Source organism: Gracilinanus agilis, chromosome 4, assembly GCF_016433145.1.
Source record: "Gracilinanus agilis isolate LMUSP501 chromosome 4, AgileGrace, whole genome shotgun sequence".
NCBI lineage: Eukaryota > Metazoa > Chordata > Mammalia > Didelphimorphia > Didelphidae > Gracilinanus > Gracilinanus agilis.
The window spans coordinates 471,492,073-471,636,251 of NC_058133.1; the positions used below are offsets into that span (position 1 = coordinate 471,492,073).

General features: G+C 37.6%; 1 protein-coding gene across 1 annotated transcript; it reads right to left on the minus strand.

Annotated features, from left to right (window-relative positions):
• Positions 1-34,562: 34,562 nt before the first annotated feature.
• WARS2 (tryptophanyl tRNA synthetase 2, mitochondrial) lies at positions 34,563-113,429 on the minus strand. Its single transcript, XM_044672511.1, has 6 exons — positions 113,340-113,429; positions 73,469-73,726; positions 61,170-61,250; positions 59,501-59,586; positions 39,839-39,957; positions 34,563-36,458 (listed from the first exon to the last, which is right to left on the minus strand). Exons 1-6 carry the CDS (start codon positions 113,427-113,429, stop codon positions 36,013-36,015), a joined length of 1,080 nt encoding a protein of 359 aa, XP_044528446.1. The 3' UTR covers positions 34,563-36,012.
• Between the last annotated feature and the right edge of the window lie 30,750 nt (positions 113,430-144,179).

Below are 144,179 nucleotides of genomic sequence, written 5' to 3' on the forward strand. Positions count from 1 at the left end.
TGACTAATCCCCAACCTTCTTATACCAGACAAGAAATGAGAATAACAGAGACTGCCTCAAAATATTATTTCTCTGTGAAATTCAGAAGAAAGGCCCATGGAGATGGAGGGGGGCAAAAAACGGGACCAGAGAGTTTTGGCTTAGTGTGAAAAGATGAGTCTTTGACTTGCCAGGGAAGATAGGAAGATCGGTCCTGGTTGGGTAAGGAGTGGAGGCAGAATACTCAAACTTCAATGCAAGATTCCTCATCTCTGTTGTGGAATCCCACTCAGAATAACAGAATTATCATCTTCAGCTGGGGAGGCTGTCATCCCCTTGAATATAATGACTCCATCATTTGGGGCTGATTTTGGAGGCAGGTAGATCTTAAACATGGGTGAAGTAGGTTACTGCTTATTTGGTGGGTTTTAAAGGAAAACAAGATCTCTTGATTTTCTCTTTTTTTCTCTAGCTAAGGCAGGAAACTCTGCTGATAGAGCTTTATTTAGAATAGGCTTTCTTCTGTGCCTTTATCTTCACCTCTGTCTGTTACTATTTGGACATCTATCATTTCATCCTTCTAGACCTTTCAGATAAAAGTAACTTGGCACTATAAAAAGACACTGACTGTAGAGTAAGAAGACCTGTTTTCAAACCACTACTATTCCTTTGCCATCTAGCATCTAACGTCTCTTCCATTACATGTTATTTGTCTTCAGCTTTGGGATCTGCTCTCTTAAAAACAAATGACAATTGGGAAGGACCTTCCTTTGAATCTCACATCTTATAATAAATCTCATTTCTTTAGTTGGTGAAGAATCTTCACAACAACTTTTAGAAATAGATTGTGCAATATTATCGGAATGATCCTGGCTCTTACACTGTGTAAACATAGGCAAGTATCTTTTAATCTTAGTTTCTTCCTCTATAAAATTAGGATAACAATATATGTACAAAATAATGATATTTGTACAACGTAATGATATCTGTACAACTTCCCTCACAAAATAAACTAATGCATGTAAAGTGCTTTATAAAAATTTAAATATTAAACAAGCTTCAGCTAATAGTGCTGTTGTCGATACCCTTTCAAGTGATCTTCCGGTGTCTCCAATTTATTTCACTTTCAAACCTCGAGAAACTCCCAGAGCTATAGTTTCTGTTCTCTTTCTGCACTCATTTCCTTGGTGAATTCACCTGTTCTCGTGGTTTCAACTTTTACCTCCAGGTGGAAGATAATCGAATCTGTTTCTCCAACCCTAATGTTTTTCATCTTCACTCTAGCCCCACATTTAAACCTGCCCACAAGACAATTTTATTCTGATGTCTTTAAAAGTCAAAACCTTTTTCCGTACTCCTCAATAACCACCCCTTACCGATTAATTTATTTCTGTCAGTGGTACCACTATTCCTTTTGCCTACCAGACTGCATTTCTTGGACTCTCTCTCTCTCTTTCATATGTTATATTAAATTTGTTACTAAGCCTGTGATTTCTTCTTTCAAAATGTTTCCAGGATTCACATTTTTATTTCAATTCTCCCACCACTACTCTAGTACAGAATCCCATCATCTACTACCTAGATTACTACAAGAGCGGGATAGGGAGGCGGTGAGTAGATAAATGATAGGGCCCAGAATCTGAAAGATCTGAGTTCAAATGTGACTTCAGACATTTATTAGTTCTGTGTGACCCTGGGCAAGTCAGTTAAACTCTGCTTGCCTTAGTTTCCTCATCTGTAAAATGAGCTAGAAAAGGAAATGGCAAACTACTCCAGTATCTTTGCTAAGAAAACCCCAAATGGGGTTAAAAACTCAGACACAAATTAAAAGCCTGAATAACTACAGCAGTACTGTATTTGAGTTGGTCTCCATCTGCAATGTAAATGCAATCTTCTTCAACAATTTATCTGTAATGCAAATTATATTCTTACTCCACTACTCAATAATCATTTGATTACCATGTGGATTTCAACCTGAGGTTTGGAAAAACTGAGTTACTTGCCTCTGCTCAGACTAGAAGTAAATAATAGAGGTAAACCAGAGGCAGGATTTAAATGAAAGTCTCCCTATTGGAAAGTCTAATATCACTGTGCCATGAGCCTTCTGTAGCAGATAATCAGTTCCACTTCAATTTACTCTTCTTTTATCATAGTTTCATATATGTTTGTTCTGTCTGTCCAATTCAACTGTAAGGTCCTCAAGAAAAGGAACCATATAAAGATGATTCAAACAATCATGAGGTCAGCACTTCATTTTCTCCAGGAGTCCAGTACACTTGAAAAATCATTACTACCTCTAAGATAATGGAAAAATAATTTAACTTTTTTAGGCTTCAGTTCTTCATCTATACAATTTAGAGGATGAACTAAATGTTCTCTAAGGTCACATCTAGCTCTATCTTGGTCTAGGAGCCCACAATCAAGATGTAGTGGAAAGAGAGCTGAACTAGGGAGTCTGCAAAGCCTGGATACAAATTTTGTTCCTTCTGACAATAGCTGTGTAAGTAAAGGTAAGTCAAGCCTCAGTCTCTTTATCTGTAAAATGGAAAAATAATGGATACATACATATTTCAATAGGGTTTGCAGAACACTTTCCAAAATATTCTCACATGAGCTTCACAGCAACTCTGACCAACGGCATTATTATCTGAATTTTACAGATGAAGAAATTAAGATTCAGAATGTGAAGTAATTTGTCCATAGTCACTGCACTAACAAATATTTGAGGAGAAATTTGAACTCCAGTCTTCCGCATTAGTCTTGTACCTACTAAGCCATACACCTTTTCAAAAATAGTATAGGAAGGGAGCAGGGGTGTATAGAGAACTAAACCTGGAGAAGTGAGGTTCTGGGTTAAATGTGACCTCAGCACTTCCTAGTTGTAGATCCCTGAGCAAATCATTTAACAATTGCCTCTAGTTTATTGTTCTTCTGCCTTAGAACTGATATTTAGCATTGATTCTAAGATGGAAGGTAAGGGTTTAATATATATGTGTGTATATATATATATTTAATAGAGATCTGTTTCTTAGAGATGTTATTAGGCTTCAACAAGATAATGCACATAATGTATTTTGTAAAAGTTAAAATGACATTATCCTTAGCTATTATTATTTCCATGTACATTTATTATCTAAAAATCTTAAGGTCAAAAGTGGCTAGATTAACCCATCTTCAATCTTTCCCTTCCCAAACTGACTCTGGCTTCTGATTTTCCTCTTTTAGTCAATAAGGCTGGAAATGTCAAAATTATCTTTGACTTTTTGTTCAGATATGGTTTGGACTAGATCACCTTCCAATTCTGACATTTTGAGGTTCTGTATGAGCTGCTCTCTTTCTTAATCTCCATCTCAAAAGTCCAAACCAATTTTCCTCCAAAGGATCTTGCATCTATCCTTTCCCCATTCCTATTGTCATCAACCTAAGTTTAGACCTCATTAAGTTTTTTTGCCTGGGCTTTTTTAAAAAAGCTTCTTACATTATATCTTTCCCTCCCATTCCTTCTCTGATCCTTTGGAGAAAGATTGATTTGCCTTAATACACAGTTCTGAACAAGTCAATTTCTGCTCAGAAATCTTCAATGGCTCTCTATTGCCTAGAAAATCAAGTTCAAAATCTGATCTTGGTACTCAGTGCCCTCTGTAACCTGAGACTAGTCAAGCTTTCCATACTGGTATCTTACCTCTTTATCTCCTTAGACCATAACTAATTGCAGCTTTCAAATGTCCTGCTTTTTATCCTTGTTATGCATTTGTTAATACCAGTCCCTCATGTTAAAATGACAGTTCCAGCTCTATCTCTATGCATCTTTTAAGGTCTACTTCAAATACAGACTCTTCATGAAGCTTTATCTGATTACTCCTATAGAAAATAATCTCTCAGAGCAGCTAGGTAGCTCAGTGGATTGAGAACCAGGTCTGGAAATGGGAGGCCCTAGGTTCAAATCTGGCCTCAGATACATCCTAGCTATGTGATCCTAGGCAAGTCACAATCCCAATTGCCTAGCCTTTACATTACTTTTGCCTTGGAACCAATATCTAGTATTAATTTTACAATGGAAGGTAAGGATTTAAAAGGGGGGGGGGTTCTCTCACTGTTGAATTCCTGTAGCATTTTGTTCACATCCTGTCTTTTATTATAGCTATAGTTTATTATAGTTATTAGTGTGCTTGCCTCTACAATAGTGGAAATTTTTTCTGGCCTGCATAAAAAAATATTATTGTCTGTATCTTCTTTAGCTCTTAGTATAGTGCCTTGTACATAGTAAGAACTATAATTATATATAATTAATAGAATTAATTAATAAACATTTATTTTGTTTCCCTTACAACTCACTTGTAGAATATTGTATTATCTCTTTAGTTCAGAGCTCTGATCTATCTAAAAATTAAAACTTCCTTGGAAGAAGTAATCATATAAATCATACATTATCAACCACTTATACCTTTGAATGAATAAAGGATCCCAAGAAAATGTTTATGGGGAGGAAATGGAAGTGAGAAGCATATCATGTTATTAGCTACCGATAAGCTTTATATTCTTCAAAATTTTGCCAAGACTAGAGAAATAATTTTGTCTGCTTTAGCTGCTTCAATTTACAGATAAGGAAACTCAGAAGGGACAAGTGATTCCCTAACATTGAATAATGAGTTGATGTCAAAGCCAAAGCTAGAACCCAGATATGTTTCACTTTTAGTCTGGTGCCCAGGCAGAGAAAAAGGGATAGAAAATTTTAGAAACAAATTGAGAAAGAAAATCAAGATCTACCCCTCACTTTTCCCCCCCTTCTTTTCCTGACTGGGTTTCACAGTGGAATGTTGGCACAGTTTGCTTTTCTGCTATTTTTTTTTCTTTTGCTCTGATGGCAAATCCAGCATTACTTGCAGGCTTACTCAGTGCAAACATTAAAATGATTTTCAAGACATTTTCTTGCTGTGCAGAATTTCTTTTCTCTTTTCTATATTTTGAGGAGATTTATAAGTCTCCTCAAAGACCTTTTGGTATTAAGTTCTAGCTACTTTTCTATCTTCAGTGGATTTCAACTACCTTCTTCCTTAGTCAGAGCCTCTCAATGCCACAGCTTCCTCTTACAATCAGCCTTCCTTTTCCATCTTTCTTGCCAGTGTGTGCTTTTTTGTTGTATTTTTTTAATCCCACTTCCCCTGAAATTGAATACTGTGAATGGAAAGAGAGAGAGAGAGAGAGAGTGTGTGTGTGTGTGTGTGTGTATGTGTGTGTGTGTGTGTGTGTGTGTGTGTGTGTGTGTGTGTGTGTGTGTGTGGTATATGTGGTCAAGCAGGAAAGGGAGATAAAGGAGGTTGTAAGTATACCTGACTATTATGGATACAAATTGAGCTCTGGAAAACATGTTTTCAGATTATTCCACAAGTAAAGGGCTTCTTGGTTTGGGGCCCTCTTTGGTTTTTACTTTGGTAGATGAAATCTTCCCCTGGTCTCACAATGGCCAAAGCTGTCTCTGTCAATTCTGCACAAAAGTGCAGATTCTCTGCTTAATCTAGTTTTTTGGAAACTGAAAATCCTTGTTTGGACTCTCTGGGCTCCTTAGGGGCTGAAAGGATTTGCTGCTCTTGGGGACCACATTATTCAGAAGGAACATACATGAAAGAGTCATTGGAAAGGAAGAGGGGAAAAGGAAAGCAAGAATCAGAAAAAAGGAGAGATAGAGATATAGTATATAAGAAGTCATTACCTTTCTATCCTTTCCAAGAGGCAGCAAATGACTTTCACCCCAGTTCTACCCCACCAGTCCTCTTTGACCAGTTCCAATAGGTCAGTGTAAAGAATTGGGGAGTCCTTCTGACAAAGGGTTTTTAGAGTAAAAAGTCAAAGTCCTAGAAATGGTGAGCATACCATGGAAAATAGAATCCTCAAGAGAAATATTTGGTATCAATAATAATAACCTGACATAAGACCCAGAATGTCACCTTAATGGCAAATAATTTTAAAATACTCAATAATTGGTCTTCCTGTATATGTTAAAACCAGAATGCTCTGACAAGTTTAATAAAGTAACCATAGTATGAAGATATAATCATGATGTTACTTTGAAAAACAACAACATATTAATATAGAGCCTTAAGATTTCAATAAGATTTTTTCCTGAGCTTTACCTAGGATGATGTTCACTGTATTGATGCTTGTAATATAATTACTTTTAACACCCACCAAGATTTATTGAGATCTTCTACTTCCATGCTGATATGTGTAATAGAGAAAGGTGGGTCCATTAATGTCTTTTCTTCTCCCTCCTCTCCCCTACTACTACCCAGTCAGCCTCGGTTTACTCTACAAAGCAAAAGGCAAAAACTACGTGGGCTGGATGTTTTATAAAGGGTAAGAGAACAGGTAAGGGGCATTTCTAAGCAGAATAGAGCACCTAGAGGATTTGACCGATGTCTATAAAGGCAGAGGTAAAAAGTTAAGTCTCTTGAAGGAGACTCGGAGAAAGGCTCCAGGGGTGGGAGTGGTTGGCGGTGGGAAGCGAGGGGTATATGTGTCGCTTTCTATGTGGTTTTAATATTCTCCCTAATCCCAATCCAATTTGGGGTTATTAGACTGATCCCAAAAGCGCCGGGCAAGGTTGCACATCTGTCTTATTTCAGTAACTCCCTGAGCTCCAGACAGAGCGAGAGATCCAGGAAAGGAGGAAACGTGCTGACATCGCTCCTTGGTTGAAGTATACAGCTCAGTTCCCTCTGCCTAAGAGGGAGAGAGAAAAAGACCACATTTACTGAAGTAGAGAGAAGTGGGGAGAGGTGGGTTGATGGGGTCTCTCTCCTTCTGGTCCTCTTTCTAAAACTCTCTTTTCAGAGCCCAGGCATAGGGCGGAGGAGGGTGGGGAGAGGCAGAGAGGGGAGAAATTTTGTATTAAATGCCAAGCATCGAAGAGCTTTCTCACCTGGCACTTCATCCCCCATACCTACCCACACCTCTCCTCTTGTCTCGAAATCACACACACACACACACACACACACACACACACACACACACAACTTCCTTGTTTGAATCAGACTTATTGTGCCCTGTCAAGGGGACGAAAAGGAAAGAGGAAAAGAATCTTTACGAACAAGAATTTATGTAAAACGAGACCCCGAGCAGATGTTCCTATCCAGCCTCGAAACATTTCTTTGGGGCGGAAAACACTCGCCTCGGGTCTCTCAATTAAACTGGAGAGAAAGCTCCTAACTGGCTCCACCTCCTGCTCAGGAGAACCGATTCCCCGGAGTGCCCCGGCCTGCATGGTTACTATTATTTCCTCTCTGTCCAATCATTTTTTTTTTTTTTACCAAAAAAAAAAAATTAAAAAATATCAATTGCTGCTTTGCAAGATCAAAGTAAGGATTTCTGGTGCATCTGGAGGACCCAGGGGAGGGGGGAAGAGAAAGAAGGAAAGGAGGGGGGGAAAATTGGAGCAGCCACAGTTGCCCAACTTCAAAGTGTTTTTTAACAATGAATTTTTGTCCTGTATATTTTAACTTCCCCTCCTCTCAATCTTTCCCATCAGCATCTGAGAGGAAGACAATAGGCCTGTGGGTTTTCCTTCAGGAAAGAAATTTTTCATAAACTTGCACCAGCCTCCCTTCCACAGACAGTCATAAGAGGACAGGTGACTTCTGTTCCTCTAGAAAGAGTGAACTGTGGGAAGAGGTGAAGTGAGCGAAGAAGTGGGCATCTAGGGGAGAGGGAAAGAGACAGACTCGTAGGAGATGAAGACTATTTCTTTTTTTTTTTCCCTCTCTTCCTTCTCACCCCCAATCTGTATTAATAGAGGTAAAAGCCTAAGTAGTTCCTCCTTGCATCCTCAAAATTCACCTTTATCACGGACTTTTTCCAGACCCCCATTGCTCACCAAATATGGTCAGGTCTGCTCAAGTGAAAGTAAAATTAAGGAAATCACAAGAATCCGGATAATTCGGAAGCCCCAGTATTCAGATTTCTTTGGAGGGAGGAGGAATGGAAAAGGTGAGTGTTCGTGTGTAAGGTGGAGTTAATCCTATATAAATGAGTAGTCTTGACGGAATCTGGCCTAGACTCGAATTTCTTAAATTGTCTTAATTACCCAAATTATTACTGGAGCGGGGATAATAGAGCTTGGGGATGGCCTTAGAAACCATCTAGTCCAGCCGCCTTCTTTGTATAGTTGAATGATTTGCTCCGGGCCACATAAGGAGGAAAGAGGAGAGATGGGATTTGAACCCGAGTCCTCTGAGTCGGGAATCCAACCTATCTTCACAGTATTGTGCCTATATATCCGCTTAAAGTCCCAATGAAGGCCGAGGGAAAGAAATTACTGCTGTGGGAAAGGAGCCTTGCAAAAGGCTACGGAGGGGGCAGCTGGGTAGCTCAGTGGATTGAGAGTCAGGCCTAGAGACGGGAGGTCCTAGATTCAAATCCGGCCTCAGACACTTCCCAGCTGTGTGACCCTGGGCAAGTCACTTGACCCCCATTGCCTACCCTTACCACTCTTCCACCTATAAGTCAATACACAGAAGTTAAGGGTTTAAAATAAAAAAATAAAAATAAAAATAAAAATAAAAGGCTACGGAATCTTCATCCGGAAGAGCTACGATAGGCGATGAGGTAAGGTTTGACTGGTTTTAGAACCAGTCCGCATCCCCGGAAGAAGCTTAATCTATAAGGATTATTATTTAAGCGGTTTATGTGTCGGCCCTTTGCTGTCTCATCCCGGCTGGGAAGAACAGAGAGATGGCATGAAAGAGGAGATGCTTAGATGAACAACAGATGTATAGAAAAGGGCACTCTTTTCTTTGGTTTCTCAGAAAGCCTGTCTCCAAAGCTGTAAGTAACCGTCTAAACCCACACAAGCACATTCTATACTGAAGCACTGAGTGCCCGCCCCTGAGTGCTAAACCCTACAAAGCGAAGGAGGGGCTCCACTTAAATGACAAGTATAACCATTGCCTTCCTGGTGGTTAGGAGTGAAGATCTAGGGTCGGAAATTACTTTAGAGGTCATATAATCCAATCCCTTCATTTTACAGATAAAGAAACTGAGGTTCAAAGCCTCGAAAAGGTCTACTCAAGGTCACACGCAGATAGCAAAGCCAATAAATATCTGAACCCAGGTCCTCGGATACTCAGTCCAGAGTCGTTTCCACTACGTCGTTGATCTGAATTTGTCCCTGATGATTCTGTAATTTCATGAACTATTGTTGGAATAGGAAACAATAGAACAGGACAGATCTACCCAGCTCCTTCCAGCTGTGTCTGAGCTGGGAATAAGATCCTATTGACTGGCCCCTCTCCTCTTTCCTTCCCTTCTCTCTCCCCCTCCGCATCATCACCATCCTCATCAATCATATTTATCCTTGCCACATTTCTGTGGGCCATCGCTATCCAAGAGCGACGTTAGCGATCGGTCCCCAGCATTATACCAGGAATGTCTCACCTCACCCAGGCAGCAGGAGAGGTGTCAGGAGAAGTTTCCGTGTTCTCTGGCTAAAATGGAAAATGCAGTTTAGTCGCTCCCCTTCCCTCTCCACCGCTGAGAGGGCAGCTCGAGGGGGAAACCGATTGGGTGAACCAGTTGTGTGCTTCGCCCAGCTTCAGCTCCTGTCGAGAATGTCCAGGAAAAGTCGGAACTTTCCATTGTTTGAAAAACCTCTAAACAAATGTTTCCCCCAAACAGTTCCTGGGGCTGACTGAAATCACCAGGAGTTGGGGTGTGGTTCTGTCTTTCCCTCTCTGATCTACGCCTCCTTGGGCCTAATGCCTCCAGCCTGGCAGCCAGAGGCAGGGCCCGGAGGACAGGACTGGGCAGGGCAAAGCGGGGTAGGGGGAGGTGTACTCTCAAGCCGTCGGGGTCAGTTATTGCTTTGTCAATGGCGGGAAGAGAGCGGAGCTCTCGGTGACACTGAAAACTACACCCAATTCAGGCAAGAATTCGAGTCCAGGAGACCGAGGCCCGGAACTGAGCCCAGCAAGCCAAGTCTATTCAACTCTTCCTATAGGGAATTCGGCACGAATTAAAGAGCTGGGGGGCGGTGGGTGTGCCGAGGGATATTTAGAGAGAGCGATCCTGCTTTCCATTAAGAGAAACACTTGTCCCTAATAAAAACTCGAGTTCTCCTCGATGCGTTGACTGTGTTTTCGCCATGCCTGTTGAGCTACCGTCCCTGTGGCTATGATTGAGCTAACCTCCCTCACCCCCACCCCTTACCCGTGCCACAGAACACTAATGGAGTCGTTCTGGGCTGCTCCATCAGTCTCATCTGCTCCGCGTGCACATCTGCCTTCGAATCTCCCTACCTAAGATTCAGGAGGGCTCTAAGTCTCTGCTTGGCTTCTGATGTCCCCTCCCCCTCTCCTGTGCCCAGGAAAAAAAAGGTTCCAACTCAATAACGGGGCCCAAGTGCTAGTTCCCCTTCCCCAATCCCTTCCAGCTTTGGGAACGTATTCCTCGGAAGAGATTCAGGTCAAGGAACAGACCAAGTAACCCAACAGCCCATTCCAACCACCGCACACTTCCACACACAGTACACAGTGCACACAGTCCAGGTTCACACCTGCACGTGCACGTGCACATTCTTCCTGTCCTTCCCCTCCCCACCTCCCGGCCCCCACCTCCTTCTCCTTCTTCCGAAGGCCAGGCCTGGCCTATTTCTCCAAGGTGATTAACGATCCCACTTATTCCACGGATTTCAGGGTCTCCTGCTCAGCATTTTCGGTTTCTGGGCTGTATATCACCCTGTGGGGAAGGGACAGGCGAGGGGGAGAAGCTGAGTAAATACCACAGCGCTGTTCAGAGCTCTCTTACCGTTTTGTTTTGTTAAGGCCGGCTGGTAAATCTTTCCCCAGAGAACCTCAGGGAGGTAGCAAGGAGGGGCCGGGGAGGGGGGGGAGGGGGAGAGACCTGGCAGGTTGCTCTCGGGGTTTTGTTTCTCCTGTATCCTCTCATCCCCTAGTAGGAGAGAGGACAGTTAAGCCTGAAAGCAGGCTCCGATACAAAGTCAAGATTTTCCATAATTTCTGCTAGACAAAGAAGACTTCCGAAGTAAAAGTCTTTCATAAAAGTAGCTCTCATGCCAAGACTCTGATTACTCACGTCTACGTGACACTACCATCTTCCAAGGGCATCTTTCCCAACAGCCCTGTTGCATAAGTAGAGTAAATACTAGCATCTTTAAATTTACAGCTGCGGAAAGATACTAAACCTTAGGAAGGTTGCTCACGGTGGTGTGGAACTAATCGTGGTCTGCGAGCAGGTCTGCTGACTCCAAGGCTGGCCTCCTTTTCACAAGCTCCAGGCTGCTTCTACTAATAGGCCATCAGAATTAGGTAAAGTGCGGGGTCATGACTCCCCATTCGCTGCAGGGGGCCCTTGGCCTCTGGCGCTGGGGCTGCTCTTTCTACAGTTGCAGGCTCATTAGCAGAAGAGATGTGGTTACCTGCAGGGAGCCTGAGAGGGGGAAAGAGAAAGGAAAGGAAAAGGGAGAGAAGTGAAAGCAGTCCTTACGACTACCTTTAACACCAGGGTTTATTTTTTATTTAGCCCGACGGGATCCATTTCTGCGACACCTTCAAAACTCTCTTCCTCTCTCCGACCCGGCTAATTCCCAGCTTGATTTTTGCCCCTTCGGTTTTTCTCTACAGCGGTCTGGGTGACCAATCCCTTTAGATTTGCTGGAAACAAACATCTGTCCCTGCCCTTTGCCCAGCCGGTTGACTCCAGGTCCAGAATGAGGAAGAGGAGAGATCCGTGGAAGGAGGTTCCTGGGCTCCTATGTAGTACCAAAGTTGAAGATCCTTCAGGTCATTCCAATAAAGCCCTTGCAATTAGTTAGAAAATTCCTAGTCAGGCAGAGGGAAGAAAGGCAGAAAAGGACAGCGAGTTGAGGAGTCGGGACTAGCAGCTAGACCTTTTGTGCAGAATGTGATACACCGCCCCAGTGGAAAGACTTTGGAGGTAGCCGAGGTGATGTGTGCACAGGCGGAAGGATGTCCTTCAGCACTGTGAAAGGACCCCAGAGGGCAGAGAAGTGGTGGCAGGACTGGTCTGCAGGTAGAACAGGACAGAGGCTAGTAGGGAATTAGCCTTGCTAGCTGAGGATATCAGAACCCATTACTTGAGCAACTACCCCATCCTCATCTTTCAGAGGTGGCTCCTGCCCTGCTAGTAATATTACATATGCACACATATATTCTTCACTCACAATATTTATAATGAAATATAAATGAAATGACGACTTGCATCTGGTAAAGCCCCAGTAGGGGCTAGGGTTAGTCAAAAGGAACTAGCTCAGCAAATAGAGATCTTAGAGCTAACTGGACTTTAGAAATTATCTAGTCCAGCCCTATAGTTTTACAGATGAGGCAGATATGGTCAATGTGGCCTAAGCAGGGGAAAGGACTTGCCTAAGGTCATTCTTACTAAGTAAGTGGCTGTTAGCAGCCTGTAGAGATTTGAGATTTGAGAGGATTGTCAGTTTGTAATTCACTACGAAGTCCAAAGAGGTGTGAGACTCTGTAGTTGACAAACACTTGGGAAAATCCTATACGGTTTATATCACCTCTTTTTTGCCCGTAGGCAAGCAAAGAGATTGAAGATTAAATGCACAGATGTTTTTCGTTTATACCAGAAGTGTAAACATGATCCTAATTCATGACTTTACTATTGGCTGTCCACAATGGACTGACTTTAGTGCCAGGTCCATCTTTGGTTCTAACCCAGTAGACTCAAACCTGCCTTTCGAAATTCACCTCCTAAATAAGACACGTGCTGAGTGTTGTCACAGCCCCTAGAATCATTCCAAAGAAAGGGGACAAAGGCAAAAAAGAACTTGGAAAGGGACTGTTCAAGTTTCAAAATATTATTTTCTCTACCCTGTAAAACTCCTTAGGCAAACTTGAATCCGATTGGGAGTATAGAGAAAAGCCCCGAACAGACAATGGTCTCAGGCAGTTCTATCCCTCGCAGGGCTCAAACTAACACAGGGATAAAACCCGGAAAAACAAACCGATAGAACCAGCAGGAGAGACAGGTTCAGCCCATGGCTATCTGTGAGAATTTGTTTTTCTTTTCTTTCTGATAATTCAATTCTCTCTTCTCTTGGAATAATTCAGTACAGTTGAGTTTAATCTCAATGAATTCTAGCCAACTAACATTTCTAAAAAGGTTTCTGTGTCGATTTGCAGGTTGTATCCAGTCCTCGAAGTGAGAATCCTGTACCAAACAGCCAGTTGGGTCTGATTCCCTTTTTCAGGTTTGCTGGAAGAACTCAGAGATAGCAGCCCAATACCCTCTTGGCATTAAGGCATTTTCCTTCCCCAGTGCAAGTTCACTTATCCAGAGACCGTGGAGTAGGGACAAAACCAAACACTGCTCTCCAGTTTCTGCTTTTCATTCTTGTTGCAGAGGCTTTCTAGAAAGAGTGGAGGAAAGGAACAGAGACACAAACACTCATGAGAGCTCCCCTCATGCTAAATGAAAGCACCACCATGCTCCCCAAGGGATAACTGAACCCTAAGAAAGCTCCCCTTTAGATTTTGAATAGGAACTTAATATTGAACAGTTAGAAAAAAAATCAAGATAGACTGTAAACTCTCAAGATAAATAGACTGTAAACAAGATAGGTATACTGTAAAGGAAGAGACCTAAGAGATCGCCTAGCCTTCATTTTACAGAGGTTGAAATTGAGACCCAGAGAGAAAATGAGATTTGGGAAGAAGGGGGTCAATAGACTAAGAATCTCAGTAGATGATGATACACCTTAAACATTCATTCCAGGAGACACACATTAAGGCTATGAATGAAGCCAAATCATTTCTTCGTTCCATACTTAAGTATATTTTGCATAGCACCTGGATGAGCATTTCAGTGTTCAGTGTAGGAGAGTTTTAAGTCTTCTTACAAGACTTCCTCAGTTTCTCTTTCCTCATCTGAAAAATGAAGGGTGTGAACTGGAAGGTTTTTAAATTTCATTTTGACTCTAGTGTTCTGCCTTAATCTAACTTTGGTGTGTGGAGCTTGGGACATGGATGGGGCAGGGTGGGTTGCGTGTTTCTAGGTCTGGGAGTTTGGGCCAGATGTGCCAGTTCTCACCCAAGGCCTAGGGTATTATTACCCACAGGAAACATTACCGAAGGCTTCCTAACGCCTCCCCCACCCCTCCCCCAATCGAATCGCCAAACTGTCGATTTTGGATCTGAAAGTCGATCTCCTCATCCTAATCCAATAGAAGGGAAGGAGGAAGAAAAATCAACTGAAATAAAAGCTCAGCCAAAGGGACTCACCCCTTACTGGCCACAAATTGCTATGGGAGTTTTAAGGCCCCCGAAAGGAACATTCGTTCGGCTAACTTGGAGGAGGAAGAGGAAGGGGTGGCTGGATTGGAAGAGGAAAAGGGGGGGGTCCTCATTTCTGTTTTGGGCATTCCAGATTTCACTATGCAGACATCCAGTCTAGGCAGCGAAGACGCTGATGAGGCTCTTCGGGCTCTCTGGATGTGAAAACACAACCGAAGGAAGAGAATGCTAAAAGCAAGGAGCCTAACCTCGCCAAAGTTCAGAGAGAGCTTTTCAAATTACGCGGAAGTTTCCTCTGGGGCACTAGATACCTAAAGCATAGTGGAGACGCCTATCCAAGTCATTCAAGACCAAAACCAAACAAAAACTCACCGACCCCTCAGTATCACCTTACGAACTCCAGGAATGTAGAGGGAAAAGGTTTTCTAACCTTTGTCTCACTTCTCCCCTTAACTTTTTTTTTTTTTAAACCCTTACCTTCCCCGTCTTGGAGTTAATATTGTTTATTGGTTCCAAGGTAGAAGAGTGTAAGGGCTAGGCAATAGGGATTAAGTGACCTGTCCAGGGTCACATAGCTGGGAAGTGTCTGAGGCCAGATTTGAAACTATGACCTCCCGCCTCTAGGCCTGGCTCTCAATCCACTGAGCTACCCAGCTGCCTCCTCTCCCTTAACTTTTGGCTGAGCTACTTTGGTACGCCTACAACCCTAGGGAGAGGAGACGTCAGTCCACCTCCGCACTTTCCAGATAATGAATCGCTCAAGAGATTCAGGTGACTGGGAAAGAGCTTGACAGCTGACTTTAGTTGACTGTGCTGGACCTAGGACCGCCAAGGCCCTGAGGACTGGTGGTCAGGAAGAATGGATTCAGGACTCCCTGCCTGGGCACGCAGTATTCTCTAGCTCCAGAGTTCCGGCTCAGATGCTTAACCACTTGGTAGCCTGGTCCCCTTGACTGAGGTCCAGTCTAATTCTCTAGTTTAGCACCCCGAGTTTCATTGATTCTACTGCCTCCCTAAATTGCCGGCTACCCCCCCCCCCATTAGAGAAATAAATAAATAGAATAACAGTCAGCAAAGTGATAAGGTCTTGAAAATGGATTTGGATAATTGGCCTTCAGTCCAAGTCTCCGCCCTCAGACTCTACCCCCCCCCCCCAACACCTACAAATATCGTAGTTTCATTCGATTCAATATACACTTATTAAACTCTTGTTACGTTCAGGCAGCGTTTTGTGGATATAGAATTTGGGGTCAAGACCACTTTCTGACTCTTATTACTTGTAAGAGCGTGGATGAATTTCTTAACCTCTACCTGATATCTTTCTAAGGCGGAGTTACAAATGAGTGATCTACCTACATCCAAGGACTGAGTTTCCGTATTGCGAGCTCCCTGCGCTCGTGAAATCCATGTCCAGCCGGAACAAAGGGAAAAAAAAAAAAAAAGAAAGAAAATAAAAAAAGGGGGGGCAATGCAGATCATTGGGTGCTCGGTTTTAGAGAAATGGTTTTAAACAATAACAAAAGGAGATGAATTACAGCTGGTGTAGTGAATCAGCACTGAAATGTCAGGCGTCCTGCGCTGGGCTAGCATCCTGGCTTCCACACAGTTCTCGGAGCCTGTTTACTCGTCTGTAAAATCGACTTAGTAACACTTGCACGATCTACTTTACAGTGCCTCAGTGTGGACACCGCTTTGTTAACTTTAAAGCGTATTATGCGGGTCTCGTTCAGGTGACTCTTAGGTGGCTTTTAAATTAAAGAACTGATTTCCATCTGCTCCCTGCAGAAGTCAGACTTCTAAGTTTAGAATGACACCCTTGATTGCATCCTAAAGGGAACCTGGACCCAGGTAGCCTGGCACATTAAACTACAGCCGCTAAGGGAAGTACTCGAGTTGCTTCTTTGGGAACAGATTTCTGGGCGCTCGCTTGTCAGTTTCGTAGAATGCACCCTAGTTTAGAAGCCTCGGTGAGCCTTTCTCGCTTTTTCCGTTTTTCCTTCCAAACCTGCAGCGCCCATAGGCCAGTCTCCTCTAGTCAGGGCCTGGAGCTGCGGGTGACTCGGGAAGCTGATAAGTTTCTTCCGATAAGAACGCGGGAAGGACGATTTTCAGAGACCTAGAAGCTGCGGGGCCAAGGCTTTGACTGGACGTTCTTGTCTCACCGCCTGCCTGCTGGAGATGCCAACAGAGTTAGAGACCGAGACATGGCCCTGCATTCATTCACCAGGGCTGGGCTCTCGCCACTTGCACGATGTAAAGGTCTCTGGCTCAATAGGCATCTTTCCAGAGGAAATAGTCCTTTTAAAATGGTGTAGAGCTTATGAAGTCTTTGTATTCTCTTTTAAGTGACCTTATATCTTCTCCCTTCCTATGGACACCAGAGCCTTTGTGTATGTCTGGGGCGGCTGAGTGGGGATTCCGAGTCTGAGGAAGACTTTGGAATAACAAAAGATTTTTTTTAAATGCACAAAAAATTCTCTTTGCTGACAGTTCTAACTTGACCTTCCTATCCACTCTTCTCCCTTCCCCCTCGCCAAAATCTTAGGAAAGTTTTTTGTGGGGTGGGGGTCCATTGCGTCTCATTGCTTTCAACGAAATGCTTGGAAGATTTCGGGGAGTAGAGGAAGATAAGCAGAAGGTGAATCCGACCCGCCAGGCCCCTTCTGGGAGTCCGAGTCAAATGGATCACATGTCCCACTGTATCCACTCCCTGGGCACCTAAAAGGGGAGGAGTGCGCCTTGACCTTGGGTAGAGAAGATATTTTGGTTTCGGGCCGGAGCCAGAGACTCTGTAGCGGCTGTTTGCTCTTGAACCTGATCTCGAGGCTCATCTTTACGTCCTCCTCTGGACACTTTTTGTCCTCTCACTGATTTGTTAAAGGTAGTCTGCGTTTGTTAATGATGAGCTGGGGATGGAGAGGGGAGAGAGAAGATAGGAATATTGAACCAAATCTCTTCCAGCTTTCTCCTTCCACCCAACTCCTCACTCCCCCACTCTTTCTGAACAAAGACACGGCAACAACACAACAACCCTGAGGAGAAGCTCGGAGAGTACCCCGCTCCCTCTCTTGTGTGGACCTTAGCATTTTTTCAGTTTTGTTTTAGACCCTTACAACCTCCATATTAACGGGCTCCAGGACAGAGACTTCTGATGCTGATCAGACTCACACACACACACACACACACACACACACACACACACACACACACACACACCCTGAAACAAAGACATAAACCCAGAGCCTCTCCCCTCTCATTTTCCCCTCCCCTCACGCCACCACCATCTCCCACTCCCAGGGTCTAGGGCTTGTCATTTTTCGTCCCATGGATTTTATCCTTTGGCATATTAAGGTCTTACGGGTTCTTAAATGCTAAGACATTAAACCCTCCGCAATAGGGAACAGCACGAATGCTTCAGCCTGGGTGATTCGGGCCCTGCCTTGGAGCAATGGGAGGATAGGGAGGTTTCTGGCCCAGGAAGCTTGATCTACAACTCCTTTCTGCCACTTGAACGTGACTCCCCTCGCAGTTGCCCGGACCTCCCAGTCCGCAGGCTGAGCAATAGAAGAGAGGGGCGTTGGGAATGTCTCCCCGCGGGCTCCAAGGTGATCATCTAATCATTCCTGACAAATTCAGTAAAGGCGTTTTGTAAATCTGAAAACGCCTTATGAACTTGAGCTATTACGGGAATTAATAATGAAGGCCGAGTGGGCGAAATAGTCCTCTTCTGCCCAGATTCGAGTCCGGGAGACTTTCCCTCAATAAAATGCAAAATGACTCCTTGGGTTTCTTTATGCTTGCGCTGGCCTAGAGCCTGTTCTACCGGGGACCCAGAGGCTTAGGCCCTAGAAATGTCTACGGGAGATCCGCTACAAAGCTCTTGGTTTTTGAATCGATTCGTGCTTTCGGAACAAAATAAACTAAAAAGTCCAACCGGGGCAAACAGGACAGACTCAGACCCAAGAAACTTTAAATAGCTTTGTTTAAGCGGAAGGCTTGGGGGAGCTCGTTTTTTGCATGACCCCCTGAGTGGTTTTCACGGTGACCTTGCCCTCCACATTCCCACAGTCACTGCTGGCCTGGGCAGGGTCCGTGTCTTTCAGTATCCACTGGAGGCTTCTGGAAGCTCTGGGATGGATGCAACCCTCATTTGTGGTCATTACCTCTCCAGGGCGTATATAAATCTTCCTTTATTTCCTTTTCCTAACTTCCACCCTTGGGTCGCCCACTTTGACTTTCCCGTTATGAATCCCCAGACCGCTCGGTGAATTTCCGTGACTCAACCGCATCCTCCATCCTTATCATTTTAGACAAGAACCTTTTTTTGATCCCAAAGAAGATGCCGGAATTTCTGCCGTCCTTTTCTTCCCCTTCAAGCCCCATTCCTCCAAGGAAGAAGGTGGATTCAGCAAGTTTCTTTTTCAAAACATCATCTCTACATTAGGACTGGAATGGGGCATAGCAAGTTAACAGACACAAGACTGCCCCCCCGTGACGATTCCCTGAAACAGCATTGCCTTCTGCATAACTTCTGGGCCCGTTGATCTCTTTTGAACTTATGTCATCTATGGTCGAAAAGTTATTGAATCCAAACAGTTATTTTAATCCACAAGAAATGGGCGGGGGAGAAGAAAATATGCTCTCGGTGCAACACCCTCCTGCTCAGAGACTCTGGAGAAAGTGTGTCCTTCTGGTCCCTTCTATTTACATTTGTTGTAGCCATGCTTTGTAAATTCCTCATCTTCTCCCCTATGCCATCCTCCCCCCACTCACCCCTCTTCACTTTTTCGGTTCTGCAACAATAGCTCTGGCTGCCGGAGCTTGCCTGATGATATAATCCAAAAGGCATTCACCAGCAGACCAAGGGCCAAGTTATCAAAGAGTTCAACTCTCTCTCTCTCTTTTTTTAAAAAGCTGTTTACTATTCAGGAAATTTGGTAATTATTTTTTTTTCTCTCCACGTAGTGGTATTACCCTCTCTTTTGATATTAGATCCTCTATGGCCCCTAGCTAGCTTCGTGCTGTAGGGGGAGGAGAAAGATGAAGGGGTTGGAGTAAAGCATCAGAATGTCATATCCTTCATGTTATCAGAGTAGCTTTTCAAACCAGCTGAGGGCTTCCCACAAAGCAGGAACCACAGAGCAAGCCCACATTCTCCATTCATGGTTCTGAGACATTGAAAGAAAGTTCCAGTTCTATTATTCTATCTTCTACATGGCTCTCTTTAGCATTTTATACCACTTGTATTTTTCCCTTTCTTTCTTGGCATCCCTCTCCCCAAAACTTCTATTTGGGGAAATGAAAAGATGTATGGGAAAAGGTAAGTGTGCATCTGTGTGTGCCCCCAAAATGCTTTTGTAGGCTGATCACAATGCAGTGCTTATATGCACTGAAATGATTTTATATTCTTGACCTGCTTCAGTCACCTTGCTCATCTAATGGTTTCATGTATGCAAATCTTCTTTTCCCAACTAAACAAGTAAGGACAGGCAATATGTCACTTAATTTTTATTGCACTCATAGGGTCTTGGGGGTGCATTTTTTCCCTTCTTAGAATCCCTAAACTTCTTTCAAAACTCAGCTCCAATGCCTTCCCCTATATCAAATCTCTCCTTAGGCATCTCAAGTGACCCCCCCCTTCCAATGACCTTGTATCTATTGTGTATCTACATAAATGTGTGTATATATATATATACATATATATATATATATATATTATTTCTATGAATAAAAACCAAAGTTCCTTGTCTCTTTTTTGTTGTCTTTGTATCCTCAGCAACTAACATAGTGCCTGGAACATTAAACTAAGTAATTAATAGGTTCTGTTAATTGATTGGTAGGGTAGAAGGCTCTCAGAAAAGTACTTGATTAATCTCCTTTTGGGGCCTCAGTTCTCTCATCTGTAAAATGAAGTAAATTGGATTAGATGATCTCAATATTGTTTTAAATTCTAGACTTCATGATTTCCTTTTATTAACTGATTATCCTTGGGTGTGAATTGGAGCTCTCATCTAGTCTTCATTCTGATAATGAGTTCTAGCTCTTTATACTATAACTGTTAGTTGATGATCCCTTGAGACAGACTTACCACATACTCAAAAAATTGTATCCCTAGAAAGTATGACCCAAAGAATTAGAAGAATTTTTATGTTATGGATCCATTCAAAAAACTGTACTCCATCTCCCTGATTTTGATCCTGTCCAACATACTCTTTGTCTACTCTTTCCAAATTATTTCAATTAAACAAAACTTCTAACTGAAAAACTCTCTCCTTCTTCCACCTACCCTCCTCTTTTGGCTATCATGGCACTTGGTTCTCCTTCTACCAAATTGACTCCTCGGTCTTTATTACTAGATCATTATCTCCTGTCCATTAAATAAAGGTGCCTTCTCTTCTCTTTTCTCTTCTTACTCCATAATTTTATCACCTGCCATGGGCTCAGTTATTACCTCTATGCAGATAATTTCCACAGTTTATATATTACATAGTTCTATATCCAGTTATATTCTCTTGAGAGAATTCCAGTGCTACATTGCCAACTACTTGCTAAACATATATGACCCACAGATTTTCCAAATTCATCATTTCCAAAATGGAACTTATTTTTCCACCCTAGGACCATTCCTCTTCAGGACTTCCTTATTTCTTTTTTAAGTATTTCCCCAAGATTACAAGTTGGCACAATTTTCAGTAATCATTTTCTGACACTTTGTGATCCATATTCTCCCCCTCCCTCCCACCCTTCCCCAAGAGAGCAAATAAGAGGTTGTACATGTGTTATTATACAGTACATCTTTCCATGTTCATCATGTGAAAGAAGACACATATCACTTACACTAGAGAAAAATTCATGGAGAAAATGAAGTGAAGAATAGTATGCTTCACTCTGTATCCAGTCATTTCCTTCTGTAGCAGTGAATAGCCTTTTTCATCATGAGTCCTTTAGAGTTGTATTGGATGCTGGCATTGTTGATAACACTCAAATCTTTCACATTTGACCATTGTACATTATTGCTGTTATTGTATACAATATTCTCCTGGTTCTCACTTCACTTTTCATCACTTCATATAATTCTTTCCAGGATTTTTGTGATTATCTTGTTTGTCATTCCTTATGGCACAATAATATTCCATTATAATCAAATACTACAGCTTGTCCCACCATTACCTAATTGATGGACCCTTCTTCAATTTCCAGTTCTCTGTTACCATAAAAAAGAACTGCTATAAATATTTTTATATAAATAATTCTTTTCCCCATATTTGATCTCTTTGGGCTATAGAACTAATATTGGTATTGCTGGGTAAAAGGGTATGCAGTTTTATGGCCTAAACTTCCTTTATTTCTTTTGAGAATCATCATTTTTATAATCTTCTAGGTTCATAATCTTAAGAGTCAGCCTTGATTTTTCCTTTTTTCCTCATCACTATCTAATTAGTTACTGAGTCTAATTGATGCTATTTCTACAACATCTTTCACATTGTAACCATAATGAGAGCCAGAAACCAATGTTATTCTCTCTGGTCTGAATCGTCACCAACTGTCACAAACTGTCAGCTACTCCTTCTCTGGCTCCTTTTGTCCCACACCCCTTGCACAAATCCCATCCTTACAACATTCATCCTCTTCTTTCCACCTATATAATCACTACTCTGGTACAAGCTCTGAATCATTTCTCCATTGTATTAGTGCAATGTATTTCTAATTGCCTTTCTGCTTCCAGTCTCTCCCTTCTACAGTTCACCTGAAAGGATAACCAAATTAACATTCCAAAGAATTCCAATAATCCAATTCTGATCCTGTCATTCCCTTACTTACTGGTTCCAGTGACTTCCTATTGCTTCAAGAATAAAATGAAGTCATCCCCAGTCTGGATTTTACTTTCCTTTCAAGACATTTCATATTCCTTTCTTTCACACAAACTGGTCTATTATTTATTACTCAAACTTAATGTCATCTCCTGTTTTGATTCCTTTATACAGGTAGTCCCCCTTGCTTGGAATTCCCTTTCCTCATACCGATTCCTGTTTCTGTCAAGGCTCATTTCAGATGCTGCACTCTATTTAAGTAAACCATTTGTAAAATTCCTCAGGGTGTTAGTGCTCTCTTCTTCCCAAACACTTTGCATTGACTTTTCTCTACATACCTTGCATTCTCCTTTGAGGACTTACTGTTTTGTCTCCAGGTTACACTCCCTCCTTCCCTTGTTCCTTTCCTTTCCTTTCCTTTCCTTTCCTTTCCTTTCCTTTCCTTTCCTTTCCTTTCCTTTCCTTTCCTTTCCTTTCCTTTCCTGATTATCTCTGATGGATGGTTTTTTTTTGGGGGGGGTCATCAGAAATGTTTTATTTTTTCCCCATTTAATGTAAAAACAATTTTTAGTATTCATTTCTTTAAAAATTTGAGTTCCAAATTCTCTCCCTCCCTGCCTTTCCTCCCTGAGAGAGTAAGCAAATTGATACATTGTACATGTGCTGTCATGCATAATCTATTTCCATATTTGTCATGTTTTAGAAGAAGGCACATCTCAAAAATAAGAAAGAAAAGACTAGAAAAAGGAAAAGAAAAACCCCATGAAGAAAGAAAAATGGCTACTTTTTGCATTGACTCCACTAGTTCTTTCTCTTGAGATGGATAACATTTTCCATCATGAGTTCTTTGGAGTTGTCTTGGATGATTGTGTTTGCTGATAAGAGCTAAATCACTCACAGTTGACCATGGTACAATATTGCTGTAACTGTGTACATTCTTCTTGTTCTGCTCACTTCACTTTGTATCAGTTCATGGAAGTCCTTCTAAGTTTTTCTAAAATAATTCTGCTTTTCATTTCTTATAGCACAATGTATTCTATTACAATCACATGCCACAACTTGTCTAGCTATTTCCTAGTTGATAGGCATCCCTTCAGTTTCCAATTCTTTGCCACCACAAAAAGAACTGCTATAAATATTTGTATAAATAAGTCTTTTTCATTTTTTTTTAAAAAAAATCTCTTTAGGATACAGACCTAGTAGTGGTATTTCTGGTTCAAATTGCTCTCCAGAATGGTTGGATCAATTTACAACTCCAACAGTGCATTAATGTCCCAGTTCTCCCACATGCCCTCCAACATTTTTCATTTCTTTTCTATCACATTAGCCAATCTGATAGGTGCGTGGTAGTACTTCAGAGTTATTTTAATTTGCATCTCTCAAATTAATAGTGATTTTGGAGCATTTTTATATGACTATAGATAGTTTTGATTTCTTCATCTGAAAACTGCTTGTTCAGATCCTTTGACCATTTGTCAAATGGGGAATGACTTGTGTTCTTATAAACTTGACTCAGCCCTGTGTATATTTGAGAAAAGAGGCCTTTTTCAGAGATATTTGATATAAAAATTTCCCCTCAGTTTTCTATTTTCTATCATTGGTTGCATTGGTTGTTTGTGCAAAACTCTTTTAATTTAATGTCTTCAAAATCACTTATTTTACATCTTGAAAATGCTCTTTAACTATTATTTCATCATAAATTATTTCTTTATCCAAACATCTGACAAGCAAACGATTCCATGCTCCCCTAATTTGCTTAAAGGTATCACTTTTTATCTCTAAATCATGTACCCATTTTGACCTTATCTTGGCATAAAAAGTGAGATGTTGGTCTATACCTAGTTTATGCCATTCTGTTTTCCAGTTTTAAAATGAGTTTTTGTCAAATAGTGGGTTCTTGTCCCAAAAACTTGGATTATTGTTCTTATCAAATACTAGATTACTATGGTCATTTTCTACTATATATTGTTCACCTAATCTATTCCATTGATTCACCACTCCATTTCTTAGCCAGTACCAGATTGTTTTAATGATTATTTCTTCATAATACATTTTGAGATCTGGTATGTGCAGGCCATCTTTCTTCACATTTTTTCCTTCATTAATTTCTTTGGGATTCTTGACCTTTTGTTCTTCCAGATGAATTTAGGTATCTTACTCCTTCAGAGCAGATTGTCTTTGAGAATATAGTCTGAAGAGATTGTATTCTGGAGATAGTCTTACAGTCTTTGAGGGAGCTTCGCTGGAGACTACAGCTTGGATTGTGGGCTTGTTGCTCGGCTTCTATTTGGACTCTGACTCTTGGATTACTTCGTTGGGTGAGTAAAAGGCTGATCCCTTTCCTAGGTTTCGGAGAGACTAGCTTCCATCTTGGAGGAGGCTGTGTGATTACTCACTACCAGCCTTCCTGGTTGAGAGCTAATTAATCTCTGCCTGAATTAAGCAGACCCAGAGTAAAACATTTAGGTTGATAGGATAGATAACCTCTCTAACCTCCCTCACATTTCTCTTGTTTATTGTTTCCTCTCTATTTGTAAATATTTATAAATACATTTCTGACTCAAGATATAATAAATACTGGAGACCACGTAATTTCATATAATCATAGTCCAACCATTAATTTAAAACTTTACAGGGCTACCTCAAATTTTTATTTCATGCGATGGTCCTGGGCTCCAGGTAGGTACCTCCTTGTCTAGACAAAGGAATATTGCACCTTCATATCCAAAGATGCTTGTCTGGACCAATGAGGGCCTAGGAGAAAAGTGCTGGATCTGATCCAGTTGAGAGGGGATGCTTTTACTTGGGTGAATCCCAGAAGCCCTGAGGTACTTTTAGGAAGAGAGAGACTTGTCAGAGAGGCAGACCTACATTTAGAAAATTCAAAGTCATTTGGGAAGTTTTCATTGGTTCATTCATTCATCAACTATTTATTAAGTACTATGTCATGATCTAGGGGGGATAGAAGATAAATAGGGTTGAGTCCCTACTCCAAGAACCTTGAAATATAGAAGGGAAGAAAAGGCATGTAGACAAATACCTGTGATTCAAAGGAGACTATGGCAAATATATTAAAATAGTACAAAGAAAGTGTTATGTGAGTATCCAGAGAAAAGAGGGATCGGGAATCAACCTTGGAAGTGACTCAAAGGCTAATTAGGATTTCATAAGAAAGATTGGAGTGGGAGACATTGTAGATTTAGAGGCAATCATGTACAAAGGCCTAGAGGCAGAAAACCATATAAGGCACAGTCAAGTGTGCCTAGGTTGCTTGATGTTCCCTAAAACCATGAAGCAAAACAGTATGAAATTATCCTTAAAAGGTAAGCTGGGGCAAGTTTTTTCTTAATTTATTTTTATTTTTTAATTTTTTAGACTATTTTTTCATGGTTATATGGTTACATGATTCATGTTCTCATGTTCTTTCCCTCCCTCTCCTCCAACCCTCCTCACCCCTGTAGCCAATGCACAGTTCCACCGGGTTTTACTGTAACATTGATCAAGACCTAATTCCATATTATTGATAGTTGCACTAGGGTGATCATTTAGAGCCTACATCCTCAATCATATCCCCATAAACCCATGTGTTCAAGCAATTGTTTTTCTTCTGTGTTTCTACTCCCACAGTTCTTCCTCTGAATGTGGGCAGCATTCTTTCCCATAAGTCCCTCAGAATTGTTCTGGTTCATTGCATTGTTGCTAGTAGAGAAGTTCATTACATTTGAGTGTGCCACAGTGTATCAGCCTCTGTGTATAATGTTCTCCTGGATCTGCTCCTTTCACTCTGCATCAATTCCTGGATGTTCTTCCAGTTCACATGGAATTCCTCCAGTTCATTATTCTTTTGAGCACAATAGTATTCCATCACCAGCATATACCACAATTTGTTCAGCCATTCCCCAATTGAAGGGCATCCCTTCATTTTCCAACTTTTTGCCACCACAAAGAGCACAGCTATAAATATTTTTGTACAAGTCTTTTTTCCTTATGATCTCTTTGGAGATCCAGCAATGGTATGGCTGGATCGAAGGGCAGGCAATCTTTTAGCACTCTTTAGCACTCTTTAGCGCAATTTGGGCAATCCACATTAACATCCAGAATGGTTGGATCAATTCACAACTCCACCAGCAATGCATTAATGTCCCAATTTTGCCACAATCCCTCCAACATTTATTACTTTCCATTGCTGTCATATTAACTAATCTGCTAGGCGTGAGGTGGTACCTCAGAGTTGTTTTGATCTGCATTTTTCTAATTAAAGTGGGCTAAGTTTTTAGAGGATATTAAAGGCCAAGTTAATGTTTGGACTTTATTCATTGGTCAATAGGGAGCCACTAAATTGGAGTGACATGATAAATGTAGGGAAATCATTATGGCAGTGGTGCATCAGATGGGTCAGAACTGCTAATGCAGCTCTGAACCTTTTCTATTCATTTATATGTATTGTGGAAGTTCCTTGAAGCTCCTAGCATTTATGTAGTGTTTGAAGGTTTGAGAAATACTTTATTTAATGTTAACTCACTTGATCTTTTCAACAAATCTGGGAGTTGGCTGAAGGCAGGGACTGTTTCAGTCTTTATATATGGTGCCTGGCATGTAAGATTGGAGAAAAACTATAGATGAAATAAGACAGGCAAAATGCAACAAGAGCCTGAATTATGGTGGTGGCAATGGAAACAGAATGAAAAATATGGAGACATAAATCATCTAACTTAGTATTTTTCTTTATCTCATGGCTCTAATCAAGTCACATATTTAAGTGATAGAGAAAAAAGAACAAGAAACCTTTCTTGACTTTCCTTAATGGAAACGTCCTCTCTGACCTCCAATTTGTTCTGCATGAATCTCCTATGTATGTGGTTGCTTACATTTTGCCTCCTCCATTAGAATGGATGTTCTGAGGGTAGAACTATCTTTGCTTTTCTTTGTATTTCCAATGTTTGGCACAAGGCAGAGTACCTGGTAAGTACTTAATAAATATTTGTTGATGACTCAAAACTAGTCCTAATACTCTTGTACCATCATCAGAATAAATGAACATGTGCAAGGGCATGGTGATATCATGCATCATGGAAGTTCAAGAATTCCCTGTTTGGGTCTGTGTTGTAAAGAGGATACCTCTGCTCTGGGAAAGGCTGCCAATGTGGTGAATGAAAGATGAAATGACTGAGGAAGCAAAAGTTTGAGCTTATGAGCATGTTGATTTATTAAGCAATGCATGCCAATTGCATAACAAATTGGGACCAATAAGCTCCCTCAGCTTTGGCACTGGACCCCAAATACAGAGGGAGACAGAATTTTATGCATTAAAAACAAATGAAGGCCAAATTAATTAGAATATGACAATCAGGATTAGGCAATCTGATTTCTAATTAGAGGGAAAATTAGGGACTTTCTAAGTTGTGAAGGAAGAGCAAACAGATGCAATTCCCTGAAATCAGAAAAAGAGGTACATCACTCCATGCAATGGTCTGTAAACAATTAAAGGAACATGGAAACAATAAGTGATTGATCAGTATGGGGTTAGTTTTCAGATAAGATATATGGGTTGCTTGAGATGTGTAATTATGAGAGAAGTACTTGCATCAATCTGGATCTGACTCGGTTTCTGGTCAGCATAACATGGGCCTTTGGTGAAGGGCACATAAGCAACAGGTGGAGGTGGTCCAGCTCCCCAGCCATGCAGGGATAGGTTCAATGCAACAAAGTCCTCTCACAATCTCCACAACTGAGTAACATTTTTTCACAAGTCAGAAATTGGACCAGACCCATAATTGAATAGAAAGGAAACTGAGCTTCTCTAGAATAAGTCACAAGATGGAGTCAGTGTGGTTTATTCGATTCCCACTACCACTTGCTGTTCTAATTCCCTCAGTTCCTTCACCAAAACCACAACTTACATTTTCTCTAGTTAAGTTGTGTTTATTTAGGATTCAGACACAGTTCTTTCTAAATCATTCCCTCTTCTTTAGGGAAAGTTTATACAAAGACATCCAGTGGTACACTTGGCAAGTAGGGAAAGCATCTTAAAAATTACAGGATGAGAATGTATCAAGATGGAAGACTGGAAATGGTTCATGAATTTAAAATACTGGAAGAGTTGAGAAGGATAGGACTTGGATTTCATGATTCAGTCATTGGTAACTTTTGATGAACTATTTTTAGTAGAGTTTTAGGGAGACAAACCAACTGGTAAGGAGTTGAAAAATGGATAGATATTGAAGAAGTAGAGAGAGGAAGTGTAGGCTACTCTTCTTGAAAGTCTGGATTGCAGGATAAAATGAGAACACTTTTTTGTAGGATATAGATCAAAGATCTAGATGTAGAAGAAACAGGAGAGGTCAAGGAGTCCAATTCCATCATCTTACAGATGGGGAAACTGAGGCTTGGGTAGCTTAAATTATTTGCCTATGGTGACAAAATAGTAAAGCATCAGAGGTGGGATCTGAACAAGTCTTTTTCTCCAGAAACATGGCTCTTGCTACTGTAGCATTATGGGATAAAAGAAAGGAGCAACTAGGAAAGGAGAGACGAAGGAATGACTCATGGTATGATTTCCTAGACAAAGCATGAGATAATGGAATTGGGAGTATAGGTACAAGGTTTAGCTTTGATGTGAAAAAAGAATCACCTCTGAGGTGAGAAAGGAACATGGTCTAGGTAAAGACTGAAGTTTTGAGGTATGAAGGCCATTAAGGGAGATAGCATCAGGCTTTTCTTAGTAAAGCATATGGCAAGGTTATCTTCTGAAAGAGAGAAGTAACCATAGAGTTTGTGGGACTTGAGGTGAAGGGGAAAAAATTGGAATTCTCACTATCTATAGTGTGACACAGAATTAGTTTATAAGAATGTAAAAAGGAAAAGCAATTGATTGAATTTAAGTAGCATGGGCTTATAGAGGATTAATCTAGCATGATTTCATGATTTCTTCAACAACATTTGGCAGCCTGGAGTAGGAACTAAAAAAACAGATGGGGTGGGTTACTCAAGGCTAAGGCAAAGGACTATGGAAGACTAAACAAGCAAAGGATTTTAAAGTGTTAAAGGATTATTAAAATGACTGACCATGGAGTATTGGGTACAACAGGAAGCAAGTGACACCTGAATGAGGATGATGGGCTATAAGAAGAGAAGAGGGATTAAGAAAATAGAGGCTGTGATAAGGGTAAACTAGTTTCACAAGAGTGAAGGAAGGATAGGTGGAGGAAGATTGAGGTTAAAAAGATTTCCAAATGCAAAATCTTGGCAGTGGAGTCATTTTCAATAAAGGGAAAGCTTTAAAAGAATTACTCAGGGCAGCTGGGTAGCTCAGTGGAGTGAAAGTCAGGCCTAGAGACAGGAGGTCCTAGGTTCAAACCCGGCCTCAGCCACTTCCCAGCTGTGTGACCTGGGCAAGTCACTTGACCCCCATTGCCCACCCTTACCAATCTTCCACCTATGAGACAATACACTGAAGTACAAGGGTTAAAAAAAAAAGAATTATTCAATTTTAAAAGAATATTTAAAATAATTTGAAGGACTGTTATATGTAAAGGAAATAAGGATTTGTTCTAGCAAATGTGCTAAAAGGAGAACTATATTATTTCACACTAAGAAGAAAAGTAGTGGGATTGGGTCACATGGAGGATGGGAAAAAAGCTTGAGTGTCTGTCAGCAACACACAACTATTGATTTAATTGAAGCCATAACTAGGGCAAGGTGACCAAGGCTTTGCCTAAGGCGCTGAATTTAGAGAGTACTGCAGGACTTCTTTCAGTAGTATAGAAACAGTAAAGATGAATACTTAGCAAAAATAATTAAAATTGTACAAGTAGGTCCTTTCCCCTTTTTTATGATCTCTTTGGGATACAGAACCAATAGTGGTATAATACTCTTTGGCCATGGTTCCAAATTGCCCTCCAGAATGGAGGTTGAATCATTTCACAATTCCACCAACAATGCATTAGTCCAAATTTTGCCACATCCCCTCCAACATTTACCATTTTCCTTTACTGCTGTATTGACCAACCCGATAGGTGTCAGGTAGTACCTCAGTGTTCTTTTAATTTGTATTTTTTATACCAAGAGTGATTTAGAGAATTTTTTCATGATTATTGATGGCTTTGATTTCTTTACCTGAAAATTGCTTGTTCATAACTTTTGACTATTTGTCAATTGAGGAATGGCTTGTATTCTTATACATTTGATTGAGTTCTTTATAATTTTGAGAAATTAGACCCTTATCAGAAACATTTGAGACTATATTTCTTAAGTGAATGAAAAGTCTTATATAGATTTAGGAGGTTTGTGAGGAAAAAAATGGCATTTCTGAAAGCAGCCCCAATCCCCTTGTCAGGTAACCGGCACTCAGCAAGGAGTTAACTTGTAAGGCAGTGTCACAGATCCTGGTCAGGCAACACAAGTGAACATAATGATGTAATTCTTGTAATACAACCCCTTCCTAGAGAGCTATGCCTCCTTTGTAAACTCAGAGATGTGTCCTTTTTACAGCGTTTCCCACATAATTAATTTTCAATAAAAAGCTCAATAAAAAGTTTCCCTGGATTTAAAAATATTAAACACTTATGAAATACAGGGCTAGGTGCTGATATAGTTTGGTACAGTGGAAAGAGCCCTAGACCTGAAGTCGGTAAATCTTTGTGACCTTGAACAAGTCACTCTTCTTGGACCTCAGTTTCCTCATCTGTGAAACAAGGGGTTTGAACTGGATAGCCTTGTAGGTCCCTTCACTTCTCTATGATTTTATTATACAAAGAAAGACTTAGACCTAGCTTTTAAGTGCCAAAGTCATTATTTCATATGAATTGCAAATACTTTTAACTTCAAATAGTATCATTTGGCATAGACTTCAGACTGCTGATGCTTTAAGAAATCAGATGGTTGATACTCTTAAAGGGAAAAAGAGTGGTGAGGGGATAAGAACTGGGTGTAGGAATAGGGAAAGGAGAAGGAAAGAAAATGACTTTCCCCCTCCCCTAAGTGATGTGAAGGTAGTCTGAGGAAACTATAGAATTTTAGCGTATTTATGACATGGCTAACATGATTTCTTTGGGTAAAGAATAGTCATAAAGAATGAAAATTGGATTCCCAACAGTGATGAAACCCAAGCAGATTATTCTAATAATTCTCATAACTCTGGGAAAATCTGGATATTAGATATTAAGAATGCCCTCTTTGAAATGGTCAGATATCAGTTTGTCTCAAGTTAGAAGGGGAGTTAGAGAGTTTGTTTTTTTAAACAAGTGTTTGTCCAAATGACAGCAATCCAGAGCTTTGGTTTTAAGTCAAAAGTATGACAATATCAACAAAGAAAATGCAGTATAGAAAAGTTATTTATTTAGAGAAGAAGTACCATCAATATGGAGACCAAATTAAATTCTAAAACATTTTCCACTGTCTATTCTTATTCATTATAATGCTTTTTAGTTTTCAGGAAATGTTCATATCCATTAGATCTTTTACCATTACAACAACCTTTGAAGCTGATATCATCATCCTTGCTTATAAATAAAACGAGGTTCACTGTACTTAAATGATTTGTCCAAGGTCCCAAAGCCCCAGGGCACCTAGGTGGCATAGTGGCTAGATGACTAGATGGCTAGCTCTGGAATCAGGAGGATCTGAGTTCAAATTCGGCTTCAGACATTAGCTATGTGACTCTGGGCAAGTCATTTGATACTGTTTGCCTCAGGTTCTTAATCTATAAAATGAGCTAAAGAAGAAAATGGCAAACCTCAAATGGGGCCACAAAGAGTCAGGTACAAACCCATCAAGAAACAGCCTGAGGTCACACAACCTTGTGTACGAGTAAAAACCAAAACAAAATTAAAAACAAACAAACCATATATTCTGATTCTAGGCAACAGCCTTTCTGCCACACCATGGCTACTTCTTCCATCAAATACCCATAGCATCCCAAGTGTTATACCAAAACATGGAAAATCAGTCATTTCAGTAATTAAATCAGCAAAAAAGTCATCAGTAATATTCATTAAGCGTCTATTATTTGGTAGGAGCAGTGCTAGGCTCTGGGGAATAATTCTGTCCCTCAGGGAGTCATAGTTTATCAAGGTGATCGACATTTACCTGTATAAAAATAGAAAATCTGTACAGTATAAACACAAGTTTTGAGAGAGGGTTGGGAACTAGAAACTAGAGGGTTATTCACATAAGAGAGGGCACATGAGCTGAGCTTTGGAGGAAATTAGGGATTTGAAAAGGCAGAAGTGCAGAAAATGCATTTTCAACATGGGGAACAGCCTGTGCAAAGGCAAGCAAATGGCAAGAAAATAGGAGATAGACTGTTTTGTAAGAAGAATGATAAGGAGTTCAATTTGGCCTTTTTGGCACAGAGTGCACAAGTAGAGTAATGTACTAGGTGGCATAGTGCAGAAAATGCCATTCCTGAAGAAGAAAAAACTTCTCTTCCTGAGTTCAAATCCGGCCTCAAACACTTATTAGCTGTGTGACCCTGGGCAAGTCACTTATCCCTGTTTGCCTCAGTTTCCTCATTTGTCAAATGAGCTGGAGAAGAAAATGGCTAAACCAGTCTAATATATCTCTGCCAAGAAAACTTCAAATAGCGTCACAGAGTTAAGATACAACAGAAAAAAATGTCTGAAGGCAAAACTGAAAAAAAATGACTCAACAACAGGGTGACGATAGCTAGGAAGGCACTCCTAGGAAGAGTGTAAAGAGAGAGGAGATAAGTGGAGTTTTTATAGTAACTTCTGGAGGCGAAGGAACACACACCACAGATAGTGGAAGTAGCAGCAGCAGCGGGATTTGGTATCAACACGGATCTGAAGAGTACAGAGTGTGGTTTCTAGGATGCTCTTGGCATTAAACACATGGTGGTTGTGGAATTATCAAAGTGCTATGGTCAGCAGGAAGCTGTCTCGTGCCTCCTCTGTACTGAGCATGTGGGAGCCTTAAGGATTTCATGAATAAAAAAAGGGCAAGTATTAAATAGGCATTGGAAAAAAGGCAAGCAGTAAAAATCAATGGAAAAAATAAGATCATCCACTGGGGAACCATCAACTTCAAAAATTCCACTGTTGGCTTTTTTTCTATCATGAGCTTAGGAGAGGAAAGGTTTGTTCCCTCACAGCTCCCATAAAACCTGCCTGTGGTCTTGTATCCTTGTGAGTACTTGCTTTCAGTTCAGGTGTAAGAGTTCTCTTCTGGTACGCCCCTCTCTCTCTATAGCAGAAGAGATCTCCTGCCCACCCATGTCGTCCTCTGGTTTTCAATCCATGCGTTCCTTTTTTCTAGCGTCCATTTTTCACAGTTACAACTGGGTTAGTCAAATGTCAATTGGTCATTAGCCAAGTCACCCTTTCCTGAGAAAGCTCTCAATTTTGGGGTCTCTTTAGGGAGTCCCTTTTCTACTACCTTTGGTTGTTCTTAGTCGAGTCCCTAACAGGATATGGTAATGGGTTAACTTAGTGGTAGGTAGTAAAGATGGTCACTTGTTGATTAATCCCCTTCGTTTCAAAATCTGAAATGAGAATCTCAATTTTATGTCATGAATAGAGGCAGTAAATTTATAAAATCATCGCTGCCAATTCTGAATATGCTTGGATGAAAGGCATAAATAGAGTATGTTTTGTCTCTCTGCTCTGTTCGAAAGAGCAAATATCCAAAAGAGAATAACTATGGACTTGGTTCAAGGTCAGGGGAATGCAAGCAAGATATTAACTTACATTTGCTAAAATCAACATTTTGAAAAAACCAATATCCAAATACTCCGTTCATCTGAATTCTGGGATTAAAGTCGAAGCCAAATGTTTGCTAATGAGGTAAATAAGAAAGCAGATCCAGGAGATGTGATCATAAACTATAACTCTTCAGACTAACAATGAGTTTGAGAAAGAGAGGGAGGGTGGCACTACCTACTTCCCAGGAAATCATTCCAAAAAGCTGCTAAGACGGAGCAGTAGATGTTTGTCCTTCAGCATCTTTGATGAAGCCCCAAGAGCTGAAGAAAAAAGGAAATTTCTGTTTCTTATGCTGCCTTTTTTTATGGATGGAGTTAAGAGTATTGGAAGAAACTGCCAAATAAAAAAAATCAGTTTGCTTTGTAATGCATCTCTGGATTATTTTCCATCATTCATTAAATATTTCTTGAAAGCCTACTATGTGTTCTGAGTTGAGGCTGAGGTAGACTTGACACATGGAAATCTGAACTGCCATGAGGGACCAATAGAACACAGATGGCTGGAGGGGTTCATTGGTTTGGGTTGCCCAAAACATACATTAAAAGTATAAAACCAACACTTTCTCCCTTTATGGAGTAACTATCACATAGGTTTTGTTTTGTTTTGTTTTTGATTCAGCTTCTTGGTTAAAACTCTTGGTAAAAGTTGGTTGTAATATTCTTGAAGAACATACTAGTTGATCTCCAGAGTCTTACTTTCAATGCTTAACTGTGTGTCCTTGAGGGAAAAAGTGTTACAGAAGTCTTAATAAGTGAGTGAATGAATAATGCATTTATTAAGTTCTTACTTCATGCAAAGCATTGTACTAACAAAGAGTCAAATAAACAGAAGACTGGCGCTTTTAATTATTTTCAATAAACTCCATAAGACTGGAGGTGAAGTTCTTGAAGAAATACAGAGTTTCAAGACTACAGAAACCTTTCTCAACAGAACCTTTGGGGCACAGATCTATTACCATTTCCCTTCTGTATTCTGTGCATGGAATGAGAGGAAGGTTAAGGGCTTGTTCCAGGTATTATGAGGATAAAATGACATCACATAAATGCAAGACATTACTTATAAGAGTATATTCTGACAGCCTGGGCTCTTCTGTAACTCACAATTAAGTCTGAAGTGACTTCTTCAGCAGATTAAATGGTGTAGTTCTCTGAAAGTTCCAGGGTGGGAGATCAGAAATAAGCTAAACAACTTACAGTTTGAAATCATCCCTCTTTAAGCACCTGCCTCACAGGGTGATGAGAAGGATAGTGTGTTTACTAAAAAAAAAATTAGGGAACATATTGGCATAGGGTTTTTTTTGTTAGGGGTAGGGATGAGGTAAGGAAAATCCACACCCTTGATTATTTTAGGATTATAGATAGAGCTGGAAGAAACATTAGTGGTCATCTCTCCCAAACCCTTCATTTTTATTGATGAAGAAATCGAGAGAACTTAAGTAACACCCCCAAAAGTCACCCTTTATGATACTATGTGGAATGGCAGGATCTGAACTCAGGTCCTCTGACACCAGATGTAGCATTCTTTCCAGGACACCATGGTGCCCCAAGATAGGCAGGGAGGAAGGTGGTGTAGTGGACAGAGCTTTGTAGCTAGACTTAGGATGACCTGAGCTCAAATCCAGTCTGAGACACTTACTAGCTGAGTGACCCTGGGTAGGACACTTGGGCTCTGTTTGCCTCAATTTCTTCAACTATAAAATGAGGCTAATAATGATGCCTACATGAGATAATACTTACAGAGTTCTTAGCCCAGTGCCTGGCACATAGTAGATGCTATAGAAATGCTTATTCCCCCAACCTTCTCTGGGCCCCACCTATTCAAGTGATTCTTCTACCTTCCAAATCTTTGCTCTCTACTCTCACAGAACAGGCCAGGATAAGAATATATTCTGATAAATTCAAAATTGCTTTTGTAAAATGAACCAGAAGGAAGTTGACAGGTGAAAAAGCCTCCATACCTATAGGATTATTTGATTCTGAAAAAAAAAAGCATGGAATTTTCCAGTATTTAACCATGCTTGTTGCTTTTCTTTCTTTCTGTTGGAAAAATTTTGTGAGATTTGGAAAAATGCTAATTATTTCAAGGCACAAAATCTTGCTTCCTCTTCTGAAGTCAGCAGGTATGGTCCAAGGAAAAGGTAACAGATAATCCAGTCTTCTGGGTATGAGGTCAGCTGCCTTGCTTGGAGATATTCATGATTATTTGATCATGGTCCTTTCAAAAACCCACCAATTTCTTGACTTCTTGGCATACAGGCTTTGCTAGTTCTTTGGCTTTTTCTGCCCCAACCTGTAAAACCTTTCTCAAGTGGCCTTCGTCCATCTTTAGTCTCTCAATTTCATTCTTAATTGGCGCAAATTTCTGAATCACAGCCTCGGCCACCATGACTTTGTAGCGAGCCGTGTCGAGGCCGGCACTCTGCCGGACAACCTCTTCTATGGTGAGACCCGTCACGGCGGCATGAATGTCAACCATGTTGGAGACCCCGAGCCGGGTGGATGGATCGTAGGTCACCTCCGAGGTGAAGTCTGTGACGGCTTTGCGGAATTTCATCACGATCTCTTCCGGGCTGTCTGTCACCCTGACTGTGGCTAGCTTGTCAGGGTCCGATTTGGACATCTTGGCCGAAGGGTCGCGAAGGGACTTTACCTTCTTCACAGACGCTAAGAACAAAAATAAGAAAGGTTAGTGCTTAGTTCTCTAAGTAAGTCGTGGAGATTGGTCCAGCGGCCTTGGTTCTTCTCCAGGAAGGAGGCATCAGGTAGAAAGTGGGGAGAAAATCCCAAAATGGAGACGTCCAGCATCTAGCACACTGGACATCCTGAATGGATGTCAATGAAATGGGACAGAATCTTGTGTACCTTGTCCATCCCCCTGGTGGCCGTGGAAGTTTTGGACCAGGACCAGGAAGCAGTTTTAGAGGAGGAGGATGGCTATGGAAATGGTCCTGGATTTGGAGATGGTTACAATGGATATGGAGGAGGACCAGGAGAGGGTAATTCTGTAGGGAGTCCTGGTCATGGAGGAGGAAGAGGAGGATAGGGTGGCAGAGGACCTGGCTGCGGCTACCAGGATGGGGCTATGGAGATGGTTATGACAACTATGGAGGAGGCAATTATGGAAGTAGGAATGACAATGATTTAGGAAACTATGATCAACAACCTTCAAACTATGGGCCAAAGAAGAGTGGAAATTTCAGGGAGAGCAGGAACATGGGGGAACCATATAATGGAGGAAACTTTGGAAATGGAGGTTATGCAGGGAGGAGCCTGCCTGTGAGCCATGGGTTTAGCTGTATAAATAGAAGAGGAGGAGAGTCCAGAGATAACAGAACAGCTTCAGTTATATAAAAATGTTAAGGAAACTCTTATCTCAGTCATGCATAAATATGCAGCAAAGCTGGTATTTTGAAAAAAAAAAGACAAAATAGACAAAGTACTGGTAAATCTAATTAAAAAAAAGGAAAGAAGAAAACTAAATTAACAGTATCAAAGATGAATTTTGTGAATGGATTGGATTATTTAATAACAATAGCTTGTTGTGGAGGAAAGATTGCAAAAAACACAAAAAAACACAAAAAATGCCTTTGAGACAGTTTCTTAGTTTTTTCATTGTTGTTTCTTTCTAGTAGTCTTTGTAAGAGTGAGAAGCATTCCTTCTTTGATAATGTTAAAATAGCAAGTTTCAAGTGATGTGTGAAACTTTCTTTTTTAAGATTTTTTTCAAAGTTTTGATAAGCTATTAGCCAGGATCATGGCATAAATAAGGCATAATGTTTTCCTTTAAAAAATTTAAGTACATGTGAAGAGTTAAGAAGCTGTTGTACATTTATGATATAATTAAATAATTTTAACGGGGGGGGGCATCTTTGGAGGATTAATGATAACCATAAGAGTGAAAACTAAAGGAGTTTATGAGGGATCTTAATTTAGCTTCTCTGGATGTTCTAAACCTTACATGCTTTATGAATTTCCTTTTCCCCACATACTAGTGTGCTACTGAATTATTTGGATTGCTATTTAATATGTTAACGAGTAGAAAAGCCTAAAAATAAAAATGGGTTTTTCATTTCAGTGGGTTCTTCCTCCTCTAGTTGATAATGTATGGATACGTATGTGTGTATGTATGTATGTATGCATACACTCAAGCAATTAAAAAAAAATTCATAAATGACTTATTTGTACAAAAATATAATATTTAACTAAAGTGGTATTTCCTATGTAGTATGCTTTAAAGGAGTTCATTACTGTCTGGATAATATTTATAAATTCTATAATGGCTCACAAATATTAGCTAGTAGAAAAATTATAATGTAAAGCATAATTATTCGAGGAAGACTCAAATATGAGATAAACTTCCCAACAATGAGAGGATTACAGGATTTTTGATTTGGAAGAATTTTTTACTTGTTTTTCTTTCTTACATATTTGGTCTAACCCTATAATTTTACTAATGGGGAAAGAGACCTGGAGAAATTAAATGATTTGTCCAAGTTGATCCAGCTAATTAGTAGTAGCAAAAATTAGTAAAAAAAAATTTTTTTAATTAGTAAAAAAAATGAGTAGTGAAAAATATAAGTAATTTGGCAGCTAGGTGATACAGTGAATAGAGTGCCAGATCTGGAGCCAGAAGTAAGTCACTTAACTATCCCTCAGTGTCCTCATCTGTAAAATGAGCTGAAGAAAAAAAAGGCAAACCACTCCACTATCTTTGCCAAGAAAACCCCAAATGGGTCATGAAAAGTCAGCCATGATTGAGAACAACTGAACAACAAAAACAACAAAATTTTATTCCTAATATAGTAGTTTTTTCATCATGGTGCTCCATTTACTTTGTTCTGTCCAAAAGGAGGATGGGCTGCTTTGAGAGCAAACTTACTAAAAGTCTTCAAATGGAGGCAGGTTAATCGCCATCCAGGGAGGTCACAGAGGGACTTCATACTCTGGGGAAGGACTAGATTAGACAATCTCTGAATTTTCTGTTGGTTATTCAAAGCCCTTCATAACCCGACCTCCTCCTACTTTCCTGCTTTATACCTTATTCCATTCCATGTATTCGGAAGTCCCGTGACACCAATGCTCTTCCTTGCACAAGATAATCTATCTCATAATCCTGTGCGTTTTCTGTGGCTGTCCCTCATGCCTGGGATTCTGTCCTCCTCATTCCTACCTCCTGGCTTCCTTCAAGTCCCATCTAAAATGATGACTTCTACAAAAGGCCTTTCCTAACTCCCTGAATGCTAGTGTCTCTCTTCTGTTCATTATTTCCACTTTATCCTATATAGAGCTGGTTTATACATGGTTTATACATGGTTGCTGGAATGGTGTCACCTTTATTAGACTGTGAGTTCCCTGTAAGTAGGGACTATCAAAGGATCTTTCCTTGTATCTTCAGGGCTTAGCACAATGCCTAGTATACAGCAGGTTCTTAAATAACAAATCTTTACTTTTTGCTTTTGTATTAATTCTAAGACAGAAGGACAAGGGCTAGGCAAATGGGGTAAATGACTTTTCCAGTGTCACTCAGCTAGGAAGTGCCTGAGGCCAGGTTTGAACCCAAATCCTCTGGTCTCCCGGCCTGATGCATTATCCACTGTGCCACACAGCTATCCCCACAGCAGGCTTTTAATAAATACTTATTGACTCACTGACTGACTGACTGAGATATCCCTTACCCAGATAGTCTGAGTAACTGAAAAAGCAATAATAGTCCTTGGGAATAGATAATGTAATCTCCCTCTTAATGGCAGGGAGACAAGGAGACTTCAAGGACAGATGGTATGTTGTCTGTTCAACTCAGTCTCTCCTTCCTTCCTCCCTCCCTCCTTCCCTCTCTACCCCCCTTCCTTCCTTCCTTCCTTCCTTGTTTTTTCTTTATTTCTCTTTCTTTCTTCCTTGACATTTGACTCAAGCATACTAAATTGAGATGGTCACACAGATCTTTACTTTCGTGGTAGTCCCCAAATTTAAACAACATGACTGCAAATATATATTGACATCTTCAAAATCAATCACAACCTAAAAATCACAGATGTACTACTCACTCAAAAGGGATATGGGCACTGGAAAGAACTCTCCATACTTCTTATTAAAACGTTGTGCTAGATCTCGGGCCAGTTCCATATGTGTGACTTGATCTTCCCCAACAGGGACGTGTGTGGACCTATTAATAAATGACAAATAGAAATTTTCAAGGAAGCTTTTTGGTCATGCTGAAATGCTACCCAGACTGCTTTTTCTTTTCCTACACCCAGTATTAGGATTCCACAAATGTTCTTCAAAAACAGAGGCAGAGAGAAGACTCAACTCTAGTTCTGCATATTACATAGATAACAAGAAGATTGCTATCCAGTCTAGTATGGTTTTTTTGTTTGTTTGTTTGTTTTTTGCCTACATCAGTGATAGCCTGTTCCTGGGGAGAAGAAAGGTACTTGAAATAGCCTATATTCTATACTAAGTTGGCATAGTTGTATTTTAAATCCCTATTTCCCCAAGCCTTATCATACCCATTCTGAATATCTGAGTCTCTGACTTAATTTTTGCCTCTAAATCTTCACACAATTTTGAAGGGCTCAAAGAAAATTAGAAACCACTAGTTCTTGGAGGATGACTATATAGAAAGAAGCTTTCAGAATGGCTAACTAGGGTTACTTTAAAGATGGCTAAAGCTTCTTCTGCCAGGTTGCTCCTCATTTTCTTGGTACATTGCCCACTGGTTAGAGGTATCAGATAACATGAGTCTATTTGGATATATTTCCTTATGCATGTTACTAAAGAAGAGAAGGTGGTAAGTTTAACTTCCAGGTAGAAGATAAAGATCAGCTTGTAGTCTACAGAGATAATCTGAGACTGCATACCCAACTTTGGCTAGACATTTCACCAACTGATGCCATAACTCAAATGGACTGTCCAATGGGTCAGTATAATTTGCCACAACTCAAAGGATGTACATTAGAGCTAATGTCTGTACCAAAATGATTTCAATATCACATTTTTTCAAAACATGAGAGGAACAAAGGATGGATTTTGCTAGCACTAAGTAAAAAGGATTATGTTAAGACCAAGTTTCAGTTGTTTTCCTAAGATGCCCTAAAACTAAAAGGTGTATTCAAACCATAATGGTTTTTAAAAACTTATATATATATATTTTACCATCATGTTCTCTGGTTACACATGGTTTTCCACTTGTTTTCTGCTTATAGTACATTATGTACTTATTCTTTCTATAACTTCATAAAAAAGCCATTGTGATCTTCTATGGGCTCGAGGTTTTGCTTTTTTTAAATTAAATTTCTAAATGACAGAAAAATTTTTTTCTCTTAAGAATGGATTAAATTTTTGGAAAATCAAAAGTAATTCAGGGGCAGCTAGGTGGCTCAGTCAATTTAGAGGCAGGCCCAGAGATGGGAGGTCCTGGGTTCAAATTTGACCTCAGACACTTTCTACCTGTGTGACCCTGGGCAAGTTACAACCTCCATTGTCTGACCTTTACTGCTCTTCTGCTTTGGAACCAATGCACAGTATTCATTCTAAGAAAGAAGGTAAAGGTTAAAAAATAATAATAATTCAGAGTCAAGTGGGGCAAAGAGGCAAGTGATAAAATGGGATGATCCTATTTGGGTCAAAAACTGGGTGAGATTATCAAACAATGTGTAGTTAATGAATTAGCTTTGAGCCCTCTAAGGGAGTAGTTCTAAACCTAATGTGAGAATTGCTGCATTCTTGGAAGGTGTTTCTAGTCTCTGAAGGAGTCTGGGAAAAGGACGCATTTTGAAGGCATATATTTTGGAATATTTGATTCAAAAAAAAAAGGCAGGGGAGCACTTCATTACATCATAGTCACCCAGCATGGCATAGTGTATAGAGGACCTGGATTCAGAAAGACAGGTTCAATTCTCACTTCAGACTTACTGTGTGAACCTGGACAAGTCACCTAATTTCTGAAAGCCTCAGTTTCCTTATGTAGAGAATATGCAGTTAGATTCAATAATCTCATTACTTCTGGTTCATTTATAGCAGGGGTCGGCAACATATAGCTCTTGAGCCATATCTGGCTCTTTTGAGGGCCAGATATGGCTCTTTCTGCAGGAGCCATAAAGTCCATTTTTTTTTTCAGGCGCTGTTACAGGAACGGCACTGTGAGCACTGTACGGCTCTCACGAAATTACATTTTAAAAAATGTAGCATCTATGGCTCTCACGGCCAAAAAGGTTGCCGACCCCTGATTTATAGGTATGACTGATCTAATAGTCCTATATATATGTACAGTCAATTTTTAGTTATCTGTGCTGAGAAAGAAGGCAGAGCTTAAAAAAAACCAAAACACTCTTCCAAATAATTTCCATTTGGATTTAGAATGCTAGTAGAGAAACAATTGCTTAGTCTGAGCAACACTCATCACTTTCGTGCTGGCTATTAATGCCTTTATCCTATTTTAACTCTTTTCCCCTTTGTCCTTTGTAGCATAAGGCATACAGAGTGCATAAAACTATTTTATCATAGAGTGTAGACAACTTGGGATTCCAATTATAGAGTCAGATTATTACCAGTTTAATCTCACTGCTTACTTTAGTTTGGCACAAATTAACATGATTTAGGCTTTAAAGTTATTCTTCCCAGCTCATCCTTCTAAGTAAGAAACACTTTCTCTCCCTGGACTGGGGTCCATCTCTTGGTTCAAAACTAAACTCCTGATTATGGATCCTGCCTAAAGAATTTTTCCCTAAGCAAGATCTCTATTTCCTGACAAACAAAAGAAAGCAAAAGATTCAAGACAGGTTTCTTTGAATCCTGTCCTAAGTTTTTCTATGAAGCGACAAGTTTTTTTTTTCCATAATTTCTTTCTCTCTAACATAAGTAGTTTACATCCATTCCTTTGTGACATCAATTTGTTGGTACTATAAATAGTCATGATAGCCAAGGAAACCCTGATATATACTAGCAGAAACCACCTGAAGCTAAAAAGTTTCTGCTCAAATCCAGAAAGTAGATAATTCAAAAATTAATATAGCATATTATGAAAATATGGAAGATAGTAATCTCATAGAGCATGAGGATTACGCATAGTAGAGACTACTTAATGTGGAATCACAGAATTTTAGGGTTGGAAGATTTCCCCCAGTTACGTTTCCCTTCCTGATTTTGCTAAATATCTTGTTTCTCTAGAGTATGCCTTACTCATCTCAAGTTATATTCCAGACACGAGGCTCATTACCACCCAGTCTCAGCAACAGCTATGAGGTCAAATTTGTCTCCTCATGTTAGAACCTCTGGTCCACCTAGCTTGTTACTTTATACTTTGTGTATAAAGATTTGAGGCCATATGTTTTATTGCTGATTCCTCTTGGATTTTATCTGCTAGGTGTCTCAAATGCCATTCTTCTTCCCATACTGCAGTTACTCTCTTTATGGTGTGTATGCTTGGGCAATAGATTTTGACTATTTTTCTCTTTCCTCTTCCTTTGCAGTTTTAAGGCCCTTTGATTAGATTTAGATGACTCCTGGCAAATTATCTTCTGATTGATCCTTGTTAGGTTGAGAAAAAGTGTGAAGGGGTCTATGTAGATACATCATGAAAGGCCTGATTGCTGTCCTGGTGAGTGAATAACGGATCTGTAACCACATCTATTTAGAAGTTTCTTCCAGTGATGTCTGCCTATCTTGTACAGCTTTCATCTATGTTCTCCATACAGTTGCCCATTCAAGGTGATAAAGGTTTTCTTTACTTTCTCTTGACAGTATGGCTCTCCAATTATTACCCCTCACCTTTGTTACATGATCAGTTCATCTTATTTTCCTATCATATGTTTCTTTTGTGACATCTTAAACTTCTATTCTTCAAAGTTCCTCGAAACTTTTATATTGCTTTTGTAACAGGTTTCTCCATTGTCCTCTGTGACACAACTTTTCATTTCTTCAGAGACTGTTATACTCCATATCTCACAGCAATACTGGTAGAATATTGGTATTCACAAAATGAGTCTGTTTCTGGGAATAGTCTAGGAGCATTAAAAGAACTCTGTATCCAAGTTTTTGGGACAAGAACCCACATCTCACACCCTATACCAAGATAAATTCGGAATGGGAAAATGATTTAAATATAAAGAGGGAAATTATAAGTAAATTAGGTGAACATAGGATAGTATACCTGTCAGATCTATGGGACAGATTTTAAGACGAAGCAAGAGACAGAGAACATTACAAAACATAAAATGTATAATTTTGATTATATTAAATTAAAAAGGTTTTATACAAAGAAAGCCAATGGAACCAAAATTAGAAGAGAAGCAACAAATTAGGAAAAACATTTTTATGACAAAAACCTCTAACAAAGGTCTAATTTCTCAAATTTATAAGGAGCTAGGTCAATTTTCCAAAATTCAAGCCATTTCCCAATTGACAAATGGTCAAGGGACATGAATAGGCAGTTTTCAGATAAAAAAAAAAATAAAAACTAACAATAAGCATATGAAAAAGTGTTCTAAATCTCTCATAATTAGAGAAATGCAGATCAAAACAACTCTGAGGTACCAGTTCACACCTAGAAGATTGGCCAATTTGACAGTAAAGGAAAATAATAAATGTTTGAGGGATTGTGGCAAAATTAGGACATTAATGCATTGCTGGTGGTGCTGTGAAATGGTCCAACCATTCTGGAAGGCAATTTGGAATATGTTCAAAGGACTTTAAAAGAATGAATACCTTTTGATCCTGAAATATCACTACTAGGTTTGTACCCTAAAAAGATAATGAAAAATGTTTGTACAAAAATATTCATAGCCACATTCTTTGTGGTGGCAAAAAATTGGGGAACGAGGGGGTGTCCCTTGATTGGGGAACGGTTGAACAAATTGTGGTATCTGATGGTGATGGAATACTATTATGCTGTAAAGGATTGATGTTCTGGAGGATTTCTATATGAACTGGAAGAACCTCCAGGAACTGATGCAGAGTGAAATGAGCAGAACCAAGAGAACATTGTACACTGAAATTAAAACAGTGTAGAACAATCCAAGACAATCCCAAGGGATTTATGAGAAAGAATGCTATCCACACTGAAAGAACTGTGGGAGTAGAAACAAAAACAAATGACTTATTTGTTTATATGGATATATGATTTGGGGTTTTGGTTTTAAAAGCCTGCTTTATTGCAAAAGTGAATAATATGGAAAGAGGTATAAGTGATAACATTTGTATAACCCAGTGGAAGTGCTTATTGGATCTGGGAGGTGGGAGGGAAGAGGGGAGAGAAAGAAAACAAAATATGTAAACATGGAAAAATACTCTCAAAATTAATTAATTAAAAAAAAGAACACTGTAATTTCCTAAAGGCAATGAAACCTATTCTCTGCCTTCTGTTCAATTCTGGGTCCAATACATTGTCTATTTTTACTGCTTCTCTCATAGACCCACACACACAGATGGACAACTCTTTTAAATTGTCCATCTAACTTCATGTTATAATCTGGGAAATAGCCATTCTTCATCCATTTGGTCTTTCCTATGTGCACAGGCAGTTCAAATTCTTTTGAATGGGCATGGATCTGTTCTAGGAAGCTTTGTAATGTTCTTGGCTAAATGTAATTGTCACAATGTCATTCACAAACTGGAGCATCTGGAAGATTTTATGGGGACTCACTCTTTGACTTGAAATCTGCGCTGGATTTCCTCCATGAGAGTGGCAAACACCTTTAGTGAACACATGTCTCCCTGTTTTATGCTTTGCCTGCTGTTTAGCATCAGTGGGTAACTGAACAAAGTTATCTCTGTCGTTTTATACCATTCAAAGAATCTCCAATGATTGTGATGCACAGATGAAAATAACCGAGTTGGAAGAAAAACTTTAAGGATCAACCCCCGACCTCAGAATTAACAAACAATAAGCAGTGTGACCTTATCTTTCAGTGAACTGTAAAAGGTAAAGTTGAGTTCCATAGTAGCATATAGCTTGTGAAAGTTTTTCCCCCCACTAATAACCCCATAGGAAGAAATGGCATTGATTCTTATAGTTTGGTACCTATTATAGTCTCTCAGTCACTCCTTTCCATTATTTTTTTTTTTTTTAAACCCTTACCTTCCCTCTTGGACTCAATACTGTGGTTTGGCACCAAGACAGAAAAGTGGTAAGAGTAGGCAATGGGGGTTAAGTGACTTGCCCAGGGTCACACAGCTGGGAAGTGTCTGAGGTCAGATTTGAACCTAGGACCTCCCGTCTCTAGGCCTGGCTCTCAATCCACTGAGCCACCCAGCTGCCCCCAGTTTCCATTATTCTTAAGATCTGAGTTTTTGTTGTGTTTTTTTTTTTTTAATTTTCCTCCATTCCTTTGCTATCTTCTCAAGAGATTCTTTGTGAGAAGATCCTTCAATGTCCTCATAACTGTGTCACTTTCAGCACAAATCTCCTCTATGCTGGCTGCTTTTCATATCTTTGTTCTTTTTAATACCATTTCTACCATTGCCCATAAAACAATCTGAGGCTATGACTGTGTGGTCTGAGAGTGGGGCCTCCATTGTCTCAAATGGCAAATAGTTTGTTGTCCAAATCTTTGCAGATCTATTTCTTCTTTTTATTGTCATTCCACTTTTGTTTTTCAGTGTTTGCTGGGTGGATTGGCTTAGTTTGATCTCTAGTGCCTTTGTATTAGCTTTCCTCTACACTCTGGAATGTACTCCCTCTTTACTTCCTCAGAGCCAGTCTTTTCTTTCGAGGTGCATTCTATCAATTACTAGTATCCTCCCTCTCAAACTACCTTGGATTCAACTACTTTATATTTATTCCCATTACACTTATTCTACACATACATACTTCTTTGTTTCCATCATTCCAATATAAACTCCTAGTCAGGAAGGATTGTTTCATTCTATACAGATCTCCCTGACAGCAAAGGACCTGATACATATCAGGTGCTTAAAACTACTTGATTGATTGATTGATTGATTGATTGATTAAGCCTTTCAAGCTTTCTCTAAATTGGTTTTGCCTACAACTGCTTATCTCTGATTTAGATGTCAATTATCTCATTCACTATCCTTTTTCATGAGATTTTATATTTTATTTTATTTTTTTTTTTTTTACCTTTTAAACTGGTATTGCCTTGGTTTATTTACTTGGCATATATTTTGCATATACGTTGCTATTTACAAGCTGTCTTACCCATTAGAATCTGAGCTGCTTGAGGACAGGAGTATTGTTGGTTTTTTCTTTCTTTGTATCCCCAGGCCTTGGTACATATGTCCACGGATTTGACTTACTTCTGGAAGAACTGAATCCTGTCAATTGTGATATTCTTGCTATAAACCAAGTCAGAAGAGAGAAGTTTCAGCTAAGTGGAAGGACAACTCACATATATGCCAAAAGGAATTGCTAGATCAGGTTTTCTTACACATCCAAAGTCAAGAGGAAATGTTATTTCATGAGGCTTATGAAGTACTGGGGGAAAAATTATCCTTAAAAAAATCTCTCTTTCAAAAAAGTATAATTGCTTAACAATTTTTTTTAATTCCTTGCATTCCACTAGAAAGTCTGAGGCCAAATTTGAACCAGGACCTCATATCTCCAGGTCTGGCTCTCTATCCACCAAACCAACTAGCTGCCTCTACAAATGTTTGTTAACTGTATAATCTTTTGACTGCTTTATTTCTTCACTGGGCAAATAAATGATCTTATGGAAGCTGATTTACATTGGTTAATATTTTGCATAATATTATACCTTGTGACACCATCATTTCTGCCATCCATTGCCCACTTTTCATTAATAATGACTAGTTTAAATAACTCAGAATTGTTTGCTTTTGTAACTGTATGGCTACCATTTTGTCTCTGCTTCCTTCTCTTTCTCTCCTTTATTCTTTCTTCTTCTCATTCCTTCTTTCTTTTTATTAATTCTGATCTTTGCTCTAACAACTGGATGTCCAACTGTACATAGGCTGCTGATTCTAGGATGTCTTTCACGTCAATAATTTTTTCTATCTGGAAAAATATAATCAATTTCTTTTTTTTCTTTTTTGAAATGATGTTTGTGGCTTTCCATGTCCATCACTTACCAATATTTTCTGAAGAAGGTGTTCAAGCATTAGTCATCAGGAATTTGGGTAGCTTACAAGTATTTGGCCTCTTTCGTTCTTTCTTCTTCCTGAAGCATGCTTTCTGATAGATTTCTTATCAACCTTACTTATTTTTACATTTGCTCTGAAGTTGCTGAATATTAAAATTCATACTGATTTAATCTGAAGGGATTTTATTGAAAGTTTCACAGAATTTCTCTACTTCCTCCCTGCAATTAATATTTCTATATTTGGTAACAATATTAGTATATGTGGTATAATCATTTACATGGTGGCCTTTTTACAAATATTTATCATGAGTATTACAATTTATCAAAATGCCCCACAAAATAATGTTTCTTGTTGCCTTTGGGTATATTAGAACCAACTCTGGAAAGTCTTTTTCTTTTTTTTTTTTTTAATGATCCAGTTCCTCCAGTAGTATGTCCACTAGTTGGTCCCTAGACAAGGATGTCGCTTTGGAGTATTAGCAGTCAATTTGAAGTTTATAGATAATTTTTTAAATGCATACACAAAAAATAATAAATAAAATATAATATAATTACCAGAGCTATGTTTATTGCTGTGTCCTTGACAGTTCTGAGTTGAATTAAAAATATTGCTCAATAACTGTTAAGTAATAAAAATATGCCTTGTTATTTTATTTCCTCACGTCTAGTGCCCTGTTTATAACCTAGAATGCACACTCTCCAACTTGGCCTCATTTCTGTTCTTGGACCAGACTTGACTTCTCCTCTTGGTAATTACAGTGAATCTGACATCTAGAGGTCAGCATGAACTCCCCCATTCCAAATTAGTCTGCAGGGCAGGTTAAAAAGCAATTGCAGTAGCCCATAGGAAATCACAATGGCCTGCAACTAACACAGAAAAAACAATTACCATAATCAATACACTTTAAGCACATCACAATGAATATTTCCACATGTCAAAATGGTTCCAGATTCACAAAGCAACCAAACTAAACAGAAAACACATTTAACTTTTATAATAACTCTTTGGGTATCTTTGCCTGGTATCTGTTTCTTGCCTCTTTTCTGGCTTTTGTTTTTTAAAGGAAAAAAAAAAACAACTAATCTTTTTCACCTGGTCCTATGCACATCATGACTATTTCATCTTATTTTAATCTTTTTTTGTTTTTCCTGACCTTTCCTCCTCTGCTTCTGCTATTCTTTTTTACTTCCTACACTAGATGTTGGCCCTTCTTCTTGCCTACCACCCTTACACTTTACATTATTTCAGTCTGTGTTTAATTTCACAGTTGTAGAGCACACCCCTTACATTTTCAACCTTTCTTTTCCAGTTCTTTCTTTCACCTCGGATGTTTTGGCTTTACTCATTATTCATGCATACCATGACATCTGTCCTTTTTTCTTTATTTCTTTCACTCATCCTAATTATGTTTTAAAAAAAAAATTAGCACAAAATAAACCTTTTCTTATCTGGCTATGTGACTCTGGACAAGTCACAGTGATCTAGGTGACTCTCTAAGACTTAAAATTGCAGAGAAACTACTGGCTTGTATTGATAAGGGAAATTTCCTTCCTTAGGAATTCTCTATTATCAATAAAATCATAGGTTTTGTCTCTATCCTTATTTTTCCTCATTTCCCCACTGGCAGCACTACTTTAAGACTTCTCTTAACTTCTCTTCCATGTCCCAGAAAACTCATCATTGGGAAAACATCATCCTGCAAGATTCCATTAGTCTTGGTACTCACACTTTATCACTACTCTCAGATAGGAGGACTGGACCATGGACTCCAAAATTTCCACTGAAAAAGGGCACAGATATCTCATTTTCCACTAGGCTAATAATCTACTTTGGGACTTCTCTGACTTTTCCGCCATGCCCTCTTGTCCAGTACTTTTGCTCTTTCCAACTTCCTTTTATTGTATTTTGTTTCCCCATCAGATTGTAAGCTCCTTAAAGTCAGGAACTTTATTTTTATATTTATATCTCTAGCATTTAGCCTGGTGCCAGGCACATATTAAGTACTTAATAAATATATACTGACTTCTAGTTTCTGTAACTTTAATACTAAATTAACATTCTTTTTATTTTTTTAATTAAGGAAATTTTTCCATGGTTACATGATTTCATGTTCTTTCCCTCCCCTCCTCCCACCCCCCTCCCATAGCCGATGTGCAATTCCACTGGGTTTTACATGTGTCAATGATCAAGACTTATTTCCATATTATTGACATTTGCACTAGGGTGATCACTTAGAGTCTACATCCCCAATCACATCCCCATCGACCCATATGATGAAGCAGTTGGTTTTCTTCTGTGTTTCTACTCCCACAGTTCTTTCTCATAAGTCCCTCAGAATTGTCCTGAATCATTGCGTTGCTGCTAGTAGAGAAGTCCATTACATTAGATTGTGCCACAGGGTATCTGTCTCTGTGTACAATGTTCTCCTGGTTCTGCTCCTTTCACTCTGCACCAATTCCTGGAGGTCTTTCCAGTTCACATGGAATTTCTCCAGTTCATTATTCCTTTTAGCACAGTAGTATTCCATCACCAACAGATACCACAGTTTAGCCATTTCCAAATTGAAAGGCATTCTCTCATTTTCCAATTTTTTGCCACCACAAAGAGCATGGCTATAAATACTAAATTAACTTTCTTGATCTTTATCTTTCCTAACACTTTTAATTATTGTAAAGTTCTCTTTGATCCCACAGTGGCATAGCCTTACATATCAGTGCCAATAATGGGATGAGTAAAAGAAAAAAAAACATTCTTACCTACCACGTAGATGGCTTATGAGTCTTTGTTCTCCCCCTTTCCCCCATCAATTTTACTTCCAAATTCCTCCATTGCTAATTTCCCCAATTTTTTGGCTATATAAACAGTTTTATTTGGGTAATATTACTTTTTCCAAATTAAACCTTCAAAAACTAATATTATTATAATAGCATTTTCTGATGGAGCTAATCAAGGACCTTCACAATCTGCTCTCCTTTAATACTGAAGAATATCTCATTAAAAAAATTTTTTTTTTTATTTTAAACCCTTAACTTCTGTGTATTGACTTATAGGTGGAAGAGTGGTAAGGGTAGGCAATGGGGGTCAAGTGACTTGCCCAGGGTCACACAGCTGGGAAGTGTCTGAGGCCGGATTTGAACCTAGGACCTCCCGTCTCTAGGCCTGGCTCTCAATCCACTGAGCTACCCAGCTGCCCCCAGAATATCTCATTTTTGTGTCAGTTTGGTTAGCCATTTCTGATTCAGTTGTTTCCAAATCTTTGATACCATACAAAGTGCTACTATTAATATTTTGGTGTATATGGGACCTTTCTTTCTGTCTCTAACTTTCTAAGGATATATGTTTAGCCTATATCGCCTCAGCATGCCCCCCCTTCCATCCTCTCCTTTTCTGCTCTTCTCTCAGAGGATGAGGGGGCCCTTTCATTGCCGATGCCAAAGCCTCTACTTACGCCTTTGTTCCCACCTTTTGCTATTTTCTCCTGACGCTATTTTTACAGGATGGTGCCAAATCCTTATGTTTATCTCTGCCTGGCCTTATTTTCTTCTTTTGTACATTGCCTTATAAAATCACAGTTGGTTGGTGAGTTCTCTGTGCATCTACCTAATATAATAATATAATAATCTATGTAAATAGCATTTACATAATGCTGTAAGGTTTGCAAAAAGGTTTACAAATATGATCTAATTTTATCCTCAAAACCCTAGGAGCATTAGCATTATTTCTATTTTGTAGATGAGGAATCTGAGGAAGACAGAAGTTGCTCAGGTCACACAGATGTAAATGTCAGTAGGGCTCAAGCTGAACAAGAATGTCCATTAAGCCTGGCACCAATATGGTCATTTTCTGAAGGGGTTGGGGGTAGAACCAGGCTCCCTAAAGAAGAGGAACTGGCTCAGGTCAGAGATGGAGTCACTCAAAGGTCCCTAAGAGCCATAAGTGGCTGTAGTACTTCTGGCCTAGGAAAAATAAGTACACCAAGTCTCCTGGAAAACTAAACTAAACTAAAATTAATTCTGAGAAGGGATCTGATATACTAGACTCACACAAAGAAGTTAAGAATCCCTGATGCACTCACTAATATTTGCAACCTGGGTGTCATTCTCAACTCTTCCTTTTCTTACCTTCCATATGAAATCAGTCACCAGGTCTTACCTATCCTCACCATTTATTGCATTCATTTTCATTTCTCTATTTATACTTCAACCAACCCAATCCAAGTTTTATCATCTCTTGCTAGAACCAATGCAATAGCCTCCTAATTGGTCCATTTGTATCCAAACTGTCTCTTCTCCAATCCCTCCTCCACACAGCTGCTAAACTGATATTGCTAAAACCCAGTTCTATGTATCATCCATCATTCAATCTTACATCACTGAGAAAATGTTCATCACTGAGAGAACACTCATTATTAAAGAGATAGACTCTGGAGACAAGGGATAAGTAGCAGTTTGAGATATTTTAAAAAATACTGTGCACTTTCCTAAATTTGATTTAGCTCAATCTTCTCCTATATAATTCTAGGCTCACTTCACTATTTACTTACATACCTTTCCAAGACAGACAGACAAACACACACACACACACACACACACACACACACACACACACACACACCCCTCCAATGATCTGCCCACCCAGCTGCCTGCAACAAAATGGGCAATATGCATATTTCATTCATTTTGTTATCTAGTGTGTGGATGATTACACCAATCCCCTTTGCATTGCTGCATATTTCCCTTAAGGAGGCTTTGTAGAGTTCAGAGGTATGATTTAATCAGGGCACTGTTATGTAGGAATAGCAACATTCTGGAGAATTTTCTTATTGGGAGATCTTTAAGCTTGCTTAAAAGATCTATCTATCTATCTATCTATCTATCTATCTATCTATCTATCTAATCTATATCATCACTCTTTTTATTTATTATCTCTTTATCATCTCTTTTTATCATCTATTTTCTATCTATCATCCATCTATTTATCTATCATCCCTTTCTATCTCCTTCTAACATCTATCACCTATCTATCATCTATCTTTATCAGAGGAATAGGGATATAAAGAAATATTCATTCCAAATATATGTATATATTTACATATGCACATATATAATTTATCTTGTTCATAGCTCTTTATTTGTTGATATTTATACACATATGCTTAAACACATAATATACTATATGAGTACTCACAGAAAACATACATATCCAAGGAGACAGACAACCTGGGTTCATTTTATACAAGTTATTACTAATATGTGCCCTTAAGGGAGTCACAATCTCACTGATCCAGTTTCTTCATCTGTAAAATGAGGATAATAATACTATCACCTTTAACCTCATAGGATTATTGTGAAGAAAGAATTTTGTAAATTTGATGTAAATTTGAGCTAATACCAGTCATTGTTAACTGAGGTCCAATAGCTCTCCAGAGGCAAAATGGGCTAGAAAAGGAGATTGCTCCAAGAAACTAATTAGTAAATAAGCATATTCTATATTGTTGCCACTTCTTGAATTTCTCCCCTACTTTTCTATCCCTCTGATACCTCTCATTCCTTCTCTATTACTCTATTATCTTTAGGGTTGACTTGCTGGTCAGGATTCAGACCTGAGACCAGAGTAGTCAGCAGCAACTGGGCTAGGCCAAACTCCAGGAACTATATGAAGGAAACAAATTATAAAATAAATTAGTCATCCAGACAACATGCTTGTTGAATCCTTTCTATCCAGGAACTATACTAAAAGTCAGATAGAGATATATGCGTACCAGAGAAATTTGGCCTGGAAATATGTATATGTATAGAGATAATAGTTGAACCCATGGGAGCTGTCCAAGTGACAGAGTATATAAGAGAAGAGAGGAAAGAATCCAGGTTAAGAATTTTGGGGGACCCCCATGGCTAGTGGGTATGATATGGATGAAGAACCAGAAAAGGAGAATTAGGAATGTTCAGAGTGAATGTCTAGAGGATGAGAACTAGGAGAGCAATGTCATGATAACCTATAAAAGAGAAAATACTCAAAGGAAGGTGACATCCAATTTCAAATACTATTAAGAGGTTAATGAGGATTCAGATTGAAAAAAAGCTATTTGATTTGACAACTAAAAGATTATAAATACAAGGCCTAGAATGGTACTGAGCATGCAGAATGAGTCTAGTTATTTGCTGACTAACTGAATGGCAACAGCATATTTTAAAAGCTGATTTTGGAGGGATCTTGAGGGAATCTGCTTCTGTGTGCTTTTATCACAGACAAGTAAATCCTTCCTTAGGGTATTTTTTGTGTCTTTTCCCCCTTTCTTGAGCTCTCTCATCAGATCCATTATTGGTCACTTTTGCTCTCAGTCACCACATGGAATTTTGTTCAGCATCTCTCTAGTGTACTGAAAATGTAATACTGAATAAATGAAAAAGCATTTATCAAGTGTTTCCTATGTCTCAAAACATTGCACTAAGTGCTAGGGATACAGATGCAAAAATTTAGACAGTCCCTACCCTCAAGGAGCTTATATTCTAATAGGGGAAATGACATTTTGGTTTAGAATCTGGTGATGGTGAAGGAAAGGCCAGAGAGGAGTCGATTAACACAGCCTTTCTTGGAGTAGTGACACAGTTGATTTGATTATGATTTCAAAACTCAAAAAAGGGAAGGAAGAATGAGTAGGTGTATGTGGGCAGTGGCACAAAAGCTGGTGAGAAGGCCTGGAGGTAAGAGAAGTGTCACTGGAGTTGTTCCTGGATGTAGTTGGTGACTGAAGCAATCATCAAACACCACAGAGGGGCGTTGCATTATAAGTATTTGTGTTGATGTTTCATCCCTTATAGAGTGTAAATAAACTCAATGAGGGCAAGAATTTTTTTTACCTGACCTTTGCTTCTCTTTGAGTGCCTTTCAGGGTAAATACAGGTTTGTTGAATGAATGACTTTGTCAAGGTACCTGCTTTATCCTACAAGACCTTCTGGAATATTAGAAGTCAGTTAATCTTCTTGAGCTGCTATTTCTAGTATATCCTTGATCTGAATAACACAAGGCCTCCAAAGTTAGGATACCGTGGTATTTGTCTCATTTTTCTGCTGGGAATGAGGCAGTAATTTTTAAGCCAGCAGGAAAATGTGTGCTTATCAGAAGCTACAAAGTTAACTTTAAGTACTATGTAAGGAAAAGGGATGTACATCAAAAACAATTATGTACATTGTGACTTTCATCCAAAGCAGTGCAGAAGACCATAAAGTTCAGCTTCTGGAACAACTAAGCCACATTCATTTTTATGTTTTCCTATAAATGAGAACTAGGGAAGCTAGATGGTGCAGTAGATAGTATGCTAGGTCTATGGTCAGATTCATCTTTCTGCGTTCAAATCTGGTTTCAAACATTTATTAGCCGTGTGATCTCGGATAAGTTATTTAACCTTGTTTGCCTCAGTTTCCTCATCTGTAAAATGAACTGGAGAAGGAAGTAGTGAACCACTCCAGTATTTTTGTGAAGAAAATCCCAAAGGGGGTCATGAAGAGGCAGACACAACAGAAAAATGAGTGAACAAAATAAACGAGACCTAAGGACAAAAAGAAATAGCCATAGAGTGATTTGCAGATGCTCTTCTTTAGAGATGACAAAGAGTAGTTGGCTTCATTGTGTGCCTAAAGGCAAAATGAAAGCACATCTGAAGCAGTCTGGTATAGATCAGTGATGTCAAGGTTAAATAGGAACTAAGGGACATTATAAAGATCTCTTTGGACAGAATATTGCCTTAGAAAACCATATATTATAATTATTTATGTTCTATTGTATTTTTATTTGTAGTGTTAAATATTTCTTAATTATATTTTAATCTGGTTTAGTCTGCCCTTGGGAGGATTGTGGGGTGCATTGCTATCTCTGGTGGAGGGGACAAGAAGTGCTACTCTTAGAATCAGAGGAGACCTATGTTTAGATCTTTCCTTTGATACCTACTAGGTATGTGACCATGGATTTAATCTCCTTTAGCCTCATCTATATTAAAATGGGGATAATACTTATTATTATTTATCTCAGAGGCCTATTGTGAGAATTAAGATAATGCAGATGAATAGACTGATAAACCTTAAAAATCATACACACGCACACACACACACACACACACACACACACACACACTCACTCACTCACCCTCCACTATTATTTTTTCATAGATGAGTTGATTCATTCATTTAACACACATTTTTGTTAATTGCCTACTATGTGTCACATACTGGGGATGGAAAGACAAAAAATGAGACAGTTCCTGCCTTGAAGGAGAACATATCCTATTAGGAAACAACATATGTGCAGAGAAATAATCAGAGTAGTTTCTGAGGGGATCAAGTCATATCAGTTTGTACTGCTTAGACTGAGCATAGCCTTCAAATTGACCTTCATGCTTTGGATGCAGCTTGTGTATCAACTTCCACTGAAGAACATGAAGAGAGAAATTTTGTGAAGAATTTATGGGAGGCTGAATGTTTCAGTAGAAAAACAAGATGTTATTCTCAATTCTCTTTCCCTAGTCCCTTCTAGCTCCATGCCATCTCTCATACGAAGTTCCTTCTTTCTCTCAACACAGGCACTGCCTAGTCCAGGTCCTTATTACCTCTTACCTGGACTACTGTAAGGGTCTCCTAAAAAGAAGTGCTAACAAGGTCTCCCTGCTCCTATTCCACCTACTTCGACAAAGATGCTAAAGTGATTTGCCTTAAATGAAGATTTGACACTGTTATTGGCACACAGTACTTCAGAATAGTATGGAGGCCTTTTCTAATGGGAAGTAGAGGTTTCTTTGGGCTTGCCAGGACTGTACCTAAGATGATCTTTTAGCATATATTATACAAAATATTTTCAGGACTTTGGTGAGGTGGGAAGGGAATGGTATCATTATCTCTCTTAAAATCAGGGATAGGAAAGAACAGAAAAGGAATCTTATTGTTTTGTCTAATACTCTAAGAACTGGTCAGATTATTGAAAATGAAGAAAGGAAAACTCATAGGAGGAAAGTAATAGTTGTTAAATCTAGCAAAGAATAGGAATAACATTTTATCTGGTATATACATTGTTTGTCCATAGCTTTTTGTCTCCCCCATCGGAATATAAGCTCCTTGAGGACAGGGACTTTTTATCCCCAGGGCTTAGCACAGTGCCTGACACTTAATAAATGCTTGTTGATAACAGGGGATTATGAAGAAACACCACATGTTTTTCATGACAAAATCTCACTTGTGAGAACCCTATTTGTCTTTGGAGGCTGAAAGATGGAATCGTTATTGGCAAGTGACACTAATACCTGGGGGACAGAAGTGCAACTTTAGGGCCTGGCAAGAATAGATATCTGCATAATGAGACAGTATGAGCTTACCCAACCATGTCTACAGTAAATCATAAACAGATGTGGCAACATCTGGTTTTTTTGTTGTATTTTTTTTTTAAGAAAAGGGAGGGAATATATTCAGAACCTCAATCTAGTCTCTGACCAAGAGAGCCTATGCCAGACTATGAAATTCCTGGTAGTTGATTCTTGCCAATCTTGCTTAGATCTTTCCCCCTTCCTGTCAGTTAATTACAAGAATAATTAATTACTCTTGATTTCTCTACATTTGTGCAGGCTGATCACTGCTGGGTGGGTCTCTTTCCTAACCTCTACCTCTTGTTCCCTTCAGGATTCAACTCAGCTGCCTTCTCCTTCAAGTGGTGTTTTCTGATTTCCTGAGTTATTAATGTTCTCCCCAGCTCCCATCTCTCCACATTCTGTGTACTTATTTTGTATGTATAGCTTGTAGTTACTTATCTGTGAATGCACTGTAAGCCCCCACAGTGTTTGGCACGTGGGCACTAAAGAAATACTTATTGGTCCATTATTCTATATATTTTGGTGTTTGATTTATTTTCTTTACCAATTTCATATAAGTTGTTCTGGATGGCTTCTTGCTTTGTTTCAGGTATGTCTAACTAAACTCCTTATGGACATGACTCAGAATGAGAGTCTAGTAATCTGGGTTCTAATTTGAGTTCTGCCTCTAAACAGCAGGGTAAAAGAGGAGGGTGGATGGAGAATCACGGTCCCTATATGCCTACTGTAAAGATAGGATTAACTCTCCCCTAGCCTATTTTTAGCTAAACAAATCAAGAACTCAAAGTACCCCTACTTAACACTAAGTAAGAGAATTTTGCTTGGGTGAGTAGCTGGCCTTCCTTTCCTGGCTTTGGAGAGGTTAGTCCCAGAGATTCCTGCCTTGGCTCTGGAGGAGGCTGCGTTGGTGGAACTCTAGCTGAAGACACCACTGGACTTCTGGCTGAGGATTACTGGGAAATCCACGTGGGGACAAGGAATGTGGGGAAGCCCCTGCGGGGCGGAGCCTCACTTCATTGGAGAAGCACTGGTAGGCTTATTAGAATCTATCTCTTTATCTATATTTTTCTACTTTTATTCTTTCCACCTCTTTGTAAATAAAGCTGCTAAAAGCCATTTTGACTTAAGCCATAATATTTTTAAATCAGTGACCATAATATTACTTTCGAACTTTCAAATTAGCATAAAAACTTAAATTTAAAGTCTTACACAATGGATATGCATCTTCTGTTATATCCAATCAAGTGGATATTTCTGGAATAGAAGCAGAGGAACTCTTTACTAATGTAGCTTGGATTATCCTATAAAATGAACTAGCAAATGCATGGTCAGTCTGGGAGGCCTATCCTACTCTCAACCCAAAGCGATTATCTATTCCATATTCAAAGAAGTCATAATCCTCTATTGTCTCTAATGAAGAATCATTTCTACTGGACTTCTTGATGGACTGAAAGGCATGAAATCTGAAGTATTATTTACTTTAGCATTCTTACTTATAGTATGGTTATATTTCATCCCATATTACTTAGACTACAATAGACTCAAGATTATGGCTATTAACTGAAATACTTTTTATTTCTATATCAATGTTGGCCTAGTGTTCTTTATGTAAACATTAATTTGTTTTTGGAATACCAATTCTGTGAGGAGAGTAAGTATTAAGCATTGTGGTTTTTTTTTTCAGTTGAGGAAATGGAGGCACAGAAAAATATATTCAGTTATTCAAGACCACATAGAGAATCAGTATTAATACATATTTATTAATAACAGGGATTGAACAAAGCTAGTGAGCCAATGAGGTGGCAGAGGGGATTGAGCACTATGCTTTCTGTCAGGAAGATCTGAGTTCAAACTTTACCCTAGATATTTGGTATGCGATTCTGGGAAAGTCACCTAATCTCTGCCTCAGTTTCCTCATCTGTAAAATGGCAGTAATAATAGCACCTACCTCTCAGAGTTGATATGGGGATCAAATGAGATAATATTTACAAATAGATTTACAAAGTTTAAATTATTATATAAATGCTATTTATTAAAACTTGGAAATTGAATTGAGACAGTTCAATTTATTTGTGTTCAAGATTGAGTATTTAATTTAATTCCTAATAATTCAGAAAGAATATAAAGAAATGCCTATATGCAAAATAATTCAAGTCTCTAATCCCTTTTAGCAATCTGATCTGATGAACTGTAATGCCTATTCACATATTTATATTTTTAAAAGTTTTGTCTTCTTATAGATTGTTGATTGATAGAATAAATAAGATTATATAATTCAACTCACCATTCCTTACTTACTTGTATAACAGAATGTCTGCAGCTTGAAGTATAGGATATGTGAAGAGACCCACTGTTCCCTCTTGTTTCAGGCTAGTATTCTTAGTCTGTGGGCAAGAAAAAGGATGGAAAATTCAGAACCTCTGGCTAACCAAACTATTGAACTACAGATATTTCTAAGCCTAGGGACACAGCACAGTAAAGTGGAAAGTGCAGAGGAGTATGAGTAAAGACCCTTGGGTTCTAGGCCTAACTCTGTTATAAATACTCTCTGTGTGATTTGGTAGCTCACTTAATCTTTCTGAAATGCAGTTGTTCCATTGGTAAAATAGGAATAATATCTGTCCTGCTTACTTCGTATGGTTCTTGAACAAGGAACCAGGGAGATACAGATGAAAATTTTTCATAAATTGACATGCAATACAAAGAAATTCATTCCTTCAATTCATTTGGTGAGAATTTATTAGCTAACCATAATGTGCCAGGCATCAGAGATAACAAAAACAAAAATGACATTGTTTCTTCTTTTAAGGAGTTTGTTTCTATTACAGGGAAATAACACTTGGATAAGCAAATACAAAATTTATTGAGGCCACAGAAGATGTAGGGGAGGATCTGGATAAGAATGACAGAAGATGTGTAATTGGAGAAAGCAGCCATGTTGATAGGGTCCCAGATACATGGGCATATGGAAGGAGAAATGCCTTGAGGGGTAAAGCACTGAGAGATGGTAAGGACTGATGAGGAATACTGAAAAGGAGAACTGACGAGTAAAGAGTTGTTGAGTGTTATTTCAGAACCCTTGAAAGGGAAGGCACTCTGATTTGAGATGATGAGAACCAAGTCAAACCTTAGGGCTTCAAAGCACCACCATCTTGCTTCTTCCCAGAGAGCTTGAAAGATCTGGCAATGCCATCTTTTAATTAAGCACTGGCACTTCAATGTATTACTTGTTCTTTGTGTAACTCCTGTTTGAGGGCATCAGTTCTGGAGGAAACCATGACAATTCTGAAAACTTGCAAGATGGATAAATGGGATCAGTGTTGATTGACATGGTTGGAGACTTTCTAATTTTAGTTTATCATATTACAAAAATAAATGGCAGTAAAGAACTATGAGTTATCTCAACTTAACTAATTTAGTCGAGCTTCCTTGAGAAAGTATAGCCTTTGTTTTACTGTGGATTTGAACTGTTGCCTGGACCTATTTTGTTTAAATGTTACATAAAAATGTTATTTCCCTTCTCCCCACAATGAACACATTCTTGCCTTGCCATCAATTTGTTCTGGTAAGGATGGAGCACAGATTCCAGGAGCAATGGATCCAGACTGTTAATCATAATAGGGAGGGTTCAAGGTCATTAGCAACTTAAACAAAAAGCAGACTCTGGGTCATCTGTTCTGAGATTCAGAGCAAGAAAAACCATAGATTCGTAGAATTTTGAATCTTGAAGGGCCTTGAGAGTCTAACCACATTGTTTTAGCTGTGGCCTAGAGATGTTAGGTGACATGCACTTACTAGCTTGCCAAAGTTAGCACAGTTAGTTAGATGAGCTAGAAACCGCAGTTCTTGTGATACGGTAAGACAGGCCAATTCAGTGGTTAAAACAGAAATATGTAGAAAAGGAAAAAAAAATCCATAATGATGGCATTTAAATTCATTTTATGTTTCCTGCTTTGAAAATATTTACCTTCCACTGGGGTAAATTTTGTAACCGTGGCATCCTGACCAGACATCCAAGGATCCAACTTAATTCAGAGTGCTCTGGCACCTAAGGAAATGAGAAATTACATTATAAATATATTGCAAATATTTTAATGTATATAAAACAAGAAGATAAGGGTAATCAAGTATTACCCCCAAATACCTAGAATACTGAGGAATTTTGACAGTGAAGAGAAGACAAAAGGGTTTGGCTTTGACTATCACATCTAGATGCTAAAAAAAGGTGCTGGATAAAAAGAATTGAAACGAGCTATTTGGTCTAGGAATCATTAGTCTGAAAAGTAGCAGAGATGGTGTCTCCACTCTTAAGGAATATTTCTTTTCCACAGTTTTTTTTCTTTTCTCTGTGGCCTCCCCTCTTCCCAAAAACTAGTAAGAGGGCCAACTTAGTCTGTAAAGTCTCTGAGTCTTGTGAGGAGGGCCCCAAGGAATGGGTTGGGAGCGCTTCCAAATTATTTCCTCAAATTTGCTAAACTTATTGGGGGGGGGGATTCTTGTCAAAGGACTTTGTTAAAAGCTGAAAACAAAGTTGGGGGTGACTCTTGGGTCCAGGGCAAATTCTTTCTGATGATCTAGAGTTTTATTTAGGGCAGGGCATCCCATCCTCAGCCCTTGGGATTCCCAGTCCTTCATTAACTACAGCTTCTTATCCATGTGATTGCTTTAAAAAGCAGAGATTGCTTCCAACTCTGAAAAGTGACACCAAATGTGTTCTTTGTGGGTTTTGTGAAGTGAACAGAGAGAATGACATTGACTCGGCTCAGGCTTGTTTCACTAAGGATTCACCATCTGGAGAAGGAGGGTTTTTCTCTCTCTTTCTCCCCCCCCCCCCCCACTCCCAAGCCACAGAGAAAGAAAGGTTGTTTTTCACTTGTTTGACAAGAACTCCCTCATAAAGCTATGCAAGTCACTGAGCTGTCTCCATCATCTTCCTTCCAAGGCAGCATTTGGGTTTCATTGAGGGCAGTGGCTTTGACAACAATGTCTGCAAATTGCTAACTGCTGCTGTAAACAAACATCTATCAGACAAAAACTGTAACCTTGGCTATAGCAAAATGCACTTCCATTAGAAACTAATACAATAAGAGCTGTATTTGGCATGGGGAGGGGAGAGGATTTGGTGAGAGAGGAGTTACTTTTTCTTTAATGAACTGAGTAGAAGGAATGAAAATATAGGCAAACAAGCACAGACGTATGGGGAAATCCAAGAAAATTTCTTCCTTTCCTGTCTAGATATGATGCTCTGTTGATGGATTGCAAAAAGCCACCACTGTGTTTCAATGAAGTGAACTGTTTTCCTTGGAGAAATCTTATATTTGGACATATGGAATGAAACCCATTTAATATTTCATGGGGGATTCTCTTGGTATTGCCCAAACAAGGGAATCAAGTTAATTTACCTAATAATCGTAAAGAAAAAGTAGGCAAAGGGTCAAAACCAACTTTTTTCTCATCTTACTTTTGATAACTTTTAGATTAATAACATAGTTTGAGGTTCAGTTCTCTTACCCTTTACATTTAACACAGAACTACAAATATTTAGATTTCTAGCAGCGATAAAAATGAAAATTTGCTATCTGAACAGGATAATTTGTGAAATACATTGTAAGAACACAAGAAAAATAATAGCAGAATATAGAACATAGAACCAACCTAAATGGTTTCATGAAAAACTACAAAACTATTTTAGAAAGGGGAAAATGAAGGCATGGAGTTGATAAAATGACTTGGACAGCCATATAGTAAACTAAATATAATGATTAAACTACAGCTGAAGATTTCTCGTCCCATCATCCTAAAACCAAAGAATCTTAGATTCTTCAGGTTTGTTTAGAAAAGACTCTCATTAAAGCCCAAATGATAGGATATTATTTGGGGAGGAATATCCTCCAATTTTTTTTTTTAACCACAGTGTCAGTATTTAGCCTAGCAGGTTGGACATGAGCAAACTTAACATTTTATTTGAAAAGTGAGAATAAAATGGTTGTAGCATATTATATAGAAGGAAATGTTTAGACAACACAGCATAAATGATTCTATCAAAGAAATAAAAGAGGAAGTACTCACATAGTTAGGAGTAGAGAATGACCAATAGATGACCCATATGTTCTACTGGTACCCATGCAAATTAAAATATTTAGTAGAGGGGCTCAGTACGTGGGATGACCCTTTGAGGGGTAGGTCAGAGGGAGGATATAGAGCAGATCTATGAAGTATAGGCAATTCTGGACAGCCTGTAATCTGGACCCTGGAGGGAGATCTCACATTGATAAGAACATAGATCCATCCAAGTACCAATGTGAATTGATGGTTTGAACTGGGGACAAAAGGACAACAATGATATTTGTTGTGTAGTGCCTACCCTGTCAGTGCCTTATATATGTCATGACAGAAAATCTGCAAGTAATGATTGTTTGCATTGTAATCTTTGAAATCAATTGACTCTGTAACTTGTGGTGGATTCTCATGCCAGACATAGCCTCTGCCAATGCCATTGGCTCATAATAACAAACAGGCTGGTCTCTAGATGAAAACAGGAGGTGGTAGGAGAACTATGGAGACCTAAGAAGTATATCCAACAAAATCACCAGCTCTTATAAGGAGCCAAAGGTTTCCCAGAGTTAAATTAATGGAGGTCTTCTAGTTCAGAGGATTGTTTTGTGAATAAGGTTAAGAAAATTTAGAATGTGAGGAGACGCTGAAAAGAGGCAACTGGGCTGAAGAGAGAAAGAGATCCTTCCCAAAACACCTGGGAAGAGCAAAAGAAACCCAACATTGGGCCTGCAATGCTGTATCAGATGATGCTAAAAGATACAGCTGCCCGGGATCAATCAAGCCCATTCAAGCAATCACCTAGGGCATTAAAACCTGGATGGGAGCCCTAAGATACTTTCTCGTCTCCCAGGACCTGTCTATTTCCTATGTAAATATTATCTTCCCAGGAAGTATTTCCTGTAGTTTGGCTAAAGATACTTGGAAAATTATTCAGACTCACAAATTCCCATTTATCACTTCCTCTCAAAAACGAGCAATTTCATGCTGAGTTATTTTCACTAGACTCATCATCCCCATGACAAATCTCCTTAGCAGAAACCTTGTTCTAGAATCTGATTTTAATTAAAAAGCTCTTGTATCTACCGATAAACTCTCACACCGACTATATCCACTGTCTTTAATTGGCCCACTTACGCTTGTTTTTGCCAATGTTCATCCTCTTTTGTGTACACTTGGATTTCCTTATACTTTTCTCCAAGTCCAAAACTTCCAAAATCTTGCACAGTCAACATCTTTCATCTGCTTTACTACTAACCAAAGGCCATCTCCTGTGCCTTAGGATTTTTCTTCTATGGATCTCAAAAATTTAGTACAGTTTATTCAGTTACCTGCATTAAAATAAGAAAATTTAACTTAAAATGGCAGACTGAATCTAATAATAATTGAAATATTTTTGCCATTTGACTTTGAAATTATTTTTTTATTTACATTTGTATATTATAATAATACTAGGCAGCTAGATGGTAGTGCTAGGCTTTCCTGGAGGCAGGAAGATGAGACAATCTCAGATACTAGTTGTGTGACCCTGGCCAAGCCACTTAACCATTTGCCTCAATTTTCTCATCTGTAAAAATGAGCTAGAGAAGGAAATGGCAAAACAGTTTATTATCTTTTCCATATTTTCATGTTTTGGAAGAACATACATACCACAAATTACATCAAAAAATATAATAACAGCTAATATTTTTGTGCCCCAAAGCATTATTATCTAATTATTATTATCATCACATATTTATTATTATCTTATTGTTGTTATATTATTATTATTATTAAAACATCTCATTTGATCCTTCCAACAATACTGGGAAGTAAGTGCTATTATTATCCCCATTTTACAGATAAGGAAATTGAAGCAAACAAAGGTTAAGTGACTTCACCTTTGTCACTCAGCTAATAAGTGTCAGAGGCCAGATTAAAAATCAGGTCTTCTGGACTCCAGGCTTCATGCATCATCCAGTGAACTACCTAATTGCCTCATATGATTATTTCTGATGTTCCTAAGAATTCAAGTAAAATAAAAATCATGTAGCCCTATTGCTGGATCATTGAACTGGGTAGATCTTGGAGGCCATTCAGTCCAGCCTCTTCAGTTGTTAGATAGGAACCAAAGGCCCAGAGATGGCAAATAACTTGCTAAAAGTCAGGAATTAAGCTCAGGTCTTTTGACTCCAAAACCAGCACTCTTTCCATGGCACCAAGTTGGAGGGTGATAATAGGCTGTACATATCCCTACATTGAGCTTTGTTTAAATCAGCCTTGAAATCTCTTACGTGTGAAAAATAAAATGTCTCCTAAGCATTCCAAGAACTAAGTTAAACAGGTCTTTCCCACCTTACACCTGGAAATCGTCTTGGTGGTTAAGTGTTTTGTTTTCAAAGAATCTCCACTCTGGTAAGTGTGGTACAATGTGTCAGGGGCAGAACCTTAGAAATCAACAGAATCAGTAATTAAACCATTTTACTTTAGGTGTTATCAAAAAATTCAAAAGCAGAATTTGCTGGATTTCTGACTATCTTCCAGGTAAGGTTATTACTCTTTGGCCATAAATGGATATTTCATAGGCAGGATGAATTATTATAGACACTATGGAATGCCCAGTTTGGGTTGCTATTTTAAAACTTTGATTGAACGACACATTTCCTTTGGTACTACTCCATGCCCTTTTCTTTTACAGCCCTGTAAAATGGATAATGAAAAATATTACTATTTCCTGCCTAAAAAATTGTGGTATATAAATGTAGGAGGATTTTATCCCATAGTAAGAAATGATGAATATGCATAATCCATTGAAGCACAGAGCTGTAAAAATAATGTATAAATTTACAATATAAATGGAAAGAATACCAGAAACAATACAAAACAAAAACATGAAATTGAAGGTTCTATAATAGACTGTATGATAATCAGGCTTGTCTGTAAGGATGAAAGGAGAAAGTGCTCTCCCCCTGGTCTTCTTTGTAGAGGTAGGGGACACTGTCTATATTGCCAGATCAAGGTACTGTTGGTTAAATTAGTTTGGCTGAATAGCTTCCCTCCCTCCTGGCCTACTCTCCAGCTCTCTTTTTTATTCTATTATAAGGGAAAGCGGTCTGGGGAAAAATATTGATATGAAAATAAAAAATAACAATTAAAAATTTTAATGTCATTTTTACTTTATAGGAGAAGGAACTGAGGTATATATAGGAAGAGTAAGAGATTTTTTCCAAGGTCAAAAATTTAGTGTTGGAGTAAGGGCTCAAACCCTGTCCCTTAATTCCAAATCCAGTGCCATTTTCCCCAGAAGTGTGAACCAAATTTAAAGGTTGGGAGATATGGTGTATTTAATGCAGCATCTTTCACCTTGCCAGGGAGATAGAGGTCTGACCATGCTACCTGCTTGCTCAGTAAGCTCCAGTGGTCTATCTTTATTACACATTTTTTTCCCTTTCCACATTGGTTTTCTTGCTCTTTCTCACATGACAGTGCCATCTCCATGCTTTTGCCCCATCTGTCCCATTCCTGAAATGCACTCCTTTCTCAGCTCTAGCTTTTAAAATCTCTGATTTCCTTCTATGTTTAGCTTAAGCATCATTTTCTCCATGAAGTTGTTCTTGATTCCCTTGTATTTCTTTTGTGTGTAGTTAGTCTAGAGTATATATGTTGCATGCATGCTTGCTGCTTGGATAAAAGGTAACTTATTAAGCTCCTAGAGGGCAAGAATGGTTTCATTTTTGTTGCTCTTTTCCTGGTGTGTAGCTCTTCATTGGTGCTCAGTGGTTTCAGTCCTGTCTGACTCTTCATGACTCCATTTGAGGTTTAATGGTTTTCCATTTTCTTCTCTAGCTTGTTTTACAGATGAGGAAACTGAGGCAAACAAAGTTAAGTGATTTGCTCAAGGTCATCCAGCTGGTAAGTGTCTGATGCTAGATATGAACTCAGGAAAATGAGTGTTCCTGACTTCAGGCCTTCACTGCTTAGCATTTAGTAGGCATTTAAATCAATGTTTGTGGATTAATTGAGAGCACCAGCAGGTTTTCTTCTTTAATATGGCTTGCAGAATGGTGCTGCATTAAAGAACACTGGATTTTGAGGCAAAGAGCCTGGGTTCTAACCCAACCACCTGTGGGACACCGGCAACTTTGGCAAATCCTTTAATTGACTTTAGAGGTCTCAGTTTGTTCATCTGTAAAAGAGAGGGATTGCACTAGATGGCCTCGAAGGGCCCTTCTAGCTCTAAATCTATGATCCTACATAGCCTCCCGCCATGAAAGAAGTAAAGTCAACCATCTAATTCTTCATGAGCTTATTATGAGCAATAAGAGTCACACATTGAGTTTCATTAACCTGTCAGTTGTGGATGATTCGGAATGGCAGACTGGTTCTGCTTTGCCCTTCTCCCTTACTTTCTTTCCAATTTTGGTTTCTGGGGTAATAAAGCAGGACTCCATTCTAATTAGAGATTTCAGGAGGAATCCACAATCACAGATTCCATCCATCTCTGCCTCCTCTCGTGCATATCTATCTGCCTGAACTGCTTTTGGACTCACTGAAACAAGGAGAAGTCTGACAGATCAGGGCATCTCTCTTGGCTCCGATTGTGAGTTAGTGTCTCGAGTTATGTCCTCCACCTTTTATCTTCCATCTGCAGTGATTACAATGTGGGCTAGGCAGCAGTTTAAAATGTGGAGACTCACAATTCAGAGACAGCTGTGGGAATCAGAGATTGGATCTATGTACAGGCCTGCTGGAAATAAAAGACCATTGACTTCAGCAATGGTAAGGAAACACCTACCAAACACACACACATATACACACACATGCACACACACACACACACACACACACACATACACACACCTTTCAGAAGAGAGGTAGTCAGTAAAATTCTCCACATATGGCAAACATATTTTAGGGGAAGCAACACGACCAGCAGCCGGGGGAGAAAGAGAAAGAAAATAATGAGAAAAATCTTCAATGAGTCTTAAATTGTTCCAGTCAGACTGTTCAGAAAGAATGCAAAGGAATGGAGACAAAAACTATTGGTAAAAGCAGAATTATAGTTTCAAAAAACCATTTTCTACATTTACAGTTATCTCCAGAAACAAAATGAAGATGTACAGGATTAATAATATAGAGGAATAATTTATTTTAAAGGAAAATCAAACTAAATAAAAATAGTATTTCAGATGTATTATACTTTCCATTACAGATATGTTCCTAAAAAGTCATATATAAATTGAATAATGTTTTTCATTGATTCGCATCATTTCAGAGATACTTTAATTGTTAATTAATCATCAATTGACAGTGGTCACAAAACTTTAAACAGTTTAAAATATTAATTTTAGTGAATTATGGAGCAGGGTAGGAAATCAATATTTGAAGGATTAGTTAATCTTCATTTACCTTTTTCATAAGGTTGTAACTTTCCCTATTAGATTTCAGAAAAAACAACCACATTTATGTTGCTTGCCATATCAAGAAAAAAATCAGGAAGAAAGAATGGTAAAATTATTAAATGGTCATAGAGCCAAGGTTATTAGAGATGCTGGCATTTAATCAAGTGATCTTAGTATAGGCTATATTGTTTATAAAAATACATATAATTCAAAGGTAGTTTAGAATCGGATGAGCTGGATTAGGATCCTGACTCTACCATTTAATCTCATTTAATTACTTATAAAATATAAGAATTAGATTAGATCAGTAGTTCTCATTTAGTGGTTCATGAACCCTAAAATGTTCATGCTAAAAATTCTTTAATGGCACTTAAAGCAGTAAATGATTGCCCACTTATGTTTGGAGAGTTATGGGTTTGTCTCTTCAGGAATCTGAAATTGCCATGATCATGTACACACTGATCTTGGTGCTTCTGCATTGATTTCAACAAATTCTGTCCATTTTTAAGTGCAGTTTCTTAATCTGTCACCAAATTGTTTCCAAACTGCCACAAGGATTTGGCAATCAAGAGCAAATTGATTCCCAATGGATGGTGAAATGCAGGTGCATCCCCTCATTTGCACTCTGTATATAGCACCAGACTAGCTCCCTCATTCTCCTATGTTACCCTGTAATCATACAGCATCAGCTACATCATCACATGAGAAAGATGTTATGAACGTTTGCATTCTTGCAGCACAAGTATTAGGCAGTCTGAAATGATCCACAATTGATAATACTGGATGAGTATGTGCATTACAGGATTTTCAAATAAACTGATTAGTGACATTGGTCAGTTATTTAGCAAAGTTTCTGCAAAGCTGTGGCTGATCTGCCAGTGTTAGAAGAAAAGAAAGTCAAATCTGAAGATGTTTTTCCTTCTTACAAATGTTAATTTATATAAAAACACCATTAAAAATGAGGCAATACTTGCAAGTGAACTTATCTGATATGGTAATTGTTATTGTTAAAAAATAAATATTTTATAGGGTAACTAGCAATTAATTTTTTATTAATTGATTAGGAGGCTAAAAATTAAGCAAATAAGTTTCCATTCCTCAGCAAGGGAGCTTTTTATAATTTTCCTATCATTTTCCACCATGCATCTGTGTGAGCAAGCATTCTCACTTTATTCTTGTTTTAAATCAAGATACAGAAATAATCCCAGTAATAGTTTATGGAACCAATTTTAAGACTGTGTCTGTCTGGTATTGAGCCAAATGTTGCAAATCTTTATTCAAATAAAGTATAAGAATGATTTTAAGTTTATATACAATTATATTATATTAAGCATCTTCCAGGTTTTAACCAATTTCAGTGTAAATTTTATATGTAGTCAAAAACTTTGTAAAATGAAGAAATTTAATATGAAATCTTACAGATAAGTAGTAAACATATAAGACCTTACTGGATTCCTTCCTTTAATTTTTACAATGTCCTACATAAAATATTCATAATTATTTTGTAATTAGCTTTAAATTCTATATTTATATAGTTTTCACAATTATATTTAGAATAAAATTTTATATTTTGTAATTATAATTACATAAGGGAAATTGCAATTTGGAACTTTTAGGGGTAAAAATTGTCATTGGAAGCATTTAATGAATAAATCTAAAAGAATATAATGAGTAAAATGTTAAATTTTCCTGGGGATTCACAACATGTTTGTTGGTGGTGGGAGGTATTTTTAGAACAACAAAAAAAATGTTGAGAATCCCCGGACTAGATAATCGCTAAGGTCTCTTTTGGGGTCCAAAATTCCATTATTCTAGATCCATGTTTTCATCTACTAGATAGACCATAGGTCCATGTTGGTGAATGCATGGCATGCATGCCAGAGGGGGTTGCTCCCTTCCCCCTCTGCTCATGTGCCTGAGGACATTTCTCACATCACCCATCTCTCTGCCCAGCAGCCCAATGGGAGCGCTTCCTTGCTCCCGTCTGAGGTAAAGCTGGGGGACTCACATGTGGCATGAGGGTTGCAGTTTGGGCACCCAGGCTCTAAAAGGTTCGCCATCACTGCCATAGGTTAATAATAATAACCTTTAATTGTTAGTGGATTTTGTGGAATTTATGAAGCAAGTTGAGAAAAGGAAAATTTTGGCTGGCAATTTGGAATTAAAGTTACAGATGTCAAGCTCTCCCTTTTATTCCATAACATGAGGTGCTTCTAGTCAGGGTGAATGTGTGTGGTTTTAACTCTGAGGAAAATATTAAAAAATCAGAAAGAGGTTGAGAAGAAAATTCTTTGTTAAAATTGCATTAGCTGTTATTTTATGAAGGAACACAAGAGGAATTTAATGAAAAGTTTGCCATCCTTTCTGGAGACATTGTTTCCTGTAACGGCTGAAGACAAAGAAAAAAAGAGAAATTTATTTCCTGAGAAATTTAATTTAATTCCTTTCTTTAAGAAGAAACGACTCTCAAGAGACTCTAACTGGCATTTTAAGTGAGCTGAATAGTGAAGTGAGTTTGTAGAAATGAAGAGAAGTCATTTACATATATAGCAAGGGCTTGAGGTGATTCTGGCTATGCTCATTTACACAGTTAAAATAATATAAATAATGATATCTTTTTTTCATTATAATTCCATTGTTAATAAACTATACATTTGATAACTTTGAAATTTATTAATTCTAAGAGTCCAGGAAATTTACTGTATAGATATAAGTATATTCAGAAAGGAAGCTTCTCCAGCTTATTAAATGAATCATATTTGATTAACTTGAGTAGGGGAATCAATCTAACCAATTAATTAATGAGAAAGAGGTTACAACTTTATTACTTAACTAGAAAATTTCCAAATGCACCCCTAGATTACTCAAGGGCTCAATATGTTAAGACTGAATGTTATTAATAACTTGAAATAACATAAAGGCATCTTTAACAGACTTGAGGATGACACGAAGTTGGTTGGAAGAGCTAATACACTTGACAACAAATCAGTTTTCAATAATATGCATTAAGTAATAAATGAAAATGTAGTCAAGTTGGTTTAAAAAATAAATTGTAGGATGGATGGGGGACAACCTGGCTTAAGAGAAATCCATATTTTTAAAAAGATAAAAAAGTTTTCAATGGCTGGAATAATAAGAGCCAAAAGTAGAATGCAACTACTAAAAAAACCTAATCATATCTTGGACTGCATCCATTAAAAGAAGGCAATAATCCTGCTATAATATGTAAGGATCCAAGCTCTGTAGATGATACTGTGTTTATTTCTAGGAACATTTTAAGAGGGAAATTTGATAGATAAGTTTTATCAACATGATAAAGCATACAGAATTCATATATGTGAAAATGATTTAGGGAACTGCTTATGTTTAGCCCAGAGAAGTGAAGATTTAAGGAGATCATGATAACTTGTTAAATATTTGAAAGCTTGTTATATGAGAGAGAAATCTGATTCATTTTGGGTGACTTGACAAAGTAAAACTCAGAACAAGATAGAAGTTATAGGGAAGCAGATTCTGGCTCATGATAAAGAAATAGTTTCTCAAAATTGGAATTGTTTAAAAAATAAATGAATTGCCTCACCAAGTAGTGAAGATTCCACCAATTGGAGTGTTCAGGAAGCAGCTGAGTGAACATCTATCTTGTTGTAGGGATTCCCTAATTGGGAGAGAGCCACATCAAATGCCCTCTAAGGTCTCTTCTAATTCCTAAGAATGTATGATTCTAACAAAAAGTAAAATTCACTTTAAAGTGGGAAACAATAGTAAGACAACAAATGTAATTTTTTGTTCTTTAAATTCATTCATTTAATCAATATTTATTGAGGTTCTATATTATGTGTGAGATATCGTGTTTATGTGTCAGAAGCTAGCAGGGATGCAAAGATATATAAGACATGGTCTCTGACCTAGAGAAGTTTCTAATCTAGCATAGGATCTCTATTCTGGCATATTTATAATATCAAGTGATGACATTGTAATTGAACTACTATAACTGAAACACACTAAGGAACAACACTACCCAATCAAAACTTGGATCTTTTCACTTCTTCCTTCACCGCGAACTTCCCCTTATCATTCCTTTGCAGAGGTGGGAGATACACAGGTCTGAGGTACTACATATTTTCAGATGTTTCTTAGATGTATGAATTGGTTTTACTGAATGCCTTTCCTTTCTCATTTTCTTTTCAAAACAATATTTGGTTATAGAGGATGGGTGATTTTTCTGGGAGGGCGAATGTAAGGAAAATCTAGGTAATGTAAAAACAAAAGATATCAATAAAATTTCTTTTTAAAAACTTGATTATTTCTTTATTAGAAGCCTTTAAGGGTCTATACCTCTGGGCTCCTGGGTCTATCTGATGGATGGACTAAGAGAAAATTAAATCATTCAAAGAAGTATCAAATAAAACCCTAGTGACTTCGCTCTACTTTAGCTCAGGTAGGGGAGCTCTGGAGCACATCAAATTCCTAAGTGGTCTCTCAGAGACCTCCAAAAGCCCTGTTTCCTGAGAAGTGACAATGGATATCACCCAATTAATAGGATTTGGAAATGTCTCAATTATTGGAAAATAGTAGACCCTAAATAGTAGATTCATTCTATTGTCAACAGTCTTAAGTCACAGGGAACATTTGTTAAATGACATTACTACATTTTAGTAACAAGTAAAGGTAATCATAGAAGGAAAGGATCACCGTATGTGGCTATTGTAGTCATAACTGACAGGATCACATATAAATATCTGAAAAACAAACAGGAGGCATAAGAATAATTCAGTCTTTCCTCAAACACAAAAAAAGGAGATTGTACAGATTTCTAATGCATAAAACTAACCTGGGACTGTTGAAAAAGGATGCTTTTTTCTGGGTTTATGCCACAGGCAAGAAGGACAGCAGTTATGTCCAAGATGCTTTGGTGAAGAACAGCTGGATCTTGGGGGACAGTGATGGAATGGAGATCCACAATGCTGAACAGAACAGAGCTGCATTTTTCTTGTAGACTCACCCAGCTCTCAATGGCACCCAGGTAATTTCCTAGATGAGGGATCCCTGTGGGCTGGATGCCAGAGAATATCCGATGTATGCCATTATTCTAGAACAAAGGAAAACATTACTTCACATTTTTGAAGCCAGATCCTCTAAATTTACCAACATAAAAGATATTGCCACCATCACAGTCATATGCTGAGCACCTATTTACTATTCGTAAAAGACTTTTAAAAATACAAAGACAAGTTTAAGAAATTTATGAACTAGTATGGGAGACAAAGTATATAGACAAAAGGTTAAAAAACAAGAGAAGGAACCATATACTAAGTGCTAACTGAACAAAAAGGACAGATGTGATTAGAATTTAGAGGAAAGGGAGAGATCATTGTGGGTTAAGGCAAAGGCTTCTATCATATTGGCAAGGCTAGAAGCTACTACTATCTATGTGTTTGAGGCTGTTTAAATCATCTTATGGTTAAGCAGGCAGAATAATAGATTTGGGTTTAGGAAACTTAAATTTTATTTCTGGCCTCATCACTTTGACAAATTACTTAATTTTTCTGTATTTCAGTTTCCCTCTATTTTTAATAAAGATAATATTTGCCTTTTCATACGATCCAAAAGATTCGAGTTCTGAAGCAAATTTACGATTTATAATGTTTTGGTTATGGTTATGTTTCTTTGTTGGTTTGTACCTCCTAGTGGTTGAAACCATGATGGTAACATGAAAGAATAACCGGCAATAAAGAGCAGTTGGTTTTGATTTGTCTGAATAATTCTGCATTTCATAATGCAATAAAAAAGAACATTTATCAGAAAATGTGCATTCCTGAAAGAAAGGTGCTACAAAAATAAAATGTATTGTTACTGCTATTTATAACAAATGTGCAGGATAGAGATCTGGACCATTCCAGTCATCCTTCTCGTGTGGAACTTATTTTATTCTACCTTGTTCCTTATAAACATTTCTTATTAGCCCTCTTAATTTTGTAATAGGAAAGCTATTGTTTTATACATCTTTATATCTTTAATAGTGCCTTGTACATTATAGATGCTCAATAAATATATTTGATAAACAAATGGAGATTTTGAAAATATAAATATCATAGCTATAGGACAAAGGGACTTGAAAGATCCCAAGAGTTCATCTAGTTCTCAACTCCATTTTATATAGGAAAAAACTATAGCACACTCAACTATTTTTCACATCATCATCTAGAAACATTTTAAGAGAGTCTTTGCTCTGGAAGAGACACTAACTTCAAGTATAAAAGATTGCTATGTTGAAGAAAAATGGTCCTTCTGTTAGGCTCCAGAGGATAGAGCCAGGAACAATGTGTAAAAAAAGTTAAAATAGAAGAAAATTTTGATGTCAGGGAAAGCTTCCTAATAATCAGAACTATCCAAAAATAGAATGAGTTATCTGAGAGGCAATGGGCTTTCTCCTCCTACACACCACGTCCTTGAAGGTCAGGTTCCTTCAGTGCATGGGTTAGACTAATTGGCTGCTACTGTCCCTTCCAACCCTTAAATTCTATCATTTTTTTGAGCGGGAAAGCTACCATCTTCTCTTTCTCTATACCATCCTACCCCTGGGACTCTTGAAGACAAAAGTCAGCTTTTCCTTGGGGGCAGCTGGGTGGCTCAGTGGATTGAGAGCCAGGCTTAGAGACAGGAGGCCCTAGGTTCAAATCTGACCTCAGAGACTTCCCAGCTGTGTGACCCTGGGCAAGTTTCTTAACCTTCATTGCCTAGTACTTATCGTTCTTCTGCCTTGGAAGCAATACATAGTATTGATTCTACGATGGAAGGTGAGGGTTAAAAAAAAATTTTTTTTTTGACCCAGCTCCTCCTGAGTCATATCTTAATAGCTGGCTTCATTCACTTGTTTGAAGTGCCAAGAGATACTAGAATATATCTTAATTGTTTCCTTCCTTAAAAGTCAATGATCTTAAATTTCCAAGGTACTTCTGCTAAGTTATACTGTCAGGTGCTATAATGGAATTATAACAACTGATTTTACATTTTGCTGCACCTTCATCATCTTCTTATTTACTTTAATAGATCTGTGATTTCATCAATGAAAGAAAAGGGGTTGAGGTAGACATCAGAGAAGTAGAAAGAAAATCAGGACAGTGTAGTATGCCTAGAGGAGAAAAGGTCAGAAAGGGAGGTTGTCAAATGTTTAAAAGAACAAAAAGAAAATTCGGAAAGTGCCATTCATTTTTGGTAATTACCAAGCTATCAGTGACCTTAAAGACATTCAGGACAGTAGATAAGTGGAGATTGATCATAGATTGCAAGGGGTTAAGGACTGTAGGTCTTTTGAGATCCATAGGAATGAAAGGAAAATCCTTTAAAAAGTGTTATGGGCACAGCACTGTCTTAAGTGCTGCAAATACAAACAGAAAACAAGATAGTCCCTGTTTTAATTTTAAATGTTTTGGATATGAACTTGTAAGCATGGAAAGTTCAAAACTGAGAGAACCAGAAGTCTAGAAGCCTGAAGAATCCATGTCATTCTAAGATTTGTCCTGAGAAATCTAATTGTCCCAGCAGAGACTGAAGGCAGCCAAGAGGAAGCTACAGTGATTTATCTGCTGGTTAGGCTAAATTCAGAAGTTAATTTGATGAGGTTAAATGCTATGTAAAAAACACTTTTAAGTTTGAATCTATTTTATCCAGGGACCAAAAATATGCTTTGAAGTGTAGGGCAGAAACACTTCGTAGCTTTTGTTCTTGCTGTTTCTTCAGAGTAAAACATCTCTTTGTAAGAGTAAAACTGGGCTGCTAATCACTGGTGAATTGTGGAAATAACCAAAACGAGAGCTCAAACTGATTTCACAACAGAAGAGATATACCTCATTTCCTTAGGTGTACCCTGAGAAAACTGAAGGGGAGGTTTAGTCTTGCTCTGAGGACTGTACTTATCTGTGAGAATAGGAATAAGCATAAGGAGCCTTAGAATTCATAATGCCTAGGTATCTGTAGCCATTAGAATATCCTTTACCTTTCCTCCTTTGTATTACCTGCTGAATCCATAATCCTTATCTTATCCGACATCTCAAACTTTATATATCAAAACCAGAATTTATTATCTTTCCCCAAATTTCAACTTCTTTATTACTGTAAAGGGAACACCATCCTCAGGAAGGCTTGACAAGTCCAGTTTTAACTTCATAATATCTCTATATGCTATGTTACCTCCACTTAAAAAACTACCACTTAGTCTTGTTCATTAGAATGTTTTGAATTCTGAATTCTCTCTCTCCTATTGTTCCCTTTCCAAGTGAAAAGGCAAGGAATGTAATATAAATTATACATGTGAAATCGTGGAAAACATATTTCCATGTTAGCAAGTTGCAAAAGGAGGGGAGGGGAGAAGGGGGAAAGGGGAAGAGTAAGGGAAAAGCATATGTTTCAATTTGCATTCAGTCTCTGTCAATTCTCTCTCTGGAGATGAACAGGATTTTTAATATTAAGTCCTTTGGAAGTGTCTTGTATCACTGGACTGATTAGAATACCTAAGTCAAAGTTGATTATCATGCGATGTTGCTGTTACTGTATACAATGTGTTCCTAATTCTGTTTACTTCACTTTGCATCAGTTCATATAAGTCTTCCCAGGTTTTTTCTGAAAACATCTTACTCATCATTTCTTAGAGCACAATGGCATTCCATCACAATCATATAATACAATTTGTTTGACTATTCTCCATTTGATGAGTATCTCCTCAATGTCTCTGTCACTACAAAAGGACTGCTTTTGCCCCATCTTCAGGTCTCTAGTGCCTTCCTGCTCTGTAGCCCTCTCTCTAACCAAGTATCTGTAGATGAGTGGAGAGGCAGGGGTAGAGGCAGCAGTTGTAGGTTTGAAATGCATGAAGATATGTTTTAAAATGCTTATTAACAAACATATTCTTTCCCATTTTGCAAATAATGAATGAAAAGTGAAGCCAAAAATAGTCTTCCAAGTTAGGAATGCTGTTTGCTATTATTTAGATAGTAAATCACTTTCATTTCTGATTCAAATTGATAAAGAAAATGACTTTAGGATGGAACAAATTAGGTTTTCGTGCTTGAAAGGCTGAAGATGACACTTAAAAAAAAAGAATCCAATTTAGTAACAAAGGGCTAAGGGAGTTGATTTATAGGAAAGGATACACCAGGTGACCCCTTGTCAGATATGGTATAGTGGGAATTCCTTTCATGTAAGGGTTTGACTAGATTATCCCTGGAAACCCTTCCAACTCTCAAAATGTGTGATTCTAAGTATGTATGTGTTTATATGTCTATGTGTATGCAACTCCATCCCCCCCCCAAAAAAAAGTCCAAAAGAAGACCTCTAAACTTCATTAAAAAACTAGATATGGTATAGAAGAATGTACCATCCAGAAATTCTTGATTATGGAAAGAGAGGCACTATTTGGGGTTGTGAAAATGTACTGAACTGAAAACAAGAACAGGAACATTTACACACAATGGTAGGGAAATTCCCTTATGGTGACCTATAAGTCTTAAGGAATCATCTCCCAGGAGAAGAGGTAGAAATTCCAATTCTTGAGAAAACTGGAATAGTAAAAGTCCTGGAGGAGACTGTGGGAAAGAATTCTAGCAATTGGGAATGGACTAGACATGATCTAATATATCTTTTCCATTTTCTGGTTTCTGAGATTCTATACATCAGTGCAAAGGGAATGATGTTATCAAGAAATAAGGGCAGCATGAATTATTTTGCTGAATTTTCAAGGAGCTATTAAAAAAATAAAACTTCTAAATGAATACTGGATTCTTGGTCTTAAAAATATACAGAAATTGTCTTGCTCCTCTGCAGCAAGTTTATGTTCCCGTCTGTTCCCCCTGTGAGAGTCAGCAGGCAGCCTAGCTGCTTGGCAGGGGAGATATGCATGGTACCATGAGATCATGGGGTTGGAATGTGGAGTTTGGGGGTCGGAAGGATGGGGGTTCTCTGTTCAAAAGCACTAGAGTTGGAAAAGAATGAAAATGAAAGGAGCATGGGTTTCCCAGTGGACTAGGAGGCAAACCACAAGGCAAACAGGCTCAAGCCCAGCCCACAGGCATTCATTTATTCATTCTGATGTTTGGAGTATCAGACATATGCAGACATAGGTCCACAAAAGCTAATCCAGAGAGCACAAAGGATAGAATCTTTCAGAAAACTGTTCTTAATTTTATGTCAGGTGCACATTTGCTGACCAGTTCCATTTCCAATAAACGAATTTTGCGAGTATTGCCACTTGTGTGATAGAAACCACAGGTCATCTTAGCAATGGAATTTGATACATTCCAGAAGAATGAATGAACTGATCTAATCAAATATGAAGATCATATAAGCATCATTTGGTAAAAATAGCTATTATTACTGCTGCCCTGAGGGGAAGATTTGTCAAAATTAACTTAAATTTGATAAGAAATTACAACATAGTAAAAAATTCAGAAGTTATTCACAATTCCCCAAATATAATTTTCTGGAATGTCTAAGCAAAGGTTATTTTATCCAAAGTGGACAAAATGCATTTAAAGACATCTTCTAAAAGGGAAGTAGACTTCATGAAGATTTCAGGTCATAGGCAACAAGAGTTCCAGTGGTACTTAATCAAACTTGATGGCTATTATCTACTCATAGATTACATCCATTTTAACAATATGCTTCCAAGTAAAGGAAAATCAAAGAACTTTGATGTATCCAAGTATCATTGGTATAGTATGAAGTCAGAACTGGATAGAATGCTGGAATCTCAACTCATCTACTTACAAGCTATATGATTACAAGCAAGTCATATAATTTCTCCAAACCTTCAATTTCTTAATCTATAAATAGGGGAAATAATAGCATCTACATCACACAAGGTTATTGTGAAGAAGAAATGAGATGTCTGAAAATGCTTTGCAACCCTGAAAACACTATAAAAATATGAACTGTTACTATTATAATTCTGTCAATATTTCTACTACAAAATAATTAACTAGAAAATACTTGGAATATACATCTTTCTACTTGTCTACCTATAACCTAAGCAAAAAACATAAAGCTCTTTCAATCCTCTGTAATGTTCCTCAATTCTTTTTATCTTGTTTTATTATGCTAACCCTTGGTTCCTCAAATGGAACTTTATCATTTTATCTCAAACAATGGAAATAAATACTTATTCTCTACCAATCTAATATTTCCATTATTTCAGGTGAGTTCTATACAATGCAAAAACACTTATAAGGACCCTGATAATAATGATAATAACCCACATTTACTGAGAGAATGTCCTTCTATTGGAGAATGGCTGAACAAATTGTGGTATCTGTTGGTGATGGATTACTATTGTGCTGAAAGGAATAAAGAACTGGAGGAATTCCATGTGAACTGGAATGACCTCCAGGAATTGATGCAGAGTGAAGGAGCAGATCCAGGAGAACATTGTACACAGAGATTGATAACACTGTGGCACAATCGAACATAACGGACTTCTCTACTAGCAGCAATGCAAGAATCCAGAGCAAGGCTGAGGGACTTATGAGAAAGAAAACTAGCCATATTCAGAGGAAGAACTGTGGGAGAAGAAACACAGAAGAAAAACAACTGCTTGATCACATGGCCCGAAGGGGATATTATTGGGGATGTAGACACTAAATGATAACTCTAGTCCAACTATCAATAATATGGAATTAGGTCTTAATCAACGATACATGTAAAACCCAGTGGAATTGTACGTCGGCTAAGGGGGGTTAGAAGGAGAGGGAAAGAACATGAAACATGTAATGATGTGAAAATATTTAAAATTTGCCGCCCCCCCCCCCACCAAAACTCACATTTACATAGTGTTTTAAGATTTATGAAGTACTTCCTTCACAGCCATGTGATACAGGTAAAAAAAAAATTTAATACAATTTCATAGAAAAAGACATTGAGGTTCAGAGAGTTTATGTAATTTCCCAATCTAGGAAGTGTCTGAAATGGGACTCAAACCCAGCTTTACTGACTCCACCTTATGTACTTTTTTTTGCTGGGTCATTCTTGTCACTACCATGATTTTCACATGTCTACTAAATTTTAAGTAGTTTAAGGCATGAATGAAGTCTCATTTATCACTGTATGTCCACTAATATTTAATATAGTACATTGAAGGTAAAAAGACCTTAATAAATATTTGAGGGAATTAATTTTGCTAAAACTATTAAAGTAAAAATCAAAATGAAAGCACAAAAGGAAATTAAATGTCCTACAAGAAGATGGAGATCAAGCCCAGATTTCAGTTATGGAAATGTTAAGTTCTTTAAAAGCAAGGGCTGTTTTATTTATGTCAATGCCTTGCACCCAAGATGCACTTAAACAATTTTTCCCCTAAATTTGAGTAAATAAATATATTGGGGAAACATGAAGTAGTCTAATTTGACAAGAACTGAGAGTAAATGAACTTGGCTGGAACTCTGCTGCAGTGGGTTGTAATGTCAGAAAATAAAAATGGTCATCTTTATATTAAATATTTAATTAAATAAATATATAACTAATAAAAACCATTCAATAATAATAATAATAGTAAAGAAGTATAGTTTTATTTATAAACTTTTGAAATTTTCTGTATTATGTTTTCTGAAATTTGCCATGTGTTTTATAAACAACTAATTTTGATTTACACAATTACCTTATTAAGTAGGTAGAGTAAGTATTATTATCCTGTTTTATAGATGAGGAAACTCGTACTCTAAGAGGTTAAGTGATTTACCTATAGTCATACTACTAATAACTGTTTAAGTTGGGAAATTAGAACTCTTGATTTTAAGTCCAGTGTTCAATTAGGTTATTGAATTCCTGCTCTGGAGAATAAAAAGAAAAAAATCAGTCTGTGCTCTTAAAGAAGTCTATTTGAGTTACTAGAGTATAATTTGTAGAGTATGACATGGTCAGACCTATACTCACTTTGGCATCCATGTGGAAGATAGATTGGAAGAGAAAAACCAAAGAAGACACACTATGGCAATAATCTAGGTGAGAAGAGGACATGAACTAGGAAGTAGACATATGAGCAGAGGGAAAGGGACAATGCGAGAGATGTTACAGAGGCTGAAACGACAAGATTTGATAACTTGATAACTGATAGATAAATGGAGTGAGAGAGTAAGGAATTGAGGGTAACACCAAGGTTGAAAATCTGGAAGAGTCTGGAAGGATGACTGACAAAAATAGGCAAGTCAGTGTGAGAGGGAAGAGGGAAGAGAGAGGTCAATTTGGAGGGAAAGGTAATGAGTTCTGTTTTGCATGTGTTGAGTTTGAGATGCTTATAGGACATTATATTCAAAATGTCTAATGTGCAGTTGATGATGCAGGCCTGGTACTCAGAAAACAGCCTAGGGCTTGATAGAAATGTGAATCATCTGTATGATATTAGAAAATAAGTCTTGTTATATTAGTTTAGAGATAAAAAGTAGAGAAGCTGCCTTGAGAAAGAACTGGAGTTTCAAACAGAGCTGAGAGTGTTGGTTTCAAGTCTAATGGTTTTTCTGTGGCAGTTACTCTCTGGGAATGGCAGTTGGTCTCTGGCAGTTGGCAGTTACTCCAAGGACTCTCTTTGAGGGCTTGGAGGAGGTAACATCTTTGTCTCTGTCTCTCTCTCTCCCATCTGAGGTAGAAGGAAAGGGTGAGTGTTTTCCTTTCCCAACTTGGGAAACACTTGTGACTATCTATTGCTGTGTTCATGGATTGTTTTAACTCTGAGAAGGCCAAAGAAAAACCTGGTCTTTGGTTTGGACATTAAGTCTGCTAAGGCTCAGGGTTCTAACTTGGTTCTTGCTAAGGCTCAGCCAGTTAGCCTTTGTTATTTTTATAACTTGGAGGCGAAGCTAAGAATTATAAGGATAATAGTGCTAGTTTCTTTAGAATAGTAAAATTTGGTTTAGTCAGATCAGGAAGGATCAGTGTAATCTGTGAACATAGGAGAAGAGGTTCCTTGCAGAATCAGGGAGTTTTATTTGGGTGGAGTTGGAATCACTTAGAGTTAGAAATCCTTTTTATCCTCATATTTTCAATAAATAGTTTATTTTTCTATAACAAGAGTCTCTTTAGTGTCCTTGCGCCTGGCCCTGAAGGGAAGTTCACTTATTCACTTCACTGATATAAACTGAAGATACTTTGCAAACACAGCAAGCAGAGTATTAAAATCAGTTTATAATCAATAATCAGTCAATTGCTCTATTAGTTTTACAGTCATATTTTATTTTTACAATAAGGATAATAAAATTCATGTTTTTGAGTTCATTATGTGGGTGTAAAGACAGAAGGGAAGAATGCCCAGCACAGAATTAGGGGATAGATGAGATGTGGATGATAATTTATCAAAGGCATCTTGAAGAGTAGTCAAACACAAAGGAAGGGCCCCAAAGTAAAGTGATGCCCCAATAATGGAGAAAAAAGAAAAAGTAACTGGGAGGAGAGGCTAGTCAACAGGGTCAAATGCTATCTAAACATCAAAGACAAGGACTGAGAAAAGGCTACTATCATTTTTGTATTTCATCTTACTGTGTTTCATGGCAGATAAGTTAAGCTTTTAAGGTTAAAGAAAATTTGGCTGAGCCCTACTCACATTAGCAAGAGAGAGTTGATCTAATATGTGGTTATGGATATAAATGGTTACAGTTTACAATTGACTTCTATGTGTCAGCCTCAGGGCTCTGACCCATCTGGGTGGACTCAATCATCTTGAGCCATTCCTAGCACAATCTTGGAGACAACTTTTAGAGAAATAACTGAGGATTATAGCTAGGTAGTCTTAGGCGGATTTTGGAGTAACATCTAGTCAGATCAGGGAGCTGATAGAGAGCCAGAAGACCTGAAGCGTTCGTCTTGCAATGAACTTAGATTGGAGGTGTGAGTGAAGAAAAATTAGAGTTAGGGAAACCCTTTTCCTAATCCTCATTCCTTAACCCTAATTTAAAATAAAATAGATACTGTTTTGTTACATAACATCGTTTTCAGGGTTTTGTGGGATACTGGCTCAGTGAGGAAAAGTGAATCTGCTTTCCTCTCGCTAACAGGGAGCTAAAATACCTAGAGACCACAACTGGGTATTTAGGCAGTTCCCTAAGTGGATAACAACATCTATCTACCTTAGTACCTCAATTATAATCCATTACTTCACAGATCAATATATGACAAGGTTATTAATATCTGATTCCTATCTATGCAAGTTAGTATAAAGATAGGGCAGGAAAAAATATATATTTTGACTCTAGAGTCCCCAGTACATAAACTACTCATCATTTCTATTTTCCAAGTCTCTCCTCCAATTAATGTTTGATAGAAACCCTAAGGCAATTAAATTTGTTGCAATAATTCTGATATAAGTCATTGGATGATACTAAGAAGAACCCTCTTTTAGGTTCTCTTGCTGGGAAGCTAGTTAGTACCATAGCTACTGCATTCAATATCTCATAACTATGTTTGAAGAAAAAAATGTATGTGGAAGATTATCATACCACCTTGCTTCTACTTTGTACTAGAAGCAGTGCTGATCTCAGGTATTGGAGAGTTTGATATTGGGTATTTTCACCTAATTTACTTCAAGTTTTTGCTGCTACAAAAAGTGTTGCTTTATCCCTATCATATTATTTCTTATCTCTCTGAATGGCTTTGTGAAGAATTTTCTCAATCCTCTAATAACCCCAGTGTCTAGTGATTTGGGATGGTAACACATATATATGGTTCATGAAAGCCAAGACAGAGCCTAGTCATTTGACCACCTGAACCTTTATTTCCTTATCTATAAAATGAATTGGGAAGAATATTTGTCCTTTGAGGTATCTTCTGATTCTATAATTCTGAGTATGACTCTAACCTCCCTCATATTTGACAAGGAAACTGTTCTATTTTGCCTACAACTGAGTTTGGACACCTGTTTATTGTAAGTCAATGAATGGTCTAGCAGTTGCTGAGGCATATGGGCCAAAAATTCTTAAACAGCTGATAGCCAAGGCCTGTGATAATGTCCCAAATGCAGTTGAGGCAAGAGGCCCCAAATAGTCCAAGTTAAGGTTCATGTGTCAGCCCATCTGACACCACTCATTAGAAATTAAAGGCAACTACTGCAACACATTATCTATGGAGTTATGCACAAGAATTTCCACTTGGTTTGGTGAAGTCAAGTACATTTCTGATTTCTGAAGGTATTGACCTTGACATGGTGTTTTTACCCAGAACCAGCCTCTAGCTTTTCCCCTACAGAAAATTTCCCAAAGCTTTTAACCCCAGGAAAAGGCCAGAGTTAGTACCAAGAGGGAAGAGATTGTTTCTGTTTGCCCACTACCCCAGATGCCCAGACCTAAGCTTGGATCTAGGAAATTATGCATTCAGAAGGATCAAGGCATGCTTTATATCACCTGAAAAAAAGAATGAGCATACACCTCAACAACTAAACATTCCCACTTCCATATCCATGTGGGAAAAAGTGAGGAAAACAGGAAACACAGTACCTTGAACATAGTACGCACTTAATAAATATTTGTTCAGTTAAGCCACTGAACTGAATTGAATCATAAAGTTTTATTTTATAAAAGAATTTACTTTAGACTTATATTGCTACCAAAATTCTAGGACTGGAACTCTTCCCTCTACCACAGTGGTGCCTTTTCATTATATAGTGGAATGTTTTTATAGACCTATTTTGTTCCTTGTTATTAGTTCCTTAGATTTTATTGGAAGTGGAATTAAAAATAAATTTTACATAATATCTAAAATAACAAATATATGATATAGAGGATTTTAAAAAATCTTATACTAAAACTACCATCTGAACTAAATTAGTAAGAAACATTTTATATCCACAAAAATCTTATGTAGCCACATTTCACAGTTTATTTTTATAGAGAGAGGAATATTTACATACAGGAATGATACCAAATAAATGTAAAAATGTTAAAATATTAGAAATGAACAAAAATATTTAAGAGTGTAATTTAAGAGTCCTGTAACACAGTAGAAGCTTAATAACCATTTGCTGAATTTATTTTTACTTAGAAGATTATTTTTTCCAAGAACAACAATTAAAAAAAAAATAATAGTCTTCATGGAATAGAGGTAGCTAAGATAGGTAATCTTACAACAAATGAATTCTACTTTTAACCTCTTTTAAGTGATGAGACTATTCTACCTACTTTTAATCTCAAACAGCCTAAAGTTACTCCACAACCCTAATTCTAAAAGCTCCTACTTTCCAGAAATCTATAGAGAACTATGGCCATTCAAACAAAGTTTTAGTAAATTGGTGGAAAACACAGATTAAAAGTCTATATAAGACATTGTTAATATTTTGATTAAAAATAATCAAGCCATTTTCCTCTAAGGCTAGTGGAGAAGTCATTATAGAAGGAATTTTAAGAGTACAAATTTATATGTGTATGCATATGTATGTGTGTATATACATATATATACACACACATATTCTGTAAAAATGGTATAATTTTTTTTAACCTTTCCTATTCACCTCAGATAAAAATCCAAAAAACAAACCAATTGGAGATGGAATGAGCCACATAATGAATTATGAATTATCCCTAAACTTAGAAACAGATTGCAGCTAGGTAGCACAGTGGATAGTGTTAGACTTGGAGTCAGGCAGACCTGAGTTCAAATCTCACCTCAGAAACTTTCTAGCTCTGGGCAAGCTACTTAACTTCCTGGCATCCGTTTTTTCACCTATAAAATGGGGATAATAATAGCACCAATTTCACAGAGTTGTTGAAAAACTTAAAGTGCTATATTAGTGCCAGTTATTATTAATATCATTATCTTCTTTGTTTTTTGGAATAAGGAACACGTGGATTTTTTTTAAAGATAGTTCTCACCATGTCGTCTCCCTGCTCAGTGGAGCTGCCATGACCAAATATCAAGTTCTCAGTTTGACATCTAAAGCGCTTCATAATCAGGGTCATTCCAGTGGCTCCACACTTGACCCTCCTCCATGCATAGGATCCAGCTACATTAACACAGTAGTCCAGCTCCTGGGGCATGGCATGCCTTTACAATGGCTCTCCCCCATGCTAAATGGGTTCTGCCCCCCAGACTCATGCCTTCCTTGAAGATGAAAGTCAAAGGCTACTTTCACCAAAGTCTTTCCTGCCTTGTTCCTCCCCCAGGTGCTAATGCCTACTCTCTCCTCTGCAAGCCTGTGCATTGATATGTATCTATAAGTTCACATATATGTATATGCACACACATGCATACCTACACACACAGGTGTACATATATACAGATACACACATACATGCCTCTAGATTAGACTGTACGCTCCTGGAGAGCAAGGATGCTCTATATCTTCAGCTTAGCACAGAACCCAGCACATACTAAGTACTTGAGAAATTTTTATCAGCTGTTTGGGAGTTCAGGTTCCCAGGGCAGCTCACTAAACCATATTTAACATGTAATATGGCTGGAAGACTAGTACTAATGTACTATTTTAACTAAACCTACTGCCACTCACAACATTATTTATTTTTTCTTTGGGGTAAAATGGAATTTTTACTACTATAAAAACAAAAAGAGTAATGTCAGTTTTAAATTTCCCAAAAGGCAGACCCTTCTGTTTAAAAACAGCATTTTTAACTCCCTCCATTCTCTTTTCCTAGCAAAGGGTTCCAGAAGGGATACTGCTGAACAACAGTTCTTTCCAAGGGTCTCTGAGGTCTTATATGACAAATAAGGTTAACTTCTGAGACATCTCTCCAAAAGGTCATCATCTGTCAGTGAGGTATTGATCAGACACATCTCATGCCCCACTCTTGCTCTGTTTTATTTCTTCTTTTTTTCCTAATTATATTTAAAGATAATTTTGAACATTCCTTTTTAAAAATGTTTTGAGTTCCAAATTTTCTCCCTCCTTCTCCTATCCCCTCACTTAAAAGGTAAGCAATTTGATATAGGTTATACATGTGCAGTCATGCAAAATATATTTCCGTATTAGTCATGTTATGAAAGAAAACACAAACGGGGAAGAAAAAAAGGACCACAAAAAATAAAGTAAAAAATAGTATGCTTAGATCTGCAGTCAGACTCCATCAGTTCTGTCTTTGGAGGTGGATGGCATTTTTAAGCCTAAGTCCAGAATTATCTTGGATTTTTGTATTGCTGAAAATAACTAAGTTATTCACAGTGGATCATCATCCAATATTGCTATTACTGTGTACCATGTTTTCTGATCTGCTAACCTCACTTTGCACCAGTTTATAAAAGTCTTTCCAGGTTTTTCTGAAAGTATCCTACTCATCCTTTCTTATAGCACAATAATATTCCATCACAATCATATACCACAATTTGTTCAGTCATTTTCCAATTGATGTGCATCCCCTCAATTTCTAATACTTTGCCACCACAAAAAACTTACAAATATTTTTGTACAAGTAGGTCCTCTTCCCTTTTTTTCCCTTTGATCTCTTTGGGATACAGACCTAGTAATGGTATCCCTTTGGGCACAGCTCCAAATTGCTCTCCAGAACGACTGGATCAATTCACAGCTCCACCAACAGTATATTAGTGTCCCAGTTTTCTCACATCCCTTCCATTATTTGTCATTTTCCTCTTTTTTTTGTCACATTAGCCAATATGTTAGGTACATGGTAATACCTCAGAGTTGTTTTAATTTGCACTTTTCTTGTCAATAGTGATTTAGAGCTTGTAAGGAGAACATGTCTATCATCTTGCTGGGCTTCGTTCTCACCCAATTCTTCTGCTCTCCAGGCACTGGAGCGACCAGTCAAACATCATCCTCTGTGATGGAGGAATCAGGGCTGCTCTTGTGATATTCTCTATCACCCTTATTTCTATCCAGCTTGTTAAACAGGCTGCAGAGAAGGCCAGTGTATCTAGGTAATGAGGTTCAGTTCCATGTACATTCTGCTAATATACTGAATAGGTTCCAAAATTTAGATGTACCAAAGTCATGGTCCACCTTACCCTTGAGACCAAGGATTTCCTTAGGAAATTTTATACCAACTCTGATGTACTCTAAGTATAGATAGACCTTGTCACTCAGTCCACCACCTCTTCATCCATTCAAAGGCTAAAGATGTAATTTTTTCAAATGTTTCTGGTAGAAAAATTGGAATACAGGGTCATCGGAGATACTTTCCCGGAACAAGAAGACTCTGTACATCTTCAGTCTTACAAGCACTTCAGCAAAAGGCCTAGAAGTCAAGGTGGTATGGGTCTATAAGCAATTAGTAATAAGGTCATGAGGAGTAAATACTGTTGATAGATAGGAGAGGAGTTCCTGATCAAACAAGGGATAGAGATGATTATGTGAACCAAAGTTAATAATTTTTACTATATAAAACTGTAAAGATTTTGCACAAAGCAAGCCAATACAATTAGAACTAGAAGAGAAATAGTTAATCGAGAAAAAAAAAACCAACCCTGAAGCCAATTCCCTAATAAAGGTCTGACATCCAAGATATAAGGAGTATGGATACAAATGTATAAGAACAAGAGTTATGGCCTAAAAGACAAATAGGTCAAAGAATATGAATAGGCAGTTCTCAAAAGAACTGCTAACTAACTTACCACTACAAGAAACAATGCTTTGAATCATTTAATAAGAGAAATGAGGATTAAGACAACTCTGCCACAATTCAGATTGGAAAAGTGAACAAAAAAAAGAAAGTAAATTACAGTGGCTTGAAGGAATATTGTGACTTGATCCACTCATTTTGGAAAGCAATTTGGATTTGAGACCAGGCCAGAGGTCACCCAAAACATATATTTTGAAAATCTATAAATACAAATCTCCCTTTTTCAACATAGTAGTACCAATATTGTTCTGCTTATTTATGTCTCCTTCTGCACTTATGTTCTTTTGTATTTTTTTTAATGTTTCATCTAATCAATTCTTTACATAACTAATAGAGTGGTTATGTCACTTCTCTGTTCAAAAGTTTTTGGTGGTTTCCATTTATTTACCATGTAAAATTCAGATTTCTTGTTCTGACATTCAAAGCCCTCCCTAATTTTGCATCTTCTTATCCTCATCTCATAATATTCCTATACATATTGGGCAAGTGGTCTAACAAAAAAACAAATTATTTGTTATCCCTGTGGTCACAATGTGACTTCCTACCACCGTGTCTTTCTTTGTTCATGCATGGAATGCCTTCCCTTCCTCTCCTGCTGAATTTCTATCCAAAGTTTGAAGTTCAAATTAAATGTTACCTCCTCCAAGAAGTCTTTCAATGTTTTCATGGAGGCAGTCTACTAGCTTCTTCAATATCTGCTGTGCCAACACTGGTGGTCCAGTCCATTGGCTAGCACACAATAACTACTTCCAAATATTCCTCATAGTATTAGTAGAAGGGAAACATTGATTTTATAATTGTTAAGAAAGTAATTCTAGAGAGACTTTGACATCACCATTATAAAAGACAAAAGAGAATATCTGTCAAGTACGATGGATGGCAAGAACTAACATTGTTCTAATGAATATAACTTGAAAATTGGTGAATTTTCCTCCTTTTTGTGTTTTTATAATTTCGATTTTGATGTTATTTCCTTAAGTTTAAGTTACTAAGTTTTTTGTTTGTTCCTTGTTCATTTTTTTTTATTTCTAAGGGAGTTATCATAAGAGCCAAAACCTAAATTCATATAATACCCTCTTCACATACTCTACCTTCAAACAAATGCAAAGCCTTTAAAAGGTCAACTACCCTGCTCCCTGCTCCCTGTCACTGTCATTGGATCCTCAAACTACATTTGCTTTAAATCCACCAGCTCCCCTTTTCTTACTGGGCCTAAATAAACTCATCATGGAACTTTCCTTAAGTGCCTACGAAATAACTCCATGCCCATATGGATTTTAAAATTAATATCCAATAACTAAATATTATATTTAACAAAGGTTTTTTTAAAATAATAATAAACTAACATAAGAGACCTAACTAAAAGGTTACAAACCAGCCCACTCCCAGGAGCAAAAGAGAAAGAACAAGGCAGAGCCTCAGAACTTATACAAACGTGACCATGCAAACATAAACAAAAGGAAAAGCATTATAGGTAATACAGAAAGGAATTCGGGCCAATGCATTCTTTAGGGGTTTAAGATTTTCCAACTATACCCCCACCTCAAATATTCTTGGCTTTTGTGACAGACAGTGTGGACATCATGGAAGATAACAGTAGGGCAGGGTAAGAAAAGGAATTTATTTTAGGAGGAAAAACTTTTAGGTCCTGTAAATGAGGACAAGAAGCCATCTGTATAGGGGGCACCTATTTGGGGGAGTTGGGTATTGTTGAACAGGGCACCTCTTCCCTCTAGCCACCAACATTTCTGTTTCTGATCATCTCAACCTGCAGAGGCACAGCTATATTATAGAGTCTCTAATTCAATTTATTGAACACTTACTAGATGCCATCTATGTGTAAGGCACTATCATTGGTGCTGGGGGTAAAAAAAAAAGAGAAATAGTCAATAGTAAATAAATAATAAGCACTGACTATGTGCCAAGCACACAAAGATTTATACTGATCTCAAGTAGTTTAACACCATATTTCCAACAAGTTAATTCAATTAACATTTTTAACAATGAAACACCTACTATGTACTATGCACATTGTGCAAGGTACTGAAAATGTTAAGACAAAAAATAAAAGTTTCTGCCCTTGCAGAGTTTGCATTCTTTTCTGGATGCAACATATATCGAATAATTGAAAGCCATTTTAAGAAGGAGAATACACTGACAGCAGGAATGATCAGGAAAGGTCTCAAGGAGCAAGTAACATCTAAGCTGTGCTGTGGATGAATCTAGGGATTCTATGAGGTGGAGGTGAGAAGGAAATACTAGACCTGCTTGTTCAGAGGCAGGAGATGGAATGTCTTATATGGGAATGACTGGAATGGAGAATTATGTGGAGAAGAGTAATATAAAAAAACAAAACAAGAAAGACAGGTAGAGGGTGTGTTGAAGATTTTGAATTTTAACCTAAAGACCATAGGGAGTCATTGAAGATTTTTAAATAGAAGAAAAAGGTGGTCAGAGCCGTGCTTTAAAAACATGAATCAATCTGACAATTGTACGGATGAAAAATGGGAGAAGGGAGATACTAGTGGCAGGAAGATCGTGGGGGCTATTGAAATAGTCCAAGTGAGAGGTGAAAAAGGTTCAGTTCATCTTGCTAGCACAGACAAGAGAGAGATGGAAAACGAGGCAGTAAAGGTTTTCCTAACTGATTTTTGAAAGGTGGCCTTAACCCTATAATTTTATATTTATAGTAATGATATTCTTTCACAAAAGTCCTTCTGTAATAGCAGTTTCTTGACTGGGAGTTTTCACTGCCTGGCTCCCATGCCTGGAATTCTCTCTCTCCTTGTTTTTACCAGCTGGCTTCTCTGGTTTCCCTCAAGTTTCAGCTAAAATCCTATCTTTTGCAAGGAGTCTTTCCCTCCCAGTGCTAGCATCTTCCCTTTCCAATTTATCCACATGCATATAGACACACACATACATCGTGCACATGTACATGCATACACAGACGTAACACAGTATGTTGAATGCACTTTCTATAGACGTGTCTATCATCTACACAGAGCTGTTTGGGCGCTGTCTCTCCCTCAGACTGGGAGCTCCTTGACCCCTGATGGCAGGACCTCCTCCGTATCTCCCCCGTTTAATATGGCGCCTGGCACACAGCAGACACTTAATAGATGCTCGCTGGCTCGTTGTCCCGGGCGCCAGGTCATGGCACGGAGATGACTGTCTGTGTATCCCAAGCTCAGGCAGGTGCTCCCAGGCTGGAAAGGCTTTTAGAGCAGATCTGCCAATGGGCTCTGCACTGGGGACTGACCTAGATAAATTCTACCCCAAACCTGGCCATTAGGAGATCACGCTTTTTGATGCCAACAGCTGGCAAAATTCCTTCTTAGAACTGATACTAAGCATCGGTGCCAGGGCAGACGGGAGGTAAGGTCAGAGGATGGAGTGACTTGCCGGAGCCTTGTAGCCTGGAAGTGCCTGAATCCAGCCATGAACCCAGGCGCCCTCCTCTCCGGGCCTGACTCTCCCCCCTGTGCCACCCAGCTGCCCCTTGGCAAAATTCTTGTACTCAAGCACAGAGCGGTGAGCTGTCTCTGTAAATGGATAAGGGAGCATTCATTAAATGAATAAATCAAAATACTTTCAAAAGGACTGAATTAAAAATGTCGAGACCCTTGTTCTCTGTGAGCACTGGGCCTGGCATCCCCACCTACACCTTACAGATAAAATGAGGGCCCCGAGAATGTGAGTCAAAGCGCCCGAGGACTTCGAGGGTAAAAGGAGAATCAGAACTGAGCATTCCTGGGTCCCATCGCACTAAATCATACCACCTCCTGGCATCTGTGTATTTACACGGACGTGAATACAATGCCACAGGATTCTAACCAGGTGTCTGGTCCTCTCTCCCATGCTCTAAGCAAAGGGGGGGCAGAAGGGGTGTGAACCCCCCTTTTTACTTCTTGTTTTAACTTCATCACAGTGGCTCGGACCAGGGCAGGTGACAAGGACAGTGGATCTCATTCATCTGGACAGCAGCTTCGGTGCTAATTCTAAACACAGGTGGTGAGTGAGCCAGAGAGAACAGGAAGGGGGAAGGAATGGCTGCTGACACGGGCGACGGCCAAGATTGATGGCTTCCCTCTCCCTTTTTCCCCACTGCGTCAGCTTCGGGGCAGAGATGGAGGTGCTGCTGTGCTAGGGACGGTGCAGCCCCTGCTGCCCTCAAACACTGATTAATGGGACTGAAGTGACACAGAAAACAGTTGCTGCTCCAGAAAGATCTCACAGACGTTTCTTTCTTTAATATTTGGAACAAAAGCAGTTCCCATAAAATGAAGGGCTTGAATTGTATTAACCCATAGCTAGAATAGAATAGGGAAAAGATACGGCCAGCAGTTGGAATAAAAGAGTGATGTCGTGGGACAAAGGAAGGAAAATGGCCCGGCATAACCAGATACCTGTCTTAGGAGTGCCTTAGTCCCTCCTTCATCGACTCAGAAAACTATAAAATTCTAGCTGTAGCTGTTATTTATCTACCAGTGTGTCTACAAATATGAACTCATTTCATACTCACAACAACTGGGAAGTTAGGGCCATTGGTATCCCCATTTTGTAGATAAGGAAACTGAGGCAGGTGGAAGTTCAGTATCTTGTCAAGGTCACACAGCCAGTAAAGGTCAGCTATAAGCATTCTACAAGCACTCAACCTATTTAGCCTCCAAGTTGAGGCATCTAGTGGATATGATACATTTCTGTTATTGCTAGTGATACAGAGCATTCTTTCATATGGTTGGGATACAGTACTGGGTCTGCGGACAGGAAGACCTGAGTTCAAATCCAGCCCCAAACACTTACTAACTGTGTGACCCTGGGCAAGTCACTTAATCCTATTTGCCTCATTTTCCTAAATTGTAAAATGGGGATAAAAGCAATACCTACCCTCATAGGGTTGTTATGAGGATCAAATGAGAAAACATTTGTAACATATTCAGCATAGTTGACGCCTAATAAATGTTTATCCATCTCCCCTTCATCCTCCTTCCCTCTGTGCAAAACTTTCCTTTTGTCAGTAGTCTCCTTGAAGTACAGGCCTACAAATGGAATCTCTGGGCCAGAGTATAGCCATTTTATCATAATTCCGAAGTGCTTTCCATAATGGTTAGCATCCTTATCTTTTAACAGCCTCACCACCATTGCCTAATCCTTTCTTTTGTCATCTATGTCAGTTTGCTGAGTGTGGGGTAAATGTGCGTTTCTGTTATTACTAGTGATTTAGGGCATTCTTTCATATGATTCTTCCTCTGAATGCTATTTGCTCATATCCTTGGACAAGGGATTTGCTGGGAATTAGCATATACTTAGTGATTTCATTGAAAAGAGAGGAAGAGATGACGAGAACAAGAATATGTTGGAAAATGAGGATCAGGAACAAGGACAGGGGCCAAAGGCACATTGACTGCACAAGAGTCCTGTGTCTATACTTCATCTGAGAAAACAGTCTGTAGAACGGATATGGTGATACTAGAACAATATTGCAAAAAATTAAATTGATATTTTTAACAGACCAGAAATATCTTGGTACTGATAAGGGAGTGATGCTGGAATCAGCTCTCTGTATGTCCTAAGACCAATAGTTTGTTATATCGAAGGTCCATAACTAATAAAAAACTAGGAAAAAGAATAAAAATGAGAAGATAGGGTATATAAAACGAAAGGCAGAAACACATTCCCTGCTCTTCAGGAATCCTAAAGGGGGAGCAACATTCAAACAACCATGTGGATTGGAGATTTATACAGTGTAAGTGGGACAGGCAGAAGGAGAGTGAGGGCAGAATTGCAGAAGGGGAAAACTGGAAAAGATGTCTTACAGAAGAAGCTGGGATCTGAGCTCTGTCTTTTATTTTTTTTAAAAAACCCTTACCTTCCGTCTTAGAATCAATACTGGGTATTGGTTCTAAGGCAGAAGAGTGGTAAGAGCTAGGCAATGGGGGTTAAGTGACTTGCCCAGGGTCACACAGCTAGGAAATGCCTGAGGTCAGATTTGAACCCAGGACCTCCCATCTCTGGGTCTGACCCTCAATCCACTGAGTCACCCAGCTGCCGCCTTGAGCTCTGTCTTGAAGGAAGTCAGGAGGCACAGGTGAAGAAGGAGAGACTTTCAGGGATGGGAGACACAGTGAAAAAGGATGGACTCAGAGATAGAGGATCATGAGCAAGTAAAAGCAAGGATTTCCCAAGCATACATCAAAAAATTTAAAGATTCCTTGAAAAAAGGGGCAACTAGGTAGGTAGCACAGTGGACAGGGCATCACATCTGGAGTTGGGAGGACCTGGGTTCAAATGTGACCTCAGACATATCCTAGCTGTGTGACCTTGAGCAAATCTTAGAACTGACACTAAGACAGAAGGTAAGAGTGTCAGGGTTTAAAAAAAAAGATTCCTTGAAAAATATAACAACAAAGATAATAGTGTTTCATGAGCCTCTTAACAATTCTATAAATTAAGGCATAAACAGGGAGACAAATGCAGACCAAAGATCTTCACTACTATCATGGAGCAGATCCGGCACAGAATCCAATGTGAAGAATCAAAGTCCCTAAAGATGCTGTTGCTTTGGGATGGCTGGCTATTGTTCGCATCAAACCCTGGAATACTTATCATGACATGAGATGTCACCACTCAAAAGAATATGATGAAATTCAAAGAGACAGGAAAAACCAAGTGGATGAGGAATCCCCAGTGTGGGGATTTAGGATGGATAGGACGTGCAGTCAGATGGACAATCTATCTGCCTTGGATAGACCCAATAAACTGGGTCCAAAATTAAACAGTAGGAAGAGGGTATGCTCTACCCTTTTGGGGAAACTGGAAAACTCATTTAATGGCTTTCACCTTTTTGCCAGAAAAAAAAAAAAGGTCCCATATTTTTAACACCAACATGTGCATTGTCTTATGTCTCTAAGTTATGTTGTAACATCTACAAAGAATTAAAAATTAGTACAGGACAATGGGTTGAATGAAGGTTGCAGCACATGATGAATAAGCTGTGAAGGAGAGCCAGAGTAATTAAAAAAAAGAGGCAGGGGGCTGATCATGTTGCAAGAATGAGGGAAAAGAAATGCACAGCCCATGTGCCAACCTTTCTTCATTCCTCTGCTATCAGGAGAAGGGCTCCCAAGCATGGTTGGGGAGCTCTCTGGGGGGAATTCATGGGAGAACATTGATAAGGGTCACAGGATACAGACAGGCATGTCTACTTTGTGATCTGCTTTGCTGGGAGGGACATGCATATGCATTGACAACATGCTGTGGAGGCAACGGTATTCATTTTTCATGAATAAAGTTTATCTCACAGTAATGAAATATCATTTTATTTACCTTTCATAATTTTTGCCACATGCCACCTCTATACATTCATTAATGAAAAAGATCCCACATTCATTCTCAGATAAGGTATTACTAGAAATAGATATAATAAAGGAAGCATGAGTATGCTTAGCAGATTCTCTCCGAGACATACCTGAGTGGAATCTTTCCTCTTAGCAAGCAAAGGGAAAAGGGGTTCGTCTGTCTTACAGGATATTGCAAAAGAGGCTCCTGCATCTCTTTGGATGGTTACTGAATTAACAAATCACAAATGCAGAGGGGACTGATCTAGCCCTTGGAAACTGGTACTCTAATCAGCCAGGCCCAAAAAGCTGATAGTTCAGGCTTCTTCCAAACTCCATTTTAAATATCAATTTTATTAAAAGAAACTTTGTTTTCAAAGGATTAGTTAAAAATCAAAGAAATATTGTTTTGCTATTGCTTGTCATCACTCCAAAACATTAATCATATCCAGTAGATGAAATGCATGTCCTCCAGAAGGTAAAAATCTAAACTCCACTTCTAACACATTATAAATAATATAAATATATAAATGTCTTGGCATTTACTTAGATACATTTCATTTTCCAAATGCTTTGTTAATGTACTCTAATTTTAATTTAAGGTAAAATTTAATTTGGACCAGAAGTTCTTAACCTTTTTTAAGTTAAAAGCCTATAGATCCCATTGAAATAATGTTTTTTAAATGCATAAAATAAAATCAATTACAAAGAAAACCAGTGATAATGAATTACAGTTATCAACATATTTTTTAAAACTAGTTAACAGACACAAGGTTAAAAAGGTCCTGATCTAGACACCAAAAGAATATCCTCAAAATTAAGATATCAGATAATTTGAAATAAATTTTAGATTACCTTCACAAAATTGCTATTTTATTCAGGAAAAAAAAGTAGCAACTTTGACTTAAAGGTGAAGGTCATTTTCCCTGCTATTGGCAACATGATATTTTAGTGAATCATTGTGATGTAAATGTGGCATTAATAAGTAAACATGTTGATAGGTCATATTATAATTAATGATGTGATACTTTAGGATGCAAAGAGATTCAGATTGAAATGGTCCAGTTCCCTGAGGCACCGTATGGGCCTACAATAACATATACCACTGCTTCGTTTGACCCCTTCCTTCTAGACAAATGCTGTATGTTTCTATGCTACATTATGAATATGGTGGAGTTCATAAACAAGACAGGACAAACATAAGGGTGAGCACAGCAGGAGCAGGATGTGCTTGTTGGAGTTAAGGGATTGCTTTTATGTAAAAAGTAGATGGAAAGAGTTTTTTTTAGGATCGGAGTTTTTGAAAAGAAAAACGGTTAAGAATCTGACAATCAATAACAGATGGTATTTGCAGGCTTCGACATAGCAAATAACATTTTAAAGCAAAATATTTTTAAAATCAGTTCCTCCTTCCCTTACCTGCTGATGCTCAGGTTCAAGGGGTCAGAGTTTCCACTGTGACAGTTCATGACATCTCAAAGAGGTAGAGGAAAATGCCTTTTTTGTGCTTGTGATGTCAGTGGTCATTTGAGAAAGAGAAACTCAAATCCTGATATTAATTTGTAAGTAAAGGAGGAATGCATGTTTTTAGCATAAGAAAATAACATCTAATTCCATCTGTTGAAACTGGGACTGACTTGTAAGCTTAAAAAGTTTAGTTAACTGATTAAAAAAATGATTTTAAGCATGGGCAAAATTACTGAGTAAATTAATTATACTTAATTAACAACCTTGCACAAATTTCCTTTTTATTACAAGTGTCCAATCATTATTTATTAAATGATTATAAAGTCTAAAAGGATAAAACCATCTTTTATCTAAATATTTCATCTTCTCTAGTGTCTAGCACAGTGCTCTATACATAAGTTATGGCTACTAAAATATTTGTTGGCTTCTAAGATATTCAAAAGTTAGTGGAAAACTTTGGAAGTCAGGACAAGGTTTTGCCTTTACATGGTGTGCAAGGATGAGCTACTAAAGGTATCTGAGGAGTAACTTGATCAAATCTACATTAAAGGAATAAATAATCTATCAAAAAATGGATAGAATGAATTTGAGTGAAGAGAGACTGGAATCTGGGAGACATGTAAGAAATTATTATAATAGTCCAGATGAAAGGTAATTAGGGTTCAAAATTAGAGCACATGCCAACGGTTTCCCATTTTCCATCAGATCAAATAAGGTCAGGTCTGTGCCTGTTCACAAGACCATGCAGTTCTGGCACGAGTTTAGCATTGACAAAATTCTAAGTTGTGTAGTTGTTTTGCTGGTCAAGCATAGGGAAGGGATAAAGCTACTCTAGGAGAGTAGTACAATCTACAAGGGGTATTCCTTTGGAGAAACATTCCCAATTCACTCACGAGATCCTAGTGGGGCCCTTCATCCACAGAATGTTAGTTTCGACAAGGATTAGACCAGTTATGTACACCCTCACATTGCTTAGTGATCAGGACCACATACCTGGCATGTTACACTCAGAAACGGTCTACCTACTGCATAGGTTCAGAGAACTTGGCTACTAGTTGGCACAAGAGAGGGCCAGTGGATAGTTCTGGCACATGAAAACTTTGTCCATGGGATCCTGTTCACCCTGTCAGAACCACCAAAACCACTTGGAGTTCTAGATATACACCAAGAACATGTTCCAATGCATAAAGATGTAGAACTTGGTTTCCTCAAATCATGAGGACAGCAGTCAGGCAATCAGGTTCTCTCCATGTAGATTTTATCCAAAAGCCTTAGAGAAGGAAGCACGCCAGGGAATTTGGAGCTCTACCACATTTCAAGATCTACTGGTCTTGAGGATTCAACTCTATTGGTTAGGAACCTCTGATGAAAAGAAAGAATCCTGTGATACTGTGCTATGCATGTTTCCTCTCAAATAAAATGGCTCAGGATCTAGAGAAGATTCTGCCTTAGTAGTTAGGACATAGGGAAGGGAAAATTACAGTCTGGAAGCAAACACTCAAACACTCCTGAAGCAAAAAACTTCTGGCATAAGATTCAGCACCACCTTCCTTAGTGAGTGATGGTCACATGTGAAGCCACTGGCCTACAAATGTACCTAATTGCAAAAGGCATAAATTCAACTATTAACTTGCTTCTATAGGGACTCGAACCAAAGAATCCCTACACTGGAGCCCATATAAAATGGCCTCCAGTTCTCTTAAAATGTAGGCATATGGTCTATTGAGAATAGAGGTTCTATTATACAAAGTTCTTTCTTGATCTAAGCAGAGACCAAATGGCATGCTGTTGCTTCTTATTCACATTTTAAAATTAAAAAAAAAATAAGAAAATATAGGGGCAGCTACAATTGGCTCCAGTTGGTGTGAATAATGAGATGTAGTTGTCAGATTCCTGGAAAGCTGCCAGTGTGGTCACTAGCTGACCAGATATCATGTCTTCTTCATACAAAGGGCAATGAATGTAGTTTTAAACAAAGTTAAGTTTTAAGGAAGCAACTCTAAATGGGGTGAGGTAGAGGAGAGGTAAAGAGAGGAATGCGTAACTATCCTTTTGAATTAGATCTCTTTATGAAGTAAACCATCACTTCAGGGAAAAAGGGTAGGGGAAGTGGTATTACTTCAGTTTCATAAGACCAAGGTTTCCCCCAAATAAAGCATGTGCATTTTTTGAAGTGTATGATGGAGGAATCCTAGATTTGACAAGCTGGCAGCAATCCTTGTGATCTATTATCCTGGGATATACATTGTCACTGCAAAAATAAAACATACTACAAAACTGGAGAGCAGACACTGCTTGTGATCATTAGACAGACTGGACCAAGTGCTTCAATCCTTTGATGCCCCTGACATATTATTTTCTGGATGGTATCCAGTAACCCAATGCAGAATATATTTTTCTCTACTGTATCCAGATGGCAAATGGAAGAGATCAAATTCAACAGTTTCTGAGCTAACCTTAATGGATGTGAAAGGCTGGCTCCTCTACCAGCTTTTCAGGGGTCTGCAACACGAAAAGCCTTTGAACAAAGAAGACAAATAATTGGCTTTTTTTTCTCCCTTCAAAACTAAACACTGGATGTGGTAATCTGGTTCAAATCCATCTTCTGGTTGAAAAGGACAGCCAAATATCTGATCACTTCTGATCATTAAAAACTCTCATGACACTTTTTGTAAAGCTTAGATGGGTGTTACTCTTGATATCCTGGGCAATTTTCTTCTCCGGCAATTATTTTCACTCTTTCTCTATTTCCTCTATTGCCTTAGCTGGTAGAGTAAAACTTTTGGCTTAGTAGCTTAAATACTTGGATAACATTATCACACTGCAGGATTTATCAAAGATAGTGACATTTTAGTGATGGGTGACATGAGTTATAAAACTCATGTGCTAATCTTTGAGTAGACACTAGAACTCCACTGTAACACTGTTTGCTATAAAGAGGAATTTGGCATAAGGAGTGTCTGTCTTGGACCACATCCAAAATAGGATTAACAAAAGCACTTTATCATAAAGTTTTACTTAGAAGGAAATCTTGCAGCACAGGCCTTAGATTTAGATTAAAAGAGTGGGTCCATACATTTAATTTCTATATGTAAGAAAGATAAGAAGATAAAAATAAACAAGTCCAAAGGAGGAAACAGAAAGGAAAAATATGGCAAAGTGTTCACATGTGGGCATTTTCTGAGACAATCTGTACACACACATACATGTGTGGAGAATGTAATTAAAATGGTGTAATCTAAGGCAAGAGTGTCCAAATAATTAGGAAACTGCTACTTGGACAAAATATATTTCCATTATTTCTTTCGGGATGTGTTTTACGGAGGGAGTGGGGAGAATGGGCTGAAGGAGGATAGTAGGTAGGGAATAAAAGAAGTTTTCTCATTCTAATCACTTAAACTGTGAAGCATTCTAAGGAGCCTATATCCCGGCACTTCCTAGATTTGGAGACATATAGTCATTATGCCCAAGTGATGCTGTGATAGGCTGAATCTCCATTCGTTCCTTAAGTAATCATTTCTTGAATGACTACTAAATTTTAAAAATTTCTTAACATGCTAAGAAGATCAAATGATAAGTAAGTCATGACGTCCAGGCCCATCCTCAGTAAGCTTACAATCTAGCAGGGGGATATGACACAGTCATTCAGGAGAATATAAGAACACAGTTCAGAATATTAACAGAAACCCCTGAAACGAGCTGACTACGTGTCCACACCAACTTCAACATTAATATGTTAAGCTCTTGGAAGTAGGGGTAGAGGCAGCCTTGTAGCTCTAACCTCACAAGCTCAAGTTATTCACTAGCCTCAGGCTCCCCATTGCTGGGATCACACAGGTGCACAACTGGGCAGGGTCCCAACTGCTTCTATACCACTACAACAACTTGTCATTTGCTCCTTTAAAACCATAAGCTGTCAGGACCAGGTGGCATATGAAAGAGCCTTCTGTCACTGCTTCTCTAAGCCTGGTAAAAAATGTGACCCAGGCAATGCAGAGCTTGGTCTGTTTTAGGACCTAATGCTGGGCTTCTTTCCTCATCTGACGCCTGACTTGTGATCAACCCTCCTTCAATACAGATCTTCCTAGTAAATAATTAGCCAGCATTTTAAACTACTGCTGATTTGTTCATTCCTCATCTAAGAGTCTCCCTACTCTATAAATCACCTTAACTGGTAGAGAATTTCCACTCAGTATCCTGTTGAAGATGACAACATTCTCTGTCTCTTTTTTCACCTGTCCCTAGCTCAGCTCCTAGATGTCTTGGTCTGCACCTCTGTGATGCCTCTGTTAGTTCAGACAGTAGTCAGTCTGAAAGCCTTGAAAGGAGTGTTTTTCTCTTTGTGTTAACTGAATTATCAAAGAGAAGAATCTGAGTGGGCTAAGAATAATTCTCTCTATGCCCAGAATCACTTGAAGAACAGGACAGAAGATGGATGACTTGTGGAGAAACAATTTGTAGACCATATCTTGACCACCACCAGAATTGATTTTTTGACATGCCATTTCTCATAATTTTTGTTTTAAAATCTTTCAGAGAATGGCCTCACACCTATTACTTTACTGGGAACACCAAAGCCACTATTATAAGCTCCTTCTTGTCATCTGCCCCACAACTAAGAACATTTTTGTCTGAATCCCCAGTGCCTGGCACATAGAAAACACTAAATAAAGCATTATTGACTTTTATCTTAAAGACAATAGGCAGATACTGAAGTTTCTTGAGTAGGGTAGTAACATGGTTAGACCTAGATGTGAAGGATGGATTGGAAAGGTAAGAGACTAAAACATATGATCTCAGAATCATATGCAACCAAAGATAGCAATGAAAAGAATCAAACTTTTGTTTAGAAAAATTAAACATCGAAGTCTATATACCAGTGAAACTTTAGGGGTTCTATAAATAACTCAGTATCACTGCAGTGAGTATGTATTCATATATCTGTATCATCTGTCTGTAAAAATTACCTGGGAAAAGAATTTTTCTTTTAATTTTTTTTTCTTCACTTTATCCAAGTAGGAATCAGTCTAAATAGAGATGTTTAACTGTATGATCTTCCTACACCTCATCTCTGTTTCTTCTTTAAAAAAGGACTCCAGTTATAAATCCTAAGTAGGATGTAGATGGATGTCTCTCTAGTCGTTCATCAGCAGCAGTGTTTACCACTTCTTTTCTGCTCTTGGGGCTCTTCTTATGCTGACCTTTTGCTGTGGGCTATGTGTAAACAGAACTTCCTACAAGCATCTAGGGACTCATGTGTTAAAAGCCTCTGTTTCACACAAAGCAAGTCAGGCGGCAAAGGCTGAATAGAGACATGGAGATAAACTTACAAGCAAGCTTTGCTCTTTTCTCATAATTCATCTGAGCTAAACAACACTGTAGGAAAAGGAAGGGTAAAAGGATTTATATTTTTCACTGTCATGCCACCACAATAAGAAATGGAAGCAGCCTACATGAAATTGATTTAAAAAAAAAACTACTGATTAATTTGAAAATTGACATAAATATACTTAACTACCTGATATTAATTTTGTATTTTTTCTCTATGTGCTCTGCCAAATCCTAGCCTTGGGGAATTTTCATAATCCATTGCTTTAGCTCTTACTCTTGTGCTGCTGAATAAAGTTAGAAAAAAAAATCATGAAATGGTGCTGACTAGATCCACTAGAATTTTGTTACATGACTTCAATTGGGTCCTCGTTGCATACAGCAAAGCAATCCTTTTATACCTCCCTAATTATCACTCTACTCATCAGAGCTCCTCAAATATCCCAAAGCTCTCTCTACCCTCTGCCTCACAGCTGAGAAATTTGCCTCATATTCCACTGAAAAAACTGAGCCCATTCACTGACTTTCGACTCCTCTCTCTCACTTTCGATATTCAAAATGTTGCTAAATCTTGGCAATCTTCTCTTCTTCATCTCTCTTCTAACAAGGCCACTATCCTGGTCCAGAGCCTTTTATCAGCCCACACCTGAACTACTACAATAACCTGCTGGTTGATCTGTCTGCCATAAGTTTCTCCCCCCCCATTCCAATACATTCTCTACTCAGCAGTCATAGTGATTTCCTAAAGCACAGGAGTAAACATGTCATCTTCCTACTCAATAAACTCTAGTTACTCCTTATCATCTCCAGAATCAGACACACAATCCTGTTTTGTGTTCAAAGTTCAAAACCTGCTCCACCCCACCTTTCTAGTCTTTTTATACTTGAAAGTCCTCCCCCCACCCCACCCCACAACAAAATATGCTGCCAGTCTAGAATACTAGCCTCCTCACTGATCCTTGAACAAGACACTTCACCTCTGATCATTTTCAATGGTTGTCTTCCATACACAGAATTCTCTGCCGCCTCATCTCTACCTCTTGGCTTCCCTGACTTTGCAGCTAAAATATGCCTTCTAAAAGAAGCATTTCCCAACCCCTCTTAATTCTAGTGCCTTCCTTCTGTTGATTATTTCCAATTTGTCCTATATATAACATGTTTATATATGGTTGCTTATTTGTTGTCTCTCCCAACAGCTGTGAGCTCCTTAAGAGCAGGGATTGTTTTTTGCCTCTCTTTTGTAGTCACTGCACTTAACTCAGTGATTGGTATACAATAGGAGCTTAATAAGCATGTATTAACTGACAAACGGAAACAGTACTCTTGATGATTTATCTTTCCATACAAATGACTCCTAGTTATAGTGCCTGTGGAGTGCAAAGCTGCAAAGGCTTCAAGTAAGGATCAGCAATGGATTGCATGTCATTCAAAGGTAGGCCTAGTTAAGTTTGATAAGGCTCATCATCACAGGATTAAATACCTAGAAATGAGGCTGTTGGGGGGCCACATCAATTCTGTCTTATAGAGGCAGCTAGGTTGCATACAGGATAGAGTACTGGACTTTTAAATCCTAACTCAAACCCTACTAGCTATATGGCTTTAAGAGAACCATTTATCTTCTCTTTGACTTAGTTCTCTCTTTTATAAAATAAGGGGATTGGCCTCCTTGGCTTCTAAATTTCCTTCTGGTTCTAAATCTATGATACTATGATTCAATTATCAAGTAAGGCTTGGAGAGGTTGAGACCTGTATTGAAAAAAGGAATAATCTTGTTGGGATATGACAATAGGCTCCACTAGGCAATTATAAATTCACCAGGCACATCTTATCTTCAATGAAAGGAAAGGAAACTGAATTGGGGCAGGAAGGTGGCTCAGTGGATGGAGTGCAAGACCTGAAGCAGCCAATACATGGGTTCAAATCTGGCCTCAGACACCTCCTAGTTGTGTCATCCTGAGCAAGTCACTTAACCCCAACTGCCTCGTCTTTACCATTCTTCTGCCCTAAAGCCAATATGTGTGATTCCAAGATGGATGGATGGATGGAAGGAAGGAAGGAAGGAAGGAACGAAGGAAGCAGTTGCCTAAGGCATAAAAGCCCATTGCATAAGTAGGGCTCTTCAAGCTACCTATGTAGGTCAAAACTTAGCTGAACTACAAGAGCACCCATGGAGCATGAGGCAAAAGGGGAAAGGAGTGAAATGGGTTGTTTTCAACTGAACTAATACTGTATCCTTGCTGAGTATCCTTTCTTTACTATAGGTGAGAAAGCTTCTTTTACAAAATGTTACATGTTCTACTGACATTTTATTTTGTTCCAAACCCAAGCCAATCACTGGACCATATTGAGGTCATCCTTAACAAATCTCATATATGAAATCAAAGATGAGTGAAGAACTGAGGCCTGAATTAGCAATTCTGGTAGCCACATCAAACTGTTTACTCATATCGACTACATATCTCATTAAACCTTTAGTTCTTTTTCATAGGATTACATTGTCTTAACAAGTCTCTTCCAGACTGCAATTATGGAATTATTTTTTAAAACTCCTAACATAGGACTTCACATTTGTCCCTATTACATTTCATGTTATTAGATACTATCTAACGCTCTAATCTTTTGAAAAGTTTCTGGATCCTTCTTCTATTACTCAATCAGAAATAGAACAAGGGTAGAAACATAAGAAGCAACACCTAGCTTGTCACTTAATGAACTAGTCAAAGTAAACAAGTATGGGCCAGGATAAACTGCTTCCCAGAGCAAAACTCCACTCTCTCACCACCACTCTATAAATATGTTCCATGGCAGCCAAGGGATATATATATATGTATGTATGTATGTATCTATCGAGTCAACTGCATCATTGATTTTAATAACTGCAATTTACTCTTAGAAGACAGAACTAGATCAAACAGGAGGAAGTTTAAGAGAAGCAGATTTTTGGCTCAAAATGAAGAAAATTTCATCAAACAAGAAATGGCTATCTTGTGGCAAGTAAATAACTTGTCTCTGGAGGTCTTTAAGGAAAGACTGGATAACCACTGGATGACAAGAGGATCTTGTCAATGGCATTCATTGAAGCAAGAAGTAAAGGAAAGAGTGTTATTAGACTTACAGTCAGAAGATCTGATTATGAATCATGGTGCCAACAAAGACAGCATTGGCTGAAAGATGTTTCCATTTCAAGTGAAAGTACTTAGATTCAGATCTTTGTTCTGCTATTGACTACCTGTATGTCCCTGGAAAAGTCATTTAATCAACCTCTTTGGAACTTGTTTCCTTGAATATAAAAGGAGAATACTTATTTCTACATAATCTACTTCACAGTAATCATCTGAGGAAAACACTTTGGAAATTTTAAGGGATTAAGATAAATATTAGTTGTTTTCATTATGATATGAGTAGGGTTTGGACTACATGATCTTTGAGACTGATAAACCCTTTTTGAAGTATCTATGACACCATTCGTATGAGGGCAAATTATAAGCCATCTATAACTTCTCATCCTAAGGGATGTCTATGTTCTTCCAACCCCTTAAAGGATATATCTAATGTGTTAGAGGCCTTCATATAGTCTAGAGGTTCCCAAATTTTTTTCGGGGGTGTCTAGAGGGTCATTGAGACCTTTTCAGGGGGATCATGAGCTTCCTTAGAATTATTTTCACAAAAAACAAAGATATTTTCATTTCTAACATAATAAATACTGGTAGATATAATCTATATAAACAAAACCTCTTGGGGGATAGGAGGCAGTCTTCAATAACTTTAAAGTGTTGCAAAGAGATCCTATGAACAAAATGCTTGAGTACTATTACTCTAGGCATTCAATATTTTATAGAAAGCAATGTAACACTTTAGTTTTCTATCTGCAATTCCTTGCTCTCACAACATGAACAAGTGATCCATTTTTTTAGTGACATATGTTCTCAATATTTTTATGAAATTTCTTAGGCATAAGTCCTCACTGCTAATATAATACAGACTTATTTACACACCTACCATTTGTTTCTCACCCTTGCTAAACATCCTTTAATTTCACTCTGCAACTCTGATTCTTCAAACTTCATGGCAATCCATGATTCAAAACTATAGTTTTACTTGCATTCTTAGTTCTTAACCTTTTCTGTTATGGACTTCTTTCACAGTTTAATGAAATCTATGGATTCCTTAACAGATTTAAAAAAAATAATTAGAGATACTGAATTGGATAATGCAAAAATCAATAAAGTTGTTATTTTTTTCCCACCCTCTGATCCTCTGAAATCTATTCACAGAACCCTTTGAGGTCCATACATCTTAGGTTAAGAACCCCAACTATACAGCATGGAAGATTATTAGTGTTAAAAATATGGATTTTAGAGCAGGGAACAAATTGGGATCCATGAAAACATTCTGTAATTTCCTAAGAGTTATCCAATTTGTTATTTTCAATTTTAGATTTAGCTCATTGTTTATCTGCAGTACGAGTCCACAATTTTTGAACTGGCAAATTATTCAAACAAATAGTATAAACCGGACAAAATATATTCTTTATCCACTTGGTTTTTTTCCTCTGTGGACTGCTGAATCAAACTTTTTATTGTTATTTTTTTTTAATTTATTTATTTATTTATTTATTTATTTTAAACCCTTAACTTCTGTGTATTGACTTATAGGTGGAAGAGTGGTAAGGGTAGGCAATGGGGGTCAAGTGACTTGCCCAGGGTCACACAGCTGGGAAGTGTCTGAGGCTGGATCTGAACCTAGGACCTCCCGTCTCTAGGCCGGGCTCTCAATCCACTGAGCTACCCAGCTGCCCCCTTTTTATTGTTATTGTTGAGTGGCTGTGGGAATTTTAGGGTCATAAATTTAGAACCGGAAGAGGCTTTAGAGATTAAATCCAACCTCCTCATTCTTAAATGAGGAAACAAAGCATTTAAATGACTTGCCCAGTGTCATAAGGTTAACATATTGTACAACTGGGGAGGTTGAGTAGGTTCTCTAGTATTCTTAGGCTTAATGCAATTAGCAAAATGTAAACTGTAGATGAAAATACCAGGAGAACCTTACCATTTCTGGAAAATCCCTTTTCCTTTGGGCCTTTAAATAAAATGTCTTCCATGGCAGTAATGAACACAAAATGGTGAGTGTCATACATTAGATGATTAATAAATGCAAGTTGGTTGCCTGACAGATATTCTTGTTTTTTTCAAATATTTACAATTATAATAGTAATTGGCAAACAAAACTATCTCTTAATGTTGGAAGAGATCCTTTGAAGATATATTTTGTTCTCCTGAGTCAATTTTTTTTTTGGGGGGGGGCCAAAGGGTTATCAACAAGTAAGAAACAGAAAATTCCTTTATCCTTTATATACACTTCAATTAAGTTTATCATTGGGGTTGTTTCGTCTGCTGTGGAGAAATGATTAAAAAACTGTTCCCTTTACATACTTTCATGAAGGGCAAATACATAAAGATTTTATGTAGATAAGAAAGTGGTAAAATAAGTCAATATTTACTGATGTCTTCTTGGTCATCTTTTGGAAAATATTATAAGCAAAATCAGTGCCATCGTAAAATGGGATTACATTAAAAAAACCAAGAGTAAGTTTTAAAACTCGAAAACACTCATGGTAATATAGTGTCATTCACAATAACAAATATGGGTCAAATTCAAAATGTCAAGACTGAATGAAAGAAGGAATTCTAACAAAATTGTTTTTTGTTTAACATAATAAAGACATGAGAACCTGTTCTTCAGGAAGTATGGATTTTTAAAAAACATTTCTGGTGATGACGAGCTCAAGTTTATTCATGCCATCAACATTTGAAAATAATATGACATTCAGCACGAAGAGTGAATAAAGAGTTATTCTCAAAAGTAGGAAACTGAGTTCAAGGTGTGATTCTGATAGATACTAGCTATATGACCCTACACAAGCCAATTAACCTCTCAGTGATCTTAGAACTCCTTAAGATTAGAAGTTGTAGAGAGGGTGTCAAACCATATAAGTTGAGTTTCTCATTCTGGGACAGAGATATCCTTAGATCAAAGAAAATAGGCCCAGACCCTATTCCCTATTCCTATGAAGGAAATTCATTGCACTGGTTTTCTAACTTTCTCCTCAACTACTGTTTGTTGGATGACACCTGGAAAAATGAAATCACTTTTTAAAATTTAAAATTTTTAAAAAATTAGCATATATCCCATAATTCATTATATCTCTATGCCAGTTCTTATCCATTGGATTTTTACTAAAAATTGTGTGATGCAACTCTACCATGTAGTCCTGAAGTATCTGAATACTGAACATCAATAATGCAAGCTCAGGAACAATTTTCTTTTGTACATTACATTGATAACTACTTTATATATGACCTCACATTAGTAAGCCACTTATAAAATATCTCAAAAATCAAAATGCTTTGGTATGGGTAATTATTTCTAAGTACAAGTGATGCTATGATCTCTATTTTTATTTATCAGTAAGAGAACACCTTTACCTATGGGAAGGATTGTTTGATCCTTATTTCATGGTAAATTCAACTTTTTCATTATGTCTTCCTAAAAGTGCTCATGCTAAAATATGAACCTTTTTTTTTGTTCTCAGCTTAAACAAAATATTTTTCAGTTTCCATACAAGTTATGAGATATAATAAATATGTCTAATGCACCTATTTTAAGGACCAAATATTCCCTTCAAATATCTTCGCATCTGTTCATGGAACTCTTCAAAGGAAACTTCTCAAAAGGAGAGGAAGACACATACAGGAAAAGCAGCCATAAATTTTACTGGTCTTTTTCTCAGACCATTTTAACAAGAACACCATTTGACAAACATGTTTCTCAGATAACTGGAAATTTCCCAAAGACAATAATACTGTCTGACATTTATGTGACATTTCATGCTTTTAAAAGAGCTGTCACATAATATCATTTGATTTTTACAACTCTCAAACCTAAATAAAAAATTTGGATTCACTGTCTTATCCTTGGGGGTTGTGTCATTATAAAGCACAACTGAAATTCTAATTTCTCTAAAAATTCATCTTAACTTTAATTTTTATGCAGACTGTGAGAATTCTATCTATATAATTGCATTAGGCCTTGGTACAAAGACTATCAGATACTAAACCTGAACAGTTCTTCTGTTTTGTTATAAATGTAGCTGAAAACTAATAGAGGATGATAATGTCACTACTTTAGTGCTTATTATTACCAAAATTTCTCATACCAGTCAGATCGTACTTGACCAACATGTTATAGGATTTTTCCTTCTCATTTCACCAAGATTTGTATCCATTTATTTAAAAAGGACTAAAGTGTCTGCTATTAAGTGTGGCAGCTAAGTGATTTATAGGAAAGAGTCAGGAAGATTCCTCTTCAAGAGTTCAAATCCGACCTCAGATACTAGCTGTGTGATCCTGGGTAAGTCACCTAACCTCTCAGTTTTAGTTTCCTCATCTATAAAAATGTGGATAATAGCACCTAATTTCCAAGGTTGTTGTGAAGATCAAATGAGAACATAATGTAAAGTGAACCTAGAGCACCTTTAAGAGCTATGTAAACTGTAACATTATTATATGGTAAGGTACTACCAGACAAAAGATTTAAAAATAACAATTTCTGGCTCAAGGAGCCTATATTCTATTTTGTCAGTTAAAATTTGAGACAAAAGAGGGAATATCAAAGCTGAGCTATAGGATCAACATCTATAATGTTTACCAATATGATGTGTCATTAATGGACTTTTGGTGAGTCATGTTGAAAATGCTATAATAATATTCTAATATTCTGAGAGAAGTTTTAAAAAAATTATCCCCTTAAAAATTATCCATGGAAAAGGAAGTACTAGGGTTGTGTCCTGGTCTTTAGCTATTTTTCCACTCAACTCAATTTCTACAGGGATTATAGTGTAGAAATGTTGAGGTAGCAGTCCCTCTTGTTTTTCTACAGCTGTAGTCCATCATTGTCTAATCTCTGGGCAATCCCAGATCCACCTTATCTTCCCCACCTACTCCTGGTCTCGGCATGGAAGCAATCTTTACCCCAAATAATGTGTATTGATGCCAAATAAATTCTGACTGACATGACTATCTAATATCATTACTTCAATCTGAAAAAATAGAAAACTAATTTTTTTTCAAATTCCAATTAAAGATGGGTTCTGCCGAAAGATACTTTTCTTTACCTCTCCAGGCTGTCCTCTTTAACTCTTTAGCCTTTCTCTACCATACAAAAGAAACCTCTTCAGCCTGGAAATTCACTCTAGCCCCAGACTTCTTAAAATAGAAGCACATTCCACTCTTAGGGCCTCTCCTGCTGAGTAGCTGCTTCCTCCCAGAACTTGTTTCAAAGATGATGCCCAGGCCAGCCATATCTTCTTTCCTTCATAGGCTGCACTCCTGATTGAACAAAGTCCTATTTGTGATACCTTTACCTCTGTCTCTCCCACTATACCTCTTGGTTTCCTTTTATATGCTGTATTTCTCTCCCTATCCCAACCTTAGAATGTTAGCCCCTAGAGAATAGGGATTCCTTTTTTTACTTGTATTAGTATTCCCAGCACTTACTAGTGCCTGGTACTTAATAACCACTTGTTGACTTGCCTTGCCTTAATTTATCATTATTGTTCCTCCATGGAAGTTCTACTTTAATACTTCATTATGGCATGGAAATGACCCCAGGTATTTTGAAGACTATCAAACTCTCTTAAGGTAGTTTCTCTTAAGCTGGAAACCCTTTAAACATGGACAGACATTGTCCAAGAACCAAACAACCCTGCTAAGTATAGACTCATCACCAAAGGGTAGCCACCAGAGATAGTTTGGGTCCCAGCAACTGGTGATTGGCTTTGAAGACTTAGGGAGTCTTCAATTTACCTAAGTTTAGAGTTGTCAGGAAGCTGAAATCACAATTCTTTTTAACTAGAAATAAATATGACCACTACTCTGAGTACTATACACTTTCCATTCATGTGATCCCAACACTTCAATATAAGAATACAACACTTTAGCTCCTTAAATTTCATAAATAAAGCATCCTGGATGCAGGGTTGTAGTTGGATTATGGGGTAAAGATGGAGCTGGGAAAAGGTTCTGAGTTTAGTCCTGGTGAATGAGAGTAAATTATATTAACCCAACAGTCTCTCAACTCTACTACCCTGGGGACTGCCACAGGAGGCCAGAAAATCACTGAGATTTAAGTAGCCTGGTATAGCGGGAGAAATGCTTGGATTTAGAATCTGAAGACAGATTTTAATTCAGGGTCTGCCATTTTTTGTATAACCATGGCCAATCCCATTGACCCATTTCTTTTTCTGTAGAAGAACCAGGTAGTTAGCTCAAGTGGAATCAATTGTCCCTTCCAGGTCTAACTGTATGAACCTACAGATGTTTTCTGGGAGATCAACTGGGCCTTTGCGCTGGGGGAAGGAAGGTACAACTGCATAGTAAGGAAGTCTATCCAGATTCCGGAATAAGGATGAAGGAGTCAAGCACAATGAGTGCTGAATTTGGAAAAGAAGACCCTGGACTACCTAATCTCTCATATCACTTAATGGCTAGAATCGCAACCCAGAGAAAAATGACTGAAATTTCTGTTTCATCACCTGCAAAATTCTGGGAGTGGGCTAGGTGGCCTCTAGGGCTCCTGACAGAGACAGTTCCTTCAACCACTGAGGAAGCGGGACCAGAGGGAGAAGGAAAAGGATCAGCGCTCATGGTTCACAGCTCCCTACTACTCCGGATACGGAGTAGCGTAAAAAGCTGAAAGCAGCTGTCACGTGAATGATAATAAGCGAGGGGGGACTAGACTCAAGAGAGCGCAAATTAAACGTCGTACGTCACGTCAGCACGCACCGGGTCAAAGGCAACTCGTCCAAAATGAAGGTCACAGCACCTGCACGGAGCCGCGCTATCACTGCTGCCTCTCTTTCCCATAGGAAACCAGGGTACAAGAAACTGAGAAGAGTAGTCCAAGAGTGGGAGAAGTTGTGAAAGCGGCGACTGGTAAAGGAGAGGCTCATTTTGATTACCTGGGGGACGGGATCTCCGCTGGTTCCGCCATGAAATGCCCGAATGAATCTGCGACATCTACATCCCTTCCGCACTAGGTGCAGCGCCATCTTGAGAGGGGCAGATGCTGAAGTTGTTTGGTGACGTCATCTAGCGAGCGCCGGAAGTTTAGTCTCAGACCTTCCCGCCCCGGTTTTACGTCGTTTACCGCGCTTGATTTCCCCAAAAGTCTTCAGAGACCTCTTATTCCTTCAGATTTCTCTGTTTGCATCTTATTTCGCCGAAAGGCTTTATCCTAGACCTTGCCATTTTTCAGAAAAGCAACTGGGATCGACGTAGGCAGAAAAAGCGGATCTGGGGTGGGCGGGGAAAGCCATGAAGTCAGAAGGACTGAGGGTTTATCTGGAAAGAGGAGACTATGGAGTTAGGGTAGGTGTCCTCCGAAAAAGAGGTAGCGGATTTCAAGTGTTAGTTGTGCAGCTTGTGGAAGCGGGTTAGACTCATTAAGACCTATGAGCCGCAGGGAAGAGGGGGAAAAGCACAAATAGAAACACCACAGAGTGAAGTGGACAACCTTAGCAACATGTAACTGACCCTCTTTCCCTACAGGCCTTCAATCTAAGAAGACGGCGCGGGGCGGAGGAGATCCAGAGGAAAGTCCGAGGATAAGAATTAGGAAATAGCTTTTAAAATATAGATTTCTATGTTAACTTTTCTAATCTGAAAATCCAGAAGCAGCTGACCAAATAGAAATGTGTAGCTTTCCTGCAAAAGGTTCTTTTTGTTGATTTTTTTTTTGATGGGTGGTTGTGGATACTGTGGGACCCAAGTGATCACATGCTCAGTTTATTGCTATAATAATAATAATAGATAATATATAGGACCTACTGTGCAAAGTGTACTTTACAATTATTATCTCATTTGATCCTCACCACAATCCTTTAAGTAGGTGCTATTACTACTATCCTAGTTTTACAGATGAGGAAACAGGCCAACAAATTAATCACTTGCCCTAGCTTACTGGGCTAGTAATGTTTGCAGTTACATTTGAATTCAAGTCTTCCTGTCTCCAGGTCTGGTGCTTTATCCAATGTGTCACCTATGTTTTAGGACAGAGATGGCACCTTGCTCAAAATGCAAAATAAATGTTCATTGAATTCCTCTCAGAACATATCTCATAAAGTATCCCATTGCAGGAATGGGATCTTTTTAAAAATCTTTTTAAAATGTTGGATATTAGTCCTTTTTCAAAGATGTTTGATAGAGTGGGAAGCTAGGTGGCTCAGTGGATTGAGAGCCAGCCCTAGAAAGGAGAGGTCCTGGATTCAAACGTGGCCTCACACTTCATATCTTTGTGACCCTCCGCAAGTCACTTAAACCCCTTTGCTTAGCCTTTAGTACATGGAACCAATACACAGAATTGATTCTAAGACAAAAAGTATGGGTTTAAAAATTGTTTTGATAGATATTTTCCCCAATTAACTTTTTTTTATTCTAAATATTAATCTTGCACAAAAGCTTTTCTAGTTTTATACAAAAAAAATTCTATTTTATCTTTTGCAATTGCTTCTATCCCTTGTTTAGTTAAGAATTTGCCCCCTACCCACATAGTCTAATCTTTTAACCATAAATAAGTTTAAGTGGAGGACATGAGCTGCCTATCTATGTAATCCCTTTCTCTTACTACATGGCTGGCCCAACTTTCTTTTCTAATCATATGTGATATCAGTCAATCTTTAAACATATTAAATATTTATTACTTGTGCTAAATATGCTAAGGAAAAAATACATGATCTCAATGAGTACATATTCTAATGGATCTATTTAAAATATTGTTTTATTCATTATTATTTTATTCATTAATATTTAATTTCAATGTTGCTTTTTGTGTACAGTCCTTTATTTGGTAATATGCTATTTATGCTTACCATGGTGCACTCCATTACTTTTCCATTATAAATAATCATTTGGGAAATGTACTATTCCATACTTTGCAGGAATATTGTTTTACGGAAAAGGACTTTAAAAGGATTCAACACTGTACAACTCCCAAATGCAATCTAGCCTAGTGGATTTCTATTCAGTTTTCAATATAGCTTATTGTCTGTTTTCAGGGTCTGTCCAAGTTGAAGAGACAACCTTATGGCTCTTTAACTGCATATTGTAGTTTGGACCATAGACATTCTCTGCGCACTTGGTTCTTTTTATAAGGGTTGTTAGACAGGTTTTGAGTAATTATGGATATCATTTAGGAGGCTATGCAGTATTAGTGGACTTAGTACCATCAGCACATTTGTCAACTAGGCAGCTATTTATAGTTTATTCCTTACAATAACTCTATAAAGTAAATCCTACTATTATAAACATTTTTACAGATGAAACTGAGGTTGAGAGGCATTGTTAAGTGGCTTGTTTAAGGTCACACAGCTAAGTGTCAGAAGCAGGATTCTTGACTCCTTAGTCCAGGTCTCTATCCACTTAACTGCCTACCTCACTGCTGGTTCTTCCCAAATACATTTTTGTACAACTATTATCTAGCCTTTTTTCCCTTAGAAAGTATAAAGTTGATTTTTTTAATACTTGGGTAGAACTGTACAATTATTCTTAATAACCTTATTTAATTTGACCAATCCTAACCTATCCAAATCTTTTTACATTTGACTCCTTCAGCCTTTTAATTTCCTTCTCAGATTTCTGTTTTCTGCTCATTTAAACACCCACATTGGTAGTAAGGTGGGGAGTGTGAGTGTCTTCTAATCAGGTAAGGTAAGTACAATTCTTGGCCCACATACATTTTTTTTGAGGCAGTCTGGTATAATCAAAAGATTGGATTGGCAGAGCACCTGTTTTTACCCTGTTTCACCTACTAATGGTGTAATCTTAGTATTTAATTACCTCTTTGAGCCTCAGTTTCTTCTTTTAAAATAAGGTGCTTGAAATAGTTAAGATTCCTTCCTTAGGAAAATGAGACCTTGACATTGACCTATCTTAAGTATTTCTTGAAAAAAGAAATAAGGTTACTGTGGTATCACTTCTTTAAGAAGCCATGCTGGCTTTTAATCATGAATTTTCTTTCTAGGAATTCCCTTTATAAGTTCTCACAACTTACTCTTTTATTGCATTATAGAGTTTTTCCAGGAATAAAAGTTAAGCATTCATTTATACAACAAATAATTTTATAAGTAAATGCCAATTATTAATTTAACCAATTTTAAATTCAGGGATTACGCAAATTGTAACTTTAAAAACCTTAATTCAAATTCTGGTCCCTCTTTAAGTTTAAGCTTTCTGGACCTCAGAATTTTGAGCTTTCTTTCTGTCCTATAAAATGAGGTAAACTTGATGATTACTTAGATTCTGTGATCCTGTAGTCATACTTCTAGTATTTACAACTCAGATTAAAGCCTTTTGAGTAGCAAATTGCAGTCAAGTAGTCCATCTACTTAGCTTGCAGGACTCATGTTCATCTTTAAAATGAAAATAATGGATTGGTGGTAAATAAAAGGTTGAATTCAAGGACCATAGCTCTAAGCATAGTTTAAAGAAATATTTTTTAAGTAGGCAGATTATAGCTATCAATGGGAAATGATGTACAGTTAGAAATAATAGCTGAAAAAGGTTCATTATTTTAGAAAGCAGATTAGACTAGTTTTTTTCAGCATTATAGGTAGGCCTACTTAGTGTTGGGAAAGATATCAATATGGCCTTCATTTGTCCCTGAGTCATCAAAAAAAGCATAAATTGTATTTATCATATTCTGAGCCTAACATTTTATAAAATTTTCTATCAAAAATGTTTTTTTAAAAATTCGATGCTTATAATGATTGGATTCAGGTATCAGAATCATTCGCATATGTGCAAAATCTTTTTTTCCCAACAATGCCAATAACAAAGTGTAACAGAAATTTGGATGATGTATAACTATCCAAAGAACTTTAGTTTTGGTTGTTTTGTTTGTTTGTTTTAAGTGCTACATTGGCATATATCAAAGTAAATATGTATTTAAGTATACGGGGCCATATAAATACACTGTATATCTATGTATATATAAATATGCTACATGTATATGTAATATAGGTTTTTACTCAATACCATTTTATTTTATTGTAACTTATGGTAGTTTTCTCTCTTTAACATTCACTGTAAATCCTAGCTTCCTAGAACAAGCAGATTAAAACCAGACTGGCAGAGGGGGAAAGACTTCTATTGCAACCATGTGTGTCAGAAGAAAGGATTGGGTTTCTTTGCCCGAGAACATCAAGGGGAACTTGCACCTCTGCAGACACACCTCTATTCTTCAGTAATGGAGAGTTTATACTGACTTAGATTTAAATGGGATAAGGAAAGAGTTTAAATCCACTCTTAGCCCTGGTACTGTGCACAGCCCTCATGTCTCAAAGTATCCAGTTTTGTTTCTCTAATTCAATTCAAAGTGTCAGGTTGGCATTCAGATGCTGATCAAGGTAATGGAGAGAGTTTCTATACACATTTATTCACTTAGAAGAAATTTTCAGACTCAAAAGGAGTGGATGGCATCTGTGTTCAAAACTGACTTCAAGCATAAACCATTCAACTCTGACCTTTCATCTACCATTGTATATTTGTCTCAGACATGAAGTAGGAGACATCATAAGAAGAATAGACATATTTGTCCTCTCACTGGGGCATGAGGGAATTCGTTGGCTATTGTCACCTTTTGCTCAGTTCAGACTTAGAATTCCAAGTTATAATGAATGTTTATCAGTCATTTGGTTGCTTCTAAAAGTATGTCTGTTTCAGGAGGTTTGATCCTTGAGATATCCCTGAAGCAGTAGGGAGGAAAAGGTAAGGAGGAATAGGTACTGTATAGTAGAAATTCTCTTCACCCCTATCTCTACACAAGCCTCTGATGTGGTCTTAACATCAGTATCTGAATCAGATTCTGTCTCAGTTGATCAAATTTCATCAGCCTGCCTAAAATATACTAGTAGTTGCAATCAGTTGTATTTTCTTTAATATTCTTTAAAAAAATGGCAGGAAATACATGACATTTATAAAGCATTTAACCTTTTTGTACCAATGTTTTCTCCATCTGTAAAATGAGAATAATACCATCCACTTGGGTAGATGGCTGGACATATGTAGAGTTAGATCACTTGTGATTTGGCCCTCTAGCCTGCTGGCCCTAACTTGGGGATTTTATAACGTTGCAGAAGAAAGCCTAACAGATGTGTGAAAGAAAAACTAGAAAATTCTTGTCTTCAACATATTAATCTGGTTTAGCTTTCCAATGAATTAGAAGGAAGAAACCAAGTCTTTTATTAAGTGCCTACTGTGTATTCGTCAGAAAAGCAAAAGAGGTCCTTGCCCTCAGGAACTCACAATCTATTGGAGGAGACAACATGCCAGGATAAACTGGAGATAATCGTAGAATAAAGGCAGGAACATTCAGAGGGGTCAGAAAAGGTTTTCTACAGAAAGTGAGTTTGAGTGCAGTTTGAAGGAAGCCAGGAAGGAAAGAATTCCAGTCATTGGTGGATATCCTTATTTTTCATATTCCAAGGAGCAGATCAGTTTTCCTTAACTCCCTATTTTTCACTGTATTTTTCTGAGATTTGTGAGGAAAAACAAGTATTGCGAGTTGGCAGTTATGTCACTAGGACCCCAGCTTCCAATCAGAAATCTTCCCAATTTCAGTAGAGAATCTAGGTGGAGAATTTTTCCCTCTCTGTGGCTTGGCATGATTCAAGGCTGTACCCAGCTTAATCAAAAGAATGTTAAACAACATAAAGATAGTTGATTAATAGTGAAGGGAAAGGGCATTTTAGTGCATTAAATTTTATGGTTAGTGCATTGTGCATTGTTGCCCTAAAGTTTTTGTTTCAGCTCACTACTAAAATATTTTCGAGTCTTAAGTTATAATTAGGCCATACTGTGAAAATCAAATCAAATATTTTATTGAGTCTATTTTGTGTAAGTCACATGCTAGATGATTTGCAGGGATTTAAAGCTGATAAGTACCAGCATGAGCAAATAGTTTGAGGGTCAGCCTTGCAGTTAGGAAGACCTGGGCTAAAATCTTGCATCTGATGGGTACTACCTATGTGGCCCTGGGCCAAGCATCCAATCTCTCAATGCCTCTAGATAATTCTCTAAGATTAGCAGTTACTGAAACTCTTTGCTGAATTACCTTAATAAAGAGACTATGCTGGGAGTAGCCAACATAAGGAAAAGGGAATGTGATTTCCTCCAAGAAAGTAGTTACTCACATTGAGGTTCTTTTTCGTTTTTAAAAAAGCTTAAATATTTTTGTTTTAAGAAATTTTATTGATATATTTTGTTTTTCACAACATTCCTTATGTCCCTTCTCTCTCCAGAGAGCCATCACATAACAATAAATAATATTTTTAAAAGAAAAAAGGTGAAAAAATAAAACCAACCAGAATATAGAAAAAAAAAAAAGACTATATGCAAGGTACCACAACCATGGTTCTTTGCAAAAGAGTAGTGGAGCTATACTTATTCTTCGTTATTTTATAATGTTCAGTCTTGATTGTTTTATAGTTGTTCTTTCCATACGTTTTTGTAGTCCTACATTTTGATTCCTTGTCTACTTCATAGCATGTAAATCTTTCCATGCTTTTCTGCATTCTTGTGATACAGTTAAATTTCATTACATTCATGTTCTGTAATTTGTTTAGAATTTGCCCAATCATTGTGCATCTACTTTGTTTCAATTCTTTGTAACTATGAAAAGTGCTGCTATAAACATTTTGGTGTATATAGAGGCTTTCTTTTCATTAATTACCTCCTCGGCATACAAACCTAATAATAGGATCTTTGGATATGAATGTTTTTGTCATTTATTTGCAAAGTTCCGGATTGTTTTCTAAAATAGACTAGTGTGCCTGTCTTCCCACAACACTTTCAATATTGACTATTTTCACCTTTTGTCCTATCATGACTCTAATGTGTAAACAAGATGTCCTAAGTCTTCTTCTATAAGGTAAGAACCCATTTGTGTCAAAAAGGGAACAGTATCACAGGCTGTGCTCCTGAGGGCTTTAAATAGATGAGTCAGCATTCCAGTTCTAGAATCCAGAAATTTGTGTTTTGTGAGGGAGATGCCTAAAAGATAAGGGGATGAAAAAGAGTGAAGGATCTTTTTCTCTAGCTATTTTATGTCATTAGAGCACCCGAACCAGTAGGAGACGGTGCATCCAGCTTAGAGTAGACATACAAATGAGGCTAGACCTAGATATAGAAATACTCTGCAGAGGAAGGATCTTGACAAATTAACAGAAAGAAAGAATGTTGGCCGTGGACTTCGGAAAGGAACACACCCTAGAAGTTCAACCAAGCAATAATTAGCAGACTTGCATCAAAATTGAACTAGATGAAGACATCACAAAAAGAAATTTGGGCTTAGGAACCCAACCTTCAAATGAGAGTTCAAAATAGGGGAGTAACCCAGAGGGTAGCTGTTCCCTCAAGTTCTACAGGTAACTCACTGGATAATTACTTTTATTATAGTTCATTAGCTCTCATCAATGTGCTTCCCCTTAAGAATTAGCCAGTAAGCTATTAGATTTTCAGGAAGAGCATTTACTAAGATAATATAGTAAGAGGAATTGGTACAAAACATCCCCCTCCCCCCAGATGCACTCTTCTTCAGTTATATAGTGTCTATAGAAAGAGTAGGTTCAGACACAGAATATGATTCTAGACATGTAGAATATATATGTGGCACAGTGGTAATTCACAGCTCCTGGTAATGCGTAGCACAGAAGCCCTTTTCCTATAGTCTTCACACAGTTTATCCAGTGTGTCTGTTGGAGAGGTTACTCAGCTGGACTCCCAGGGTCTGCTCCTTCCTTGAATCCATAACTGAAACTTTTCTTTGATATAGATTATACTCCTTGAAGCTAATTCTACTGGTGACACTGTTGTATCTTTGACTGTTTTTGATCCAAGCTAGATGCAGTGTCTCTTTCTGGTTCAGCAGCTCCATTGAAATGCCATAGCTATTGAGGAGGGAAGAGAAAGTCACCCCCCCCCCCACCTCCACCCCTTATAAAGAACTCTCCAGGCTAGACACTGTAACTCTAGAACTGCTGAAATATATCCAATTATTTGAAGTTCCCCAAAGCAATGGTCGGCAACCTTTTTGGCCGTGAGAGCCATAAACGCCTGCGGGAGGAGGAGGAGGAGGATAGAGGCAGAAGGTGCTGGAATATGGGGCAGGGCTGAAGGGCCTCCTGGGGCTCTGCCCGGACTGGCTGGTTGGGAGGTGGAGCCAGATATGGCTCAAGAGCCATATGTTGCTGACCCCTACCCCAAAGGATAGGTAGCTTGTTTATTTGACCAGTAATGGTGTTCTCTTCTTGAGGGAGAGGTTTAAACTTAATTAGGGATAGTAGGGTTTAAATGTGTCTTGCTTAGACATCAAAACCTCATCATATAGAACTGCATTACATCAACTGGTGAAAAATCATTTCATTGGGCCCTTACATCCACAATGATAAAATCTCAAGACCTGACAAAAAATTAAACAGACACAGTGTGTGCAATCAAAGAACTTAAAGTCTGTTAGAGGAGACAGGATATAATCATATTTCAATGATTATAAATAATACAAGTTTAACGAGTTTAGGTAGTGTTACATGAAAAAACAGTATTCATTGACATGTATAGGGGCCAATTTGATTTTTTTAAGCAAAATTAAAAATTATAAATGTAATCATAGCAAACTGAAATTCAAAAAAAAACAAAAACAGAAACTGCTTTCCTTAATGATATGGTTACAAAACTGAAGATCTAAATGAAATATGGACACTTACATAATGTAAAGACCTAAACTAACAAAACAAGAAAGAGACCAAAATAACTAGCTCAGAAAAAGAAATTGAATACCTTAATTAAAAAGAAACACTGTCCAAATGAATATAACAGAATTCCTTCAAACTTTTCATTCGATGCTGTGTGAATTGTTTACAAAAATAAAGAAGGTATCCTACCAAATCCTTTGTATCAGATGGACATAGTCCTGATTCTCCTGATTTCTCAGGGAAAAAGCTATAGACTACTGTAATTAATTTAGATTGACACAAAAATAGTGTTTAAAAATATTGACAATACAAAAATTGTTCACTATGATCAAATTGGAATTATATCAAGAATTTAAGATAGATATGTTATATAAACAATTAGCACATTAGTTTATAATAAAAGTTTATATTTTATCATTAGATAACAGAAAAATTTGCATTTTTTAATAATTAAAAGGATAGGAATGAAAGGGCTTTTTGTTAATATGAACAGAATATTTTTTACAGAAACAAGAGCTAGCAATATTTGTAATGGAGAAAGGTTAAATCATTTCCCTAGTAGGACAGAAGTAAAGTGTAGATTTGACCATAGACACTACTCAATACATTTCAATCATTTCCTCTTGGCTCTAGAACCAAAAAGGAAGTCCTCTGGCATTTAAGTCTTTTCACAACTTAGCTTCTTCCTCCCTCCCTTCATGTTACTATTCTCTATGAACTCTGTTTCAGCCATTCTGGCCTACTTGTTCAGTTCAAACCCCACCTTCTACAGGAGGCCTTTCATTGTCCCCTTAGCTTCTGGTGCCTCTTTCACTGAGATTACTTTCCATCTACTCTCTGTATATGTCATATGTACCTAATTTTTTTTAACATATTGTTTCCCCTCTTTAGAATGTGAGTTCCTTTAGGGCAGGAGCTATTTTTGTCATTCCTTGATTCCCATTGCTTAGCAGAATTATTGGTACATAGTAAGTGCTTCATTTAAGTTTAATGATGAACTGGCTTACTAAAACCCAAGTAAGTTTGTGTCAGTTCGCGATAAAATTTTATAAGTTATCATTAAAGAAATCATTTAAAGACATTCTAAAATGCAAGAACAAATACTTGAGTCAATTTTAGTTCAGTAAGTTCAAATCATACCTGATTAGTCTAATTTCTTTTTAGACAGGTTACAAGATCAAAGGAATGTAGCAGATAGATATATTTTGAAATTTCAGGCAGGAACTTGACAAAATATTATATTTTGTACACAACATAAAGATGTAGCAAATACACATATATACATATATATTTCAATTAGAATGGAAGTCTGTAGTGATATGCCAGAGGATTGTGTCTTTGGACTTGTTGAGCATTAATATCAGAGACTTAGATAAAGTCTAAGACAAGTACACTCATCAAATTTACAAAAGATTACAAGTTGGGAAGGATTGGTGTTAGATGGAAGAGTAAAGGTTCAAAAAGAGATCAATTTGGCTAGAAGAGTGGATGAAGCTAATAAGAGCTGATAATTTTGTATTTAATAGGAACAAAATTTTGAATTTGAGTTAAAAAAAAAAAAGCATAGCCATAGACCAAGGAGGGTCATGGCTAGGAAGTTGATATATAAAGGACCTTGGGGTTTCAGTGGTCTATAAACTCAACTTGTCTGAAGTATTTTTTAGCATCTAATAAAGCTAATGCAATCTAACAATATTAATACAAATAAAATGTTCAGAACAAGGGAGATGATAATCCTGTACTGGCTAGACTACATCTAGAGTGTTGTATTGGGAATCACATTTTAGAAAGGACATTGATAATGTAGAACATGCACAGAGGAAGGCAACAAGGATGGAGGAGAACTGAAGACCATGCCAATGTGAAGGTCTGTTCGAAAAACTAGGCATGTTCGGCATACAGATAAGGAAATTTAGGGGAAGATGGAATAACTTTTTGATATTTGAAGATGCCATATATAAAATCATACAATCAGCAGTTAAGATCTAGAAGGGTTTTTAGAAGCCATCAATTCATTCCTCCCCCAATCATTGAGATAAAGAGAGGAACAGAATGGTTGAGTTACACAAGGCCCTACAGCTAGTTTCTGAAGCAAGATTTGAACCCAGGTTATCTTGAAAACAATTTCAGCACCCTATCCACTACCCCACACATGGGAAGAGTAGGTAGCAATTACAGAAAGGCAGATTTGAACTTATCCTAAGGAGATGCGTAATTAGAGCTCCTCAAAAGTGGAATTGGCTTTCTTGGGGTGCAGTGGGGATGAGTTCCCTATTGTTGAAGATTTTCATGCAGAGGTTTAATGTTTTGCCTCATATCTATAGATGAGATTCATGATTCAGTTGTGGGTTGGTATATATGGCATGCTAGATCCCTTCCAACTTTTCAATTCTATGAAGTCAGATTGTGGGGTGTTTAGAGCCAATGGGTGAACAGGAAGAAGATGTAGTATGTATAGTCCATTCAATTGAATATTTTGAGAGTCAAAAGAAAGTGATCAAATCATACTTGAGGGTGAGTGTGAGAGGTCAAATAATATTAAGTGAAGGTTTAAAAAAAGAATAAGAAAGTAAAATGGGAACTAGTAGAGAATGAAAGGAGAGATTAAATATGTCCTTATCTAGTCATAAAACTTTGAAAGTTATTTTTGCCACAAACTTTAAGATCCATGACAACAAAAGACAGTTCCTTAAATACATTCATGGAATCATAGAATTAGATATGAAAGAGATTTTAGAGATTATCTAGTGCAACTCTCTAATTTTATAAAATCAGTGAAAACCAGGCCACCCTAAAAAAAGATTAAGGTAAAATAATTGAAGGAATGTAGTATTCTATTTACATTAGCAGAAAAAAAAATACCTTGAAAGAAAAACCAGTATTAAGAGACAGAGGAAAACATGAACCAAATTCATAACTTTAAATATGAATGAATTAATCTAATAAAACAAACATAAAAAGAATGATAGATTGGATAAGAAAATAAGATTCTCCAGCCTGTTGATTAAAAAACATACATGAAATAAAACAGTGTATCCAGTGAGTCAAAACAAAGGAGTTGCAGTAATGCTCTCTGACAAAGCAAAAATAAGTGTTCAGGGGTGAGAGGCAGTAAACAAGGAAACAATGAGTATGTAAAATAAAATGATGATGAGACAATATATCAAAATTTCTGGGATGTAGCGAAGTAGTCTTGGGGAAAAATCATATCCTTAGATGCATTAACATATATATGTGCAGTCATGCAAAACATTTCCATATTAGTCATGTTGAGAAAGAAAACAGAACTCTTCCCCCCACCCCAAACCAGTAAAAAATAAAAATAGTGTGCTTCAATATCCATTCAGATTCCCTTGATTCTTTCCCTGGAGGTAGATAGCGTTTTTCATTTTAAGTCCTTTGGAATTGTCTTGGTGCTTTGTACTGCTGAGTATAGCCAATTTATTCACATCTAATCATCATACAATATTACTATTACTGTGTACAGTGTTCTCTTGGTTCTGCTCACTTCACTATACATCCATTCATATGTTTCCAGGTTCTTCTAAAAGTATCCTCATCATTATATATATATATATATAAAATGATGAGGATNTATCCTTAGATGCATTAACATATATATGTGCAGTCATGCAAAACATTTCCATATTAGTCATGTTGAGAAAGAAAACAGAACTCTTCCCCCCACCCCAAACCAGTAAAAAATAAAAATAGTGTGCTTCAATATCCATTCAGATTCCCTTGATTCTTTCCCTGGAGGTAGATAGCGTTTTTCATTTTAAGTCCTTTGGAATTGTCTTGGTGCTTTGTACTGCTGAGTATAGCCAATTTATTCACATCTAATCATCATACAATATTACTATTACTGTGTACAGTGTTCTCTTGGTTCTGCTCACTTCACTATACATCCATTCATATGTTTCCAGGTTCTTCTAAAAGTATCCTCATCATTATATATATATATATAAAATGATGAGGATACTTTTAGAAGTATATATATATATATATATATAGTATTCCATAACAATCATATACCACAACTTCTTTAGTCATTCTCTAATAGATGGACATACCTTTAATTTTTAATTCTTTGCTATTACAAAAAAAAGCTGTTATAAATATTTTTGTATATCTAGGTCATTTTCCCTTCTTTTATCTCTTTGTGATCCAGACCTAGAAGTGGATCTAATAATAACTGGATCAAATGGTATACACATTTTTATAACCCTTTGGTTATAAAAGCATGGTTCCCAATTGCTCTTCAGAGTGGATGGATCAGTTCACAACTCTACCAGATTGTGGTAGTGCTTTAATGTCACAGATTTCCCAGATCCTCCCCAACAGTTCTCATTTTCCATTTTTTTTCCATCAGATTAGCCAATCTGACAGGTGGGAGCTGGTACTTCAGAAAACTGTTTTCATTTACATTTCTCTAATAAGTAATGATTTAGAACATTTTTTCATTCGATTATTGATAGCTTTAATTTCTTCATCTGAAAATTGCCTGTGCATATCCTTTGGCCATTTATCATTTGGGGAATGACTTGTATTCTTCTACACTTGAGTTAGTTTTCTACATATTTAAGAAATGAGGCCTTTATCAGAGAAATATGATGTAAAAACATTCCCCCCACTCAGTTTTCTGCTTTCCTTCTAATCATAACTGCATTAGTTATGTATGTACAAACCCTTTTTAATTTAACATTATCAAAAGTATCCATTTTATATCCTGTAATGCTTTCTGTCTGTTGTTTGGTTGTAAATTCTTTGCTTTATTGTAAATCTGACAGGTAGACTATTCGATATTCCCCTAATTTCCTTTAGGTTGTCTTGTGTCTAAATAATGTTCTAATTTTGACCTTATCATTAGTGTACAATGTGAGATATTAGTCTATACCTAATTTCTGCCATACTATTTTTCAGTTTTCCCAGGAGTTATTTTTTAAAATAATGAATTCTTGTTTCAAAAGCTTGGATCTTTGAGTTTATCAAACATTAGATTACTAAAGTTATTTACTACTTTGCATTATGTACCCAATCTATTCCACTGATCCACCATTCTCTTTCTTAGCCAGTATCAGGTTGTTTCAGTGGTTACCGTTTTGTATTTTAAGATCTGGCACTGGTAAGCCACCTTCCTTCACATTTTTTTCATTAATTAACTTGATTTTCTTGATCTTTTATTCTTTTAGATTACTTTTGTTATTATTTTTCTAGCTATGTAAAATGATTTTTGGAAGTTTGATTAACATGGCACTGAATAAGTACATTAATTTAGGTAGAATTATAATTTTTATTGTTTTAACTCAGCTTACCTCTGAACAATGACTATTTTTCCAGTTGTTTAGTTCTGATTTTATTCATGTGAAAAGTGTTTTGTAATTGTGTCCATATAATTCCTGAATTTGTCTACCTTCACAGGTAGACTCCCAAATATTTTATTTTGTCCACAGTTATTTTAAGTGGAATTTTTCTATCTCTTGCTGTTTTACTTTGTTGATAATATACAAAAATGCTAGTGATTGATGTGGATTTCTTTCATATCCTACTATTTTGCTCAAGTTTGTTAATTATTTCAACTTGTTTCTTAGTTGATTATCTAGGGTTCTCTAAGTATACCATCATATCATCTACAGAGAGTGATAGTTCTTTTTTTAATTCCCTATTCAGTTCTTTCCTTTTTCCCCCTCTCTTATTGCTCTAGTTAGAATTTCTGGTACAACCTTGGAATAGTTGTGATTAGTATCCTTGCTTCACAACAGATGCCTTAATAACCCAATTTCAGAAAAAGTAAATAGATTTAGCTATAAAGGAACTACCAAAGGGAAAAAAAAACAGTAGGGCCTTGATAGAGTCATAGGAGATTTTAATCAAACCTTTAAAGAACAGTTAGTACCCATACTTCATAAAATATTCTCAAAAACTGAGAAAGGATGCCACCAAAACCATTTTGTGAGACATATATAGTCCTAATACCTAAACCAGAGAAAAATAAAACAGGAGAAGAAAACCAAAGGCCAATATAATTAATAAATGTTGACTCAAATTTTTTTAAACTAAATCCTGTCAAATAGACCATGGTATTTATACAAAAAATCATTCATTATAACCAAATGGGATTTATAGCAGAGTTGCAAAGATGGTTCATCATTAGGAAAACAACACAATCATATTAAAACCCAAAACATCACAAACCACATGATCATCTTATATATAGAAAAAGCCTTTGAAAAAGTATAACACTATGCTTTAAAAACCCTACAAAATGCAAGCACAAAGGGATCTTATTTTTAGTCATTGAAAGCATCAACATAAAACAAAAGTAAGCATCATACATAATAGAGATCCATGAGATTTTTTCTAGTAAATACAAAATTGATGCAAGGATGGTCAATCTCCCCCACCCTTTTTAAATAAAGTTCTAGAAATGCTAGCAAAAGCAAGAAAACAAGAGAAATAAATTAAAGGCAAAAAGATAGGTAATGAAGAGATAAAAACTATTTGTTAGTGATGTAATGATTTTCTTAGAAAATCGTAGGGAAATGGCAAAGAGACTAATTGAGAGAATAGTTTCAATAAAATTGCAAGCTACAAAATAAACATGAAAATATCAACAGCAATGGGGGCATCTAGGTGGCTCAGTGAATTGAGAACCAGGCTTAGAGATGAAAGGTCTTGGGTTTAAATTTGGCCTCAGACACTTCCTAGCTATGTGACCCTGTGTAAGTCACTTACACCCCATTGCCTAGCCCTTACCTCTCTTCTGCCTTGGAATAGTATTGATTCTAAGATAGAAGGTAAGGGTTAAAAAAAAAATCAACATGATTTCTACCTAACAATAACCACGCAAGAAGCAATAATAGAAAGGGGAGTATCATTCCACGTAACTACAAAATGAACAAAATTCCTGGGAATAGGTCTAAAAAAGCACCCAAGAGACTTTTATAGATTCAATGATTCCTTAAAGAAATAATGAATAACTTAAATATATAGGAGAATATTCAGCACTCATAGCTAGAACATGCCAATGTAATAAAAGTGACAGTTCTACCAAAATTAATTTGTGCTTTTAATATTATGCCAATCAAATTATCAAGGGGATAGTTTGTTAAATTTGATAAAATAATGACAAATTTTATTTGGAAAAACAAAACATCTGGAATATCAAAGAATAACAAAAATAAGTAGGAGTCTTCATAATATATTTTAAAGCAACAGTCATCAAAAACCATCTTTAGATAGATCAATTGGACAGAATAAACAAGAGAATTAGAAACAACAGAATTCAGTAAGTGTTTAATACAATGGAAAACAAATTACTTAGGGAAAAACTTATAACTAGAAAACACACTGACAGAAATTAGACATTGACCACCACTTTACACCGTATTCTAGAATACATTCTAAATGGATATAGGACCTTAATATTAAAGATTATACTCTAAAAAATTAGAAAACTTAAAGATCGTTTACCTCTTACAGCTATGAGTACAATATGCATTCTTAACCAAACAAGAGATAAAGGCAATTACAAAAGATAAGATAGATAACTTTACTTAAAACCCAAAGCTTCTTCACAGGAAAAATTAGCATGCATAAGATGAGAAAGAAAATGGCTGAATAGGAAAAAATAAACAAAACTTTGTGTCATATTTTTCTGAAAAGGGTTTGGTATTCAAGATATGTAAACACAGTAGCACACACAAATATATGAGTAAGCAATTTTCCAATAAATGGTCAAAAGATGAATAATTCTCAAAAGAATTACTAACCGTTCACAATCACATGAAAAAATATTCTAAAACACTAACAATAAAAGAAACGCACCTCAAGACACTCTTGAGGTCTCATCTCATGCTCTGCAAATTGACAAAAAAGTCCCAAAGTCACTCAGTGTTGGAGGCAATACTCAATGTTGGAGGGGTTATGGAATGATAGTCTCACTAATATATTACTGGTGGAATTATGGAAAAAGCAATGGATCTGGAATTTGAAGACCTGGGCTTGAAATCCTGCTCTTTTACTACTAGTAAAATGTGGGATATGTCATTAAGCCTCCATGGATGACCCTTTTTTTCCTAGTGTATAAAATGAAAGCGTTGTACCAGAAGATTTTTGAATCCTTTCTAGTTCTAAATTTTATAAAAACTGTGTAAGTCCTTTTTTTTCCTCCAGCAAGTGATTGCAGAAATCTCAGTTGAAGGGTATGCCTATAGATTACATGCTTTAAGAAACCCAAACTAAGTTGGGCAATCTTTGAACAGAAATGGAGTAGTGAATAGATAGTGCTTGACTTTGAGTTAAGGAAACCTGAATTCAGAACCTGTCTCTTAAGATATTGCTTCAAATCCAGACAGTTACTAGTTTTGTGACCTGTAAAAAATAAAAAAATCCCTTTCTGTCTCAGTTTCTTTATCTATAAAACAGGATCTACCTTACTGGGTTGTTGTTAGGATCATAGAAAGCAGAGGTGTCAAACTCATGACCCATGGGACCCGCAATACTACAGAGCACTGTCCAGATCAGATTAAAATGCAATTGGGGAATATTTAATAAGTTAAAATAAAACATAGATAATGTTAATGTGTGGTTTTCTAAGTCCCTATGGGCCCACTGGGATCCTCATGTATGAATTAGTGGTCCCCATTTCTATTGTTTAACATCGGTATAAAGTAGTTTGCCTACCTTAAAGCACTAAATTAATGTTAGTTATGATTGTGAGTATATGCCATATGGTACTTTTAGAAACAGAGAATAGTCACTGTGAAATCAAACATATGACCTATCGCAACTCCAAAGAGGATGGAAATCATACTCTAAAAGGATATGATCCTTCAGTCTAAACTGTATAATTTAATATGATGATCCTCAGTGAGATCTAAACCAGTCCGAATCAAATGGAATAATGCAACCAAAGCACTTTGCAAACATTAAAGCTCTCTATAAATGCTAGCTATTATTAAACCAGTAATTCTTTTCAACTTCATGTTTATGAAAATATTTTATAGGCTACATACCACTGTGCTATCATATCATAAAGGAGTAAATTTCAGGAAACCTGACTTTTCCTTGGAGAACCAGGTAATCTGAGGGCAAACACTTTCCCTTGTGAAACATATAATAATAACATTTCTATAATGTTTGGTAGTTTCCATAGTGATCTATATAGATTAACTCATTTAAGCCTCGTAAGAACCCTGTAAGATAAGTAATACTAGCATTATTGTCTCCATTTTCAAGGTGAGGATACAGAAATTAAAGTATTTGTCCAAAGTCACATAGCCAGGAAGTGTCAGTAGTGGGATTTTAACCCACTCTGTCCAGCACCCTTCCCACTATCCCACCCCTCACTTTAAGATTCCCATGACTCTTCAAATCCCATAGCACTCATTTGTCCCTATCCCCAAACATAATTTCAGTTCAAATCTCTCATTGTAAACAACATGGCTTCCACATTTTAAAATTGTAGGACAGTGTCGTTGTGTTTAATAAACACATAAATCAAGAGTTAGTACTCTTTCATTTTATCACATCAGCTTTTTGGATCTATTAAGAAAGGACCAGCATCAATATGTTGGCACCTATCCACTCTATCAATTGTGTTTGTTTTTCTCCTTGTTAGGCTACTTAAGGTAAACCTCTTTTTCCAGTTTTTACTGTTTGCTCTTAAAAGTTAGCACAATACAGTGCACATTTTGGGAACTAAAAAAAGTATAATTAATGTCAATGGACAAAGGTGGTTATTTTTGTTAAGCAATTTTTATTTTTCTAAGAATTTTTGTTATTAATCACTTTAATCTGTTTTCTCTCATGAGGCTTCTGTGAAGTAAGTGGGCGAGAAATAACATCAACCTCATTTTGCAAATGGAGGAATTTTTCTTTCCCTTGCAACCCCCTGGAGGAGCCAGGATCATTGATTAGTATCTTATGGAGGAACCAAGCCAGCAGCATACTAGACACAATTTCTTGCCTTTATAACAGTTAGGCTAGCTCATCCTTCCTTTAAAAAACAGCAGCAGGGAAACTGTACTCTATGCAAGAACACAAGGTTATTAATTAATAATAATAACCCATTAACCACTCTAAAATACTCATAAGTCCTCCATTAGCCAGGTAGAATTGTATTATGCACTGAGTGGGAAGTCCTGTGTTAACAGTACAATACCATCAGCTTGTTTTTTTGTATCTTCGATTCTTTTTCTTTGTTTTGTTTTGTTTTTCGGCTGGCAGGGCAGAAGGACAAATGTATGACTTTTGTAGTTTGGAGATTATGCTAAAATTAGCTTTGTCTATAACCTACAGTCTTTGAACGTTATCCTGGCCACTCACGAAAAAAAATGATCTGTGTTGATGTAGCTAGTGTGAAGCAGAGGTTGGATTAGAGCCTAGATCTCTCGATATCATGGTCAGTCATCTCTCCAGTAAGTCATGACTTCTCACTTCTTACCTTTACTATACAGCACTTGTTTTAATTCTTGGTTTATTTTTGTCTGGGATATGATTTCATTGATGTAGGAAACAACTCCTGGTGAGAAAACTTTCTGTGCTGATGCAAATTAGCAACGTTTCTGAAATATATAGTCTTAGAGATTTACCTGCAGTATTGAGAAGTTAAGCAACTTGCCCATATGTCAGAGCCAGGACAGAGACAGTTTTCCAAAAAGAAAATTTAAAGGTTACTGGTCTTAAATAACCTGACAATTATCATTCATGCACATGTCCAACAAACCTTTACAAAGATAAAAACCCAGATAGTTTCTATTCTTGAGGAGACCATGTTCTGTGGCCATAATTACAAAAATTATCATTGTGTCCACTTCATTTGAGGATTGGTCAAAGGCACTGGATATGTTTAGCCAGAAGAAGAGAAGAGTCTAGATGGGACATGGTATTTGTCTTCAAGTATTTGAAGGGTTGTCATATAAGAAGAGTTAGATTGTTTTATTTGGCCCCAGAGGGCAAAACCAGGAGGAAGAAGTAGAAGTTATTGAGGCCAATTTAGACTTGATATCAAGTAATCTTCCCAACAGTTAGTATATCCAAGAGTGGAATGGGTTCCCTTGACAGTTGGTGGGTTCTCCATCTTTGGGGAGGGGTCTTCAAGTAGAGGCTGGGTGACTATTTGTCTGGTATGTTATAGTGGGGATTCCTTTTGTTCATAGGTTGGACCAGATGGCCTCTGATATTACTTTTATCTTAAATTCAATAATTCTGTGATTGATTCTAGGAATACATGGTCCCTTCCAGGCCTAAATCTTTGATCTAAGAATTACTCAAGGGAATCAAAAATGTATGGTTAGGAGCAATAAAGAAGGAACACAGTGAAATCTGTTGAAGTATAGTTAGTTTATAGATAGTTTGCCTATAGCAGGCTTGGGTTTGGGAATTATTTACAACTGGACTAAATTAAGATTGAGATGGTGTTGAGAATCAGCCTGAATGACAGTCCTGGGGAAGAATAAAGCCATTTGTACTTGGTGTGTTTTTTTTTTTTAATCTCATTTCTAATCTCTGTTCAACAGTAGAGATCTGCCTTTGAGCCAATATGACTTGGGCTCAAAGCCCTTCTTCTTTTTTTTTTTTTTTTTTTTTTTTTTTTTTTTTTTTTTTTAACCCTTGTACTTCAGTGTATTGTCTCATAGGTGGAAGACTGGTAAGGGTGGGCAATGGGGGTCAAGTGACTTGCCCAGGGTCACACAGCTGGGAAGTGTCCGAAGCTGGGTTTGAACCTAGGACCTCCCATCTCTAGGCCTGACTCTTAATCCACTGAGCTACCCAGCTGCCCCCTCAAAGCCCTTCTGATGCAAACTGGCAGCGAGATAGATGCTGGGCAAGTCACTTAACCAGTGCCCCAGACAACTTGTGAAGCTACAAGATATCTCCTGATTTGTAATGGTAGAGGGAATTTCCTCACAAGAAAATCCCCCATACTATTGAAATCACAGATCCAGACCAATAATGTAATGATCTAACAACAGCTGAATAAAGCTTAACTCCCTAAGTAAGAAGGTAAAATATTTCTGTGATGCAGAAAGTAAGCCTCTTGCAGATAAGAGCAATCCTGCTCGTTATATATGTGTTTGTGTGTATATACAAATATGTATAGAGAGGATAGATATTTGTGTTCTCCCTAGTTCTAGAGCAGCACCTGGCAAATAATACACATAAGATAGTATTTGTCATTATTTACTTGTTGAATTGAATTGTCTCAAAGGAGTGATATATGGTTTAGAAAATAAAGGGGAGGCAAAGGAATATTTTTCCCCCTTTTGTAATTGATTTTCTTACCAACATTGTCTGTTTATATTTGAGTTAGAAGGTCAGAGTTTGGCTCACAAAACTTCAAGGTTTTTGCCATTTTAAAGATTCTCTTCTTAGAACACAAATATTCCCTCCTTATGAGGCCATACTGGAAAGTTGGCCTGCATGGGAAAACTAGCTGAGAGAATCACCCTGCAAGACGCTGGGAAGGGACAGCTTCCCAGGCCAACATAATTTGCCCCTGGGAAATTAAGGGGGCCTGGTGCATCGGAGCCATTCCTGCAATGTAACCCACTGGAAATGTGCAGCCAGGCACAAGGGGAGAAAGGGTAAAACAAATAAAGCTGCTGCCCATTTGGAACACACTCTGTCTCCTTCCACATCTGCAGGACATTTAGCTGCTTGCATCTGGTTGTGTTTGTGCAAATATAATTCCATATTCACTAATAATTCCTGGGGCTAAAGGCCCCCCCCTCTGGTAACCTTGTTAATATTCTCTCAAGGCCTGGTGTGAACGCCTCACAGCATTTTGATTAGAATTCAATCTTGTGTTTTTTTTCCCCCTCTGTCTCTTTCTCTCTCGTTCCTCTTATGCTTTTCTGGCCTCCAGTTTCCTGGCCACCCACATGACGAGACATTCTCCCTCCCTTTCCCTCTCCATTCTCAGTTTCAAGGAATTTCCTTGTGTCAAAGGCAAAGTGTGATTGACATATTTTCCCCCTCTTAAGAGCAGTCTTTTTAGTGCTTGATTTAACCATCTCCTTATGGGATCCTCTAATCATTACCTAGGTGAGACAGAAGACCCCTGCTCACCCTCTAGCCTTCATCCCAGCCCCAGAGCCAAGCTGCTCTTTAACCTGATTTTTAATTAATAGTAGAGTTTCCCCTTTTATTATCTGTTCTCTTAGTTTAGTGAGGCCTCCACCAGAGCCTTCCTCTTCCAACTCATTGTGTCATGGACATCGGATGGCTTTTAGAAGGTCTGACCAAATTAAAAAGTCCTTGAAAGCAGACTGGCAAGCCTCTATATCTGTCATGTCAGCAACAGCCTAGATAAATGCTGAGAAGCTCATTATATGGAAGTGGGTCACCAAATTATGGCAAGATCAATATTACCAAATAGACTTAAAATGTAGAGAAGCCATCCTTGAGTCTTAGTTGACTCAGGAGCATAATGCTTTAGCCATCATGGCCATAACTGTCTAGTGGCCTTCGTTTTAGCCAGCTTATGAAGAGTTGTCTCTCTCGGGTTTCTGACTTCTGGACCAGCATGCTCCATAGGAGGCCCGGCAACTGAACCGAACTTAATGCTGTATCCAGGCTGCATTTCCTTCCTCTGCCAAGCCTAAATCAATCTCCTTTTTGTTAACAATTAGATGATCTCTAAAAGTCTCATTTGGTTCCGATCCAGTTTAAAGCACTAGACCAGCCTATAGCACAAGTGATAACTCTTTTAGTCCCAGAAATGCAGGGAACCATCTACTAAAGGAAGAATGAATTGCTTATGATCCACATTATGGAGGGAATACCCAAAATGATGATATTATGGATCTCTTAAAGTATTTTGTCAGCAAATTCAAAGGGCTCTCTAGAGATTTAAATCTGGACACTAAAATTATTTTCAGAACAGGGGGCAGCCCAAAAAATGGTACTGCCTGGTTCCCCAATTCCCTTTGCCAGGACTTTTTGGGTATCCTAAAGGGGCTGCTGCCTCTGTGCAAATCAGGATAGCACTGAAATTTGGTTATAGGTTTAGGGTGGGACATTGCATTTTATGAAGGAAATTGGCAATCTAGAGCCACAAGAAAGTAATTTAGAAGGGGAAGGACCCTGCAAAGCAGCCAGAAAGAGGTGGCCAGAATGGGGAAGACCCTTGGCACCATATCATACAAGAATCAGATGATAGAACTGGGGATAGTTCTCCTGGAGAAGAGATCATTTAGGAAGGGCATAATAACTGCCTTCAAATATCTGAAGTTTTATCATATGGAAGAAGGAGTGTGTATGTTCTGCCTGGCTTTTTAAGTGGCAAAATGAGGAGCCAAATCACATTATCTCTTTGACCCATAGCCTTTTACTTGACTATTATTCTTTTTTTTCTTAGAAGACAAAAAAAAAGAAAAGAATAAACTGTATCAGGTAAGATTATGGTTATACTTAATTCTCAAATATCTCCATGAAGCCTTCTCTAGTTCCTCCTTAACTGGAAGTGGTCTCAGTTCTTGTACAAATCATTTCCATTTTATCTTGTATTAGTTTTATTTGTTTTCCTGTCATCCTCATCTTTTCATATACCCTTCACTACCTTTGCACTGTAATAGAAGCTTTCATTTTTCCTTGTACATAATAGGTACTCATTAAATGTTGTTGATTTTTTCCAATAGGAGAAAAGGTGGATACTTAAAAACTGAAAAAGTATAATTAGAAAACAAATGTCACAGTTTCCTTCCATTTCAGCCTCAAAATGTTGGGTGTGCCTATCCCCTCCTCAAAAAAATACCCAAAAAACTCTGAGAAATGTATTTTGGATCTCTCATACATGCCTTAATTCAAAAACTTCTTGGACTGTATATATTTAATGGCTGTATCATATCTAGTGATATTGCAACCTTGTGGCATATTAGACAAAGTATTGTATCTGGAACCAGAGGTCAATTTAGATCTTGACTCTGCCATTTGTTTGCTGAGTGACTCTGGTTTTTTTCCTTTTTATTTTTGTGCCTTCTTTTTTCAGGCTTCAAAGAATGTTCTCTACTTCTCTAGGATTAGTAAACATGTTCACCCTGTTGATATCCTCCATGAATTCATCATAATGGTTGGCTTTACCTTCCCTCTTTTTTATTTCTCCAAATGATAAAGCACTACATTTTAAAGACTACCTTTTTGGTTCAGCACACACAACCTGTCACCAAGCCTGTATTGACAGTCCTCTAGTTTGGTGGAACCACCCAGATTCCCCCTTCTCCATTGTTCTTCAGCAGAACTAACCATCCATAGAAAGACAGGAGTGGAATATCAAAAAGCAGGAGAGCGGATGTCATAGTTCAGACTCAAAGTGAATCTCTTTGTGGTTTTATGGCAATCTGATCAGAAGCTCTGGGAATGGACAAAATTATTATTAAATTGTTTAGGTTTAAGCAGTTTGGGCTAACTTGAACAATTCACTGAGAGCTGCTTAAAAGATTAGATAGATTAAGAAGTTTATGAGAGCAATCCCTAAGGGTCCTTTTAAAGCCCAGAGTCATCTCCATGCATGATGAGTGGCATTAGGGTAGTACTTTAGTTGGGGATACATTTCTCCTTGAAAAGGCAAATTTATTTATTAGTGTTAGTATTAGTATAAATTTATGTGTTAGAATTTAGTGGAACTGATTTCTACTTGGGCCCAAAGGAGACCAAAAAAAACTTATTTCATGGGATGTTTGGTCATTTTCCCTTGCGCTGATCATTATGTAAGTCAGCAAAAAGACCATCATGAAGGTAATTAAGCTTTATTTGCCAACATTTGTTTCGGAATGAATGCAAAGGAATATAAAAGTTTTATGAAGAACTTGAAAAGATCCTCCAATCCAAATGAACACATATCTTGATCATTACAAACAAGCATAAAGATGGGTATGTGAGAAATGTGGATGAAAAATATGTGGGAAAATATGGTTTGGAATTAAGGCATAAAAAGGGCAAAGACTTGAGGCTTTATTCCTGAATGTTATGAATACTTTTTTAGGGAGTGCATTAGAGGAATATTGTTGCCAAGAAACAATATCACAAAAAATGTAGTTGACTATTATAACAAATAAGTAACCACTGGTTAGTAACAATTGGCCATTTTCACCTCATCTATTTGCAGTTTGACCATTGCCTTGTCAAAGCAGAGTCAAAATCAATACCACATTAGAAAGGAAAAAGAAAGAGATGAGAAAATATCATTGCATGCAATTGTAATTACTGAAACCCGATCTACTTAAATGGGCTGTTAAAAATGGAAAATGAATGAAAGCAAAGACATTGACCATCATTATTACTATTTCTTAAAAGAACTCCATGGATGTAAAACAGCTGCTACAATGAGCAAGAGTCCAAAAGTCAAAGCAGCCAGAAAACACTTAATAACTTTGCCAAGTGAGAAAAAAAATAAAGATGACCAAGGGTAAAATGGGTTTGGAATTCAAATTTATATAGAAAACATTATGGAGGAAGATGATAGAGGAATATGAGTGGCATTTTTTTAAACACTAGAAGGGAAAATGAGTCAGCAGATGTGCGTGTATTATTTTTATATATGCATATATATTGCTTTGAAAACCTTAATTATTTATACAAATTTAGCTATAATTATTACAAAAGCTCTTGTATATTAAATTGGAAGGAAGACATCAGAGACAAAATAGAGCAGATTTGCCAATGATTCTTAAAGCATTCTATTTTTCTTGAAGATGCCAGTATAACTGCCATGTTTGTGTTGTCCTCAGTACCTCATTGCTATATGAAGAAGTGGAAATAGCATATAAAAAGGTACATTTTGGAGTAGCACCCCAGATCTGACACAACCCAGGACATATCTGTTGCAGGTGAAACAGTTTTGAAGGAATCGATTTTGAGGATATTTCAAAGGGGAGAAGATAATAATGGAGAGAAAAAAATAATGGATAATATTAACGAAAAAAGGTAACTGAGAAGATATTGTCGTAGGAGAGCTTTGAAGTAAAACCCTGGATCAGGACAGCTATCCTTGTCAAGAATGACAGACTCTAATAGTTAGCTTAAAAATAAAGAGATCTATTAAATTGAATAAGTTGAATTATTAAGTTAAATGACTGGGAAGCAGGAGGAGGTAGAATACTGCCTCCCAGAGGAGATGGAGTTTGGGATACTTATACCCTCTTGACAACAGGGTCTACTAACCAGAGATGAGGAGATGGAATGATGCGACTACATAATCAGGAATGGGGTGTTGTTTTATGTCCTGAAAGCACAAGGGATGACCTGTGGAGTTCAAGGGATGATTAGACGTCTTAGATACAACCCAATGCTTATTAGAGTAGAACTGGGAGGTGCATATCTGTATTCATAAGTAAGCTGGAGAGGCCACAAGGGAATATTCCTTTCAGAAACCTTTCCTTATTGATTTTCTGTTGCTCAGGATCTCCTTCCCTCCACACTACAGGAAAGCAAGGGAAGAAGGAATTACTTTTTGACCTGGGATATCTTTGGGGTTTTGAGATGTTCAGAGAAGGCCTTGTGTCCCATGCCAATATCATTAACTACGAACCTATATACCCACTATCAATTAAACAATGTAGTTCAACAAAGATTTGATTAAACATACTATGAGAATGAACCTCATGCATAGGTATCATTGATGAAAACATTAAAGGGCTTTAACCTGTGGTTTTCTTGGTTAAACCACATCACTTAAAGAAACAGAAGTTGGCCAAAAGATGTAGAGAATACAAAATCCAGTTGTGACTATCGTATGTTAATTTTTTTTTTTTAAGCATTAGCTTCAGTAAAAACATTGCTTTAAATTTTCTCGTCTAAGGAAGGAATAAAGAGTTCCTCATCTGTGTCTGTGAAGGAAGTGCCCCAAACCATGAAATTATGGGCTTTTAAAGTATGTCTTCTATATATGCATACATTTAGGTCATTCACAGGATCACAGAATTTCAGAATTGAAAAAGACTCCAGGGATCATCTAAGTCAGTGATTCCCAAAGTGGGCGCCACTGCCCCCTGGTGGGTGCTGCAGCGATCCAGGGAGGTGGTGATGGCCACAGGTGCATTTGGGGGCAGTGAATAACTGTAAGGAGGTGGTGATAGTATGTGACAGGGGGCACTAAGTAATATTTTTTTTTCTGGAAAGGGCAGTAGGCCAAAAAAGTTTGGGAACCACTGATCTAAGTCTAATCAGATTGAAACAAAGGATCATCTTTCCAAAATATCTGAGAATCAATATCTAGCATTTATTTAAAGAGATCAAGTATAGAGAACTCCATTGCTCCTGGGTATGCATTTCTGTTTTGGAAAGCTCTTATTTTTAGGAAATTTTCCTTTACATCAAATCTAAATTTGCCTCTTTGCAATTTCCACCCTTTTCTCCTAGTTGTACCCTTGGGTTCAAGTAGGACAACCCTCTTCTACATAACAGTCTTTACATATTTAAAAGACAGTTGTTGCATCCCTCTTCCCTACTCAAATCTTCTTTTCTCAACCAAACATCCTTCATTCTTTCAAATGCTCCACATGTACCTTGAACTTGTGTCCCTTCAACCTAGTTACCTTCTTCTGAACACTCTAGATTCTTTGATAGATGAGACAGATTTATTCAATTATCTTCTGGTTAGGAGTATCAAGACAGGCATGAAAATGAATTTGAATACTTCCCCAAAGGTATTCCCCCATGCCACAGAGAATATCCTCTTCAGATACCTGCATAGATGATAATATTGATAATGATGTCCTGTAGATGCTTCTGTTTGTATATGAATTTCTGCAGATTATATCAAGCTCCCAAATTCGTTTAGATCTCTACAGGTTTCCTAGAAACTCAAAAGACAGCAACCTAATTATCAATGTAGGGGGGAAACCCCAACATAGATGAAGAATGAATATTCCAGAATTATATGCAGTCAGACCAATTAGTCCATCTGTCCATATATCTTGGAGAGATACTTTGTATACTCAGTGAAATTAGTATGAGAAATTAAGTAGGAGGAAAAGTGTGGCCTGGATTGTGTTTCCACCGATGCCCAGATGCTCTCTGACAACAAATTTATCTTCTTAGCTCCAATACTTTCCCAGCAATGCTATATAATTATGAATCAAGGAACATCATCATCTCCTCTCTAAATATACAAAATTGTCAGTGAACCAAAGGAGCAATGGAATGATGTAATGGGTGTAAGCTACAGCATTGATAATTTGTCAGTGATAACTTGCATGTCAGAAATGTTGTAAAAGAAATTATGCAAGAAATACAAAATTATCTTGGAATTATCTTGCAATTTTTCATACCTTCCATGCTCCTTTCCATTGCCCTTGGGGTAACCCTCAGCTGTAATTCTTCAGACATTATCTCAAAATACTTATATGGATCTGTGCTCTTATAGTTACTTTATAAATCTAAATGTCTTTCCTTTAATATGGTCAAGTGAACCTCCTGTTATTAAGTATTAGATAGAGTGATTTCATGAGTTCTTTCCTTGTCTATGTTTACTCACAAATATTCCTTAGAGGATCTGTAAAAATGTAATGAAAGCCTTCCTCCAGGCCTTTAATATTTTAAGGATTCCATTTCAGCACTCAGGCTATCCTCTATTTTTCCTTAAGTCAATCTATGTAGATTTTTATTGATTTTTTTGTTTTGTTTTCATATCACCTAAATTTTGCCCTTTATCTCCTCTCTACTCCACGTCCAGGAAGCCATCCCTTGTAACAAAGAATTTTTAGAAAATACAGAAAGGACAGATAAGTAGCTCAGTAGATAGAGAGCCAGGCCTGGAGATGAGAGGTCCTGAGTTCAAGTCTGCCCTCAGACACTTTCTAGCTGGAGAAGTCACCTAACCCCCATTGCCTAGCCCTTACCACTCTTCTGCCTAGGAAACAATACTTGGTATCGATTCTAAAATAAAAGGTAAGGAGTGGGGGAAGAAGAAGATGAAGGAGGAGGAAAATTGATAATAATAGGGGGAAAAATCTGCCATTGTATCTGGTGTTCCAGATAGGAATTTCCAAAAGTCTCCCTCTATATATATTTACCTGTCTAAATTTACCCAGAGTTCACTTTTCTCTGTTGTGAGCACCAAATAGTTTTGTTGACTTTTCTACAGGGTTCCAACATTCTGAGGAGACCCTCCTTGGGGTTACATCAGCCTGTTTCAAACTTTCTATGTTGACTTCAAAGATAATTTTCCTCAGTAACAGTAACTCAGTACTAACAGAACTCAGAGCTCATTATGGAATATATATATAATTTGGGAGATTTTCCCAAAAATCTTTGTAAAACTGTAAATCTGGTGCTATGATCTTAAGTGCTTTACCTTATAATTGTCCTCCCAGAAGCTTAACAACTCTTTTTTTTATTTGTTTTGTTTTATTTTATACAGCTTCATTAATTCTTCTTTCACTATAATGCCTCACTTTTAACATTTCTCTTCATATCAACTTGGGGTTAAGTATAACATTTTTTTCATTGGGTACTACTTTTTACAGACCATGTTTAAAAATGTTAAATAATATTGATTTTTATAATGTTCCCCATTTTGTGTTATGGACCCCTTTCGCAGTCTTAAAAACCTCTGGACTACTTAGAATCGTGTTTGGCAATACATAAAACAAACTATATAGAATTACAAAGAAAACCAAAGGTGTGTAAAGCTTAAGATTATCATTTGTTCTCATACAAGTTCATATATCCCCTGAATTCTATCCACAGACTTCTGGGAAATGGTCTAAAGACCCCAGGCTCAGAAACCATGGCATAAAGAAATGCTTCTTTATAATACCAATCCTTTGTGTTCTTTCTTTAAACCCATTCTTCTTCTATTTTATATATATTGTAAAACAGACATGTAAATTTACTGATAAGCACATTTATGCACATGGATATAATGTGTATGCAGATATCTATATGCTAATCCAAATACATAAAGATACACACATTCACACTCATTTGCAAATACCCTGGCAAACAGGTATATAAACTCAAATGAATCCAAGCAGCCTCCTTCTTGTCCATTATGCCCCAACTATTTTTTCCCATCAGCAAGCTCTGGTCTCAACTCTCTGGAGTTGTCTTCATGTTTCTAGGACTTAATGACCTTCAGGTTCATTTCTCTTTGTTTGCCTATATTCCCCAAACCCCAGATCCCATTAAAGGAGAAGTCCACAAGGGTTACCTTTGCCCCTTCTCCTGGATCACAACATACCAGCCTCTTTGATGATTTAAAGCAATTTTAAAACATAGCACTACCAGGAAATCAACATAAGGGCAGAGGCAGATGCATAGTAGATGACAAGATTTACAATTCATATTATATAAAAACTTCAATAATATTGGCTACAGTTCAGGCAGCCTATTTTTCTTAGCTCACACCTGCTTAATTTTCCACTTCTCTGTTTGGACATAACCTTGTTCTAGGCTTGTGATTTGTAGGCTTCCAGAGACTGTTTCCCTAGCTCTCTATTTGGCATACTTAGGTCTCAGACCTAGGGCCTTCTTCTTAAAGTTTCCCAGATTATTCATCCTAGGATAAATTACCTTCACTTTTCTGACTGTGGTTTGGACAAGTCTATCTTTCTCTCTTAGAGGAAAATTATCCTTTAAAAATAAAAAAATAAATAAAAAGACAGGGGCAGTAACGAGGTGACTCAGTGGACAGAGAGCCAGACCTGGATATGGGATGGATGTACTGGATTCAAATATGGAATCAGATATTTCCAGCTGTGTGACTCTAGGCAAGTTACTTAACCCCATTTGCCTAGCTCTTAAAGATCTTCTGCCTTGGAATTTAATACTTAGTATCAGGTCTAAGATAGAAGGTAAGGGAATTTTTAAAAGAAAAATGAAAGAAGAGGAGAAGGAGGAAGAGGAAGTAGAGGAGAAAGAGGAGTTAGATGAGATGATGATGATGTTGATAATGATGATAAAAGTGACAAAGATAATTATCCCTTACTATCTTTCTCCAAAGCTACATGTCCCTGGATTTCAGTGTTTGGCATCTCCTTCAATGGAGTTCTCTATGTTTGAACCCCTTAAAACTTTTTGTCTTCACTCCCATTAAGCAAACACTTA

Coding starts and splice junctions, on each gene's coding strand:
- WARS2 (XM_044672511.1), bottom strand. CDS start 113,429: ATGGCGCTGCACCTAGTGCGGAAGGGATGTAGATGTCGCAGATTCATT. Junction 61,251..73,468: donor TCCTTTTTCAACAGTCCCAG/GTTAGTTTTATG, acceptor TCATTTCCTTAG/GTGCCAGAGCACTCTGAATT. Junction 36,459..39,838: donor AGTGCCCATATCCCTTTTGA/GTGAGTAGTACA, acceptor TTTTGTTCTTAG/CGTCTGTGAAGAAGGTAAAG.